Below are 144,179 nucleotides of genomic sequence, written 5' to 3'. Positions count from 1 at the left end.
CGGGGTTGGGGGTGAGGGGGGAGAAAGGTCCAGGGTTGGGGGAGAAAGGTCCAGGTTGGAGGAGGGGGGGGGGGGAAGAAAGCTCCGGAGTGGGGGGGTTGGAGAAAGGTCCGGGATGGGGGTGTGGGGAGAAAGGTCTGGGATGGGGGGCGTGGGGAGAAAAGTCCGGGATGGGGGTCGTGGGGAGAAAGGTCCGGGATGGGGGTCGTGGGGAGAAAGGTCCGGGATGGGGGTCGTGGGGAGAAAGGTCCGGGATGGGGGGCGTGGGGAGAAAGGTCCGGGGTGGGACGGGAGAAAGGTCCTGGGTGGGGGGGGGGGGGTGGGAGAAAGGTCTGGGGTGGGGGGGGGGGTGGGAGAAAGGTCTGGGGTGGGGGGGGGGGGTGGGAGAAAGGTCCTGGGTGGGGGGGGTGGGAGAAAGGTCTGGGGTGGGGGGGGGGGGGTCGGGAGAAAGGTCCGGGGTGGGGGGGGTGGGAGAAAGGTCCGGGGTTGGGGGGGGGGGGGGTGGGAGAAAGGTCCGGGGTGGGGGGGGGGCGGGAGAAAGGTCCGGGGTGGGGGGGGGGCGGGAGAAAGGTCCGGGTTGGGGGGGGGCGGGAGAAAGGTCCGGGGTTGGGGGGGGGCGGGAGAAAGGTCCGGGGTTGGGGGGGGGGCGGGAGAAAGGTCCGGGGTGGGGGGAGTTGGAGAAAGGTTCAGGGTGGGGGGAGGTGGAGAAAGGTTCGGGGTGCGGGGAGTTGGAGAAAGGTTCGGGGTGGGGGGAGGTGGAGAAAGGTTCGGGGTGGGGGGAGTTGGAGAAAGGTTCGGGGTGGGGGGAGGTGGAGAAAGGTTCGGGGTGGGGGGAGGTGGAGAAAGGTTCAGGGTGCGGGGAGGTGGAGAAAGGTTCGGGGTGGGGGGAGTTGGAGAAAGGTTCGGGGTGGGGGGAGGTGGAGAAAGGTTCGGGGTGGGGGGAGGTGGAGAAAGGTTCGGGGTGGGGGGAGGTGGAGAAAGGTTCGGGGTGGGGGGAGGTGGAGAAAGGTTCGGGGTGGGGGGAGTTGGAGAAAGGTTCGGGGTGGGGGGAGGTGGAGAAAGGTCCGGGGTGCGGGGAGTTGGAGAAAGGTTCGGGGTGGGGGGAGTTGGAGAAAGGTTCGGGGTGGGGGGAGGTGGAGAAAGGTTCGGGGTGCGGGGAGTTGGAGAAAGGTCCGGGGTGCGGGGAGTTGGAGAAAGGTTCGGGGTGCGGGGAAGGGATTGGAGAAAGGTCGGTGGTGGGGCGGGGGGTGGTGTTTAGCCATGATGGTCCTGCCATCAAGTGTGTGGGGCAGGCTTGATGGACCAGCTGGTCTTTTCCTGCCTGTTAATTCTGTATGTTCGTAATCATTATCTGAATGTCAAAACCAGGTGTATAGATCTTGTCTGTATGTTCTACAATGTGAACAAATGATACTAGTTAAAGCCAAAGTGTCCCATAATTGGCTGTGAAATAATTCTTTCTGATTTATAGGTAGGTGTTAAGACTGACCCATTTAAAAAAAAATGTTCCTGATGCTGTTCTTTAGGGATATATTTATACATTAGCAGCAGAGGTCAATTCCAAGAATATGCGTTTTGAGTATTTACAAGCTCCTCACTGCTGGGCTCCTGCCAGTTACAGTGCCCTCAGGGATGAAGTGCAGGGCTCAGCTGAGTGGAGGAATGAAAGCCATGTCCCCCCTTCCGTTCTGCTATTTATGTTTTCCCACTGATTGCCGAATCGCCATTTCTTGCAGCCCCCTTCCTTTTCCTCTGACCCAGTTTTCTCAGATTGGAAGACAAGTTCTTTATTTAAAACTGCAGCTGCTGGCTGAGATATACATGAAACAAAATGAATGTAGAAATTATGAATATCAGATTTTTTACAGTACATCATCCTGAAAAGTTTTTTTTAAGAAACTATTCACTTAAAAACTTCCAGGATCATAGATATAAGAGTATAACAACAATTATGTATACTCGTTGATCTTCTGTTGAATTGAAGCAGAATAATAAAATGTTTCTGTTGCTTCATGCAGCTAATTCTATGCTAGTATTCCACCTTTTAATTCTTTCCACTTCCTTCAGAGAGTGGTGAGAATGTGAAACTTGCTGCCACTTGGAGTGGTTGAGGTGAATAGCACAGATGACTTTAATGGAAAGCCAGATAAGTACATGAGATTAAGTAACAGAAGGCTATTTTGATAGGTGAGATGAAATAAGGTGCGTGGAGGCTCGTGTGAAGCAGAAACACTGGCATAAACCTGTTGGGTCAAATGGCCTGTTTCTGTGCTGTAAATTCCATATAATTCTATGTTTAGGTTCCACTAACTCTCTTCCTTTCTTCTTTTCTCTCTTTCTGTAAATCTGTCTTTTCTACTATCTCTCCTCTCACTCACTCACTCCTTTTCTCTCTAAGTTTCTCCTCTCTGTATGCCACTCTTATAATGTATTTCCCTTTCTCTCAGCGTGTTTGTTTCTCCTACTTTCTGTACAATGGTCACTCTCTCCTTTTCTTCTCACCTACCAATGGAGACTAGGAGGCAGACTCAATGCTTCGATCTTCTGAAAGAAGTGATGTTGTATCTCCATGGGTATAAAGCTACCCCATTTGGTTGGATTTTTTAACCCTTTTTAGTGCCCTTTTGTAAGCACTAAATTAATTAGATGAGCTATTGAGATGTTAAAAAAAGTGAGAATACTAAATCACAAGTGGAATCAGTGGGAAGGATGTGAAGTCAATTTTGGTGAAACAACAGGAGAGAATTAAAGCAGACAAATAATCAGCAAAGATGAAAACCACAGCAGTTTTGTGCCTGCCACATTGAGTCACAAACAGCAATAAGATGAATGACCAGTTAATCTCTTTTTAGAGGTGTTGGCTGAGAGACAAATCCCTGACCTTCTTTGAATATGTCGCAGGATCCTTAACAAACACCTAGACAGGGTCTTAGTGTAAAATCTCATTTGAAAGGCAGCACCTCCAACAAATGGCACTCTTTCATTACTGTACTGAGCATCAACCTAGATTATGTGCACAAATGCTGGTGTGGGACATAACCCCACAACCTTCTGACACAGAGATAACAGTGATACTAACCGAGCCAAACTGACACATATATGTTCAGATTTATATTGTTGCCCATGTTCTATCATTTTACTAATAAAGTTATGGGCTGCCTCTTCAACAAAATATTTTTTTCTGTGCTTGACAACTACTGTTGTGGTCCTAGAAATTGGGCCATGTTGCATGTGTTTTTCAGGCGCTAAGCGGTCTACTAAGTCTAAAAATAGCGAGCAGGAAGCTGGCTAGAAGTGCACCATCTGCCATATTGGGTAAGGACAAACAAGAGGTATCTTTTACTCACACCTAAACTAGGTATTAGGCTCTTTGTATATGCAAATATGGGGCCTAATGCTTGTTTGAGGTCCCCTCTTCAAGATTAGATTGCCTTGTGGTAGCAAGTGCTATTGCCGGCTGCACTCAGGTAAACCAGCCCTAGGCATCGTCTGCAACAAAGAAGGTAAGTAACTTACCTGTACACGGAGCCAGGAGGAGCTGGAATTCTCCGCTTGACCCCACTGTGCGCCGGTGGTGAAGGGAGTGAATGTTAAGGGTGGTGGATGTGGTGCCAATCAAGCGGGCTGCTTTGTCACGGATGGTGTCGAGCTTCTTGAGTGTTGTTGGAGCTGCACTCATCCAGGCAAGTGGAGAGTATTCCATCACACTCCTGACTTGTGCCTTGTAGATGGTGGAAAGGCTTTGGGGAGTCAGGAGGTGAGTCACTCACTGCAGAATACCCAGCCTCTGACCTGATCTTGTAGCCACAGTATTTATATGGCTGGTCCAGTTAAGTTTCTGGTCAATGGTGACCCCCAAGATATTGATGGTGGGGGATTCGGCGATGGTAATGCTGTTGAATGTCAAGGGGAGGTGGTTAGACTCTCTCTTGTTGGAGATGGTCAATGCCTGGCACTTGTCTGGCGCGAATGTTACTTGCCACTTATCAGCCCAAGCCTGGATGTTGTCCAGGTCTTGCTGCATGCGGGCTTGGACTGCTTCATTATTTGAGGGGTTGCGAATGGAACTGAACACTGTTCAATCATCAGCGAACATCCCCATTTCTGACCTCATGATGGAGGGAAGGTGATTGATGAAGCAGCTGAAGATGGATGGGCCCTGGACACTGCCCTGAGGAACTCCTGAAGCAATGTCCTGGGGCTGAGATGATTGGCCTCCAACAACCACTACCACCTTCTTTTGTGGTAGGTATGACTCCAGCCACTGGAGAGTTTTCCCCCTGATTCCCATTGACTTCAATTTTACGAGGGCTCCTTGGTGCCACACTCGGTCAAATGCTGCCTTGATGTCAAGGGCCGTCACTCTCACCTCACCTCTTGAATTCAGCTTTTTTGTCCATGTTTGGACCAAGGCTATAATGAGGTCTGGAGCCGAGTGGTCCTGGCAGAACCCAAACTGAGCATCGGTGAGCAGGTTATTGGTGAGTAAGTGCCGCTTGATAGCACTGTCGACGATACCTTCCATCACTTTGCTGATGATTGAGAATAGACTGATGGGGTGGTAATTGGCTGGATGGGATTTATCCTGCTTTTTGTGGATAGGACATACCTGGGCAATTTTCCACATTGTCGGGTAGATGCCAGTGTTGTAGCTGTACTGGAACAGTTTGGCTAGAGGCGCAGCTAGTACTGGAGCACAAGTCTTCAGCACTACAGCCGGGATGTTGTCGGGGCCCATAGCCTTTGCTGTATCCAGTGCACTCAGCTATTTCTTGATATCACGTGGAGTGAATCGAATTGGCTGAAGACTGGCTTCTGTGATGGTGGGGATATCGGGAGGAGGCCGAGATAAATCATCCACTCGGCACTTCTGGCTGAAGGTGATTGCAAACGCTTCAGCCTTGTCTTTTGCACTCACGTGCTGGACTCCGCCATCATTGAGGGTGGGGATGTTTACAGAGCCTCCTCCTCCTGTTAGTTGTTTAATTGTCCACCACCATTCACGACTGGATGTGGCAGGACTGCAGAGCTTTGATCTGATCCTGTCTATAGCATGTTGCTTCCGCTGTTTAGCATGCGTGAAGTCCTGAGTTGTAGCTTCATCAGGTTGGCACCTCATTTTTAGGTACGCCTGGTGCTGCTCCTGGCATGCTCTTCTACACTCCTCATTGAACCAGGGTTGATCCCCTCACTTGTTGGTAATGGTAGAGTGAGGAATATGCCGGGCCATGAGGTTACAGATTGTGCTGGAATACAATTCTGCTGCTGCTGCTGATGGCCCACAGCGCCTTATGGATGCCCACTTTTGAGCTGCTGGCTCTGTTCTGAATGTATCCCATTTAGCACGTTGTTAGTGCCACACAACACGTTGGATGGTGTCCTCAGTGCGAAGATGGGACTTCGTCTCCATGAGGACTGTGCGGTGGTCTCTCCTACTAATACTATCATGGACAGATGCATTTGCGACAGGTAGATTGGTGAGGACGAGGTCAACTAAGTTTTTCCCTCGTGTTGGTTCGCTCACCACCTGCCGCAGGCCCAGTCTGGCAGCTATGTCCTTCAGGACTCGGCCAGCTCGGTCAGTAGTGGTGCTACCGAGCTACTCTTGGTGATGGACATTGAAGTCCCCCACCCAGAGTACATTCTGTGCCCTTGCTACCCTCAGTGCTTCCTCCAAGTGGTGTTCAACATTGAGGAGGACTGATTCATCCGCTGAGGGAGGACGGTAGGTGGTAATCAGCAGGAGGTTTCCTTGCCCATGCTTGACCTGATGCCATGAGATTCCATGGGGTCCAGATTCAATGTTGAGGACATTCTGTCCTTGCTCGTTATGATAAGATCACGTGCAAGCAACACGCTAATAATATGTGACAGGAATTATCCTTTTGTATTGTGGATAATTTCATCATGTTGCATGTTTACGAATAAGAACTTTCCCAATAAATGAACATGTTTCTTTAAAATAAACCTGCTATCACAAGGCATGCTGACAAACTCTGTAAAGCAATCAGTAGCCATTTTGAAACTCTGGCCTAGAAAACAGCAAAGCAAAATATCAAGAAATCCCTTCTTTGTCGAGTTGAATTTCCTATCAAATTTGGTAAAGTATAGCACTTTCACAGATTATGGAATCAAACCACTCCATTTTACATTGCAACCTAACGATGAATAATTTCCTTTGTTTTAAATCTGCTTAATGGTGTAGTTAATCACCACTGGCTTAATCAAGTCAGCAGCAGCCAACGACACACACCAGCATTCAAATAAGTGATTACCTTCTGTAAATTAACCCTCTAGACAGCGGGGTTGGGGGTGAGGGGGGAGAAAGGTCCAGGGTTGGGGGAGAAAGGTCCAGGTTGGAGGAGGGGGGGGGGGGGAAGAAAGCTCCGGAGTGGGGGGGTTGGAGAAAGGTCCGGGATGGGGGTGTGGGGAGAAAGGTCTGGGATGGGGGGCGTGGGGAGAAAAGTCCGGGATGGGGGTCGTGGGGAGAAAGGTCCGGGATGGGGGTCGTGGGGAGAAAGGTCCGGGATGGGGGTCGTGGGGAGAAAGGTCCGGGATGGGGGGCGTGGGGAGAAAGGTCCGGGGTGGGACGGGAGAAAGGTCTGGGGTGGGGGGGGGGGGGTCGGGAGAAAGGTCCGGGGTGGGGGGGGTGGGAGAAAGGTCCGGGGTTGGGGGGGGGGGGGTGGGAGAAAGGTCCGGGGTGGGGGGGGGGCGGGAGAAAGGTCCGGGTTGGGGGGGGGCGGGAGAAAGGTCCGGGGTTGGGGGGGGGCGGGAGAAAGGTCCGGGGTTGGGGGGGGGGCGGGAGAAAGGTCCGGGGTGGGGGGAGTTGGAGAAAGGTTCAGGGTGGGGGGAGGTGGAGAAAGGTTCGGGGTGCGGGGAGTTGGAGAAAGGTTCGGGGTGGGGGGAGGTGGAGAAAGGTTCGGGGTGGGGGGAGTTGGAGAAAGGTTCGGGGTGGGGGGAGGTGGAGAAAGGTTCGGGGTGGGGGGAGGTGGAGAAAGGTTCGGGGTGGGGGGAGGTGGAGAAAGGTTCAGGGTGCGGGGAGGTGGAGAAAGGTTCGGGGTGGGGGGAGTTGGAGAAAGGTTCGGGGTGGGGGGAGGTGGAGAAAGGTTCGGGGTGGGGGGAGGTGGAGAAAGGTTCGGGGTGGGGGGAGGTGGAGAAAGGTTCGGGGTGGGGGGAGGTGGAGAAAGATTCGGGGTGGGGGGAGTTGGAGAAAGGTTCGGGGTGGGGGGAGGTGGAGAAAGGTCCGGGGTGCGGGGAGTTGGAGAAAGGTTCGGGGTGGGGGGAGTTGGAGAAAGGTTCGGGGTGCGGGGAGGTGGAGAAAGGTTCGGGGTGGGGGGAGTTGGAGAAAGGTTCGGGGTGGGGGGAGGTGGAGAAAGGTTCGGGGTGCGGGGAGTTGGAGAAAGGTCCGGGGTGCGGGGAGTTGGAGAAAGGTTCGGGGTGCGGGGAAGGGATTGGAGAAAGGTCGGTGGTGGGGCGGGGGGTGGTGTTTAGCCATGATGGTCCTGCCATCAAGTGTGTGGGGCAGGCTTGATGGACCAGCTGGTCTTTTCCTGCCTGTTAATTCTGTATGTTCGTAATCATTATCTGAATGTCAAAACCAGGTGTATAGATCTTGTCTGTATGTTCTACAATGTGAACAAATGATACTAGTTAAAGCCAAAGTGTCCCATAATTGGCTGTGAAATAATTCTTTCTGATTTATAGGTAGGTGTTAAGACTGACCCATTTAAAAAAAAATGTTCCTGATGCTGTTCTTTAGGGATATATTTATACATTAGCAGCAGAGGTCAATTCCAAGAATATGCGTTTTGAGTATTTACAAGCTCCTCACTGCTGGGCTCCTGCCAGTTACAGTGCCCTCAGGGATGAAGTGCAGGGCTCAGCTGAGTGGAGGAATGAAAGCCATGTCCCCCCTTCCGTTCTGCTATTTATGTTTTCCCACTGATTGCCGAATCGCCATTTCTTGCAGCCCCCTTCCTTTTCCTCTGACCCAGTTTTCTCAGATTGGAAGACAAGTTCTTTATTTAAAACTGCAGCTGCTGGCTGAGATATACATGAAACAAAATGAATGTAGAAATTATGAATATCAGATTTTTTACAGTACATCATCCTGAAAAGTTTTTTTTAAGAAACTATTCACTTAAAAACTTCCAGGATCATAGATATAAGAGTATAACAACAATTATGTATACTCGTTGATCTTCTGTTGAATTGAAGCAGAATAATAAAATGTTTCTGTTGCTTCATGCAGCTAATTCTATGCTAGTATTCCACCTTTTAATTCTTTCCACTTCCTTCAGAGAGTGGTGAGAATGTGAAACTTGCTGCCACTTGGAGTGGTTGAGGTGAATAGCACAGATGACTTTAATGGAAAGCCAGATAAGTACATGAGATTAAGTAACAGAAGGCTATTTTGATAGGTGAGATGAAATAAGGTGCGTGGAGGCTCGTGTGAAGCAGAAACACTGGCATAAACCTGTTGGGTCAAATGGCCTGTTTCTGTGCTGTAAATTCCATATAATTCTATGTTTAGGTTCCACTAACTCTCTTCCTTTCTTCTTTTCTCTCTTTCTGTAAATCTGTCTTTTCTACTATCTCTCCTCTCACTCACTCACTCCTTTTCTCTCTAAGTTTCTCCTCTCTGTATGCCACTCTTATAATGTATTTCCCTTTCTCTCAGCGTGTTTGTTTCTCCTACTTTCTGTACAATGGTCACTCTCTCCTTTTCTTCTCACCTACCAATGGAGACTAGGAGGCAGACTCAATGCTTCGATCTTCTGAAAGAAGTGATGTTGTATCTCCATGGGTATAAAGCTACCCCATTTGGTTGGATTTTTTAACCCTTTTTAGTGCCCTTTTGTAAGCACTAAATTAATTAGATGAGCTATTGAGATGTTAAAAAAAGTGAGAATACTAAATCACAAGTGGAATCAGTGGGAAGGATGTGAAGTCAATTTTGGTGAAACAACAGGAGAGAATTAAAGCAGACAAATAATCAGCAAAGATGAAAACCACAGCAGTTTTGTGCCTGCCACATTGAGTCACAAACAGCAATAAGATGAATGACCAGTTAATCTCTTTTTAGAGGTGTTGGCTGAGAGACAAATCCCTGACCTTCTTTGAATATGTCGCAGGATCCTTAACAAACACCTAGACAGGGTCTTAGTGTAAAATCTCATTTGAAAGGCAGCACCTCCAACAAATGGCACTCTTTCATTACTGTACTGAGCATCAACCTAGATTATGTGCACAAATGCTGGTGTGGGACATAACCCCACAACCTTCTGACACAGAGATAACAGTGATACTAACCGAGCCAAACTGACACATATATGTTCAGATTTATATTGTTGCCCATGTTCTATCATTTTACTAATAAAGTTATGGGCTGCCTCTTCAACAAAATATTTTTTTCTGTGCTTGACAACTACTGTTGTGGTCCTAGAAATTGGGCCATGTTGCATGTGTTTTTCAGGCGCTAAGCGGTCTACTAAGTCTAAAAATAGCGAGCAGGAAGCTGGCTAGAAGTGCACCATCTGCCATATTGGGTAAGGACAAACAAGAGGTATCTTTTACTCACACCTAAACTAGGTATTAGGCTCTTTGTATATGCAAATATGGGGCCTAATGCTTGTTTGAGGTCCCCTCTTCAAGATTAGATTGCCTTGTGGTAGCAAGTGCTATTGCCGGCTGCACTCAGGTAAACCAGCCCTAGGCATCGTCTGCAACAAAGAAGGTAAGTAACTTACCTGTACACGGAGCCAGGAGGAGCTGGAATTCTCCGCTTGACCCCATATTCAACCCCCCTCCTGATCGCAGCTGCCCCTGACCCCCAATCCTTTCCCCCTCTGGCTTCCTCTCCTGACCCCCGTTGGTCCCCCAGCCTCCTTTCCCAAACCCCAATCCTCCCCCTCCCCCCTGGCCTCCTCTTCCAACCCCCCATCGCCCCCCAGCCTCTCTCCCAACCCCCGATCCTTCCCCCCTCCGGCCTCCTCTCCCAAGCCCCGATCCATTCTCTCCCCCCCGGCCACCTCTCCTGACCCCTGATGGCCCCTCAGCATACTCTCCCAACCCCTGATCAGCCCACCCTCCTGGCCTCCTCTCCCAACCCCAATCCATCCACACCCCCCCCCGACCCCGACGGCCCTCCAGCTTACTCTCCTGACCCCCGATCGACCTCCTCTCCTGACCATCGATCGCTCCCCCCTCCCCTCCCCCAGGCCTCCTCTCCCGAACCCTGATCCCAGAGCCACTTACCTGAGGGCCTCTGCTAGTGATTTTTCACCAGTCTTTGCCGGTGGGCTGTTAAGCCCTGCTGGCTCCATTACGATGAGGCCCGAGCCCCAATATCTGGGGAGCCTCGGGCCTCACTATTCTGGTGCAGCAAATATACCACATGCCCCCCGTGTGCCAAAAATGGGCGCGCCCGAATTTCTGGGCTGTGATGACCAATGTGCATCAAAATGCGTTATTGGGTCACAAAAATATAATTCCAACTGAAATGGTGCATCATTGTTCTAGCTTTTCTCTGTCTCTAACAACCATGACAGTGCTCCTTTAATAATTAGCAGTCAGAATATGACAGGGAATGCTGTTTGCACATTGATTTACTTCAAGAGCCCAGAACCCTATTTTACATTGGCTGGATGATGTGTCACACTCCAGCACCAAATGCCCATCTGTCTCTGGGTAAACCTGTTTGCAGTTGTTATTATAGAAACACCTGTTATTAGTCTTGACACTAAATAATGTTACTGCACAAAAAACATTCCAAAGAGACCAATAGGCTGTAGAAAAGAAACTCTCTGACAGAGTTGCAATGTTTAAGAAATGTGTAATAAAGTCATCTTTCTGGGTTTTAAATTATTGATCAATAAATTTCACTTTCTGAATTATATGAGCTTAGGTTGTTCACCAGCTGTTATTGAACCACTGCTCAATTTAAAGACAGATACAGCCACTAAACAATAAATGGGGTCATGAGTCACAATAACATTCATCAATCAGTAATGACACTGTTATGTTTGCCTCTGGAATTGCAGTCCATAATTACATAGAATTACATAGAATGTACAGCACATAAACAGGACATTCGGCCCAACAGGTCCAAACCAGTGTTTACGCTCCACACAAGCCTCCTCCCTCCCTACTTCATCTAACCCTATCAGCATATTCATCTATTCCTTTCTCCCTCATGTGTTTATCTAGCTTCCCTTAAATGCATCTATGCTAGTCGCCTCAATTACTTCTTGTGGTAGCGAGTTCCACATTCTAACCACTTTCTGGGTAAAGACATTTCTCCTGAATTCCCTACTGGATTTATTAGTGACTAATTTATATTGATGGCCCCAAGTTCTGGTATCCCCTGCAAGTGGAAACATCTCTATGTCTACCATATCAAACCATTTCATAATCTTAAAGACCTCTATCAAGTCACCCCTCAGTCTTCTCTTCTCTTCTCTAGAGCCCCATCCTGCTCAATCTTTCCTAATAGGTATAACCTCTCAGTTCTGGTATCATCCTGATAAATCTTTATTGCACCTTCTCCAGTGCCTCTATATCCTTTTTATAATACGGAGACCAAAACTGTTCACTGTACTCCAAGTGTGGTCTAACTAAGTTCTATACAAGTTTAACATAATTTCTTTGCTTTTCAATCAAATCCCTCTAGAAATGAACCCCAGTGCTTAGTTTGCTTTTTTAAGCCAGGTCGTGGAGCATTACATTACTAGCAGAACTAGCAGCATGGCTGTATAGCATATACCATCTTAATGTTGCCCACTTTTAATTTTTTTTAAATTCATAGTCATGATGTGGGCATCACTGGCAAGAGCAGTACCCATCTTTAGTTACCCTGAGAAGGTGGTGGTGGACCTTCTTCTTGAACCATTGCAGTGTAGCAGTTTGATACAACTGACTGACTTGCTAAGTCACTTCAGAGAGCAGTTAAGAGTCAGCCACATTGGTGGGGGACTGGAGTCACATAGAGACCAGAATCGGGTAGGACAGGAGATTTCCTTCCCTAAGGGATATTGGTGAACCAGTTGGTCACTTTTACTGAGACCAGCTTTTTACTTCCAGATTTTTTTTTTAAACTGAATTCAAATTCTCAAACGGCCAAGGTGGGATCTAAACTCATGTTCAACATGATTATTAGTCCAGGCTTCTGGATTACTAGGCCAGTAACATAACCACTAGACTACCGTATTCTTGTACTCATCTTGACTGATCCTATTCCTAAACAAGTATCCACCTAGCTCTTTTTAAAATTGTTAATCAACACAGCATTGACTGTTTAAGCTAGGAGTCTAATGCAAATTTAATACTCCAGAGAATTAATTCCAATCTCAGCATATTTTAGGACACTGGATATATAAGTGGATAGCTCGAGCTAGAGATAATTAAATACAATAGTCCTTCAGCTGCTGAGACAAGAGAATTATCATACTGAGGAATGAAGCCAGTCAAGAAATTATAATGTAGGATAATGTTATATGGTTATTCTGGAGTTATGCTTTAGTGGAAGGGGTCAAGGAGAAACACTGAATTAATTCTGAAATCATGAGTATGTTCAGGCTACAAAGAAAAAATAGTTTTAGAAGAAATGTAAATTTTCTTTAATGAACACCATCTTCAGCCAAAAAACTGTTTGATTAACTCTTTGTTTATAGAAGGAGAACATCCAAGTATAATTTTTTACCATTGGCAATGCAACATGGAAGTGATGTAATGATACAATTTATGTAATTGAATCGTGCTTTTCTAAAGAAATCAAGAAAAACCAAGGAGAAGATCCAAGGGTCACAGTTCTGGACATCACCAAGGTTAAAAAGAGAAGACAGTGTAACTCAGTAAGTAGTGATTAGGTAATGCTAAAGTTGGGTTTTAAAAACCTGAAGATCGTATGAGGAAGGAAAAACTGAGGGAGATAATGATTCTCAACGCTTTTAGGTCCTAGGATAGGATAAGTAGGAAATTTGTAATGAGTCATGATTTATACATAGTGGGATGTAAGCCTAAGGAATAGTATGCAGAACATTATATCAAACAACAAGCTCATTCTTGTATCCTGTCTAGTATTGACAGAAGAACCTTCCCAGATATGGGGGTGCTATTGAAGCCTTGGATGAACGTGGCCTTTATAGAGAGTTAGGAGTTGTTGAGTGAAAAGATATGGTTTGACATGAAAGAGGAAATCAAGCTTCTTGAAGACAGCCTTAGCAATGCAGCAAATCTAGGAGCTTCAGTTGAGACCAGAGGAGATAGTGAATCCAAGTATATTGATAGATAAAAAAGGATAAAATGTAGAACCATACAAAATAAAAGGTGGTACCTGTTATTTGGCTAATGAGGAACAACAAGAATTCAAAGGAACAAAACATTTCTTGCCCCAGTGAAGGGTGTGGAGGAGATAAGGATATAGCGGTTCAGACATTTCAGTACAAAAGTCATGGCTAAACACTTTATTCTATTAATACAACCCAATACCTTGTTAGCTTTAGCTACAGTTTCTCTACAGTGCTCATGAACCTTTAGTGATCTGTGCACAATAACACCAAGATCTTTTTGTTGCTCAACCTCTTTCAGCATTGTTCCCTGCAAATGATAGGTGTATTCTGTGTTGGCCCTACCAACATGCATGATACTACATTTAGCTAAATTTAACACCATTTGCCATTGTGTGGCCCACTCCCCTAGCACATCTAAATCTTTTTGGATTTGATTGCACTCCATTACTGTCTTAACCATTGCACAGATTTTGGTGTCATCTGCAAACTTACTTACCATACTCCCAATACCACCGTCCATGTCATTAATAAAGACCGTGAAAAGTAGTGGACCTAGGACCGATCCCTGAGGGATACCACTAGTAACATGTCCCAAGCTGAACAAACATCCCTTAACCACAACTTTTTGGCTGCGGGATTGAAGCCTGTGAACAGTTGTGGTCTCCACATCATAAAAAGGATATAGAGGCACTGGAGAAGGTGCATAATAGATTTACCAGGATGATACTAGAACTGAGAGGTTATACCTATCAGGAAAGATTGAGCAGGCTGAGGTGCTTTTTTCTAGAAAAAGAGAAAACTAAGGGGTGACCTGATAGAGGTCTTTAAGATTATGAAAGGGTTTTATAGGGTAGACGTAGAGAAGATGTTTCCACTTGCGGGGGAGATCAAAACTAGGGGCCATAAATATAAGATAGTCACTAATAAATCCAATAGGGAATTCAGGAGGAACTTCTTTACCCAGAGAGTGGTAAGAATGTGGAACTCACTACTACAAGGAGTAGTTGAGGTGATAAGCATTGATGCATTTAAGAGGAAGCTAGATAAACACATAAGGGAGAAAGGAATAGAATGATATGCTGAGAGGGTTAGATGAAGTATGGAAGGAGGAAGCTCATGTGGAGCATAAACACTGGCATGGACCTGTTGGGCTGAATGGCCTGTTTCTGTGCTGTACATTCTATGTAATTGCTAATCCAGCTTTTCAAATTTCCATTGATACCATAAGATTCTATCTTGTGAAGTAACCTCATGTGAGGAATCTTATCAAAAGCTTTCCGAAAGTGCAGGTAGACAATGTCTACCGGGTTACTTTCATCCACTACCCCAGTGACTTCCTCAAAAACCTCCATCAAATTGGTTAGGCACGACTTATTTTTTCTGAAGCCATGCTGTGAATTTCTAATGGCCCCTTCCCTTTCTCGGTAACCATAAAGGCCATCTCTTATGATCCCTTCTAGCATCTTTGCAATAATTGATGTTATGCTGATAGGCTTGTAGTTCCCTGGCTCTGATTTGTCCCCTTTTTTGAAAATAGGAACTACATGAGCTAGTACTATTCCTAATAGCGAACTATTCCTGACACTATTAAACTATTAAAGATATGAGCAAATGGCTCACAGAGCACCTCTACCAACTCCCTAATCCCCCTTGGATGAATATTATCTGGACCTGGAGCCCTATCAATTTTGAGCTTTCCTATCCAAGATGACATTACTATCTATTTTAATATTAATAATGCTATTCAATACTAAGCATGCCTCAACTGGAACATAAACATCGTCTACAGAAGTATAGACTGATGCAAAATTGTCATTTACCAACTCTGCTAGAACCTGAGAATCAGTTTGAATTTGTCCTACAGTATCCTCTACTGGCCCTCGATGGTCCTTTATGGTCTTCTGACTACTGAGATAGCTAAAAAAGTTTTTGCTATTACTGCCACAATTACCCACTATCTTCTTTTTCAGAGATCACTTGGCTAATCTTATGGCTGTTTTTGTCTTCCTTAATTGCATGCAATACTTTTCATTGTTCTCCTGTGAGATAAATGCCTTAAGTGTGTAGAATTCTCCTGTTTCGATTGAATTTGCCTTCGAGTAGAATTAGCAGCAAATAAGTGGATATAGGTGAATGATGAGTGAGCAAAGTTACCAATTTGAAGAAAGAACAGAATGGGAGAAAAGACAGAGCCCTGGGGAACTCATGAGTGAGTAGAAATTGAATCAAAGGATAAGCCATCAACTACATTATAAAGGAGCAATTTTATAAGAAACTAGATAGCCATGAACATAGCTTTGATGAGAGGCCATTTGAAGATAACTACTTGGCAAAAGTAGTTTGAAGGATGAGTTCATGGAATGCATTCAAGACAGTTTTCTAGAACAATATGTCGAGGAACCAACTAGGATACAGGCTATTTTGGAACTAGTATTGTGTAATGAGACAGGTTAATTAGTAATCTTATAGTTAAAGATCCTCTGGGGCAGAGTGATCATAATATGATAGAATTTCATACTGAGTTTGAGAGTGATGTAGTTCTGGGGCAGAGTGATCATAATATGATAGAATTTCATACTGAGTTTGAGAGTGATGTAGTTAAGTCCAAAACTAGGGTCTTACATTTAAACAAAGCCAATTATGTAGATCTGAGGGGCGAGTTGGCTAAGGTAGATTGAAAAATTAGATTAAAAGATATGATGGTAGATCAGCAGTGGTGAACATTTAAAGCAATAATTCATAATTCTCAACGAATATACATTTCCTTGAGGAATAAAAACTCCACAGGAAAAATGATCCAATCTAGAGAAGCTAAGGATAGTATTAGATTAAAAGAAGAGGATTTCAATGGGCCAGAAAGAATAGCAAACCTGAGAATTGGGAAAGTTTTAGAAATCAGCAAAGGATGACCAAGAAATTGATAAAGAGGGAGGAAATTGAATATGAGAGTAAACTAGCAAGAAATATAAAAAAGATTGGAAGAGCTTCTACTCTATGGGTCCCTTAGAGCCAGAGACGGAGAAATTATAATGGGGAATAAGGAAATGGCAGAGAAGTTAAACAAATATTTTGTATCTGTCTTCAAAGTAGAAGACACAAAAAACATGTTGGAAATAATGAGGAACCAAGGGTCTAATGAGTGTGAGGAACCTAAAGCACTTAAGATTAGTAAAGAAAAAGTACTGGAGAAATTAATGGGACTAAAAGCTAACAAATCCTCTAGACCTGATGGGCTATATCCTAGGGTTTGAAAAGAGGTGGCTGCAGAGATAGTGGATGCATTGGTTTTGATCTTCCAGAATTGGCTAGATTCAAGAATGATCCCCGTGGATTGGAAGGTTGCAAATGTAACCCCCACTATTTAAGAAAGGAGGGAGAGAGAAAACAGGAAACTACAGGCCAATTAGCCTGACATCAGTAGTAGGGAAAATGTTAGAATCTATTATTAAGGACATAGTAACAGGGCACTTGGAAAATCATAATATGATCAGGCAGAGTCAACATGGTTTTATGAAAGGGAAATTGCGTTTGACAAATCTATTAGAGTTTTTTGTGAGTGTAACTAACAGGGTAGATAGAGGGGAACCAGTGAGTGTAGTATATTTGGATTTTCAAAAGACATTCAATAAGGTGCCACACAAAAGGTTGTTACACAAGATTAGGGCCCATGGGATTGGGGGTAATGTATTAGTGTGGATTGAGGATTGGTTAACGGACAGAAAACAAAGATTAGGAATAAACTGGTCATTTTTGGGTTGGTAGGTTGTAACTAGTGGGTTGCTGCAAGGATCAGTGCTTGGGCCTCAGCTATTTACGATCCACATCAATGACTTAAATCAGGGGACCGAGTGTAATGTATCCAAGTTTGCTGATGATACAAAGCTAGGTGTGAAAGTAAGCTGTGAGGAGGATGCAAAGGGATATGGACAGGTTAAGTGAGTGGGCGAGAAGGTGACAGGTAGAGTATAATGTGGTGAAATGTGAAATAATCCACTTTGGTAGGAAGAATAGAAAAGCAGAATATTTTTTAAAAGATGAAAGACTAAGAAATATTGGTAAGTCCTGGCTGGGGGGTCCAGAACGAGGGATCACAGTCTCAGGATACAGAGTTGGATTTAGGACTGAGATGAGGAGAAATTTCTTCACTCAGAGGGTGGTGAACCTGTGGAATTCTCTACCAGAGAAGGCTGTGGAGGCCAAGTCACTGAATATATTTAAGAAGGAGCTAGATAGACACAAAAGGCATCAAGGGGCATGGGGAGAGAGTGGGAATACGGTATTGAGATAGAGGATCAGCCATGATCATATTGAATGACAGAGCAGGCTCGAAGGGCCGAATGGCCTACTCCTGCTCCTATTTTCTATTTTTCTATGTTAGTCAGAGGGATTTGGGTGTCCTTGTACATGAATCACAGAAAGTTAACATGCAGGTATAGCAAGCAATTTGGAAGGCAAGTGGTATGTTAGCCTTTATTGCAAGAGGGTTGTACATGAAGGTCTTGCTGCAATTATATAGGGCTCTGGTGAGACCACACCTGGAGTACTGTGTACTGTTTTGGTCTCCTTATCTAAGGAAGGATATACTTGCCTTAGAGTGGGTGCAACAAAGGTTCACTAGATTGATTCCTGGGATGAGAGGGTTGTCTTATGAGGAGAGATTGAATAGAATGGGCCTATATTCTCTAGAGTTTAGAAGAATGAAAGGTGATCTCTTTGAAATGTATAAAATTCTTAGAGGACTTGACAGATAGATGCTGAGAGGCTGTTTCCCCTGGCTGGAGAGTCATAGAATCATAGAAGTTACAACATGGAAACAGGCCCTTCAGCCCAACATGTCCATGTTGCCCAGTTTATACCACTAAGCTAGTCCCAATTGCCTGCACTTGGCCCATATCCCTCTATACCCATCTTACCCATGTAACTGTCCAAATGCTTTTTAAAAGACAAAATTGTACCCGCCTCTACTACTGCCTCTGGCAGCTCGTTCCAGACACTCACCACCCTTTGAGTGAAAAAATTGCCCCTCTGGACCCTTTTGTATCTCTCCCCTCTCACCTTAAATCTATGTCCCCTCGTTATAGACTCCCCTACCTTTGGGAAAAGATTTTGACTATCTACCTTATCTATGCCCCTCATTATTTTATAGACTTCTATAAGATCACCCTTAAACCTCCTACTCTCCAGGGAAAAAAGTCTCAGTCTATCCAACCTCTCCCTATAAGTCAAACCATCAAGTCCCGGTAGCATCCTAGTAAATCTTTTCTGCACTCTTTCTAGTTTAATAATATCCTTTCTATAATAGGGTGACCAGAACTGTACACAGTATTCCAAGTGTGGCCTTACTAATGTCTTGTACAACTTCAACAAGACATCCCAACTCCTGTATTCAATGTTCTGACCAATGAAACCAAGCATGCCGAATGCCTTCTTCACCACCCTATCCACCTGCGACTCCACTTTCAAGGAGCTATGAACCTGTACTCCTAGATCTCTTTGTTCTATAACTCTCCCCAACGCCCTACCATTAACGGAGTAGGTCCTGGCCCGATTCGATCTACCAAAATGCATCACCTCACATTTATCTAAATTAAACTCCATCTGCCATTCATCGGCCCACTGGCCCAATTTATCAAGATCCCGTTGCAATCCTAGATAACCTTCTTCACTGTTCACTCTAGGAGTCTAGAACTAGAGGTCATAGTCTCAAGATAAGAGGTCAGCCATTTAGGACCAAGATGAGGAAAAATTTCTTCATTCAGAGGGTTGTAAATCTTTGAAATTCTCTACCCCAGAGGGCTGTGGATGCTCAGTCGTTGAGTATATTCAAGACTAAGATCGATGCATATTTGGACACTAAGGGAATCAAAGGATATGGGGATAGGACGGGAAAGTGGATTTGAGGTAGAAGATCAGCCATGATCTTATTGAATGGCGGAGCAGGCTGGAGGGGCCATATGGCCTACACCTGCTCCTTTTTCTTATGTTGTTATGCTTTGAAGAACATGTTGTCAGAACTTATTAAAGACATTGATACATGATTCAGAGGTGCGATCACTTCTTCACGAAGACAATAATCATTTATTAAGATTTCCACCTAAAACCTAAACTTTAGCTTTATACTTTAAAAACAATGGCCCGGAAATTGCTCATGAAATAATGGAAAAGCTAACAGGCCTCATCGTTATTTCAGGACAAATGGAAGAGCAAGTTCTGGAGAGCACACATGCGCAGTTAAACACGGAAATGCGGAAGTTGCTCTACCATTTGCCCTGCTCGTTTGAAAGCTTCACGTTAAAGAGATCTTGTCAGCTGAATGAATGGACCAGAACGAACTTGCTCTGCTGCCCAGCTGGAAACAAACTAATCTCCCCATAAAAAAGGTACACTGGGTTTTTTTTAGGTCTAAACTAACTTTTAATGGTGTGATAAGTCTTAATGACTGCCAAACAAACTCTTTGGCACTGAATTAACTTTGAAAAATGTAGAGTCTCATTCCTCCCAATATTAGTTGTTGTTGGGGACATTTAAAAAAAAATTAATTTAAAATTGTTACACTTCTTTCTGTCTCTTTATTTTGTTTTCTCTAACTAATTTTATAGAGAATTTACTAATCTACCTGACACTTCCTGGTTCTTATTCTGCGTGGCTTGTGAAGGATGCTTTCAATTCCTGGTTCTGACTGCATGACTTGTCAATGATGCTACCAGCTAATTGGTTGAGGGGAAAAAGAGATCCTCTCCTCGCTCTCACAGCTCACAGAAGCCTGGGAAAGAATATTGCACTTCTTGCAGGTCTCCAATGAAGCAAGTTGGTGCTCAGAAGCCCGTGAAAAGTTTGTGGGTGAGTTAATTACTTATGAGCAGTGCCATTCAACATAATTCCTGGGCCAATGTTTCCAGTGGAGCTTGCCTCAATTGGGATATTATTTTTCAATATCAAAGTGAAATAGTATTATGATGTATACTGTAACTATCTGCTTGAGCCACTCCTGTTCTCAAACCTAGCATGTATCTGACAGTGACATGAAAATATAATCACCCTCAGGTATTAGAGGAACTGATATATATTTACAATTGCAATCTCCTTTATAGTCATGATAAAGTAACTCTGAAAAATCTATAGGAAGAACCCACATGATTCAATTTACCATTCTCCTTTAGTTTAAAAGAATGCATTTCCTTAAGGGTGTAAAACTATAATTTACAGTTCAATGATCTTGGAAACTGCACTTTCAAACATACAAACACTTTTGTATACTCGATTGTCTTGATCAAAAGCTCATGGTGTCAATGTGAAAATGGCAATATTTCAACAAACTATTTTATGGTGTAATGCTAATTGCAGTTGTGGGAAATATTAATAGTTGATTTTTCCAGAAGTTCTATTTACTTCAGTTAGATTGTATGACAATATTATAAAACTCTATGTTGGTAAATGGAGAATGTTATGAAACCTTCTACATAATTTTGAGGAAGGGAGTTCTGCTATTCCATGCAAGAGTGCCATTGTTCTTGTTAATGTAAAGTTAGTACATAATTGCTCCCTGTGATTTTCATAGTGACACAAGTATGGATATATGACTGAATAATGAAGAACTTCTGCCCATGACCAAAATGTTTGGACTAACTGAATAACAAAGACAGTTACTGGCAGTTTTAAGCCTAAATTACTGTGGCTCTAAACTGACAGTTTCACAACATAATCAATCTATTCTTTAAGCCTTATAGTGCAGACCTGCCTAGGGCATTGCATGAAATCCACAAAGAATTATAACAAACATCACTCACTACCTCTGCCAGATTCATAAGTTTCCCATTATAGTATGCAAGCTTGGTAGGAGTACTCATACTGGGGGTTTTGCAAGTATCTCTAATTCCTGGAATGATCAGGAAAAAGCCAGCATCTGGGATAAATGCTTGGAGCTCTGCCTCCTCCAATGCAAACTGTTCTCTATCAATCATCATCAATGTCACTTGCTACAAATGGATGACATAAAGTATCAGTGGCAGGATGGTTTTATTGAGCACCTAATAATATTATCACAAATATTGCACTTGTAAATGGGCCACTAAGATGGTCTAGCTCTTTGAAGAAATGGTTGCACTTGGGTGGCCAATTAACACACCAATAATTTACCATTCAGACTGTTTGGGATCACAGGAATACTTGGCAATGAATCACTTAATCTTAATTGTGATGCGTCATTAGGTCTTTGCTGTATTTCTAAAGGAAGGGGAGAAAAATGAGGCTGCTTACTTTTTATTGTTAGCCATCCTCTTTGCAATCATAAACCTTACTATCAGTGGTTGTGAATCTGCCCTACCATTCCAAGCTGAAGGAGGATGCATGAAGTCAAGTGATAACACACAGGGAAAAAGTAAAACAATCAATTTTTTTTTGGAGGAGGAACTGATATAGAGGAATAAATCTGGGATTAGGTGAGTGAAACTAGGGGCAGTACGAGGATGGTCAGGGTTTTCAAATGGGTGAAATGATCAAGCAACTGAAACAGGGTGAAAACCGCTAACCATTACCCTAACTCATATCTAGTGATTAAAAAAAAGGATGTAATGAAGCAGATTTCTTCTGATTCATACTGTGTAGATTGTAAGTGAAAGTTGTAGACCTCCATACTGCAGCATCTTTATAAAAAGAATATACAAAGTTACCCTTTTAATATAGATTTATATAGATCCATTGGATTATTAGTAGGAAAAACAATAAATTAGCAATAACATTATTTAAGAGCGCAATCTACTTCTCACTTATGTGGAGATAAAACTCAAACATACAAGTAAAACTTTGCCAACTTTTGGCAAAAATAATAAAATAAACAACACATAAATAATTGAAAAGGAAAAATTTGCAGGGCTATGGGGAAAGAGCAGGGGATAAATTGGATAGCTGTTTCAAAGAGCCAACACAGACACGATGGGCCGAAAGGCCTTCCTCTGTGCTGTATGATTCTATGATCTCATCAATGTCATTTAATTTTTTTTAAAGGATATTCTGAGACATTTTACCAAGATTACACATAGAGGGGAAAGCAAGTAACAATTCATTTTATCTAGGACTTTAAATTACAACAGATACGATGTTTGCTGCATCTAATCTTCCTACGGAAGTCCATGTGGTGGCATTTGAGCAGAGATTTGAGAATGGGCTGTTCTTGAAACGAAGGCTGCCTGAGCTCACCTCTTTAATTTACAATTTTTCTTGTTCACAACTGGTGCTACATACAATTTCAAACACTTTGGCACAATTTTAAAAGAATACATTACAAATTTGGCCTCTTTTTGTGATAAATTATTAACTTCAGTGTAATTTAGATCTAACGTTTGATTGAATGGCTGCAAGCTCATTATTTATTTTTGAAGTGCTGAAATGTTAGAAGAGTGCTGAAAGTTTCTGCAGCAAATCTTCAACAGTTCACAATTTTGGGAGCAAACAAAGCCTCTGAAAACGTAACCTACATGGAATTACCATGGTAACTGTATCTCTATACAAGGAAACCTATTTACTTTTACAAGTATCAGATTATGGCATCACAGTGAATGCCATTTGGTTATTTAAAAAATAGAACTTGCAAGTTGGCATTTCCCTGGGGTCCCTTTTAAGGAATTAATGCAGAATACACAGTATGTGAATTCAAACACAACGTAGTTTTTATTCATTAGATATAAAAACACTTCACTGAGATTAGCTGTAGGGGACATATGTTTCCCTGTTCTACTGCCAGCTGCATGGGATGTCCTTGGATTTTCAGAAAAGGTTATAGGGCTTTTTTATCACTCACAAAGTACATTTACACTTTGAAGTATTTGGTGTTTTGTTAAAAGTCAGCAGTTTTCCACAGAACAGTCAGAAGGTGTTTTGAATAAGAATGATAGTGTCCATTCAAATTAACCAGTTACACAGCTGGCTACACCTGCAAATGAGCTGTGAAAACAGAGGCAACAAACATTTAATCAGACTGATCAAAACTCTTCATCCTATTAATCAAGACTGAGAAAGTGAGACTGGCAGTTGTCTATGTGAGTTAAAAGAGAAATGCATCTTCAAAATATATTTGCAAGATTTCTTGAGGATGACTGTACTTAAAAGAAAATATTACATGATCAGACTTTTGCAATTGTTTTCTTCTTGCCAATTTTGTTGTCTCCTGATCTTGTGAACTCCTTGCTGAATTGCCACCTGCCTGTATCAGGTATCAGAATATTATACCTGCCATAGAGGGCTAACCTGGTTCTGAATTTCCATCGTTAGTCACCTTGGAGCCACCTCAACCCTGCTTACTTCAAATGTAAGGAATCTTACAACACCAGGTTATAGTCCAACAGTTTTATTTGAAAATCACAAGCTTTCGGAGATTATCTCCTTCGTCAGGTGAGTGAGTGAAAGGTTCTCAAATCGCATAACTTATATTAGGCTGGGACACGATCACACCAATCAAAGGTGTCGTTGGTGTTTAGACAGGTTAGCCACGGAAAACAGTACATCCCAGTATACTGAATACACAATGGGTTAGATTACACAGACAAAGAGAGACAGAGACCCAAAAGTCAGAGAGAGAGAGAGAGAGAGAATGTCCAGTTGTATTAAAAACAGATAACTTTTTTTTCCTGCGAGTAGGGTTACGTGTAGCGTGACATGAACCCAAGATCCCGGTTGAGGCCGTCCTCATGGGTGCGGAACTTGGCTATCAATTTCTGCTCGACGATTTTGCGCTGTTGTGTGTCTCGAAGGCCGCCTTGGAGAAGGCTCAGTACTCAACACCAAAAACAGCCAATCTCCAGACGCCATCCTACAACTCATCCGCTTCATCCTGGATCACAATGTCTTCACCTTCGATAACCAGTTCTTTACCCAAACACACGGAACAGCCATGGGGACCAAATTCGCACCCCAATACGCCAACATTTTCATGCACAAGTTCGAGCAGGACTTCTTCACTGCACAGGACCTCCAACCAACGCTATACAACAGATACATAGACGACATTTTCTTCCTATGGACCCACGGCGAAGAATCACTGAAGAGACTACATGATAACATCAACAATTTCCATCCCACCATCAAGCTCACCATGGACTACTCCTCAGAATCGGTTTCTTTCTTGGACACACAAATCTCCATCAAAGACGGGCACCTCAGCACCTCACTCTACTGCAAGCCCACTGACAACCTCACGATGCTCCACTTTTCCAGCTTCCACCCTAACCACGTCATAGAGGCCATCCCCTATGGACAGGCCCTGCGAATACACAGGATCTGCTCAGACGAGGAGGAACGCGATGGACACCTACAGACGCTGAAAGACGCCCTCGTAAGAACGGGATATGACGCTCGACTTGTCGATCGACAGTTCCGACGGGCCACAGCGAAGAATCGCATAGACCTCCTCAGAAGACTAACATGGGACGCAACCAACAGAGTACCCTTCGTCGTCCAGTACTTCCCCGGAGCGGAGAAACTACGCCATGTTCTCCGCAGCCTTCAACAGGTCATCGATGACGACGAACAACTCGCTAAGGCCATCCCCACGCCTCCACTGCTCACCTTCAAACAGCCACCCAACCTCAAACAGTCCATCGTTCGCAGCAAATTACCCAGCTTTCAAGAGAACAGCGTCCACGACACCACACAACCCTGCCATGGCAACCTCTGCAAGACATGCCAGATCATCGACACAGATACCACCATCACATGAGAGGACACCACCCACCAGGTACATGGTTCATACTCCTGTGACTCGGCCAACGTTGTCTACCTCATACGTTGCAGGAAAGGATGCCCCGGAGCATGGTACATTGGCGAGACCATGCAGACTCTGCGACAACGGATGAACGGACACTGCGCAACAATCGCCAGACAGGAGGGTTTCCTCCCAGTTGGGGAACACTTTAGCAGTCAAGGACATTCAGCCACCGATCTTCGGGTAAGCGTTCTCCACGGCGGCCTTCGAGACACACGACAGCGCAAAATCATCGAGCAGAAATTGATAGCCAAGTTCCGCACTCATGAGGACGGCCTCAACCGGGATCTTGGGTTCATGTCACGCTACACGTAACCCCACCAGCAGGAAAAAAAAGTTATCTGTTTTTAATACAACTGGACATTCTCTCTCTCTCTGCCTTTCGCGTCTCTTTCTCTCTTTGTCTGTGTAATCTAACCCATTGTGTATTCAGTATACTGGGATGTACTGTTTTCCGTGGCTAACCAGTCTGAACACCAACGACACCTTTGATTGGTGTGATCGTGTCCCAGCCTAATATAAGATATGCGATTTGAGAACCTTTCACTCACTCACCTGACGAAGGAGATAATCTCCAAAACCTTGTGATTTTCAAATAAAACTGTTGGACTATAACCTGGTGTCGTAAGATTCCTTACATTTGTCCACCCCAGTCCATCACCGGCATCTCCACATCCTGCTTACTTCACCCCAAGATGAATGGTCATTAGTTGGTCACTAGACAACTGACAAGTGCAGGTTTGACCCTTTGCTAGGTGGATGGCAGGTATCAACAACTCACGAGTGCCATGGCCAGCACCACAGCTCACCGTAAAATGTGCGAGTGCATTGCTACCATCCTCCTGACCACAACATGGACATATACCATAGCCCATCCAATTACAGTTCCAGCAGTTGGAGGTTTGGAGGTTCAGCAGCAGCTGCTTGCTTTTTTACAACAAAATCATGGTAGGCATGGAGCTCAGGGGTACTGAGGTTGGCTGTAGTATCCATACCACTGCCTGGATGAGAGCAGTTAACTAAAATAGACTGGGAATCCAACCTGGAATCTTCCTAGTCTGAATAGCTGAGCTACTCACTGGATAAATCTATTGGTAGGAGTGACCACCGCACACAGTCCTCGTGGAGATGAAGTCCCATCTTTGCACTGAGGACACCATCCAACGGGTTCTGTGGCACGACCACCGTGCTAAATGGGATAGATTCAGAACAGATCGAGCAGCTCAAAACTGGGCATCCATGAGGCATTGTGGGCCATCAGCAGCAGCAGAATTGCATTCCAGCACAATCTGTAAGCTCATGGCCCAGCATATTCCTCACTCTACCATTTCCAACAAGCCAGGGGATCAACCCTGGTTCAATGAGGAGTGTAGAAGAGCATGCCAGGAGCAGCACCAGGCGTACCTAAAAATGAGGTGCCAACCTGGTGAAGCTACAACTCAGGACTACATGCGTGCTAAACAGCGGAAGCAACATGCTATAGACAAAGCTAAGCGATTCCACAACCAACAGATCAGATCAAAGCTCTGCAGTCCTGCCACATCCAGTCGTGAATGGTGGTGGACAATTAAACAACTAACGGGAGGAGGAGGCTCTGCAAAAATCCCCATCCTCAATGATGGCGGAGTCCAGCACGTGAGTACAAAAGACAAGGCTGAAGCTTTTGCAACCATCTTCAGCCAGAAGTGCCGAGTGGATGATCCATCTAGGCCTCCTCCCGATATCCCCACCATCACAGAGCCAGTCTTCAGCCAATTTGATTCACTCCACGTGATATCAAGAAATGGCTGAGTGCACTGGATACAGCAAAGGCTATGGGCCCCTACAACATACCAGCTGTAGTGCTGAAGACTTCTGCTCCAGAACTAGCTGCACCTCTAGCCAAGCTGTTCCAGTACAGCTACAACACTGGCATCTACCTGACAATGTGGAAAATTGCCCAGGTATGTCCTGTCCACAAAAAGCAGGACAAATCCAATCCGGCCAATTACTGCCCCATCAGTCTACTCTCAATCATCAGCAAAGTGATGGAAGGTGTCGTCGACAGTGCTATCAAGCGACACTTACTCACCAATAACCTGCTCACCGATGCTCAGTTTGGGTTCCGCCAGTACCACTTGGCTCCAGACCTCATTACAGCCTTGGTCCAAACATGGAAAAAAGAGCTGAATTCCAGAGGTGAGGTGAGAGTGACTGCCCTTGACATCAAGGCAGCATTTGACCGAGTGTGGCACCAAGGAGCCCCAGTAAAATTGAAGTCAATGGGAACCAGGGGGAAAACTCTCCAGTGGCTGGAGTCATACCGAGCACAAAGGAAGATGGTAGTGGTTGTTGGAGGCCAATCATCTCAGCCCCAGGACATTGCTGCAGGAGTTCCTCAAGGCAGTGTCCTAGGCCCAACCATCTTCAGCTGCTTCATCAATCACCTTCCCTCCATCATAAGGTCAGAAATGGGGATGTTCGCTGATGATTGCACAGTGTTCAGTTCCATTCGCAACCCCTCAAATAATGAAGCAGTCCAAGCCCGCATGCAGCAAGACCTGGACAACATCCAGGCTTGGGCTCATAAGTGGCAAGTAACATTCGCGCCAGATAAGTGCCAGGCAATGACCATCTCCAACAAGAGAGACTCTAACCACCTCCCCTTGACATTCAACGGCATTACCATCGCCGAATCCCCCACCATCAACATCCCGGGGGTCACCATTGACCAAAAACTTAACTGGACCAGCCATATAAATACTGTGGCTACAAGAGCAGGTCAGAGGCTGGGTATTCTGCAGCGAGTGACTCACCTCCTGACTCCCCAAAGCCTTTCCACCATCTACAAGGCACAAGTCAGGGGTGTGATGGAATACTCTCCACTTGCTTGGATGAGTGCAACTCCAACAACACTCAAGAAGCTCGACACCATCCAAGATAAAGCAGCCCGCTTGATTGGCACCCCATCCACCACCCTAAACATTCACTCCCTTCACCACCGGCGCACAGTGGCTGCAGAGTGTACCATCCACAGGATGCACAGCACCTCCCAAACCCACGACCTCTACCACCTAGAAGGACAAGAGCAGCAGGCACATGGGAACAACACCACCTGCACGTTCCCCTCCAAGTCACACACCATCCCGACTTGGAAATATATCGCCGTTCCTTCATCGTCGCTGGGTCAAAATCCTGGAACTCCCTTCCTAACAGCATTGTGGGAGAACCGTCACCACACGGACTTCAGCGGTTCAGGAAGGCGGCTCACCACCACCTTCTCAAGGGCAATTAGGGATGGGCAATAAATCCCGGCCTCGTCAGCGACGCCCACATCCCATGAACGAATAAAAAAAAACTAAGCTTAGACAAAACTATTATCCACTAGTCTTGATGCTTTTCCTATATGACTGACCTTGCTTTTAGTCCAATTTTGGATTTTCTCTTTTCTTTTCAAAGCATGTTTCTATCTTGACTTGGAATTTCTCTTTGTTTCTGATACTGGAGCATCTCCTGTCTTCTTTTCCCTTCTAACACTTTGACTTGGTCATTGCAGATACAATCTAGTGCTGAAGGCAGCCAAGCTCAAACTAGATGTAACAAGTAGTAATCATAACTGTTAATACACTCTTTTACATATCTACTGGAAAAAAATAGCACAACAAAGTCCTCTAAATTTGCAATTTATCTTTCCATTTCTGAGCTTGCAGTTTGGTTCCTGACAAGTATGAGAATTCTTTTAAGGTACTCTCAGATGTGAGAAATCTTAGGGATGAGACATTAAACCGGGGGTCCATCTGCCCTCTCACGTGGACATAAAAGATCCCATGACACTGTTTCGAAGAAGAGCAGGGGAGTTCTCCTTGGTGTCCTGGCCAATATTTATCCCTTTGTAGTTAATTTTGACTCTCATAGAATCATAGAATGGTTACAGCAAAGAAGGAGGCCATTCAGCCCATCGAGCCCATGCCGGCTCTTTGTAAGAGCAATCCAGTTAGTCCCATTCCCCCGCTCGTTTCCCGTAGCCCTGCAAATTTTTTCCCTTCAAGTATTTATCCAATTCCTTTTTGAAAGCCATGATTGAATCTGCTTCCACCATCCTTTCAGGCAGTGTATGACTCTCTGTTCAATATTTGAGACTGACACCATAATGGTTAATAACCATGTGACTTCATTAGCACAAGCAAGAATCAATACATTACAATATTTAAACAGTAATTTACAAAGCACAACTGAGAATTATATTACCCCATTGTCCTTTGGGTGGAAGCCGCATCCTCGTTCTCCGTTCCTTCACGCACGTACTCTCGTTCTCGTTTACCTGAGTGGTACTTTCTTTTTTGTCCTCCACACTTAACAAAGGCTCAGACTCCCCAATTGTACCCAAAAAAACTGGGCCTGCGCCAAAATACATCCAAAATCAGGTATTTTCCAAAATACTCCCTTTGATTTACCCAATCATATAGACAACACATATTTGTCCAGAAGAGACAGTGCCTTGTGGTCCCCATTATATCTCCTTATCATTAGTACAATGTTGCTCAGTCCCTGCAGTTGTCAAATCCACCTGTAGGCCTCAAAGGTGACAGGAGATGGCTAGCTTCAGCATTCCAGTATGTCTGAGGGAGTGGGGGGTACCGTTATGTTCCTCCTTTAGTTTGCAATAATAAGATTCTCATGGCTGTTAGTGCCCTCAGCTGCAGTAAGTTAATTTAAAAGCAGTCTATGTTATAGTACAGTACTTTAAGATAAAGCTTTGGCTAATTAACCCTTTCGAGCCTGGTTCCCCTAAATACCTTAACCTATATTTCCTTACCCCTCAACCAACATCACTGAAACAGATTATCAGGTCATTATCACATTGCTGTTTGTGGGACCTTGCTAGGTGCAAATTGACTGCCACATCTCCTACATTATAACAGTGACTACTGTTCAAAAGTACTTAATTGGCTGTAAAGCGCTTTGGCATGTCCTGAGGTCATGTGGTCATATAAATGCAATTCTTTCACATAAATTTGACAAAATAGTAATTCAATTTTTAAGTAATTCTTGCAAATATAACAAGAATTTCATTGTGCATATTTACATTAGTTAATACTCTTTCCTTCATGCTTTTGGGCCCATACTATTACTCCATCACCAGCTTCCTGTTCTACACTAAGGCCTGTTTGTCCATTACCACCATCCTTACCAATCTCTAATGGACCTCCAGCCTGCAAATCATTCAATTCAAAATCCTCATCCTCGTTTGTAAATCCTCCTGTGATGTCGCTCCACCCTACCTCTAGAACCGTTGAAGGGCCCAGTCTCTTTGGTCTTTTGATGCTGGCCTCCTGCACAGCCCCTCTCTCCTTCCATTACCCCATCAGCGCTACTCTCTGGAATTCTCTTCCTAAATTCTTCTTTCCACCTTTCAAAGCCTCCTGAAAAGTTACCTCTTTGATTAGGCCTTCAGTCACTTACCCTAGCTCCTCTACGACTCAATGTCTGTTCCCCCTCTGTAGTGGTTGTAATTGTAATTCTTTTTTTTTTCAATATTTAATCTCCCATTTAACTTTGGGGATCCTCAAAGTAAATCTGAGATCCAACTCAAATTTCCAGCATATACGCCTTTCTGGACTGCTAAGAAAGATGGGCATATTCTTCTTGCTATTCTCTCTGCACTAATATCGCCAAGTGAAAAAGCTCATGGTCACACCTATGCTGTGTGAGTGCTGATTTTCCTTTATCTCAAATGATGAGCTTGCCATTGAGAACAACATGTTTACTATGCCACAGTTAAGGTATTATACTATCAGGGAACATGGATGCCCACTGGGTCACCAGGAACTGAAACTCTACATACTGCCAGTATTCTGAAAGACCAGGTAAGAGTCTCTAAAATACTTTAATTCAAATAAAAACCTACATTTACTGCTTTATTTCCAGCCATGAATGGTAGTTGTTAGAACAAAGGAGAAACTTACGGCATGACAAATGGATGATGTGATACACAGCTCCTTGTCCCTCCATGAGTATCTATGAGATAAATCACACTATAATTGAGATGAAACACATTGACAGTGAATATCAACTGATCAACCTAAAATTGTCCCATTCTACTTCATCTTAGATCCCATTCCAACTCACACCTAAAGCAAAATACATTTTGTTGATGCATTATATTTCTAAATTGCAAGTATACAGTATGTATATCACTCAATTTTTCTTGTTATACAAAATACCAATGGACAAATTGGGGGGAATTCTAACCCCCCCCCCCTCCCCCCCATGACAGGCAGTTTAGTGGCAGGTGGGTAGGTTAAAATTTCATAAATCTGAAACCCGGCCCTACCCACCCCCCTCCAACACATCTACTTCCAGTTTTAATGGAGGTGACTTTTGAGAGGGGCGTCAGTCATTATAATATGGTAATGAGGGTACTTTCATGAGATTTTGGCAGCGATTTGAAATTAACACCTCCAGCACAGGGTTTAACTCATCAGTAAAATGGAGGTGAGATTGAGCAGTACTTCATGGGGATAGTTAAAGGGCAGGTATCCCGATATGAATAAAGGCTCAGTGCTCATAGCTGCTTTCTCAGTCCCCTCTCGCAAACAGTTTGCTGAGAGCTCTTGTGTTGACAGACGTGTTGGTTAAGTTTGGAGATGTTCGCACTGAGAACTTCAGGGTATGTGGTGCCATGGCTGCTTTAGATTGGACCTCGGACAAGGAAGGCAATCACCATCCACAGCAGCAAAGTCGTGCTGTGGTGGTGTAGGATTATTATTAATTTGTTCCTATGTTTAGGAAAATAACCCTATTACTAGTTCTAACCTTGAGCAGAGACTTTATTTGATTGCCGAACTTCACTAAGCAACAGCTCTAAGTAATACTCACAACTGGAAACACGGTTCAGAACAAGGATTGACCAGATTGCTGTTCTAGGGAGGGCCAAGATTGCCTACCGAAAGGATTCTTCCTTGTCCTCTTCAAGTTGCCTCTCTACCTGAGAGCACAGTTCGTTTTCTTTTTATACAGTTTTGAGGTTTTTGTCTTCTGGTTTCTGACTCCCATGAAAGGGTCCCCTCTGACCTTTTTTGTTGCAGTGTATAAGTTGTGACCTTTTTCTATTCTGTATATGTTTTCTGTTTTTTTCTGACCGCAAAGGTCTGTGTTTCTTTGCTGTTCCAGTGTACCTTTTTCTGTTTTCTGTCTTTCTTGGTAGCAGACAAAAATCTGTAGTTTGTGGTTAACTTACCGGCCAGGTTTCCCACTAGCCAAAGAGTTAAAAGTTCATGACATTTAAATGATCCCAAACATTTCCTGAACCCTACAGTCCCTCCTCTAGCGGGTACAAATCTTGATATTATTCCCGCTAATGATGCTTTCTTTGTGGTAGACATTGGTTAGTTCGCCCAGAACAAGATGCCTGATCTCGGCTCAAATGCTTGTGAACCTGTTTATATACTTAAAAAGTACAAAAATTACTGAACTTGATTAATACTTTTATTATGTCACACAAAAAAATCTTTGGGTGTATTTTCATAACTCCTGAAATGAGGTGATTAGGTTTTTACTTTGAAATCACAACCAAACAGGGATTCTCACTAGTGAACTGAATACAGATCACACTAGAATAGTGAACCATATAAATGTGGCCTTCTGCAGTTTGGGTTCAAAAGTGCACAGTGGAACTGGGGACATCCTTAAAACTTTGTGATGACAAATTCTCCAAACGGGATTTCTAGATCCAAACAGTGAGACCAGGTTTGGATCACAAATTGGCTTTGCAAACCCATAGTGTAATCAAAAGTGATTTTCTCTTAGTTTGCTTGGGGGAAATTTAAATGCACCCTTAGCGACAATGTGGCAGTGGTGTAATGGACTATATTGAATAACTTTCCACTGAAATGAACATGTGAACTAAAACTTACATTCTTAAAAGAATTTGCTTTCATGCAAAATTACTTTTATACAGTTACAGTTATAGTATTATCTGGTACTTTCATGGTGAGTTTGTGCACTTGACTGACTAACAGGTCATTGCAATATGTTTGCATGTATAAATATTTAATTCTATTAGTCTTGGGGCATCTTCTTTGTAATAGCTTTGGACAAAATCTTACCCCCTCTAATTCAACTCTAGTGTACTACTGTATCACATCACATGATACTTCCATTTAACATAACTTACGCTTTCCTGGCAGTTAAAAATATATTCATTACTTTTACTCAATACCCACATTGAGGCATTATCTCACCTGGATTCACAAACAAAGCAAATTGTTTTCAGGAATTATTTCTTAAGTTCCCAACACCAAGCTTTCTTTTATTCCTGGCTCTATAGCTGTATCCTATGTATTTCAATGGCAGGCAAGCATTGGCAGTATTATCCATAGCCTGAGTCACACCTACCAATCAACTCTAGTAACTGTGGGAAGTTACATATAAGGTTTGTATTGCCCCTCTACATCTCTACTTGTGTCAAACAATCACTGAATCAAAACCCTGTTTCCCTTCATCAGTTTCAATATGCCTCAAATACTGGGCAGCCTACTTCATCCACCCAGGTGCAAATGACCCTTCTTCAGACGTATGAATTCTTCACCGGGGACAGAGGTATGGATTCTTCACCGGGGACAGACGTATGGATTCTTCACCGGGGACAGAGGTATGGATTCTTCACCGGGGACAGACGTATGGATTCTTCACCGGGGACAGAGGTATGGATTCTTCACCGGGGACAGACGTATGGATTCTTCACCGGGGTCAGAGGTATAGATTCTTCACCGGGGACAGAGGTATGGATTCTTCACCTGGAACAGATGTATGGATTCTTCACCGGGGACAGAGGTATGGATTCTTCACCGGGGACAGAGGTATGGATTCTTCAACGGGGACAGAGGTATGGATTCTTCACCTGGGACAGAGGTATGGATTCTTCACCAGGGACAGAGGTATGGATTCTTCACCGGGGACAGAGGTATGGATTCTTCACCGGGGACAGAGGTATGGATTCTTCACCGGGACAAACGTATGGATTCTTCACCAGGAACAGAGGTATGGATTCTTCACCGGGCCAAACGTATGGATTCTTCACCAGGAACAGAGGTATGGATTCTTCACCGGGGACAGACGTATGGATTCTTCACTGGGACAGAGGTATGGATTCTTCACCGGGGACAGAGGTATGGATTCTTCACCGGGGACAGACGTATGGATTCTTCACTGGGACAGAGGTATGGATTCTTCACCGGGGACAGAGGTATGGATTCTTCACCGGGGACAGAGGTATGGATTCTTCACCGGGGACAGAGGTATGGATTCTTCACCGGGGACACAGGTATGGATTCTTCACCGGGCACACAGGTATGGATTCTTCACCCGGGACAGAGGTATGGATTCTTCACCGGGGACAGAGGTATGGATTCTTCACCGGGGACAGAGGTATGGATTCTTCACCGGGGACAGAGGTATGGATTCTTCACTGGGACAGAGGTATGGATTCTTCACCGGGGACACAGGTATGGATTCTTCACCCAGGACAGAGGTATGGATTCTACACCGGGGACAGAGGTATGGATTCTTCACCGGAACAGAGGTATGGATTCTTCACTGGGACAGAGGTATGGATTCTTCACCGGGGACAGAGGTATGGATTCTTCACTGGGACAGAGGTATGGATTCTTCACCCGGGACAGAGGTATGGATTCTTCACTGGGACAGAGGTATGGATTCTTCACCGGGGACAGAGTTATGGATTCTTCACTGGGACAGAGGTATGGATTCTTCACCGGGGACAGAGGTATGGATTCTTCACTGGGACAGAGGTATGGATTCTTCACTGGGACAGAGGTATGGATTCTTCACCGGGGACAGAGGTATGGATTCTTCACTGGGACAGAGGTATGGATTCTTCACCGGGGACAGAGGTATGGATTCTTCACCGGGGACAGAGGTATGGATTCTTCACCAGGCTTGTCGCAAAATACTTGCAGGTCACATGGGGTTTGACATACCATCATTCCTCAATGCAATAGGTCACATGAAGGTAGGTCTCCAAAGTATCATGCATTAGAAGTGACAACCACTCGTTATGAAGTGTTTCAATGTATATCTCTCAAAGTGTAAACCCTTTTCAATATTTTTAAATGAGTTTCAATTCCTATCATTTTTGCTGATCACATCCCTTTCAACCATGCCCCAATTTTGACAGCTATGACTTCAATTTATGAGTTATGAATGGGTCAAATGACCAACTTCTAGACTTGAACCACCATTTTTCCCAGGTTCAGACAGCCATTGGAAGTTCTGCTTCATTTTTCATGGCAATGGTGTCTCAGACCGGTAGCTATAGTGTTGGTTCCACCCAGTCAGTATCCTGTTTACACTGCCTGGTGGGAACTCCAATTTTTTTGCCCAGAAAACAGCAGAGCTCCTGTCCCAACAATTAAATTCTAAAGGGCTGATTATAACCCCGACCACCCCCATGCTTGTGACCCCATGTGACCTATAGCATTGAGGAATGATGCTTCCCGTTGCATTTGAGCCTGCTGTCATTTTAACTGCTGGGTACCTGGCAGTGTCGGGGCCATCCACTGCAGGTAGGCGGGGGCCTGATTAATATTTAAATGTCGGTGTCCAATGATATCATTTAGATCCCGACACGATTATAACTGGTGATAGCGGCAGTGAGGACCAGTGCTGGAGCCACCGAAAGCTGGTGGCAAGCAGGATCATGGCCAGAAGAGGCCCAGGGAAGTTTAAATTTTTAATTATTTGAAGATTTCCTTATGGGCCAGGAGGAGCAAGAGACCTTGGGCCTGCCCTGCCTCGACCATCCCTCCCCCAACCACGATCGCCTCAGAAATCCCCCCCTCACCACTTCAGTTAGTGGCAGGGCCCCTGCCCTCAAGTCCTTGGCACATAAAATCCCACTCTCGCCCACTGACCACCTCGCCATTCCTGCCCGGTTTAACCAATAGTTTGTCCTGGAAGATGCTAATGAGGCCTAGGAGTTAAAATGGCCCAGGCCTCATGCCGGTGTTGTCATGAGCATTTTCTGCCCGCCGAGGCTCCCACCCACCACACCGGAGGTTAAAATCCAGGCTTAAATGGTTACACAATGTGAGCAGCATTTGTGTTGTCCAACCAATTAAAATAATTGCAAGTAGGGGCCACCCACCCCACCGGATATTTTACGCATAATGTAGCTCTAGTGCAATGTCAAACTATGTACAACTTGTAGTACAAGTGCACCCTTAACCACAGCCAATGTATTTCAAGGAGAATTGAATTTCAACAGCTTTAGAAATTACAAATGATTTGGTTGTTCAAACAGTTCTGATGTAATCTAGTGTCAAATGGCAACATTTTATGTTGATCAGCATAATTGCATTTTGCATCCAAGGATGGTCTTGGTGCAATTTAGAAAATACCATGATGAGATTGCCAAAATCCTCCAAACAGAAACACTTAATACACATCATCACACAGCAGTTAAGAGTTCCATGACTGCCTGGAGGGAGTGCTTGGCCATTTAATGAGAGAGCAATTTAAGGACTGTATATTTAAACAAAAGTTGCACACACACTATTAAGGCTAGTTACACACAGCACCCTCCTTTTGTATCATTTTGCTTCTGGAATTAAGGTCAGCCTGTCAATAAATTGTTATGACAATGTTAATTTCCTGTTCCCTAACCTTCCCTATATTACAACAGTGACTACACCTCAAATGTACTTCATTGGATGTAAAGTGCTTTGGGACATCAAGGTTGTAAAAGGCACTTTCTCTAAAGGTGGTAGGAGAGAAATCATCAGTTAGGAGTTTCCACACTAGTCTTCCAAAATAGTCGGCAAACTCTCAAAAGCCAAAACAATAGTCCACTTTAAAAAAAAAAGGAAAAAAAGTGAAATTTCCATGAAACATTTTATCTGTTTGTCAGTCCAACTTGCTGCTCCTACAGCAAAGGCATGCAGCATTCTGATCCAGTATCATCATATAAAGACCCTTTCCTAGTCATAATGTTAAGAAAAAAGTAGTGGCTTCAAACTGAATTACCATGAATTGCAGCAGGCACAGGGATTCATTGAGAAGGAGACAGTGATGCACTAGGTTTATAAGCACTCTCCTTACACCGTTGGTACCTGGGTTTGAATCTGGATTGAATCAAAACATTCTCAACATAATGTTACTGTGTGAGATGAGTTTGGATATTGTAATCATGTTCCCTTTGGGATATGAACTCTCAGTACAAAACTGTGCACAATTCAGCATCAATTATCAATTTCATTCAAAGATCGATGGTGTAGAAAGACTGATTTCCTGGTCTAAGGCCATGTGTTATTTCCCAGTAAAACCACCTAGTGCAACGCAATACCAACTCCGCCTCAAAAATGTGTTTTCATTCCAAGTTTTAATTCCTAGTACACCAATGTGATATTTCCATTACCCACACAAGCCATTCTATGGTCTCTCAGAAAGAGGCCACCAACACTCTGTTTTGGGTCTACATCTATTGGGAAATGAGTCGAGACTATTCAAACTTACTTCAAGTGGACCTCATAGAAAACATGAAGGACACAGTCATCCTATCAGAAGATGGATTACAACCGAAGGATATCTGACCTGCAGTCCTAGGGCTCTTGTGGCCCCCATGGAATCTGGCTCTTGAAGCCTAGCCAACTCAGTCCTATTTGTGCTTATATTTCTTATTTACTGGTTTATCCAGTCCAAAGTTGTTGCCCGGTGGTTTAGAAAGTGCAGTTTTTGCCACTGTTGTTTCACTGATTAATAAATCCAAAGTCATAACAGCAGCAGTTATCAGTAATTTGAGATATATAACGGGGAAGACAGATGTAAGATTTATGTGTCGTCTTCAAGGCTCCATTGTACACATATGACAAGGTGAAAGGTTATACAATACTGAATTTTTTTGGCTGGGGGGTAAAATTCAATTTTGGTAGAGGCGCAAAATAGACAATAGCAGATTGGCCGCCCATTATACACCCCGCCTGATTTTCTTTTCCTTTGATAAAAGGCAACTATCCGTGCTGTATAACTCTATGACTATCTAATGATCTTTAAAAGTAGTTTCAACAGGGAATACTGCACTAAAGACAGTTCGGGTCACCACATTACAGGAAGGATGTAATTGCACTAGAGAGGGTGCAGGGGAGATTTGAGGATGTTTCCAGGACTGGAGAATTTTAGCTATGGTGACAGATTGGATAGGCTGGGGTTGTTTTCCTTGGAACAGAGGAGGCTGAGGGGTGATTTGATTGAGGTGTACTTTGAGTTGTACAAAATTATGAGGGGCCTAGATAGAGTGGATAGGAGGGACCTATTTCCCTTAGCGGAGGGTTCAATAACCAGGGGGCATAGATTTAAAGTGATTGGTAGAAGGATTAGAGCGGAAATGAGGAAAACAAATTTTCATCCAGAGAGTGGTGGGGGTTCTGGAACTCACTGCCTGAGAGGATGGTAGAGGCAGAAACCCTCAACTCATTTTAAAAAATACCTGAATGTGCACCTGAAGACCCGTGGCCTGCAGGACTATGGACCAAATGCGGGAAAGTGGGATTAGGCTGGAAGGCTCGTTTCTCAGCCAGCATGGACATGATGGGCTGAATGGCCTCCTTCTGTGCTATAAATTTTCTATGATTCTATGATTAAATCAGGTCTCATCAGTAAAGACAATATAATCTATATTATCCAAAGTTCACTTTTATTAAATAAACATTGAATTTTACATAAATCCACATTGTTTCCATAGCTAGCAAAATAATGTAAACAGATAATTGCCTGACTTTTCCTATTCCACCTTTAATTGCCAATTGCTCAAGCCTTATTTATGTGATGGTGCTGTGGGTGTAGTTTTGCCACATTCATTTACAATAGCCGTAAGATGCTTCTTGTATCCTGAAAGCTTTTAGAATTTTAATGTTGGATCCAACACCTGTATTCAAGGAGCTAGGGTGTTGAATGATTATAGGTAGGCTGCATATGAAACAATATTTGGACTATTTAATGAATGGAAAAGTCTAATGCAAAACACCAAATGTACCCCAAGAACATTGCCTAATGCAGAGAACCTACTGTATCTCCTCAGTAGCTTTACCACTATGTAGAATGAGGTTGTTAATATCAGTTGTTTAAACAGAAATCCTCTACTCCAGATCTTATAAAGATAAACTGTGGTAATTTCTGATTGTCTTAAAAGTTACTGACTGTAATTCTAGCTTTAATGTGGAAGGATTCAACAGACAGACTCCACCCCCCACAACAGGTAGCTCAAGTGACTTCTTTTTATGAATTTTGAGAACAAAAAATGAGGAACATTGGCAGTGTGAAATGGAACATTTTCCCCATTTTGGTCAGTGTCAGTATCAACCACTTTCAGATCAGATATAGCACTTGTTAGATGCAGAGTAAGGCTCACTCTACATTGCCCCAAAAATAAGTCTCGGCTCCAACTTTTGAAGAGCATCCCGTACCACATCTGTATGACATTTTCCTGTTTACTACACCAGTTGTTTAATGGCCTCAATCAGATTGCTCATTAATACTAAATCACATGCAGTCTTGTGGTGCAAACCCACTGCCATTAAGAACTGGGTTAAAACAGCCCAAATTTATTTCACATGGGATACCTTATTGCCCCCTCACTGTGGAGACTTTCATCCAATTAAACGGTGCTGGATTTGAACCCAGGTGAGTATGCTTAACCCTGTCTGTTTTTCTTGTAACCATGGCATTACATAGGTGAGATTTTGAGATCATCCCATACCATTTTTGCAAGTCCTCAGTGTTACAGCAATTGTATTTTCTGGCCTGCAGGACTCATTTAAACAGCAGCATATATGGTTAGAGAACAAGCTAGTGGCATTTGTGCAAAACAAGTTTAGGCCTGCTGAACCACATGAGAGATGAAACAGCTAATAGACTCTGAAGAATTATAGAAAAGACCCATTATTGGATTTAGTTAACAAACAGGCAGATCAAACTTAGACTCGGTGAAATCAGTTTTGGGCGGTAGCGCATCGGCATTGACTTCAATGAAAGAGTGTAAACAAGGCGGCTGGTTCACAATTGCCCATTTCAATTGACAAATTCCACCCCCATTGTGTCTAAATATTTAACCGAACATTTCCATTCATGCAAAAAGAACAGTATCCACTTTTTTGCCCTTTTTGCTGACACACCCTGCAGGGATGTACATGAACCATTTATTGTTCTTTCAGAAACATCACTCAGTATCATATGCAAATGAAGACACCTTACTTTTAACTTTTATTAAGTGACTGGAATTGTTCTCTGGCCGAGCTGTCAATTCTGCCTGTTATGCAAGCAGCCCTGAAGTTAATAAATTACAAACATTCCCAGTTTCTGTTGCTGGTTATTAGAACCACTGAATTTTAAGAATATAGAGTAGAGTAGATTTACATTAAGATTGGACTAGAAAATAACTTTTTTTTAGTACTATACAAAAACAAATTGTTTTGTTCCTTCAATGCTTACAAAATAAATTGCACAATTTAAGCAAAGTACATTCATCACACAAATAAAATCAGGAACTTTGCTTCCCTGAGAATTTTATTTCTTCATTTACCTCTGGACCATGCCTTTACTCAGTTGTATAGGTGATTGTGAATGCATGATTTGATTTTTGAATTCATTTGAAGTCTGATTTGCACACATTATTTTCCAATTGCAGGAGTAATGTGCAAGAATCTGATGCAAAATTACATCTCCACCAGTTTACATGTCTGTCTTTTTAGAAAAGGTTGGATAAAGTGACAGTAAAAGAAAAAAGTACCGTGAAGGATAGCACATCTAGAACAGTTACGATGTTGGTTATTGCCGATCCCGAGCCACAGACAATAACAGTGACCGCCCCAGCAGTGTTACTGAACTTGGAAGGGAACTCATAACATTAACTGCTGTCAACTTTATCAGTCGATCAGAACATGGAGCAATGGGGTTGAAGGGGAAGATAAGATAAATACTCTTATGCAGAAATCAGTCAAGGAAAAGGAGTCTCAAATATCTAAAGTTAGCCTTGTTTGGAGAGTTAGTCATAAAAGTTTTGTAAACATTAAACTCTCAATAAAGAAATATATTTAAAGTCTTATTGGCTGACAATGTTTTTGGTGATTGGATATTATAAACTTTATGCCCAAACTCTTAATAAATTAATAAAAATATTCTCAATTGTGTTGTGCAGTGGGTCAAATAAAAACATCTCTCTCTGCTTGGAAATTCAATACAAATGTACATACTTAACAACAAATGGACTGTCATGAAGAGAAACAATACCACAAAAATTGGTACTTCAGCAGTACAGCTCAAATTGTCTCCTTTACTGGAGGAGATGGTGAAAGCCTTAGGCTCAAGAGCTTGAACAATTCATCAAATAGTGAATATTCATCTTTCATCAGTTGGTCGTCAATGTGGGTTACACAACATCAGCAATGATGAATGTCCTGGAGCTTTGAGATGTCCATCAGAATTCACAAAATAAACTGCCTGTTCAATCTGCTATTACCGTGATAGTTGGTAAATGGCTAGGTCCTTCAAAACTCTGCACATGCACTGCAGTTTTCTGTTTAGTTGACACAAAAGTCTGTTTTAAGCTGTCTATCGGTATTTAATATTGACAGGAAGGAGGCAGAATTTCTCTATTTTCTGAAGCTGATCATGAATGGGTAGCTTCAGTAGAGTCCTCACTGGTTCCATTTTGTGTCCTTTTTTCCTGTGAAAGTGACTCCTGACTTTCACGCACTACTGATGGAACTCTGTATATTTGCTATCCCCACTGGGAAGGGAGTAGTAAATTGAGGATTAATTTCCATCGTATAAGGATGGTTGACATTTTCCATTCTTGAATGCTCTGTAGAGTCTGTTAAAGATGAAGGATCATTTGCTGAGATGTCTAGACCTTTCCAAACTTTGATGGCTTGAATGCGTTGCTCTTTGTCAACTTTGTCCAGTTGTCGAGCTTTGAGAACACGAGATGAAAACAATGTGCCTTGCAGACTACGAAATAAATACCTGATAATATAAATAAAGGCATGAAACTATTTGATACTTGCAACAGGTTAAAATAAAACCTACTAAAAAGTGGGTCAAGTTTAATCCAAATGCTGTAAATTCATGATCTTTACATCAATAACGAACCATATTTTTCCCGTTGTCAATCCTGTTTGCTAATCTAAATAAGGTATAATTCCCTGGCACATAAGGCCCAGCAGAACTGAAGATACTTAGGATGGTTCATAATTTCTCATTATATTTTGGACTTTCAATTCAAAAGGGAGTGAAATTCAACTTCAATGGAAAGGAAAATCAGGCGAGGTATATAACGGGTGGCCGATTCACTTCTGCTCCTTTTGCACCACCACCAAAAAGTTGAATTTTACCCCGTCAGTCTAAAATTACAAATATTTAATTACCTTGGAAACAGGGCTACAATTGGTGTGATGAGACAGATGAGGTAGAAGAGTGGATCAGTCATCTGCTGTTGCATTATCCAGTAAGGATTTGACGGATGGTTGCAGGTCACACAGGTGGCACTGTAAACGAGTGTAACCAAAAAGTAGAATACAATGCTCCCAATTATTGAACCCCAGTGCAGCCAGGTCTGTCAGAGAAAAGATTAAAAACTAAGGCATAAACTAGTTTAGACGATTTAACATGGTGACTGATTGTCCTGATCTTTGCTTCTGGGGAATGCCCATTTCCTCAGGCACATTAGGTCAGGCAAATGACTAATTTCACTGTCTCTCTGTCCTGTTATGTTACTCTGGAATTTCTGGAGGTGATGGTGGAGGGCAGAGATGGTGATGCACCCCAGCACCCAGTGAAATACAGAGAGATGGTGTTCCCCCGGATACTTGCCAACCAATGGGTCTGTGGGTGTCCCGTGGCAGGCTAAAGGCACCTGGGCAAGTGTTTTCTTTTCATTCCCGTAAGACATCTGGATGCAATTGAATCTTCTGGGTATTGATCTCAAACAGCAGCCAGGAAGGCTCCCATCACCATTTGCTGCTGCTTTTCTAGGTTCAAAGCCCAGCCACTGGTGCTGGAGGTGCCACCTGGCCATATTATTGGACCAGGACAGGAAATGCCGACTTTCCTGGCCTTAGGCAGGAGTAGAGCAGCAGTGCACTTTGGATGCTCTGTTTCTGTCCACACCAGACCGGGGTGGGGGGCCAGGAAGGAAAAAAAAATTGGCCCCACTGTGCTTATTTAGTTCTGACGAAGGGTCATTAACCTGAAACGTTAACTCTTTCTCTCTCCACAGATGCTGCCTGACCTGCTGAGTATTTCCAGCATTTTCTGTGTTTATTTAGTGCCTGACAGAGTGGTGGTTCAGCAATTATAAAATGAACTTAGTTTACCTTTTTTAATTTTCTAGAATTAATGTTTACTCTGTTCACTTTGCAAATATGAAAATGTTAAAGTTCTTTGGGATGACAATACATACTGGACAAAACATTTAAAAAAAGATTTTTTTCTTCACATGATTTCCATACATAGACTGTGTAAATTGTAACCTATCTATTCCCCCTCCCTTTGAAATCTTCGAGTCAGGAAGGCAGCATTCATACAGATTACATCAATGGGGGCTGGCAGAAAACATTGATGTGGAGATGCCGGTGATGGACTGGGGTTGACAATTGTAAACAATTTTACAACACCAAGTTATAGTCCAGCAATTTTATTTTAAATTCACAAGCTTTCGGAGACTTCCTCCTTCCTCAGGTAAACACATTTACCTGAGGAAGGAGGAAGTCTCCGAAAGCTTGTGAATTTAAAATAAAATTGCTGGACTATAACTTGGTGTTGTAAAATTGTTTACAACAGAAAACATTGAAGTCAATGGAAAATAAAAATCAGGAAGAGTGTAAAATGAATGCTTGATCCAATCCTGTCAGTTTCCTGCCGGGTGGGGGTTAGATTAAAATGACCCCCCCAATGACACCTGTGCATTGACTTACCAAAAGTCTCACTAGACCAGTGAAAAATAGGGATGTTTTCTCTTTCTCCTACAATAAACAGATTCTTCTAATCTAAGCTTAGCATTCCCTAATCACTAGTCCTTGATTTGTTGTCATTCACTTTTCAACCTAGATGATGATCTGCAATATAGGTCTTCAGCTGTGATCCTCAAATAAAAATCCTAGCACCAATCCTAGTGGGAAGGGATTGTCTTCACTCCCCACTTCACTCTTAGTTCATATTTTCTCCCTTAGATGATTCAGCACATGCAGGTAAATTCACTCCATAGGAAATCCTGAGGTCTAGTAACTTTGTGTGGCAGCACACTACCATTATAATTACCACATGAATTCTACTGCATTGTGCATTTTATTTTTAAAAAATCATCTTCATTAGTTTTATTTATTCCTCAAAAATATAGCCTAGAGCTACAGCAAAAGTAGTTTAGCATTCATTTTACATCTATTCTGTGCTAATAGAGAAGCAAAACAACATTGTTCTAATATCAACAATGGAGGATTATGGCTGTAAACTCAAATTCTACCACTCCATAGCACAAGGTAGTCAGTATTCTAACTCCCTGCACCACCTCCATTCAGCTTTCCTACTTAAGTCCATACCTTGCCATATTACTACCAACAGCTGACAATACATGTCACAGAAGGGGTGTTTTACTGGAAAATACTACATTGCATTTTGTCACTGTCCTGTAGACTTTATAGAATGTATTTGAGGTCTGTACTTACCCAGGTTTTGGCTTCGATTGCTAGGTGTGCTAGGATTGTGAAGAGGGATAGAGTGTTCATGGGTGTTCCAAATGTGAAGAGATCAATATTTGAACCTTGATAAGTCTCAAAAAAAAAAAAAAAACTTTTAAAAAGAAGTTTTCTAGTGAAGGGAAAGTATAAAGCTGATCAGGATTAGCACTGAATAGGATGGAAGCAGTACTTACAAAGTACGGAATGAAGAAGCAAACAAGACTTTGATAAAAGGCATCCAGCATGGTGATCCAAAAAGTGCAGCGATTGTAGGCCTGAAGAGAAGGTACAAAAACAAAATTGTGGTTGGTTGCCAGAAAGTTTGTACAAGCCTATAAGCATCTCATGCTATCTGGTGATAAACAAGGACCAAAAAGTTACTTTAAAAAAAAATGACTGACACTCAGCACCTCCCCCCCCCAACCCCTGCTTTTCTTGGATGTCCTTTCAACACAACATCTTAGCCAAGAAAGTAGGTAATCAGTTCACTTGCGCCCAATGCGCCTCTGAAAAAAATGCTGAAGGAAGTTGGCACATATAAAAGAATGGCCTGAGGTAAGGGTAACTCTCCCTCGGATATTCTATATATATATATATTTGGGAAGGGCCTGATGTGCAACTCTAGATTAAATCTCATCCAGGCTCCAAAAATCTCCATCACCTAACTGTCTAATTAAGTACAAATTTCTAATGAAAGCAAAATGACATTTTATTTGAATAATTATTGACAGTTCTGGTGAAGGGGGTTATAACAGACTCTCAGGTAAAGAAAATTTACCTGCAGAAAAACATTTAACAATAGGATGAATGAATCTAACTACCTATCATTTCACAATCGATATGTTCACACAATGCACAAGCCTGGCTCAGTATTTTTAAAGGCTAATTCAGTTCTCTCGGTTAGAAAAAGTCACTCGAATGGTCAGCTCAGGAACAAAGGAAACTGGCAGGAAGTCGGCGGGCGAGATTTAAATGAGGCCTGGGAGTTAAAATACCCTGGGCCTAATTTCTGGAGCTGTGGGTAAGTTTCTACTGACACCACTCCTCATCCATCCAAAATCAGCCCAGAGTTAAAACTGAGCCAGAATTTTTCAGTAACTATTTTAACAATGTGAAACCTCTGTTTCCTTCTCTTCTAAAATACATGCAGGTATGTACATGCTAAGCTTTGTTTTGATCTTGTATCCAGAATGCTTCTTGTATATTTTTTTTTAAATGAATGGTGCAATGCTTCAGGCAGTAGAGATAGTTCATAGCAAACAATATTCAGGACTCATGCCCAATTAAATAGATCAAAGCACGAGCCTCAAGAGCAGACTGAAACACAAAGACTGACCTGGTAAATATTCACTTTATATTGTAGGTGATAATACTGGAAGTGTTAACTTTACCCCAGACTGCTGACCACTTATGTACAGTTCAGGGAGCTCCAAAAGCATTTCTGCAGAAACGTCTTTGTCCAGCACTCCACATATTAATGGAGGAAGGGAGGTGAAGAGAAGGTTGAAGAAAATCATCAGCCAATAGTCAATCATAGATGTCCCAGAAAAGCCACAGAAAAACTGGTACCAGAACAGCAGATTCACATAGGCCTGTGGATAAGGAAATGGAATCGTGATCAGAATACAAACATTCCTGAGATATTAAACCTGGCTCAAAACTACTGGAGTTACAAAACATTTTATGGGAAAGATGGGAAGTGAAACCTGGCTTGACACTAGTACTCAGTGAGGGATAGTATTACTCAAAATGGAGTATTACGCAGTTTTAGTGCATTGAATCCTAGTATCAAGATACGTCATGAGATAGATGCAAGGTGAAGTCCTCAGTATTCTGTCCCAACAATTTCCCTTCAATCCAACTTCAACATCCTTTTTGTAACACTCGCATTTCCATCGTTAACACCATCTCCAAGTTTATAGAATTGTACAAGCAGTTCCTGAACTGTGTCACATTCTAAATTGGTTCGAGTTGTCTTGGATTGTAGCTTTACCACAATAGATCCATTGCGTGTTCCAAGTGCAATGTTCTTTTTCAGACTGACGAGGTCTTGATGGAAAATGTTTTAGGCAGCCACAGAACATTCACATCTTGCGATTTATTTTTTTGTTACGTTGGGATATGGAATGATGGCTTTGAAGAGCTCCTGAAGTTGGCATGTCTGTTGCAAAACTGGTTGTGAGGCCACAATTGGTATGAAGATGGTAGTTCAAATATACTGAAACCATTATGCAAACAAACTGCTAGTGCCCAGTGATCACATTGCCTTCATAGAGCTATTTGCCTCATTTAAGTACTTCTATTGTCTGAAGGGGATTTTGGCATCCGACCAGCTTTTGGGTTTATTTAAAACTGATAAGAGGGTTTGGTTCACAGATGCACGTATAAATTTTACAGTTTGAGATTGAGACTACCAGGACAGCCGTGATGGGAGCTGAAGACAAGAAAGCAGGAGTTCTGCTTAATGATGTAAAGAACCTAATGATTGCGTTAGCACAGAATGCAAGAGGTCTCTGAGTGGACCACAGCATGGTAAGTCTGGCACCTGTCTAGCTAAAAGTTAATTTTGTCCACTTACCACATTCTTGTAAAAGTAGTAAATGATCATGTTGGCCAATCGAGTGTAGCACCAGTGACCATGTACCAGTAGCAGCTTTTTTAGGTGTTTGAAGTGAGAGATCGCAAAATCACTGGCCATCACAGCCTATAAACACAAAACATTATACAAGTGAAAACTTTAAAGTTTACCACAAATAAATAATGTTAGATATTAAAGCAGGACAGCTCAGAATGAATGCACATATTAGTTTCAACGGGATTTGATCCTGTGTTTATGGAAGTGGAAGGACAGTGTGCTAACTCACTGCACTACCCAATCTTCTAGCAGTACCCATTCTTTATTGATTAGCACAGGAAATTAGGTTTCAGAAAGTACTTTACCTGCATTCCTTCTTGACCAGAGATTCCAATGCCCACATTAGCAGCCTGGATCATACTGACATCATTGGCCCCATCACCTGGAAGATAAAGTTCATTTGCATGTTTTAACACCCTTCATCAGTTATGCACAGATTGAACAGACAGGTTTTGCTGTTGCCATGTGTCTCTTTTAAATATAAGCCAAGTACATGTATGACAAATAGTGGAAATATGAAAGGACAGAGATAAAGAACAGAAAAAGACCAGCTACCCCAGAGTCCATCCCATAGAGTCATGATGCATTTGGACATCATGATTCCCAACACCCCCCACCCACCAACAGCCATGTAATCTCTTGAAAAATAAATAAACCCTAGGCCAATTCAGGTGGGAAAAAATTTGGTAAATTCCTCTCCAACCCCTCCCCCCCACAAATGCGATCAAAACAAATTCCAGGATGCCACAGTGACCATAAAATATTGCCCAACACCCCACCTACTTTTGTATGCTGTGATATCAGATATTTGTGACAACCAGAAACTTATCCAGCTCCCTCTTGAATGTTTGCTGTGAATCCATGCACATTGCACAAGCAGCCAACTTGTTCTAAAGGTCATAAGAACATAAGAATTTGAGCAGGAGTAGGCCATACAGCCCCTCAAGCCTGCTCCGCTATTCAAGATTGTGGCATATCTTCCACCTCAACTCCACTTTCCCACCCTATCCCCATATCCCTTGATTCCCTTAGTGTCCAAATATCCATCAAACTCAGCCTTGAATCTACTCAACGACTGAGCATCCACAGCCCTCTGGGGTAGAGAATTCCAAAGATTCACAACCCTCTCAGTGAAGACATTTTTCCTCATCTCGGTCCTAAATAACTGACCCCTTATCTTGAGATTGTGACCCTAGTTCTAGATTCTCCAGCCAGGGGAAACAGCCTCTCAGCATCTATTCTGTTAAGCCCTTTGAAAATTTTATATGTTTCAATGAGATCACCTCTTATTCTTCTAAACTCCGGAGAATATAGGCGAAAAGAAAAATCTCCTGCCATCTAACCCAGTTCTATGTTTACATAACAATCTATCTAATTCAAATAATCCATCCACATGGACACTGTCTGGTCCCTTCATTATTTTAAAGGCCTCAATCAAACCTTCCCAAAGTCTACACATTTCTAGAGTGAAAAGACCCAGCCGCTTATGCCTAGCATGGTAACTAAAGTATATACAAGCTATAATATTCCTGTACAATTTAATTAAGTCAAATCACAATATCAATCCTTGTCAAATCATGTGATTCAATCATGTTAGCCTTAAGTATGTATCCCTCATAGAACAACAATGTGTTCCAAGGCAGTAACACATCTTAGGATCAGTAATGGTAAACAACTTTAATGTTGGGACATCATTTCTGCTCCTTGATCGAGTATTGTCTTGTAGTATTACTAACTATGCACAAGAGGGACAATACTGTTAACTACCCTACACTCTCAGTACTTCCCATAACAGCCAAGAACTACAGACTACTAAAATGCAAAACTCCTGTAAGAGGGATTGTTTTCTACATACAGTTTTTGCTGGGTAACATGATTCAGCATTATATTAGAAGTACCCGTCATGATAGTGTGCTTTGCATTCCAACATTCCATGAAAAAACATAGGTTAGGACTGACTTCCCACACAACTAATTTCTGATCTTGATTGCAATAATGGGAATGAGGGGGTCCACTTGGGATATGGACTCTTTTCATGTTGCTTAGCAGAAGCCCAGGAACAGGTCGCCTACTCATCCTCTCACTGAGGAATAGTGGGGATATATAAAAATGGAGAAGCAAAGTTGAATTTTTTTTTTAGTGAATATTGCATCTTCATATTATCTTTAACATTCGTAAACACTGGGTGACAGAGGATTAGACTCTAGCTTGTAATCCGGACTGATGGAATTAAAGTCTCCGCTGTGTTAGTTGGAAGAAATTAGTTTGAGCAGCATCAACCTAGCTTCCACTGGGCATTGGTCCAGAACGCAAAACTATCCCCAATTCACCACTAAATGACAGTCTCACTCGGAGGCCAGGAAGATTGCTGATGTGTGAAGTGGAAAAATTCGTACCAGTGCAAAAAGGAAACTCTCCTGACAGGGCTCAAACATGTATTGGGACTGAATAGGAAGGGCTTTACTTAGCAGCTGGTTGTGCTATAACTGACAGGAGAACTTGATGCTGATATTGGGTGAGAAAAATGAAAATAAAAAAAGTTCCAATCCATAGCTCTGACATCCTTCACCCTGATGAGCACAAAAAACTTCAAAATTATATATTTTTTAAAAAATTGACAAAGCTTAGTTGTCAGATGGTTTATTCAAGTAAAAAAAAGCTCCAATATTTTAGTGTCCCTTTGTCTCTTGAATTTTAACCAGCATGTTTACTGTGTTGTGTATTATCCATTGTAAATACTCTGGCAACATGATATTTTATTTATTTCATTTGACAGTGTCCAAATTTAATTTTTTTTTAAAAATAGGGCTTACATTTGCAGTAAAATATTCAGAAATCTGAGAAATGTAGGAAGTACAGCCATAGAGTGTTGGGATTCCCACAATTAGAGCTCAAGTCTTAATGTGAAACTCACAATGGTTAGTTGCATAGCAAGATAAATCATGCCTTGTTCTAGTTGGAAATCTAAATATTCTATGACTGCATTACCCACAGGATGATTGTTTGCAAGTTTTGGCCAGGTTGATCTCATGAGAAACTTCCTATGCATGCATTCTTAAAGCATAGCTGGGATGACTTTACTAAAAAGGTGAACAAGGATTTGGGGGGAAAATAGAAAATTGGGGTCGAATTGTATTAAGAAAAACATAAATCTCATAACTAGTCAAGAGTGAGAAATTCTTTTCCACATATTTAAAGTATAATAGGAAAAGGATATATATACACACATACATACACACACACACACCTATTGCTAGTGTCATGACCTTCAGGTGATCTCGGACTAGTTTGACTACCATGCTTTTTTGCAGAGGAGTGGAACGGCAACACAGCACAGCTTGGCAACGCTTTGCCAGATCCAGGAACTTCTTCTGCAGGCTCCCATGGAAGATCACACTCAAAGTCTTTCCATCAATCACCAGACCAAAGCTGGGCTTAGTGTTGTGTCTAAATGCAGAGGAAACTGGTGCAAAGTTCACAGTCAATTTGGAAGTAGTGCAATTTACGCCATGAAACTTTTTCACTTCTTCCAAGATGCAATCCAACAAAGATTCACATGTCTCCTGTTAAATTAAGAAAAAGGATTAATAAAATCTACAGTTTAGAAAACAGAATATCTATTTTAATGAGCTATTGCCATGGATCTCATCAACTGCCTTTTCAAGTCTAATATTGCACAGGACACGGCTATAATATATTGTTAACTATGCAATATAAAAACTTTTAGATCTTCACAAATAAAGATGAGTCAACCAAACTTCAGGTTTCAATTTCAGTTTCAAAAATTTTATGGAACTCTCAAGTAAACGTCACGTGTGATCATAATTGTAATTTAATTGTGAAAAGGAAGACAGGCAACGATTTCTATATATAACTGGAGTATTTAAAAAAGAAAATCTGACAGCAGTATGTCGGCCAAAAGCTGATAGTTATTCACCCCAGCTTTGGCTCTGCCCCTGCCCCTCTCAATGGTTGGTTACAGCGCCTCAATGAGAGAGCTGTCAGCATATCAGCTGTATGTCCTCCCAGCCTCAGAACAATGCACACAGACCTAATAGAGAGAGAATTATGAAAAAAAATCAGAACAAAATTAATGCATGTATATGCGCACTCACACGGGCTCTGAATCTCCATGCAGAGTGTTGCGCTGCTGCGAGACGGGTTGTGCCCGATGGTCTGTAGAGTTTCATGGTCAACTCATTTGCATATCCAATGGAGGAATCATTGGTGTTAATGGTGTATGAAATGGGAGCAATATTCTGGAGTGCTTGGAAATTAAAGAGCAGTTTTTTTAAAAACACAGTTCTGGTTGAAGATTGCAGCAGTACACTGGGGGAGTAGCAAATAAGTAGCAAAATCCTTGGCTCAGTAACTGTCAGGTAACTTGACTGCAGGTCTTATGACTGCCCTTCCGCCATTTTCTAAGAATGTCCATCATAGGTGCAGCTGGCAGAGACTGCCATAGAAGGGAGAAGGACATGGCATAGAGGCAGAGAAGAAGATGGCACAATTTCAGATCTGCAAACCCTCCTGGATGGAACTGAGCTCAGGAGAGAGTGCTGGATGTCCTTGGCAGGAAACCTGTAAGTGACACTTTTGGTACCATGTTGAGGAAGATGGCATTAGCACTGATTGCCTATTCTCTCACTTCCAGGATGGCAGACCATGACCACAAGAAGTTCAAGTTCAATAACCTGACTAGGACAGGCAAGGTAACACACCAGCCACTCTCCCTTTTCTTCTTTGGGATCCTTTGGCATCAGTACACACTTCATCTAAAATTAACAGCTGCACAAATAACCCTTCAAAGTGTACTCTAGAATAGGGGAGGCACTTACTCAGTTGTTTACATTATATGTACTCATCTCCCATAATGGCAATTATTTGCATACCCAAAATCCCTCCCTCCATTTCAACAGGATGGTACTATGACATCTGACTTTAGTTGTCCCATGCCACCTACTGCACAATCCTCAGTTTCTGGCCTCCATCTAATTCACTCAATCTTGTTGCAGGAAGGGGAATCCCCAACCTGAAAGATTTCACCTGCACAGGGAACAAGTTATGCCAAGAGACACTCTGCTCTTGCTATGGGAGATGGTGAGGTTAGGGGTTTAGTGACAATGCCAGCTAAGTGCCAGTCTCCGCTACATCCCTATAAAGTGCAACACAGCCACAAGGTTCCACTTGCTTCTCAAGATCCTTAATACCACTGAACATTAGTGTGGGCTGTTCAGCTACAGGGGGCATCATATCCAAAACGTGACCGCCTACCCTGCCCTCCTTCATTGTCCACACACTTACTCCCAGCAGAGACAACTGGATACATATTAAGAACAGTAACCCAGGATGATTTTCTCTTCTAATCAGGACAATTTTGTCTGGCTGAGACTATTTTATTCAGCAAAGATTAGCAATCAAGGTCTGGGACCTTGCTGGTCTGCAAGGCTCAATACTACACAAGGTACATTTCCCCATATAGGAACATAAGAAATAGGAGCAGGAGTAGGCCAATCGGCCCCTCGAGCCTGCTCCGCCATTCAATAAGATCATGGCTGATCTGATCCTAACCTCAAATCTAAATTCATGTCCAATTTCCTGCCCGCTCCCCGTAACCCCTAATTCCCTTTACTTCTAGGAAACTGTCTATTTCTGTTTTAAATTTATTTAATGATGTAGCTTCCACAGCTTCCTGGGGCAGCAAATTCCACAGACCTACTACCCTCTGAGTGAAGAAGTTTCTCCTCATCTCAGTTTTGAAAGAGCAGCCCCTTATTCTAAGATTATGCCCCCTAGTTCTAGTTTCACCCATCCTTGGGAACATCCTTACCGCATCCACCCCATCAAGCCCCTTCACAATCTTACATGTTTCAATAAGATCGCCTCTCATTCTTCTGAACTCCAATGAGTAGAGTCCCAATCTACTCAACCTCTCCTCATACATCCGCCCCCTCATCCCCGGGATTAACCGAGTGAACCTTCTTTGTACTGCCTGGAGAGCAAGTATGTCTTTTCTTAAGTATGGACCCCCAGATCCCTTTGTACTGCAGTACTTTCCAGTTTCACGCCATTAAGATAATAACTTGCTCTCTGATTTTTCCTGCCAAAGTGCATAACCTCACATTTTCCAATATTGTATTGCATCTGCCAAATCTCCGCCCACTCACCCAGCCTGTCTATATCCCCCTGTAGGTTTTTTATGTCCTCCTCACTCTCCACTTTCCCTCCCATCTTTGTATCATCTGCAAACTTTGATATGTTACACTCGGTCCCCTCCTCCAAATCGTTAATATAGATTGTAAAGAGTTGGGGACCCAGCACCGACCCCTGCGGAACATCACTGGCCACTGGAAGTCTAAATACACTACGTCCACTGGTTCCCCTTTATCCACCCTGTACGTTATGTCCTCAAAGAACTCAAGCAAATTTGTCAGACATGACTTCCCCTTCGTAAAGCCATGCTGACTTTGTCCTATTAAATTATGTTTATCCAAATGTTCTGCTACTGTCTCCTTAATAATAGATTCCAAAATTTTACCCACCACAGATGTTAGGCTAACTGGTCTATAATTTCCAGCCTTCTGCCTACTACCCTTTTTAAATAAGGGTGTTACATTAGCAGTTTTCCAATCTGCCGGGACCTTTGCCAAGTGCAGAGAATTTTGGAAAATTATTACCAAAGCATCCACAATCCCTACTGCCACTTCCCTCAAGACCCTCGGATGTAAGCCATCAGGTCCAGGGGATTTATCCGCCTTGAGTCCCATTAATTTCCTGAGTACCAATTCCTTAGTGATTTTAATCGTATTTAGCTCCTCCCCCCACCCCCCCCCCCCCCCCAGAGCCCCCTGTTTGTCCAATGTTGGGATATTCTTAGTGTCCTCTACCGTAAAGACTGAAACAAAATATTTGTTCAGCATTTTTGCCATCTCCATGTTTTCCACCATTATTTTCCCGGTCTCATCCTCTAAGGGACCGATGTTTGCCTTCGCCACCCTTTTTCTTTTTATATAACTGTAGAAACTCGTGCTGTTTTTATATTTTTTGCTAGTTTATTTTCATAATCTATCTTCCCTTTCTTAATCAATCCTTTAGTTACTTTTTGCTGTCTTTTGAAGACTTCCCAATCTTCTATCCTCCCACTAAGTCTGGCTACCTTATACGTCCTTGTTTTTAGTCGGATACTATCCTTAATTTCTTTACTTAGCCACGGATGGCTGTCATTTCTTTTACACCCTTTTTTCCTCAATGGAATATTTTTTTTTGAAAGTTGTAAAATAACTCCTTGAATGAACACCAGTGCTCATGTACCGTCTTACCCTTTAAACTATTTTCCCAGTCCACTTTAATCAATTCCGCTCTCATACCATCATAGTCTCTTTTATTCAAGCTCAGTACGCTTGTTTGAGAACCAACCTTCTCACCCTCTAATTGGATATGGAATGTAACCATGTTATGGTCACTCATTCCAAGGGGATCCTTAACTAGGACATTAATTAATTAATCCTGGCTCATTACACAGGACCAGGTCCAAGGTTGCTTGCCCCCTTGTAGGATCAGTTACATACTGCTCAAGAAATCCATCCCTAATACACTCAATAAACTCTTCCTCAAGGCTGCCCTGCCCAATTTGATTTGTCCAGTTAATATGATAGTTAAAATCCCCCATAATTATAGCTGTTCCCTTATTACATGCCCCGACTATTTCCTGATTAATACTTCTTCCAGCAGAGTTGCAACTATTAGGAGGCCTATATACTACGCCCACTCGTGTTTTCTTCCCCTTATTATTCCTTATCTCTACCCAAACTGTTTCATTATCCTGATCCTTTGTCCCAATATCATTTCTCTGTATTACAGTGATTCCTTCCTTTATTAACATCGCCACCCCACCTCCCCTTCCTTCCTGCCTGTCCTTCCTGATTGGGAATTAAATATGCCAGGGTATTTAACAGTCGTTGTCACTCTGCAGCCATGTTTCTGTAATGGCCACAAGATCATACCCATACATAGTTATTTGTGCCGTTAACCCGTCCATTTTGTTACAAATGCTACGTGCATTCAGATAAAGAACTTTCAAATATGTTTTGTGACACTTAGTTCCTGCTTTTTCCTTTTTTAACACTTTACCTTTTACTCCATACCTTCTGTCCCTTCCTGACACGCTTTCCTCTGTCACCCTGCTCAGGTTCCCAACCCCCTGCCACAGCTTTGATGCTGGGTTAATCGCCTTACACCCTCTAGTTTTTATTTTATCTGTCGTGCCTAAAGTACACTTTCTTTCCGCTGCTCTACGCTTTTCCCTCTCACTTGTTCTTGAACAACTGTTTGTACTATTTGTATTGTAAATTTCCCCTGGGTCTTCCCAGGGGAAATATTGAATGCAAGAAAGTCCTGCTGCTGATTCCATAAAAGGCTAATCATGGTAAAGAACTGCCTATATCCTTATACTTGCCCTGCTCCTGTTAAACTCTACATCATCTAGCCACAAAATCTATTTTAAGAGTCAATTTAACTCAGAAAAATTAATTACAAATACATAATCTGCTGCTACCATTTAAAGTTCGAGCTGCAAAGTTTCTAAGTACATTTCCCCCACTGGTTTGACATTTACACGAAACCAGGAGCCACAAATTAATCTGTAATACAGAGCGGAATGGAAAGGTTAGAGAAATGCCAAACACTTATTTGCAAATGTCAACAATTTTTAAGGTTATAAATGACTGTTTTAAAAACTGTTTGCCAGCTGCATGTGTGTGGTAATTTGGGGCATACATATTTTAAATGATAAAGATTTGAAGAAGCCAAAGATTTGGATATTTCTTCATTTGATATAAATTCCTACCAATGACAGAATGTGTTTCCTCAGACCGGGGTGGGGGTGGGGGGGTTGAAATGTATGGCTCAGAGAGGGGATGGATGGTAATGAATAGAAAATTTTGACCAGGTGTCAGGCTCGAGCGTCCCCAGGTGAGATTAGGTACAGGGCACAGATCCCTTCTACACTCCTTCAGTGTCGTATTGATGTCCTTGCTGCAAAACAGCACATTAGATCCACCAGGCTAAGATTCTGAAGTGATCTTACATAATCAAGAGATGAAAGATGCACAATTGTTCCAAGTGACATTGATATCATGGTGGCATGCGTGCCTCAAGCACAGCCCAGTCCATTTTTATTTAAAAAACGGAATGATTCCAGTAATTTCTCTGGATTAGAGGCTGTATAAACTAAAATTGAATAGATGGATTAAAATGATTAAACAATTGGATACAAGAAAATGTTTTGAGTTCCAGATTTGGGCCCAGGCCTATCATTTGTACTATCCACCCTCCTAAATCTGTGTGGCACTTTGTTTCCCACACAGATTGCCCAGTTTCTTTTTGAATGACAGGCTGTTTTCCGCTATGAATTCTCTCTCTCCCATTTCCCTTAGGGTACCAGCCAAACTCATTTCATGTAATCTTTTTCACGTTCCACATTCCAGAGATGAAAGGACAACTATGCCACCTGGTACAGAATAAAAAAATGAAACTTTAAATTGAGAAAAAAGACTTGCATCTATACAGCGTCTTTCACGACCTCAGGACTTTACTGCTAATGAAGTGCTTTTTGAAGTGTAGTTACTGTTTTAGGAAAAGTGGCAGTCAATTTGTGCGCAGCAAGGTCCCACAAATAGCAATGAGATAATGACCAGATAATCTGTTTTAATGATGTTAGTTGAGGGATAAATATTGCCAGGACACCAGGGAGAACTCCCCTGCTCTTCTTTGAAATAATGCCATGGGATCTTTTATGTCGACCTGAGGGTCTAGACGGGGCCTCGGTTTAGGGTCTCATTAAAAGATGGCACCTCTGACAGTGCAGCACTCCCTCAGTACTGCACTGGGCGTGTTGGCCTAGATTTTGTGCTCAAGTCTCAGGAGTGGAACTTGAACCCACAACCTTCTGACTCGGAGCTGAGAGTGCTACCAGCTGAGCCACAACTGACAGCTGAGAAGAAAGTTGATCTCTGCTGATCACAGGTGGGATTTAATCATCTTCACTCAGTACAGTTCAGACAAAATACTGAGCTTCTATTAAAAAGGAGCACTGTACGTTACAAATTATTTACAAACATTTTAATTACAAAAAGTTAGTTCTTTATGGTTGAGTGAGAATCTCAAAAATGTTTTGCAAATAAAACAAATTCAAAAACCTGAAATTAGGGTAACAGGTCTTCAGATATTCAGTTTCTATTTTTTTCTTCTGCTAAATTCATCAAGGTTTTGGTTCAGTGAAAGAGTTTAGCAACAACCATTTCTTTAATATAAGGAATAGCACACAAAACAGGGCAAATCTTATACATGCTAAGAGGCATGTTGGTTCAGTTTTGCAGACCAGAGAAGGTTTATCTATTGGGTTGCTTGGTTGAATTATCACTTTACAAAATCTAACATGCTAGGAAAATAACGTCTCGGCACTCTACACCAGTATCCCCCACGATGACGGCATCGCTGTGACAGCATCAATACTCACACCAACAACAGCCAATCTCCGGACGCCATCCTACAACTCATCCGCTTCATCCTGGATCACAATGTCTTCACCTTCGATAACCAGTTCTTTACCCAAACACACGGAACAGCCATGGGGACCAAATTCGCACCCCAATACGCCAACATTTTCATGCACAAGTTCGAGCAGGACTTCTTCACTGCACAAGACCTCCAACCAACACTATACACCAGATACATCGACGACATTTTCTTTCTATGGACCCACGGCAAGGAATCACTAAAGAGACTACACGATAACATCAACAAGTTCCATCCCACCATCAAGCTCACCATGGACTACTTCTCAGAATCAGTTTCTTTCTTGGACACACGAATCTCCATCAAAGACGGGCACCTCAGCACCTCACTCCACCGCAAGCCCACGGACAACCTCACGATGCTCCACTTTTCCAGCTTCCACCCCAACCACGTCAAAGAGGCCATCCCCTATGGACAGGCCTTGCGAATACACAGGGTCTGCTCAGACGAGGAGGAACGCGATGGACACCTACAGACGCTGAAAGACGCCCTAGTAAGAACGGGATATGACGCTCGACTCATCGATCGACAGTTCCGACGGGCCACAGCAAAAAATCGCATAGACCTCCTCAGGAGACTAACACGGGACGCAACCAACAGAGTACCCTTTGTCGTCCAGTACTTCCCCGGAGCGGAGAAACTACGCCATGTTCTCCGCAGCCTTCAACATGTCATCAATGAGGACAAACACCTCGCTATGGCCATCCCCACACCTCCACTACTCGCCTTTAAACAGCCACCCAACCTCAAACAGACCATCGTTCGCAGCAAATTACCTAGCTTTCAAGAGAACAGCATCCACAACACCACACAACCCTGCCACGGTAACCTCTGCAAGACATGCCAGATCATCGACACGGATACCACCATCACACGAGAGGACACCACCCACCAGGTGCATGGTTCATACTCCTGTGACTCGGCCAACGTTGTCTACCTCATACGTTGCAGGAAAGGATGCCCCAGAGCATGGTACATTGGCGAGACCATGCAGACGCTGCGACAACGGATGAACGGACACCGCGCAACAATCGCCAAACAGGAGGGTTCCCTCCCAGTCGGGGAACACTTCAGCAGTCATGGACATTCATCCACCGACCTTCGGGTAAGCGTACTCCAAGGCGGCCTTCGAGACACACGACAACGCAAAATCGTCGAGCAGAAATTGATAGCCAAGTTCCGCACCCATGAGGACGGCCTCAACCGGGATCTTGGGTTCATGTCACGCTTCACGTTACCCCACCAGCGAACAAATGTTATCTGTTTTTAATATAACGGGTCAGTTGCTGTCTTTTCTATGTTTCTACCTCTCTATCTCTGTTTTTTTTTGTTTGTTGTTTTTTTTGGTGATTTGTATATTCTGAGACCTGGCAGGTAACACCTGTCTGTCTGCACACTGATTGCCTTGGCAATGGGCAGTTGAAAAAACTGTCTATAGTCACCAAGCATTGTTCTGTGAATTATAAATGAGATTTCATTTCGAGGATTTCATTTTCACATCGTTCACCTGAGGAAGGAGGTAGCCTCCGAAAGCTTGTGAATTTAAAATAAAATTGCTGGACTATAACTTGGTGTTGTAAAATTGTTTACAATTGTCAACCCCAGTCCATCACCGGCATCTCCACATCAGGAAAATAATGGTTACGTCTAGCATGTATCCTAAAATACTTTTAACTATCAACATTTATACAGCTTGAATATTTCACATACAAGGCAATCTGATGCCACCTTCAAGGTTGAACGAACATTGTCAAAATTTCCACGACAGAAACTGTAGTAAAATGAGGTTGGGTGGTGGGGCTGTCATTGGGTTCATCTGATGAACGGTATGGGCCCAGAGTTCTGACACAGCAAGTGATCCATCTGGTCTGAACCTGTGATCTACTACAGCAGATCCCTACCCCATCACTTGTACCAAACGAGACACTATTTCGGTTTTAGAATTCATGGTACCATAGCCGAAGTTCATGTAACAGGTGTTTTGAAGAGAAAAATGAAGTACAAAAATATTCTTGTGTGATGTATGAATTTTGTAAACATTTTCCAGCACTGATCTAATGTAACATTTTGATGTGAAATTTCTGCCTACTGTACACAGCTTACATAAAAGCTTTATTGCTGTATTTTTTATAAACTATTAAGTGTATTTAAAAATACATTTAATAGTTTTTTTTAAAAAAAATCAAAATATCCAACCAGCTAGAAGACTAGATTTTAAAAATTAAACTATCACAACACAGGTCAGTGTGGTGACAGAGCTGGGTGCACTAATATGCTGTTTCCATTAATTGGTAGGACACTTGACATAATCAGGGGCTAGCACTGGGGAAAGGTGCCACACCCAGAGACAACTGGATAAGTGATTCAACTTTAAACTATTCTGTACATGTGTAAAGCAGCTCTTGGACGGTACTGAATTTTTCTGGCTTGGGTGATACTAAAGAAAAAAAACACCTGCATTTCTACGTATAACATGTCTAACCAGGTTTATTGCAATGCCTTACCACGTTTCATACAATTCATAGGGGCAGAAATTGCTTGCAACAGTGAGCGCTCACCATTGTTGGTGGCAAAATGGAAGAGCAAGTTCCAGCGTTCACACATGCGCAGTGAAACACAAAAAATCCAGAACTTGATCCTACTGGTTCGCCGGTGATATGACAGCTTCGAATTAAGGGTATATCGCCCGCTGCAATCAGGAAAATCATTGAACCAGGGCCAACTCGCTCATCTGAAAAGTAACCAATATCGCCACACAACAGGTATGCTTAAAAAAAAGGTCAAAACTAAGTTTTAACAGTCTTAATGACTGCCAAATGCCTAAAAAATTAACTTAAAACTGTGGAGCCTCATTACTCCTTATTTTAATTGTTTTTGGTCACTAAAACACATTTATTCTTAAAAATGAAAAGACTAATTTTTTTTTTAAACTCTTCCCTTCTGTCTCATTTAATTCAATTATTTCTTACCCTCTCTTTATAAAACAGTTATACAGTGAAAAATGATTTTAATGTTGTATCTTTCACTTCCTGGTTTTCACATTCCAAGCCTGCAGAGACAGTGAACGCAGCTTGTCAAAAGTGCTGCGAGCTGATTGGTCGAGGGGAGAGATCGATCCCCTCACTTCTCCCAGGGTCCTAGCTTCACTTGAACTGACGCTGGGCTCTTCTCCACTTCCTATTCCAGGAAGTGCCCAAAGTAAGTTGGTGGGTTAGCATAAATGTATGGAGTGGCAAGCATTATTGGTTCGCCGTTCTGAGCAATTTCTGCCCAATTACGTTTGAAGTGCACCAACTATTAGAATATGGATCTGCACATCTCAAACTTCAGCAGGAATACGAAAGTTCCTTATTACGCTGCCGGCTACCATCTCTCCTGGCAGCCAACAGGCTGAGTGTTCAAATCTTGCCCAAAAATTGGAGAAATTTCACCATCAGTAAATAAAGCTGTGAATTATGACTTTAAAACAGACAGAGTATGTTCAATCATTTCTCTGTTGCTCCAGTGCTCTGAAATTCAACCCACAATATACATGGACTGGATTTCACAGTCTTGGCAGCCTCATGCATTCATGATAAAACTGCTTTGATTGATCCCCAATAATACAGGACAGACATTTTAGAATCGAGATTTCACTTAGATTTACACATACCGACCTACAAAACTCACAAAAACTGGTAAATGGAAGATCATAAAAAAACTAGCAAAACACAATATGCACAGTTTTAAATAAAGGTTTGTGCACAGTTTTGAATAAAGGTTTATGATCAAGTAAAATCTGTCACTCTGAATTTTCAGTAAAATCTGGTAGTCTGAACTTTCTTACTGTTGCTTTGAATTTCTAAATTTGGAGAAACTGGGAGACAATTTGGTCAGTTGGATTTTATTAGATATTTTGAGTCTATTAAATACAGCCAGTTAATATCGTTGCCATTGTCTTCTGGACAGAAGGGGAGAAAACTGTGGGGAGGCTGGGGGGGAACAAATCATCTTGTTTGTTAACAATGAGCCAAGACTCAATTATACTGGATATTTTAAGCAATTTGAACTTGTAAATATTGTGAACAGTGATCTAGTGAAACAGCTGTGGTGTAAATAAAAAGGGACACAGGTGTTTGGGATAATGAAGTGAACAAAAAAAAACAGGAAGCTAGAAAAGAACTGAAATGGAGACCAAAATGAAATTATAATAAGTGTTGATTAAAACACTTCTGCTCAATATTTTGTGGGAAATGACTAAATTATATTTAATAACATTCTGAAATAATTTTGATCCTGATTATCTGAGGCATGTTGAGGCATCGCTGAGCAACGGACCTGCACTACTCCAGTTTTGTCTCATTGTTACTGGTGATGTGTCTCTTGTTTTACCATCCTCATGGAGTACATAAAGCTGCAAAAGCAATACGCAGGAGTTTCTGGAAGTTGAGCCAGACCTCTGTCACTGTCACTGCCCCCCACCCCCAAGAAGTATAAGGGATGCTGATGCTGGTGCATCACAACATTCTGTATCAATTCAAAAAAATGTACAAATACCAGCAAAAGACCATTACTTTTCCTGCCCATGGAATTTTCTCGCAGGCCATATTGTTGCTGCGATCTTTGTCCCTTCTATTTGAACAAAAATTAGGCTCCGCTGATGGCGAGGCAAGTGAATATCTGAGCCGTACAGACCTGAAAGATCTTTGGTTCAGGCCATTTTAGCTGGTGTCAGGTGGGCAGGAGTAGGGGATGCCATCATCGGCATCAGTGCCTGAGTTAGGATTGGAAAAATTAGCCAAGGTTCATGCTCCTGATGTATAGATGTCAAGTGAGGACAGCATCAGTCTCGACTGTAATGCTTTTCACAATTGAAAAGCTTGCTGAAACTAACTATCTAGGAGCAATTGTGCAGAATGCCACTTAGATGAGGTATCGGAAGGTATGTAGTGCCCATGGAACTACATTCCAGTAAAGGAGTAAATACCTTTCAGAGGAGGCGGAGGTGGAATAGTGGAAAGAGAATTGGTGGAATAAGGAGCAGTTTTAAAAATAGAGTTAGCCATTGATTACTGAAGCATGCCACAACTTACCTGACAATATCCCAGCACAACTTTCACTGAATCTTTTTGTGCTCATAGGGACAAGTTCATGAAAAATCTGTCCTTGCTCTGACCACATCCTGCTATACCATTAAGCATCCACTCCCCAAAATGAAAAACCATGCCTAGTGACAAGCGGCAGATTAAATCGTAAACCTGAAGTGATCCTATTTGGGTCACTCTGGATTCTGTCAATTTGGTTCAATTCAGATTTTGGAAGCAGCTCTCTATTTTGAAAGTAGACCTTTCTAATTGCATGCAAAGTCCTCCATTTTCAATATCCCATCAAGCTTCTCTCTTGTGGTTATGAGATCACTAGGATGCCCCATGTTGTTGCCTTCTTACATGTTGATTATTAACTTTAATTCTTTCTGTACATCTAGGTACAAAAAAAGCCCAAAAAGGACTAAGGAAGCAAGCCTGAAAGAGAACCATTGCTGAATAAAGCTGTCTACATCATTTCAATCTATGAGGAATATTGATACTTCAGTTTAGTGGCAATAATGTAATTATTCCCTGCACTCACCTGGTTTTCACTATTTAGAGTGAAGATCAAGTCCTTTGAATTCAGAAGCTTACATGCATAGGCAATATTAACAGCAGTTTCCTGTTTATCTCCTGTTAGGACCCAAGTCAATATGCCAGCTTCACGAAGGGCTTCAATGGTGTCTGGCACACCATCCTGTAGACGATCCTCGATACCTGTTGCACCTTTTATTACAAAAAAAGCTATATTTTACAAATGTTTTATTTGACTAGGAATGGTAAGTAAAACAGTTAGTACAGGGTTTTTAGTATTAATAACATTTTGGTTCTCATCTAGCAACCAAATAATTTCACTGCATACTATAGGAATACTACAAAATGTAATGTGTAATCTCATTGATCGATCACAAGCATTCACATTAACAACTTACATTTATATAGTGCCTTTAATGTAGTAAAATGTCCCAAGGTGCTTACTGGGCAAAGAGGAGGAAAAGAAAATTGCCTATGCCATAATGGACATTAGAAGTTTTAAAGTCCTTCCTAAAAATGGATTTACTACAGTCTGTTGGTGGTAGATCATATTTTCAGTATGTCATTGAAAATATGATCGACTGAGTGGACTTTCCCACCGGCAGTAACCAGCAGCAGTGTACCACTGTTTCCAAAAATTGGTGAAACTTGTAAGAAGATAGACTTGCATTTATATAACACCTTTCATGACCTCAGGACGTCCCAAAGCACTTTACAAATGAAGTATTTTTGAAATGTAGTCACTGTTGTAATGTAGGAAACATGGCAACCAATTTGCACGCAGCAAGGTCCCACAAACAGAAATGAAATAAATGACCATATAACCTGTTTTCGTTGATTAAGGGTTAAATGTTGGCCAGAATACTGGGAGAACGCCCCTGCTCTTCTTTGAATAGTGCCATGGGATCTTTTGTGTCCACCTGAGGAAGCAGGCAGGCCACAGTTTAATGTCTCATCTGAAAGATGGCACCTCCAACAGTGCAGCACTCCCTCAGTACTGCACTGAAGTGTTAGCCTGTATTCTGTGCTCAAGTCTCTGGAGTGGGACTTGAACCCACAACCTTCTGACACAATAAGAGCACAGATAATGATAGATTTTCTCTTTCTTTCCCCTGAGACACTGGAAGTAGGGAACTATTACAAATTATTTTTTGGGGTGGTGCAGTTGACTGAACTTGCCATTTACATCTCAATTTTTCTCTTCCTGTAACTCAAGGCAGTGGTAAGCAGCTCACGTAACTGTTTGGATGGTTTAAGCCCTCTACACTTCATTCTTATCAGTAAGAGCCAAAATAAATGCTTGGCTTGATTGCTAAAATCTGATGGATGGACATTTACACACTTAAATTTGGGAGATATTGCTGATCATTTGTCAAGAACAGAGTTATCTGCCACCATCCCCTGTTTGAAATCCATCTCATTATCTCTCCAAAAGTTCATGCTTTCAAGTACTGTAAATCAATTCTCACCACAATTTAAATAGACATATTTCTGGGCTGATTAGGTCACAAACCAGCTGTGTTTAATTTATAGGAATACCCTAAACCTTGTGTATTCATGAAAAAAACATCAGAATGGAGGCGGCTGGCAACTGGCAACTAATACCACAGACTAAATGTCACATTCCAGTACTCAATCTTGGAAACTGCACAAAGATGACTGCATCGATCAGAAACACATCTACAAAGTAAGAGCCAATTCTGTTTAAATTAAATGTGGCAACATTTTTTGAATGAATATCCCAAAATATTCTATTGCCATTTTATTATTTGAATTATATTACCTAGGATTCAGATACTTGACTGTTATTTAACAGTTATTGGAGTACTTAAGAGGCTGAGGATTGGTTGGTTCTGTTTTTCCATCTCTGGAAAGTGGTTCAGACTGGTGAGATGAAATTCCATCACAGATGGGTGTAAACTTCCCCACTGAAATAAGTTTGGGTATTACCAACCTAGCTCCCAGTCACCATGTTTCGTCAGCACAATATAATGCCCATAATTCAACACCAATGGACACAAATTAAGAAATCTCATTCATTCAATCAGTCCACAAGGATGACTGGTATTGGGAATGTAGGTGCAAAAAGAAAAAGAAATTTCCATTTCTCAGCACAACAATCCCTCCTCAAACACCTCAGTTCACCTAATTTTTGTTAAACTATGAAATTAAAATAGTATTTCAGCACAGGTTAATTTAAGATTTCATATGGCAGCTCTGCAAGTTTGGCTATTTTACTAATGAGTAACCTTGATGTTGTGTGAAACTTAAAGAACAAAACAACTGGCTTTACAATATCTAATAAAGTGATGAGAAAAACATCTGGTACAGTCAATCCTATTGGGAACATATTAAGAATATGTTCTGTGCTAAGGACCACTGAAAACATGCAGCAGAACTTAATAAATTCTGTGACATGCTGCAATGAACCAAAATAGTACACAATACAATCATACTAAGTTTTGTTAAATGAATACCTTTCCATTTTAATGAATAAGTTTATTCCACTGAAGTTTATTCATCTTTTCATTCATTTACAGTAGGAATTGTACCATATGCTGCCTGGCATTGGCAAAATTCCTCTATAAAAAGGTATATGGAGTGGTTTTACTCATGCTAGGTAAAAAAAACTCCTCGAGGCATCTAATTCTACATTAGTGTTATAATTCCAAGGGGTTTTCTGAGGCAGTAGAATTGAAAGGTCACTGGCTGCAGGTAGGTTACACAAGGTAAAACATAGTATTCCACTGAGGTCACTCATGAGTTTATCTGGCATCGTGAGATTGGCTAAAACAAATACAACTGTTGAACCAAACCATTAGCAGTTATTAATCCAAGTGTTAACGAAAATCATAGAAATTACCCAACAACTTTAGATTTGTTTCTAGTCGTAGCGCTGTCTCCAGAATCAATTGTTCTCTGCGGTCAATACTTGTCTCTGCTTCATATCTCAAACTAGCCCATTTTTCGTATTCACTATCACTCAAGACCTGAAAAAAAAATTTAAAATCACAAAATAAAATTAGAATCAGAATACTGAAAATATATCTAACAGAGTAGAAATAAAAACCAGAACTTAAAGTCACATTAATATGTTAAATAATTCTTGCTATTTAAGAGAGTTTCCTGCAAGTTAGTGGAGACTGTGTGCTGTACATATAGGTTCTGGCAGAGTTACATCAGATATTACCATGCACCATCCTTCTACTTTTTTTAAAATGACGTATCTATCACACTGCATGGAAGCACCTCGAAACTTTTAAAAGAAATGTAAGAGCTAAGTTGAACAGAAACGTATTTTGGCAAAACTAGAAGCTAACTCATCTTATTTAGGCCAGACCGCAGTTTTTGACCAACATATTTCCTGGTAGTCTGGATCCTCACAGTACCGAAACTGGCAAGGCCACTGCTATCTTTCCTAGGGCCGTTTTGCCCAGTACGACCCCTATTATTCTGAAGATAATTGCCCTTTTCCTCCTACAGACAATCAAATCACCATCAGATATGTCTCAAACTCCTACAGACCCCCTGACCAGTTCTGGAGGCACATGGCACACCATATTTATATTGATGTGGAGATGCCGGTGATGGACTGGGGTTGACAATTGTAAACAATTTTACAACACCAAGTTATAGTCCAGCAATTTTATTTTAAATTCGCAAGCTTTCGGAGGCTACCTCCTTCCTCAGGTGAACGATGTGGAATATTTATATAAATATGTACATATTTATATTGTGTGTTTCCAACCAAACATTTCACAATCATTTTCAACTTGAAGCTCAGCCATGAAAGGCTTACTGGTGAACTAAAGGGAAATAATTACAAGTTTTTTTTTAAAAAAAAGCTACAATGATCATCTTTAGTACCTGAAGTTAAAAATCATTTTGATTTGTAGAATTGAAGAAATGCAACTATTTAAATGACACGATATCATCTTTCTTTCATTTGAAAATCTCACTAGCCCTTCTCTGTTAAATACTGCTCAGTTACGATTTCACAAAACTGGCAGTTTGTGCTATTTCAACCAATTAACTGTGCTTTGTGTGAGATCTTATTGAGCGTCAGCAAGGTATACAACCACAGGGAGCATCAATACCTGACCCAATGCTGCTGTCACCCGTCATTGACCCACCTTCATCTCCCAGCACACTGCAGTGCTCAGGAGTGGAAACCTTGGCTGAACTTTTTCTCATGCCTAGCTTGACTGAACCATTTGTACAACTTCCAATGCCAGTCAAGCTGAGATTGCTTAAATCAGCAATGACCAAAAACTGAATCTGGGATCGTCATGGAATGTATGGCTGAGTGACATCATATAATGCATTTACCCGCTAAGGCATCGGAGGGATGGGTTTAAATGACATGATTATTAATGCAATCCTTGCTTAACAATTGGAGATACAATGATAGTGGCACTGATTCTTCACTCCTAACCTTCATCCCCAGCAAAACCTTTACTCTCCCCCGTCATCGTCATTTCCCGTGTTACGGCCCCCGACTTCACTCCCTCATATCCAAAGGGTGCAGACTTGAGCAAATCTGTCACAACTGAATAAGCCACCCATTGCTAGATCTGACAGGAAAACGTCAAACATTATCAGGCCTCACTCTCCTCTGCCAAAACCACCCACTACTCCAGGATCATTCTGGTGAGCAAAGATAACCCCTAGGTTCTTTTCTGCACTGTCAACTATCTCCTTAAACCCTTCGCCTCCAATACATGCAAGGAGCTTGTGGACTTTTGTCTCTAAGACCGAGACATTCCGTTTAAGCTCCCTCTACTGCTTCCTCAGCTTTCCCCCGCCCACTATGCCAAACAACCACCAAAGCACCCCCCCCCCCACCCCACCCTGCCCTAGCCCTGAATCAGTCTCTAGTTTCTCTCCCATTTCCCTTCATGCCCTCTGAATTTATCCATGAGACCCACTTCCTGTTCCCTTGACTCCATTTCCATTAAACTGCTGATGACCTAACTTCCCTTCCTGGTCTCCATGCTAGTTGACACTGTAAATGGTTACACCTCAAGGTACTGTTTCCCCCAACCCTTTCAAATCCACCATCTTTGCAGCCCTCTCAAAAAGCCTACCTTCATAAGAGGAGCAGGAGCAGGCGTAGGCCATATAGCCACTCGAGCTTGGTCCACCATTCAGTAAGATCATGGCTGATCTTAGACCTCAAATCCATTTTCCCACCTGATCCCCAAATCCCTTGTTTCCCTTACAGTCCATAAGAACCTTCGACCCTTCTGCCCTTGTAAACTACCACCCCATTACCAATCTCCCTTTCCTCTCCAAAGTCCTGGAACTTGTCACCTTCAAAATCCATGCCCATCTTTCTTGCAACTCTGTTTAAATCTTTCCAATTAGGTTTCCGCCCCTGCCACTGCACTGAAATGGCCCTAACCAAACTCAAAAAATGACCTCCTCTGTGACTGTGAGGAACATGGTGCATTATTGTTCCTCGATCTCTCTGCAGCCTTTGACATAGACGACCACACCATCCTCCTCCATGGGACTGCCCTTGCTTGGTCCCACTCTTACCAACTCTATCAGTCAGAACATCTGCAGGAATGGTTTCTCTCATCACCTCCAGAATCCCCCAAGGATCCATGCTTGTACCCCTCCTCTTCCTCATCTACACGCTACCTCTTGACGACATCATTCTCAGATACGAGGTCAGCTTCCACATGCCGACACCAAACTCCCTCTTGACTCCTTCCCTGCCTGTGTGTTGTCAGGCTGCTTGTCCGACATCTAGTATTGATGACCCTCAATTTCCCCCAGCTAAACTTTGGGAAGATTGAAGCATTCGTCTTTGGCCCCCAGCACAAACTCCATACGCATGCCACTGATTCCATCTTTCTGTCCAGCCACTAGCTCAGGCTGAATAAAACTTTGTGACTGAGCTTCCAACTCCAAGACTGCCTGACATCCACTTCATTAACACTACTCACCTCCTCAACTTCTACCTCTGCCCATCTGCTGCTGAAACTCTCATCCATGCCTTTATCACCTCCACACTAGAACATTCCAATGCTGTCCTGGATGGCCTCTTAATTATACCCTCCATAAACTTCAGTTCATCCAAACCTTTGCTGCCTGTACCCTATTACGTTCCAAGTTCTGCTCACCCATCACCCTGTCCTCTATGACCTACTTCATTCAAGATGTGGAGATGCCGGTGATGGACTGGGGTGGACAAATGTAAGGACTTGCACAACAACAGGTTATAGTCCAACAGTTTTATTTTAAATCACAAGCTTTCGGTAAGCTCCGAAAGCTTGTGATTTAAAATAAACTGTTGGACTATAACCTGGTGTTGTGCAAGTCAATACTTCATTCAAAGCTTACCTTATTGGCCTCCCTTCCTTCACTTGAGTCCATAGACTCAAACTTGTACAAAACTCTGCCCCACACTAAGTCTCATTTTCTTATCAGCCCATCCTCAATGACCTACATTGCCTCAAATGCAAAATTCTCATTCTAGTGTTTAAATCCCTTTATTGCCTTGTCCCTCCCTATCTCTAGCCTTACTACTAATATTCTCCCCTCCCCCCAAGCTTTCTGTTCCTAAGAATCTGGCCCCTTGAGCATCCCCCTGCCCCCAATCCTTCGCACCCAGATTGATGGCCATGCCTTCAGCTGCTTAGAAATTCTGGAGTTACCTCCCTCTGCACCTTTTTCTCTTCCTTTAAGGTGCCCTCTTTGATTAAGCTTTTGGTCATTTCTCTTAATATCTTTCTTTGCCTCTGTGAAGCACCTTGGGAATTTTTTCTATGTTAAAAGGTGCCATGAAATGCAAATTGTTGTGGAGATTGTGCCAGATAAAAAGAGTCACAAAAAGCTAGGGGAGAGAGAGAGAACAAATAGATGAAGTTTAAAATTTGCATTTTTAAAAGTGGCACTGATAGTGAAGCTTGGACTTTAAGAGTTTATATTTTACCTTCTTTGTGATGCATAATGTTCGCAGACCTTCGCTTGCATACCAGTCCAGATACTTTTGTGTTTTCACAGTTATTTTTCTTTGCTGCCTTTCCTCTTCAAGGTTATCTAATAAATAATAAATGAGAGGCAAAAAGAAAGAAAATATGTCAGACAACCGTGTTCAGCATTGGTGAATTTCATAACAGAAGCCACAGCCTCAAAAAAAAATTCTTTGTACCTCAACCCGAGATCTCAACCCTTTCCAAAAACTAACATTTATAAAGTCAATTAGACTGGGAACAGAGACCATGCCTGACCAAAGTTACAAAATAGCTGATTGTCACAGAGCAACATAAGAATTTTTAGGATAAGAGAAAGCCCCTCAGACTCAAAAAGCTAATTTATTTTTCTGAAAACTCCACCCAGCCTCCTTCTCATTAAATTCTTCCAATACTTTCTCTGTTCACAAACACATCAAGTTGTTTCTTGAACATTTAGACTGTCCGTTTCATTATCCTTCCTGCTAATTTACTCCCCAGCTCCATTACCATTGGATGAAAAACTGAGCTCCACTTCCCTTCTTACTCTTAACTTACAACTTCCGTCCCCTAATATTTGAACTTTTTGCCAATGAGCAATTTGTCTGGATTTTTCCAGTTCCCTTCAAAGTCTTGAAAATTTCAGTTAGATCACATTAACATCTGTTTTTCTAGTGAAAACAAGCCCGACTTTCCTAACAACTTAAATTTTTGTTACCTACTTATCTCAAGGACAATAATCTCCTTTTTATGATTAGGTGACTACAACTGCACACAGGACTCCAGATGAGTGACTAATACCTTATATGGCAACAGTACAATGTCCTATTTCTACTCCATTCCTCTATGGTGGAGTTCCAATGTGCTGTGCTAGGGACAGGTGGGACATGGGTTTATACCTGTGATTCCCAACATGGTGATTTCTCAGTTTCATATATGCTGTTATAGGAAAGTACTCAGCAGAACCCAGTGCTTCCCCACAGACAAAAAGGGGGTCACCTCAGGCTAGTTTGATTACAGCTCCAGGCAATGACAAAGAGCTGTACTATCACAATCCTGGGACTAGATTTTCTTTCTACCCTTTCAACTGAGGAAAGTACATTGTATGGGAAGAAACCTAAAAAAATATTGAATTAAAGAAAAAACCATCTTTTAGGTCAGATCATAACGTTTTCCAACATATTCTATTGCTATCAGTCCAATCCGTATATCACATTTCCGTATCTCCAGTACAGCTCCCTCTCATCCCTATATTCTCATTTATCCTTGCCACTTTCCTCCATGTTCCGTCCTTAAGGATAAGTGAAGGATCAGTGAAGGATCAGTGAAAAGAATCTTGACTCCTTCATAAAATTCCATTATACCTGTGGGAAACTGTCTTCAGAGCTTTTGGTTCAGCAGAGAGCCAATGGCATCTGCTGGTACAATGCAACGTAAGACTCTTACCAAAAACCTGTCTCCAGTTCCTTTCAAGCATGCTGCAATGGTTACCTATGGCCTGGTACTATAGAGTGACAAACCTGGAAGAGCCACATTTCACTTCGACAGCTGGGCTGCACGTTCACTCGCTTAAAGACTCATGCCTTTACTTGATGCTTCCTTTCCCTTCATTTTTGCCCATCACTTCCTAAGCCTCTCCTCCTTCAGTCTTGGCAAATGCTGCTTAAGGGCTGAAATGCCTTCTGAGCCTTTCCAAATGTTATCAGGATTTTGAACCTCCTATTCTAACATCATGCTTTCATTGTCTGCATCTTTTTAAAATTTCACTGACAAGCAATTTTCCACTCCAAATCTGCACCTGAAGCTATGCGTAATTATGATAACAAGTTGACCACAGTGCACACAGCACACTTCATTTCAGGTCAGTCTAGCACCAGTTTCACATCATTCAGATTCAACTACATCCATTTAGGAATATCTGTGCTTCTATTTCTGAGCCACCATTCTGCTTGCAATTATTGGTGCAGATCCCACAAAACTCTAACAGTCTTTTTCTCACAAATTAGGCATAGCACTGCAGGATCCAGGTCATCAATCCTCCCAAAATCAGCATGGATTGGGAAATTGAATGAGATCAAGAAAAGTTAAAACCAAAAGTAATTTATTAAAAAGGATTATTTCCAGCATTCGTGAGGGTTAAGGGTCGAGCATCCCCCCTCGCCCCCAACTCTACTGAGTGCAACTGCAGAAAACATTAGACAATGAGTCATTGCTGAGTTACTGATGTGCATCTTAGCAATAACTTGAAAGGCACTTGAAGCCTGAGCGAAGATCAGGTGCCCTCCTTGGCTCAATGAGGTCAAAAGGAGAGTGAGTAGAGGATTGTAGGAGAAGGGAAAATTCCATTACCTTTTGCTGGTTCTTCTAATAAATCCATAACAACAGAATCTGCTCCCTTTGTATACACGATGATCTCTTTAGTGAGGGGATGCTTGACTATTACAGACATCCTCTTCCGTGTTGAATCAAATGCTAAGGTGTGCAACAGTTCAAAAGTTAGAAGGTCTCCTTGAGGTAGCTTTACAGTCACTTGGTCAGGGGTCCGAGACAATAATGTGAAATTGTAAGCTCGAGCAGCGTGCACAAGGGCAGCCTCATCTGGACTTTCAGCTTCATAGCAGAACTCTGAATTGCTTTGTTTTTCAGCACCGTCTTCAATAATATTATGATCTTCGTTACCAATGTTATTAACAACTTCATTTTCATGTACATTATTGATACTGTCAGCCCCAGAACCAGCATCATCTGTTACACCCACAACACCATATGAAGAAGTTGGACTAACTTCAGAGGACAACATTGCTTTATTATACAAACTCTCTGGTACATCTGAGCCAGATTGACTTGGTGTGGAAATGGGACTTGTGCGTGCCAGCTTAAGCTTCTGAAATAGCTGTTGCAGCTTCTCCAGGGAATTTGTTGACGTTTTTGACAATGGTGAAGGCAACACCTAGAATTATTAAAACAACTGATCAGAACTCGCCCTCTGACAGCATGATCTACTTTGATCAGATAACACTGCCTGGCTCTATCCCGGGGATAACTGTATAATCTACAATAATTGGTGTTTAATATTTTCTCCTCAGGCAAAGATCTTATATCACAGCAGAATGTGCAGAGAGGTGACCTACTTCCTAGTCTCTGCCACTGGAAAAACCACTGTTTGGGGAGCTGTAAATGTGCCTCAATGTCTCCAGCAGTATGTTCCCCATTTGATACAATTATATAGCTCCCCTTTCTTGGGTCCTTTTGAATCATTCAGTATCTTGGTCCATAAGCAGATGACCTGCTTCCCGACCTCTGACAATGCCATTCTGAAAATGGCTGCCAAGAGGTGCACAGCAATGATACGGGGTGACAACATTGTATTTGAGATCAGGAACTCATAGTATGGAAAAAAAATTACAGGCAAAAAAAAACATGCATCATTGAAATCTGTGGCATGGCAGTTTGTAGTGCCCCCATTCTGGTTCCCAAAGTAGATTTTAAACCAAAGAGCTGACGAGAAGCTATGGCATTGCTGCAGTGTGCAGATAAATATGCTGGAAAATAAAAATAATCGCAAAGATTTAATGCACAAATGTAGTAGAAACACCCTCTCACTATACTGTAATTACTATTGCTAACCGTTTATAAAAGGATTGGAAGAGCATAAAGAGTCTTCAATAAAAGATTGTTGTAAAGTTATTTTCTGCAAAGAATTAACCATACAAACTTGAATGTCCCCCAGCCCTCAACATTCATAAATGATTCATATGTCTTTTGACTAACTTAAGCTTTTAGCAAGTGATAGAGGAGATAGAGATGAAAACAAGAAATGTTCCAGAGGTGGAAGATGGCAGACTTGTTGATCGATCAGAATTGGGGTTTAAAAGTGAGCTCAGGGTTGAATAGACTACCAAGGTGGTGCACTATTGAATTCACCAAGTGGGAAACCAGGGAAGTTGACAAAGTAAGAAGCAGAGGTATGTAGGTACTGGCAAGAGCTGAATAGGGTCATTTGAGTTTGTCGATGTCAGGCTGTAGGAAAATCGTGGTCGTGCAGGACTTGATATTGGACAAGCATTAAGATAATATAGCAACAATACCAGAGTCAGTGGTGGAGTTGGCTGTCACCAGCATATGTGTAATGCTTACAGATAATAACAATGAAGGGTAGTAGGTAGACAATGAATAGATGGAGACAACTGGCTGTGACCATCTAGGCACGAGAGGATAGACTGCTGGAGGAGGTGTAGTAATCATGTTGGGGCAGACAAGTGTGCAACCATGAGGGGTGAATGACATTTTCTATGTGAGGAGGTCGCTGACACTAGAAAAAGTTTACAATTTTGAGAAAGTTTGCCACGGTAAATGTATCCTAAATGCAGCTCCTTCAAGTGTAATGCTGTGGCAGATTTTCACCTCAACTAGCTGCATCTTGATTTTGGATGCATGATGACAACTTGAGAAGCTTTTAGCTTTTCTCACACTATCACAAGGTTGCCCATATTCACACACGTGCACCTTCCAGCTTCCAAGGAAACCTTCCAACGATGTTACTCACTTAAATCTATTGATATTTCCACCAGTAAACACTTGCATGGTACATACTTATTGGATTCATGCTTTGGGAGGCAGGATGATTGTTTGCATAGCATTGTCAGGACTGTTCAAACTTGTAGCTCATCAGTCTGTTTATGCTTGCATGAATAATGGAGAGTTGAGCAACTGCCCCGGGGTGGGGGCTTCCAAATCTGAAGGTCATAACCAGGCTTAAGGAAATTGTTGGAATCAGTGGAGTCAATTAGATAGGGCCATGTAGGAAGGAATCCCCATTTCCAGAATAGTACCTATTATTGCTGTTTTCTTCCTCCACACATTCGGACACAATTACAAATTCAGCATGCAGCACATCTAGCTTGTCTTGGCAATTCACATTTGTTATATGGATTATGTTGCCGGTATTATTGCAAGGCTTGTTACTTCTCATTCCCTAGGTGTCGCTCAAAAACCTCAAGCTGCAGATCTGGAGGATGCTGAGCACTAGCATACAGCTGCACTCATTCCACCTGTAGCAAACACCAACACAGGGATATCCACTCTGTGTGCATTCCAATTTAGATTTAGAGCAGGAGAAACAGCAGTGAGTGAAGTGGATCAAGTGCAGATGGCAGCAGAGGAACAGAAAGCAGTTGGCCTGAGGTCCACTTTAAGGTACCTTCAACTGCCGAGTTCAAAGACTGGTATCATCCACGGGTCTGCAAACAAAAGAATGCTGCTTTCTGAGCACCGTCAATTCATGGAGTCATTTCAGTGTGATCAAAGCACCTTGGAAGATTCAATTAGCTGTACTTAGGCAGTGGTGTTTGACAGCTTCAAAGGACTGCAGTCCACACTAAAGCATGTGGCATTTTCAGGGCCATCTACAGCAGTCTCCCCAACAGAGGTCCTAATGCATTAACTGATCCTATATGCTATAGAGACATTGGGGGAGATTTTGACTGTGATAATGTAAAATGGGAGATAACGAATCGAGAGCCTGTTTTATATCTCTCCCAATTTTTATTTCCGTTGACTTTAATGGAATTTTTATTATTGCACAGTCAAAATCGACCCCATTTAATTCAAACGTCCGTCAATATCTGGATTCAAGATGCAGGAGGAATCAGATGGACTCTATCCTGACATGAGTAGGTTAATTGTAACCTCGAAGAACAGGTGGGTTGGGGGCAGGTGGTCAGTAAAAATAGTTGATTTTTGGAGCGGGACAGCATCCCGGGCACGGGCACAGGCACACGCCTGGATGTCCCACTTCCACATAAAGCCGGCGGGCCGGTTCTTAAATGGGGATTGTACCTCATTGCGATAGTTGAGGCACTTAATTTTTTGTGTATTAGAAATGTAAAACAAATTTAACCTTACCTGTTTGGGTTTCCCATCGCTTCTGATTCATGTCAGGGGAAAGCAGGTGGGAAGGGCCGGATTCATGCGGTGAGTGCCTTTATTGCATTGCTTGTGGGCCTAGAGGAGTAGAGTGCTTTATCCATGCCCAACAAGCTCATCTGACATGTTTGGACACCTACGATCGACCGACCACTCTCCTCTCCTCTTCACCACCCCCCCTCTCCCAATATTGCTGGACTTCCCCCGATCTTCTCCAAAACCCACCTGAAGTCGTCCATGTCCCCCCCACCCCTCCGATTTCTTCCAAGGCCCATGGCCGTTTCTCTCCACCCCCCATCCTTCCCGATTCACGGCTTCTTTCACTTCTGACAGGCAGCCAGCCTGTCAATCTGGCTGCCTGGTGTATGGGAAACCCGGAAGCACAAATATTTACCTTCAGTTGAGTTGCGATCGCAGATTGTGATACACTAAATTAGCTTCCGTGTTCCCCACGTGAATATCTACAGACGCACTGGGTTCCTGGCTAAAATCATGCCTGAGGAGTCAATGATCTGATTGTAGCCCTATGGTTTGCTGCCATACAGATCACAGGACATGCTCAAGGAGTGACGAGCAAGGCATGGATAAGGGGGCTGTTTCTTATGACGACTCTCTATCCACGCTGCTCAGCTGGCCCTTTCAAGTGATCCATTCAGAGACAGAAAGAAAGCAGGTCTATGCAGCCATCACAGTATCAGATGTGGCACCAGCAGTTGCAGAGCCATTTTATGATCCAGTAGATAGTAAAGAGCCACTTCCATCGAAGGAAAAGTTCAATCACATCCATCAGCCAGCCTCTCCAATTTCTTCAACTAGGTAGTAACTAGGATTAGGTAGTAGGATATGTTCACTGCATTGTCACAAAGGGGAAGCACTGGGGTACAGACATTAATTTACAACACAAAAGCACTGTTAAAGCAATAAATACTTGGAATTGGATCTTCACTTTGTGCAAAGTGTTCATTTGTATAGTGGCAGATTTCTGCAGCAAAAGAATAGATCCATGATAGCTGAAAACAAATGGAGCATAAAGATGTGCATGGGTTTTGCTGCACCAACGTGTATTCAGCAATTCTTGTGCTGGGATGACTGTTTTTTTTTTAAACTGACTGTCTATTAGACACTGACAGATTTGTTTTTTTTGTGTTGCAGCCCTTCTGTAGCTGGTAACACTTCAGCCTTGGATTCACTACTAGCAGACTCTTCTGGGGTTTCCTTACCTTCCTCTTCCAATTGCAGTATTGTGAGCTCTTAAAAGTGTACCATCATTTTGGATACCTTTTCAGGGTTCTGAATTGAACACCCCCAGATCTATCCAAGCAGTGGAATCTTTGATTCAGTATGCCTATAGTATGTTCTATTTATATCCTTATCTAATCCTAATCCAGTGCTGCTTTTAGGTGCTACCCTATTGGCAGAACAATAGGAGGTAGTTAGCTGATGAATGTCACAGTGTTGCCTGGGATGGAGGTGGCCCTTCTGCTGGGTTATAAGATAGCATTGTAACTTTTGCATCGGTGCTGTCAGATTGCTTGTCTGACATTCAGTCTTGGATGAGCCATAACTTCCTCCAGGCACAAAGTCTGTACCTTCCCACCCACTGTCTCAGACTGAATCAGATGACAATCTCAGCATTTTGTTTGACACTAAGCTGAGATTCTGACCTCCTATCCATTCCATCTCAAAGATCGCCTACTTTCATCTCCGCAACATTGCTCTAACCATCTATTGCTGAAACCCTCAATACGCCTTTGCCACCTTCAGGGTTGATTACTGCAATGCTCTCCTATCTGGTCTGCTATCCTCCACACCCCAAAAATTTCAGCCATCCAAAACTCTACTGATTACTCGGTTCAGAACCAAGTTCCACTCGGCCATCACAGCTGTCCTCGCTAACCTACACCAACTTCCCATCCCTCAATGTCTCAAATTTAAACTACTCATCCTTCTGTTTAAATCCCTCCATGGCATCATCCTCCATCCCTACAGTCTCCCACCACCACGCCACCCCTCAATCTCTATTCCTTGGTCTTTGAATTCTTGTGCATCCCCCCTTCCTTTGGCGGCCATGCTTTCAGCCACCTAGGTCCCATTCCCCAGAATTCCCTCCCGAAACTCCTCTGCCCCTCCTCCTTTACAACCGTCCTTGAAACCCACCTGTTTGACCAAGGTTTTTATCACCTCTTCTAATCTTTCATTCTTTGATTCAGCATCAGTTTTTTTTTAATGCCCTGTGAAGTGTCTGGGAATTTTTTTTTAATATTAGAGAAAATACATAAATATAAGTTGTTGTGGAGGCATGTGCCTCATTATATTTTCTTTCAGCTGTGGCTCAGATTTAGTCTGTTATCATGAGTCACTGCTCAAAAGGGTTTCCCTGGTCTCTCAGGATCCATCTGTCTAGTCTTGATATTCCATTAAATAACTGTGGCATTGTTACCTGCAGTAGGATAAATGCACCATGGCAGCTTCTGGGGTACCTGGAATTTAGCTACTGGTGGTCACATACTACCTATATGTTAATTGAATGGAACCCCTTCTTATTCACAAATGGTATAGCATTATTGATCAGAGCATGCACTTAGGATCACAGCTACCCGAAAAAGTGCAGAGACTTCTCCTGCCATTGCTTGCTTTGTTTCGGAAAAGTGATAAGCTCAATAGCCCTGGCAAATAAGGCCTCAAAAGACCAGATGTATGCAGCACTGCAAACTTTTGGACCTGCGACATGTCACCCAAGGCAACTTGAAAGGTGCCAGATACATAGAAATGCATGCAGTAGTGAGTTTCATTACTGACCCGGTCCTGGATAAAGCTTGCAGGCCATACTACAGGAGATAGCAAAATTCCGAACTGCGTCCCTCGTTAAGAGACAGCAGATCTCCTTCAACACGGCATGGTGACTCTGACTGGGTCTATAGAACTGCCTCCATGGGTAACAAAAGGCGGAGTCAGACTCCTGATGCAAGCACACATTACTCCATGCATTCATGTGGAAATCATCAATTAGCTTACTGAGGCCAAAAGAAATTCCCAAAGGAATGGTCATCAGTGTAGGATGATTAAAGGGAGAGTCTAACTTCCTTCAGTGGTAGGAGGTGAAAAAGTAAAATAAAGTGAAATTTTTAAAATTCTAGATGGGCAAAAATACACCAAACTTAAAACAAAAGCAACCTGTAAAGCTAAAAACAATAGGTCATACTCAATCAGAAATCAACACTTTATATCTTTAAGAAGCTCACACTTAAAGGCCAAATGTAAGGAATCTTACAACACCAGATTATAGTCCAACTGATTCATAACCTGGTGTTGTAAGATTCCTTACATTTGTCAACCCCAGTCCATCACCGGCATCTCCACTTAAAGGCCAGGAAGTGAGTTTGAAAATCTGCCCAATTTTACACAGATCTTCAAGGGTATGGCTACATTTTTGGGGCAAATTGCAGGAGGGGGAAGTCTTGACCTCAATTTACATGATTTCCAAACCTTAACGAAGCTCAAAAAAGTCACATGCAACACCAGTGCAGCTGGCTAGAAAAAAATGACCATTGGGATCCAGACACAGCATGGAAAAAGCCTTTGCCCAAAAATTTCTGACAACTGCAAATCAGCAGAATATTTACCCTATAGCTCAGAGTGATCAAATATTTAGAAACTATTTTATAGGCACTACAAAATTCATAGTATATCACAAACTGGTGACACATTGAGAATTCAGATGCAAGAGGAAAGCTTGAGCTATTTATGACACGATCTGAACCAAGATCTCATGTCCTTGACACATACTTCAGTCTGTGTTTCTACATTTAAAGAAGAGTTGAGCTTAAAGTTTGAAAAAAAGGGGTAATTTTACTCTTTTTGCCAGCAGTGGGTTTCACAATGGACAGTAATGAATGCAGGCTCCCAAAACAATCAAGTGACTCAAAATGAAGTGCTCTTTTACCATGTGATTTGGACTGCAATGACATTAAGTTTTACTTCATTGCCCATTCTAGAGGTACATCGTACTCAGTACCTTTTATACTGGAATGTGTACCATTAAGATTGATACAATCTTCAATCTTTAACAGAATATTCAGGTTATTTCACCAGAGAGCCCACAGAAATTAGTAACCCTCACATCTTTTTCCTCCTGCTTTACATGTCGATAGAAAAAAGTAACAAATTAACCAAAATAGCATCGACTTACTCGTTGCCTTGGCTGTGTTGCTGTGGAAACCATAACTGTGTTACACAATGCTAAAGCCAGAAAGAAATCTATGATGCATGCACTTTCCAACCCAATGCCGGCTTTTAGTTGAGTCAATGTGTCCACATGGACAACAGCATCTCGAATTCTCTTCAACAAGACTTCATCAGGACTGATATCTTTCTCCTGAGACACAAACACAAAATAAAAAGCGAGAACAGCATTTCCTTTTAATTATGAATTGAATCATTGATCAATTTACATTATTTCTAACATGATCCTGTGTTCATTTACTCAGAATAACTTAATTACTTACTTCACTCAATTATTTGGTTTAATTCTAATATAACTGCATTTTGCAGACTTTTAATTAGCCACATTTGCAATAGCTTGATCATTGAAAATGAATATGTGATACGTATTCAGTGAGGCTCATTTCTATAAATCTCACATACACACTGCTCGCTTCCATTATGTAATTTTATTCTACTGCAGTTCTATACTCATGCTTTCTTACACGTGTCACTTCTATCTTGGCACTGTGCCACTTCCCCAGCAGGTGCTGACAAGCTTAACATCTAACAATCACTGTGACTATTGTGACATACACAACACCAGCAACTGCTGCTGCATCCACTTATGCTACAGCATGATGTTATATAAAACTATTTTAAAATTCCACAGCTCGGTCATTAAGTTTGTCTTGGGGTTTGGATAGAGTTTACCTGAGGGGAGGTGGAATAGACATTTCTGATTGTGATTTAATTGAAGATATTCACATTATAGTAGTCGAAGACTGATGAGCAGAAGTATACCTTTCATAATTTCTAACAAGCAGTTTGTTTTGCCCCCCTTTTGATAATCTTGTTTTCATACCATTGCTTGCAGTCCCAGTTTCAGCCATCTGGTTCCCAATTTTCACAAAGAGAGAGAGAGAGAAATAAAAATATATAAAAACTTAGCACAAAAGTCTCAAAACACTTCATCACACCTCACTTCCCCACCCCCCCCCGCAATTCACAATGTGGGCCATTATACCAATGAAATAAACGTCCAGATAATCTGTTTCGGATGGTATTGGTTGAGGAAACAATGGTGGCCAGGATGTCTTTGAAATACTTTTCTCTAAATTGTGCTGTGGGCTTTTCACATCTACTTGAGCCATAACAAGCAGACAGGACCTCGTTTTTCCATAGGAACTTAGGAGAGTGAAGGATCAGAAAGTCTGTGTGACCAGTCCCCAAATCCAATACCCCCTAATTGCCCACTCCCTCAAATGTTTATCTAATTTTCCTTTGATTAGTTTTTTATACCATCAGCCTCCACTGTCTTCCTGGGTAGTCTATTCTACACATTCACCACCCACAAGTAAATTAGATAAATCAAAACTGTCTGGGCACTTCTCTTCTAAGCTTGAGCATTTGTCCCCTGGTTCTAAATTTTGTGGCAATCTCAAATATACTTCCAGGGTTCAGTTTATCAATTCATTTAAGCACCTTGTATAATAATTTCCTCTGAATCTCTCTTCTCCAGAGTAAACAGTCCTAAGTCCCTTCAGTCCATGAACATATAAAAAGGGTAGGAAAACACCATTAGGCAGCTCTCCTCAATACCTTAAGCTAGGTATCAGTTGCTTTTTTCCTATACTACCTTCAGTGCCTGCTTCATCCTTCAGTACAGTGAACAGAATTGTACACAACATTCCATTGCTTTATACAAACTCATCATCTGGGACTTTTGCTCTTTTCTTCTGGCTATATGTCCCATGATTTGTCTATCTACCCTTACTGATGTAACACACTGCACTGTTGCTTTCAGTGAACTATCTACCATTTCTTTTCCTGTATTGTATGCTGTAACCTACAGCATTTCATTTATAGCCATATTGTTCATTTCCCTACCTTGGTCTCATTACCTTATATTTTGTTCATATTAAATACCATTCATCACCACACTTTGCTAAACTATCAAGATCCTGTTACTTGATTCACCCATCTCCTGTTTGAACACATCCCAAAATGAATAATTGCCGTCATCTGTGTCTGTCCCCAGCTTAAATCATTTACATACATTCTAAACAGTAATGACCCAAGCATTGATTTCGTGTGGTATCCTGCAAGTGATTCTTCCTGCCATATCTACACAGCTCCACTCAGCCACCCTTTGCTTTTTCTGGTTTAGCCAAGTTTCAATCAGAAGCTTGCCTCTTGTTCCAAGTCTTCCAACCTCATGTACAAAATGCTCATTTGGCATATTATCAAAAGCCTTACTAAAATCTAAATATATCACATCCACAGAATTTCCATGGCCAACCAGGTCTGTCATTTTGTTGAAGAACTCAGTAAGTTAGTTAGGTAGGACCTCCTTCCCTTAAATATTTGCCGACACTTTTACTATACCATAGCTATCCAGATGTTCATTATCCCATCTTTTAGGATACCTTCTAATACTTTACCCACAACAGACGTTAGGCTCACTGGCCTGTAGTGCCCTGGATCATCTCTACTTTATTTTTTAAGATTGATGCTGTCAAATACTTTCCAAATCTCAGGTACTACTCATGTTGCTAATGATTCTCTAAAGATAGCAAGGGTGTAATTGATCTAACTAGCCATTAAGTCCAGCCAAGTCTGATACCTTTTCTTCCTTTAACATTCTCAAGCTGATCAGTGACTGCCTTATCTGAAATTTCTATTTCTTTTATTACCTCCTGTACCTGCTCCTGGAAATTCAACATCCATCCTAGGAAGACTGCTCATGGTCTCGGAACACAAAAAAAACATTCACTTGGTATATTTGCTACCCTTGGTCATTTGATTTCATGTCACCTTTTAGATCTTTCAATGGCACCAACATTTCCTTTTCCCACGGCACCTTTCCGTGTGAGCACAGGAGATGTAATACCTGCTCTTTCACCTCTTCCCTTCCCACCGTCCAGGGCCCTAAAAGCTCCTTCCACGTGAAACAGCGATTTACTTGTACTTTTCAATTTAGTATACCGTATTTGCTGCTCAGGATGCGGTCTCCTCTACATTTGGGGAGACTGAACAGATTGGTGATCGCTTTGCTGGACACCTTCATTCAGTCCGCAAGCATGACCCTGAGCTTCCGGTCGCTTGCCGTTTTATTTCTCCGTCCCACTCTGACCTCTGCCTCCTACACTGTTCTAATGAGCTCAATGGAAGTTCGAGGAACAGCACCTCATCTTTTGATAAGGCACCTTACAATATTCCGGACACATTGATTTCAATAACTTCAGATCATAACCACTACTCCCATTTTATCCCACACTATTTCTTGGCTTATTCTTAATTCTAAGTCCTGGTAGGGTGGGTTGCTTGAACAATTGTTTCTTGTAATACAATATTGTCTTTTATATTTCTACAAGGTAATCTGTACCCTTGTATGTTTACAAAACAAGTCATTATTGAACCAAATCTCTCATGGTCAGGATACCATGGCTTTCCTCTCAGCAAGGATCTCAAACATTTTATTCCTAAGACTCCTAGCATAAGATACATAAGTTTGATGTGTAGGTTTTGATAAAGAAATTAATACAGGGACATCTGTAACACTTTTCAATCAGGATTTTGCCCCACCCATCATTTTAAGACTGCACTGAGTAAAGTCAGCAATGATATATGATTGAAGAGGGGCAGTGAGTCAATCTCCTTTGCCTTTGACATTGTTTACTCCATCCCCCATAAAGTTCTCTCCTCCATAGTCCATCTCTACAGCACTGCTCTCTCCTGGTTCCACTCCTACCTGTCACACCAAATATATATCAGTTTCAAAGGTTTCTCCCCTCTTGACCACACAATCACCTATGATGAACATCATGGTTCCATTTTAACCCCCTTCTTTGCATCTTTTATGTGCTACTGGGCAGTGAAATTATCTGGAAGCATGCGGCAAGCTTTCATAAGTATGGGAACAACACTCAGCACCATGAAATCAGTGCCTCTTGCATCAACCTCAGTGCTGCCACTACCTATCCAACATTAAGACTTGAATGAAGTGAAACTTTCTCCATCTTAAAGTCAGCAAAGTCAAAACCAACCATTTTGGGTTCTCATGAAGACCTGTGTCTCCAGCCTCAATCTCCATCTACTTCCCCAGGTGAGAAATGCAGTACCTTGGTGTACTGCTTCACCAAGCTCGAATTCCTCCTTCACATCCAATGCGTAACCAAGATCTCTTGCTTTCACCTTAATATTGCCCACCATTGAAATCCTAATTTATGGTTCCATGACCTTGAGGGCTGACTTCTCCAGCACCCTCCTTGCAGTCCTCCCTGCTTCCATCATTCTTAAACTGCAACTCATCCAAAATGCTGCAGCTTGCATTCACATCCACAATAAGGCCCACTTCCTATTACCTCTTCATCTACTATGCTTCCATTTCCCAGAAAAATTGACAAGATTCTTGTCCTTTCCTTCAATCCCTTCATGGCCTCACCTTTCCCTACTTCCATAAACTCCTCCAGCCTTATGTCCATGTATACATTGTCCACTCCTCTAATACTGGTCTATGTCTCATTCACTGCTCCCTTTGACTTGAGAAAGGCTCAAAAAAAACTACTAATGGATATCTGGATTTCAAAAAAAGGCATGTCTAACCGCTAATTGACCTGAGCAGCTGTGAACAATTAGCCTCCAATTAACCTGAGCAAAGCACAGCAATTAAACCTTGTGGCTGTAAAGGGATACGCCAAACTGCTATTCATTTAGCTGCAGGATGAATAAATTGTGCATCATTTTGTATAATGCACTGGTCCTAAATTAGCATATCCTATAACCGAGAGCTAGTCGTGCCATTATATATGCCTTGTGGCTAACATGCATCTATTACACAGCAGACATCACAGCTGGCCACAAACACCAATCTTCAAAAAAGCCAATCTCATGAAGCCTGAAACTTAGACAGTTGCAATTGCCCTCGCATTGACCCGAGCAGTTTATAAGTACTTATAATTAGGCCCTCCATTTCCACAGTTACCTCCTTAGTTTGGAGAACAGGACAATCTGAGCCTTAGAAATCTCTAAAAATATCACAAGCATCCTTTGTCATCCATGGGGAGGCACACTTGAGTAATGAGAGTCGTGCATTGAAAAGCAATTATGTCACTTTAAAAGCCCATAATATTAAAAATTAGGAATTAACATTTAAAACTGAGAAATGAGAGAAATGAAGCAGAATTTTTTCACTCAAATGGTAATATAATTGAGAAATACATTATCAGAGACAGCAATTCAAGCAGACAACAAATAGGTTTAAAAAGTAATTAGATGTGTATTTGGAAAGAAGGGATTGGAGTGGTATGGTGAGGCGAGTAGGCGAGATCAAAAAAGGACGGGCTTCTTGGACCTGGCCTCATTCTGCTCCTAAAGGCTTTCATGATACAAAAACAACAAAGAAATGCAAGTCAAGCAACAATCAGTTCTTCAAGGGGTGTATTGTAATGGCTGTTTGGTGAGGGCAGTAATTCACACACCATAGATTGTGTTCCATTTATCTTTGTTAATAAGAAATGAATCTATTCATCTTAGCAACATTAAACACTTTTCTGACACAGATGAACATTGTTCCACAACAGTACGTGCTTTTATTTTTCACTCCATTAATCTGTCAGGTGCAAGTGCTTTAACTTTGTATTAGTTGCCTTATTATGCCTCCTGTTACTCCATCTGTTGTAAAGATCTTAAATAGTATTTAGTGCTAGATCAGGCTACTTCTCACCATGGAGGTGACAACTGCAATAAAGAAAATGCATTAAAGAATGAGTGACCTACTGCCGTAAAGTTAATTTCTTTAATTAATACTTTCAGAAGCAGATATCTTGTTAGATAAACCATTTGAACCCTTCAATTAGATTACACCCTTAGACAGCCTCCATTATATTACAATTCTTAATCATTTCCAGGTATCCATTTATTTCAGTAATGTTTATGAGGTGTCTATATAAAAGACAATGTTTTAACAAGTCCTATGGCACGTTCCCATTTTAATTGGTGAATAAAAGGATTAGAGAGAGCAGTCATACATCCCTCTCATGTAACAGAACTTTTAATGAAAGCTATTCTGCGATATAATGTGGCTCGCTTGCTGCCGAATCTGTCCTATTTATATTGCAGGATCTGGGTAGATTCAGAAACAACAGAACAAGAGCACATGTGGAAGATTTGCACTTGTACAACTGATGGGAAGTCCCAAATTAACTATAAAACTGAGCATGTGATTATTATACATCTACAGTTAGTACAAAGTTGCAAACATGATTTTTTTTAAGCCAAGGACTATCCCAATGTTAGGGGAATGTCCATTCAAGCCAGTGATGAAAGTTCATTTTAAGCAACTTGAAATGTTTTTTGATTGTTGGCCTGTATAGGTGGGCTCAGAGATCAAACCCAAGATGGTAGAACTAGAAGGTGTTGGCAGTAGCAACCACTTACCTTGTCTGCTAGTGGCAGTGTCCATGGAGCAATTTGAAAATGAGGATGAGAATATTTAAGTCAATGCTCTAGGGGATGAAGAGCAAGTGGAAGCCAATAAGCACAGGAGTAATAGGTATGCAGGACTTAGTAGAGGATAGGATTAAAAACGGACCTCTGGAGGAGTTGAAGATCATGTAGGGTAAAGCCTGTAAGGATTGCATTGGAGAACTCAACTGTTAAGGTGACAAAACATGGACAAAGGTTTTAAGTAGCAGTGGGAGGTGAGGCAGGATGTAGGCAGGCAATGTCATGCAGATAGAAGTAGGCAGTTTTGATTGACAACCGGATGTGGGTTTGACGCTCAGCTCAGGATGAAGCAGTAAATGGAGTATGTATTCATTGTTTGTTTGAATTCAAACAAACAATCAGCTGGAAAGGAGGAAGCGATTGGTATCTAAGGCACAAAAGGTTCTGGCAGAAGCAGAACAGTATGACTACAAACAGAGGGGTTGAAATACAAAATTCCCTGCCAGAGTGAGAGCAGGTAGATAAAAGCATATGAAAGGGCAACAGCCTTTTGGATTTTATAAATAGCAGCATAGAGTACAAGAATAAAGAAGTAATGATGAATTTATGCAAGGCCTTGTTTAGGATACAGATGGAGCTCTGTGTTCAGTTTTGTGCAGCCCCATTATAGAAAGGATATTAGGGCTATAGAGAGCATACAACAGGATTCACCCGAATCATACCAGGGATGGCAAATTATCATGAGGGACAATTTCTGCTGGAAAAAAGCCAAGACAATTAAGTGGTTTTGAAAACAAAGGGTTTTGACAAAGACTATTTCCACTGGTTGGGGAGTCAGTGACAAGGGGTCAATTTAAAATTGCCACAGAGCGAGGAGACAGTTTAAAAGAAATTTCTTTACTCAAAAGGAATATGGGATGCATTGCCATAGGGAGCGGTTGATGTCCAAGTCCACTGCATCCTTTAAGTGAATCATAGAAATTTACGGCACAGAAAGCAGCCATTCGGCCCATCGTATCTGTGCCGGCCAAAAAAGAGCTATCCAGCCTAATCCTACTTTCCAGCTCTTGCTCCATAGCCTTGTAAGTTATAGCACTTCAAGTGCATATCCAAGTACTTTTTAAATATGATTAGGATTTCTGCCTCTACCACCCTTTCGGGCAGTGAGTTCCAGACTCTCACCATCCTCGTTGAAAATAAATTCTCCTCAGCTCCCCTCTAATCTTTCTACCAATTACTTTAAATCTATGCCCCCCTGGTTGTTGACCTCTCTAAGGGAGATAGATCCTTCCTGTCCACTCTATCTAGGCCCCTCATAATTTTATACACCTCAATTAAATCTCCTCTCAGCCTCCTCTGTTCCAAAGAAAACAACCCCAGTCTATCCAATCTTCCCTCGTAGCTAAAATTCTCCAGTCCTGGCAACACCCTCATAAATCTCCTCTTTAGCGCAATCACATTTTTCTGTAATGGTGACCAGAACTGTACACAGTACTATAGCTGTGGCCTAGCCAGTGTTTTATACAGTTCTAGCATAACCTCCCTGCTCTTACTTTCCTTTATTAGCCGAGGCATAGAATTTATGCCGTATTCCTTCTTAACCATCTTATCCACCTGTCCTGCTAGATTCAGGCATCTGTGGACATGCACTCCAAGGTCCTTCTGTTCCTCTACACCTCAGTATCCTATCATTTATTGTGTATTGCCTTGCCTTGTTTGCTCTTCATAAATGCATTACCTCACACTTCTCCAGATTGAATTCCATTTGCCACTTTTCTGCCTACCTGACCAGACCACTGATATCCTCCTGCAGTCTACAGCTTTCTTCCTGACTATCAACCACATGGCCAACTTTTGTATCATCTGCAAACTTCTTAAATGTAAGGGGAATTATTAAGTCTAAATCATTGATATATACCACAAAAAGCAGGGGGCCTAGTACTGAGCTCTGCAGAGCCCCAATGGAACCAGTCTTCCAGTCACAAAAACACCCATCGACCATTACCCTTTGCTTCCTGCCACTGAGTCAATTTTGGATCCAACTTGCCACTTTCCCTTGGATCCCATGGGCTTTTACTTTTCTGACCAGTCTGCCATGTGGGAACTTATCAAAAGCCTTGCTAAAATCCATGTGGACTACATCAAACATGCTACCTTCATTGACCCTCCTTGTTACCTCCTCAAAAAAATTCAATCAAGTTAGTCAGACACGACCTTCCCTTAACAAATCCATGCTGACTGTCCTTGATTAATCCATGCCTTTCTAAATGACGATTAATACTGTCCTTCAGAATTCTTTCCAATAACTTGCCCATCACCGAGGTTAGGCTGACTGGCCTGTAATTACTCGGTCTATCCCTTTCTCCCTTTTTAAACAACGGTACAACGTTAGCAGTCCTCTGGCACCCCACCTATAGCCAGAGAGGATTGGAAAATGATGGTCAGAGCCTCCGCTATTTCCTCCCTTGCTTCTTTTAACAGCCTGGGATACATTTCATCTAGGTCTGGCAAAATATCTACTTTCAAAGATGCTAAAACCCCTAATACTTCCTCCGTCACTATGTTTATCCCATCCAATATTTCACGCTCCTCCTCCCCCCTAACTACAATGTCTGTATCATCCCCCTCTTTTGTGAAGGCAGACGCAAAGTATTCATTAAGAACCATACCCACATCTTCCACCTCCACATACAGGTTACCTTTTTGGTCTCTAATAGGCCCTACTCTTTCCTTAGTTATCTTTTTGCTCTTTATGTATTTATAAAACATCTTTGGGTTTTCTTTGATTATGCTTGCCAATATTTTTTCATGCCCTCTTTCTGCTTTCCTAATTTCCTTTTTAATTTCATCCCTGCACTTTCTACACTGCTCTAGGCTTTCTGCAGTATTCAGCTCTCTGTATCTGACATAAGCTTCCCTTTTTTGCCTTATCCTACCCTGTATGCTCCTCAACGTCCAGGGGGCTTTAGATTTGGGGGTCCCACCCTGTTTCTTTGTGGCAACATATTTGCTCTGAACCCTCACTATCTCCTCCTTGAATGCCTCCCACTGCTCGGACACTGATTTCCCTTCAAGTAGCTGTTTCCAATCCTAAACCTCATCTCAACTTAGTAAAATTAGCCTTTCCCCAATTGAGAACTTTTATTCCTGGTCTATATCTTTGTCCTTTTCCACAACTACGCTAACTCACTGAATTATGATCATTACCACCAAAATGCTCTCCCACTGATACCCCTTCCACCTGCCCAGCTTCATTCCCTAAAACTAAGTCCAGAACTGCCCCCTCTTTTGTTGGGCTTGTTACATACTGGGTAAAAAAGTTCTCCTGAATGCATTTTAAGAATTCTGCACCTTCTATACCTTTTACACTGATTCTATCCCAGTTAATACTAGGATAGTTGAAATCCCCTACTATTACTGCCTTTTTTTTGCACTTCAGAAATTTGCCTACATATTTGCTCTTCTATCTCCCTCTGATTATTTGGGAGTCTATAGAACACTCCCAGCAGTGTGATTGCCCCTTTTTTTGCTCTTCAGTTCAACCCATATGGCCTCATTTGATGATCTTTCTAATATATCATCCCTCCTCAAAGCTGCAATTGTTTCTTTAACCAACATTGCAACCCCACCTCCTCCTTTTCTTTATCCCCCTCTCTATCTCATCTGAAAACACTGTAACCAGGAATGTTGAGTTGTCATTCCTGCCCTTCTTTAAGCCAGAAGAGTAGAAAAATATTTGAAGCAAAGAAAGATAGAGGGCTTTGGAGAGAGAGCTGCTCTAACAGAGGCAGATGGATAAATTGGGCAGAATGTTCTCCACCTATGGTATAAGCTTCTGTTCTGTGGAAAGTTCTGGTTCATTTGCAATTTGATGTCCAACAGACAGCTCAACAGAGTTAGTGTTGTGAAATGGAGGGTGGCAGCGGGAAGGTGAAGTTAGGTTTCATTGGCGTACCATTAAAAAGGTTAATTCTATGCTTAATGAGCTTGTTCAGCATATATATCAGCATCAGAGGAGCACCTCCTACTGCATTTTCTTTTTCCCCCTTGTAACATCTCAAAATGGACCTACTAGCATAACATTTATAGACAATATGCATTGTAAACTTAAAAGGAATTGGGTTCTGATAGCACTAACTTCTTGCACAGACAGCAGAGAGGATACCTACATCTCATCTGTCTTTGCTTAGATTATAGCATTACCTTTTAGGAGGTACATAACAGTATGTTACTAGTTTAAACAAGACAAAAACAACATTATTAGAACTTAATATTTTGTTCTGGCCTTTGAAAAAAGGTTTTGTGCATTTTTCCTTGTGAACATTGAGTACCAAATGACCTACTGTAGAATAAAGGGGCCAGCTCATATGACATTTCACTATACAGTGGATGTGATATTTGCAAACTCCAGCCTAAGATGTAACCATATGTTCTAGATGGTAGGAACAAGTATTCAGATATTTCTCATTTTCAGCTTATACTTTGTATCTTGTATTTTTATGAAATCCAGAAATTGCAGTTATCTATCTCATACTAGAAAGGATTGTTTAATTCAGTTTTGGTGTTCTATAAAAAGATTCCCCAAAAATTAAAACGTTAATCCCTTTGTCAGTGCATAGCTACATACTGATTAAAACACAAAATCAGGAGAATACTTTAAATTAAAAAAAGGTATTTTCTCTCATGTCTCTGCCATACACCGTCCAAGGATGATCACACTCAGGCTTTTGCCGATACCACTTGGACTCTACAAGTGTGCAAGGACAGCCTGGGTTATGATCCACCCTCTGTAGGGGGAAGTACTTCCACTCAGCATCTCCCACACCTGCCCAGCTGAGATTAGTCATTCAGCGTGCGGACAACAACTACAGATGCAAACCTGTATTGCAGCACTCTATGCATTTGCTTCAATAGCATTGGTAATTCCAACATGTCACACAATGGGTTGGATTTTGCTCTGAAAATAATGGTGAGGCTAACACCACATCGTTATTTCAGTACAAACGGTAGAGCAACTTCCGCCAACCACACTTGTGCAGTTAAACACAGAAATCCGGAAGTTGCTCTACCAAATGCCTTGCTTCTCCGTAAACTTCATGGGAAGGAAATCTCACTGACCCATTCATGTGAAGTGAGTCAAATGGCATGAGGTTCCTGCACTGCCCTGATGGATATGAAATCATCTCGCCAAGAAAAAGATCCGTCAAGTTATTTAAGTCTAAGCACACTTTTAATGGCATGGTAAGTCTTAATGACTGCCAAACAACCTCCCTGGCACTGAAAATTAACTTTAACAAGTGTGAAATCTCAGTCCTTCAGATTTTAATTGTTGTTGGGCATTTAAAAAGAAAAAGAAAAACATTTTAACTTTTTCTTTGTCTCTTAATTCAATATTTCTTAACCTCTCCTTCACTTTCTGTTACTGATTTGACATTAAATTTACTAGTCTAACTCACACTTCCTGGTTCTGACTCTGCGTGGGTTAGTAACATGCTTCAATCTGATTGGTTAAGGGGATAGACAGTTGCTTGCCCCGTTCACACAGGTCCCAGCTGCCCTGTAGAGGCCGCAGTTTTGGATTCAGCACCCCATGAGGGCAACTTGCCATGAAAATAAAGTTTATGGGTAAATGCAAGTCTCATTCGCCGCTCAGAGGAAATTCCAGGCCAATATGATGCATCAGCTCTGCCTAGTAATAGGTGACATTGGGGTCAAAGGAAAATTACACTTTGTTGCTTATCTGTTGGCAGATTACAGACAATGAAGATGAAGTCTAAAGAAGAATTAATTTAAAGTAGAGTAACCATGAGAATTATCACAATCTTAATTACAAAAGGGATATACTTGTACACTTACTGTGCCTCCTGGTGTTCCCTTGTTTCTATACTTTAAACCGTTGATCAGACACAATCTGGAAACAGATATTTTGTGTACAGATTCCTCTTCTGTGGCATGTCCTGCTCTCTGGGTGTTGATCATAAGGTAGGTATAGTGGGGCTTGTGGGCAGTAATCCCAATCAATGTCACTGAATAGGAATTTTGTGATGTTACTGAACAAGGGATTCTAAGAAATATTTCTGCTCCCAGACAGCCTTAAAGCATAAAACACAGACAAGGCTAACCAAGAGGCGCCAGCAAATGAATAATTTCTTTCTTAGCAATGTTTAGGAGAATGTAGCAATTCAGCAGAACACACTTCCTTTTCAATTCATTGTATTCCTTGGAAAAACTGAATCCAAACAAAACAGTATTTTTTATTAAGTGATATTGCAGTTCTCCAAGAGTTAATGGGACTGAATGGGAATCAAATTTCCACGGGGAAGTGAATATAAACACAAAGGTATCACTAAGACCCAACATTCTGACTGCCAAGATTTTACATTTTCCTTTTGCAGGATAGCAGGCAGCACTGGAAAAGCAATTCTCCAAGCCATTGCCAAGCTAATTATATTAATTAGAGATACCTGCTGCTGCACACTTGGTAGTCATTGCGACCCTGGGATTTGAAGCACAGTGGTGGGTTTATCAGGCAGTTTCAGCCAGAAGTGTTTAGAACTGTAAATTGATTTTACCCTCCACTGTAATTGAAATCTATGGGTACGTGATCTGAATTATATGTTTCCATTAAAAAAAATTGTTACAATTAATTTTATGTATCACTATAAAATATGACAGAAAATTGGAGTCAGACTTTCACCAAAATGTGCAGTGGAGGGGGACTAAGAACATGAAAGAGAAAGTAGATTCAATCAATTTCCTCAATTAGGCAACTGATAAAATTCTATGCAAATCACCAGGCTTCAATTCTTTATGGGATTTCATCCTTACTGCCTGAGGCACAATGTCACACAGCTGGAATGGACACGTTAGATACATGCAAACACAGCTGTCAACCGCAGAATATCCATCAAATTAATGTTATAGATTAGTGGGCTATTAGGTTAACTGGCATACAATGAGCTGGGTTATTGAACACATACATCAGAACTAATGAATTGCTCCTAGCATTTTGTATTCAAAAATATGATGTTATTTAATATTACAAACCACAAGCAGTGTATGGTTTAACAGGGCAGTATGTACTGATTGCTATTCAGGTGATAACCAAGAAATAGCAGAGTATTTTTTCAGGAACGACACAACAATCATTAAGTCTCCAGTGTGGTGTCATCACATATCAACAACATAGAATGCATTGGCATTTGGCATCTGCCGTTGATAAGAAGTCTTTCACATTCTTCTTTCCCCTCCTGGTAGTTCCAAGATAATCTCACTCTCACATCTACTTTCTAAATCATCTATCAGGCGAGTAACCCTAATGCAGTGGGCCAATGTAATCTGCAGACATCTCCATCAATGGCATCAGCACTATTTCCAAACCAGATTGTGACAGAAAAAAGCAAAGCAAATCACCTCAGGGTCTCTCCCAACAGCTGAGAACAAGGGGGCTTTTGGGCAGCAATCCCCATTAATGTCACTGCATTGCAATTTTATGATGTTACTGAACAAAGGATTCTAAATAACAAAAGGGGAAACTGAAAAGGTAAAGAACAGAGTGCCTTTAATGGTTTGGTGAATTTATGATGTGGAGATGCCGGTGATGGACTGGGGTTGACAATTGTAAACAATTTTACAACACCAAGTTATAGTCCAGCAATTTTATTTTAAATTCACAAGCTTTCGGAGGCTTCCTCCTTCGTCAGGTGAACGATGTGAAAATGAAATCCTCGAAATGAAATCGCATTTATAATTCACAGAACAATGCTTGGTGATTACAGACAGTTTTTTCAACTGCCCGTTGCCAAGGCAATCAGTGTGCAGACAGACAGGTGTTACCTGCCAGGTCTCAGAATATACAAATCACCAAAAAAAACAACAAACAAAAAAAGAGATAGAGAGGTAGAAACATAGAAAAGACAGCAACTGACCCGTTATATTAAAAACAGATAACATTTGTTCGCTGGTGGGGTAACGTGAAGCGTGACATGAACCCAAGATCCCGGTTGAGGCCGTCCTCATGGGTGCGGAACTTGGCTATCAATTTCTGCTCGACGATTTTGCGTTGTCGTGTGTCTCGAAGGCCGCCTTGGAGTACGCTTACCCGAAGGTCGGTGGATGAATGTCCATGACTGCTGAAGTGTTCCCCGACTGGGAGGAAACCCTCCTGTTTGGCGATTGTTGCGCGGTGTCCGTTCATCCGTTGTCGCAGCGTCTGCATGGTCTCGCCAATGTACCATGCTCTGGGGCATCCTTTCCTGCAACGTATGAGGTAGACAACGTTGGCCGAGTCACAGGAGTATGAACCATGCACCTGGTGGGTGGTGTCCTCTCGTGTGATGGTGGTATCCGTGTCGATGATCTGGCATGTCTTGCAGAGGTTACTGTGGCAGGGTTGTGTGGTGTCGTGGACGCTGTTCTCTTGAAAGCTAGGTAATTTGCTGCGAACGATGGTCTGTTTGAGGTTGGGTGGCTGTTTAAAGGCGAGTAGTGGAGGTGTGGGGATGGCCATAGCGAGGTGTTTGTCCTCATTGATGACATGTTGAAGGCTGCGGAGAACATGGCGTAGTTTCTCCGCTCCGGGGAAGTACTGGACGACAAAGGGTACTCTGTTGGTTGCGTCCCGTGTTAGTCTCCTGAGGAGGTCTATGCGATTTTTTGCTGTGGCCCGTCGGAACTGTCGATCGATGAGTCGAGCGTCATATCCCGTTCTTACTAGGGCGTCTTTCAGCGTCTGTAGGTGTCCATCGCATTCCTCCTCGTCTGAGCAGACCCTGTGTATTCGCAGGGCCTGTCCATAGGGGATGGCCTCTTTGACGTGGTTAGGGTGGAAGCTGGAAAAGTGGAGCATCGTGAGGTTGTCCGTGGGCTTGCGGTAGAGTGAGGTGCTGAGGTGCCCGTCTTTGATGGAGATTCGTGTGTCCAAGAAAGAAACTGATTCTGAGGAGTAGTCCATGGTGAGCTTGATGGTGGGATGGAACTTGTTGATGTTATCGTGCAGTCTCTTTAGTGATTCCTTGCCGTGGGTCCATAGAAAGAAAATGTCGTCGATGTATCTGGTGTATAGTGTTGGTTGGAGGTCTTGTGCAGTGAAGAAGTCCTGCTCGAACTTGTGCATGAAAATGTTGGCGTATTCGGGTGCGAATTTGGTCCCCATGGCTGTTCCGTGTGTTTGGGTAAAGAACTGGTTATTGAAGGTGAAGACATTGTGATCCAGGATGAAGCGGATGAGTTGTAGGATGGCGTCCGGAGATTGGCTGTTGTTGGTGTTGAGTATTGATGCTGTCGCAGCGATGCAGTCATCGTGGGGGATACTGGTGTATAATGCCGAGACGTCCAACGTGGTGAGAAGTGTTCCTGGTTCAACTGGTCCGTGGGTACTGAGTTTTTGTAGGAAGTCTGTAGTGTCGCGACAGAAGCTGGGGGTTCCCTGTACGATGGGTTTCAGGATGCCCTCGATGTATCCAGAGAGGTTCTCACACAGGGTTCCGTTGCCTGATACGATAGGACGTCCGGGTGTGTTGGCTTTGTGTATCTTTGGGAGGCAGTAGAAGTTTCCCACGCGGGGAGTACATGGGATGAGAGTGCGTAGGATGCTTTGAAGGTCTGGATCGAAGGTCTTGATCAGTTTGTTGAGCTGGTGGGTGTGTTCTTTGGTCGGATCTGCGGGTAACCGTCTGTAGTGTTCCTGGTTGTCCAGTTGTCGGTATGCTTCTTTGCAATAGTCCGTTCTGTTCTGTATGACTATGGCTCCTCCTTTGTCCGCTGGTTTGATGACGATGTTGCGGTTGGTCTTGAGAGGGCTGATGGCGTTGCGTTGTGCCTACATGAAAACCAAGAGCAGGAAGCTTGAGAAACTCGGCATCACCACCAGCATCGACCAAGCTTCCCCTGGTACCACGGTTGCAACCACAGGGAAGTCTATCGTCAATTTGTCCGACCACACCCTTCAACCAGACGAAATCGAAGTTCTCAGCCGAGGGCTCAATTTCTGCCCCACTACCAAAATGGACCCCACTAGTCTCGCGGCGGACACAGAGGAATTCATCAGGAGAATGAGGCTCCGGGAATTCTACCACAAACCCCAAGATTTCAGCAGCGAACCCAATGAGACAATCGACGATCCGGAACAGCAGACAGAGGGATCCGCGGTACAGCAACCGAAGAGGAAAGAGTCAAACTGGACTCCTCCGGAGGGTCGCTGCCCTCAGCTGGACATGTATGCTCAAGCTGTCAGGAAATGCGTCAATGCCAGATTCATCAGCCGCACTCAGAAGACAGTCCAGAATGTCACCCGAGCACAACGCAACGCCATCAACGCTCTCAAGACCAACCGCAACATCGTCATCAAACCAGCGGACAAAGGAGGAGCCATAGTCATACAGAACAGAACGGACTATTGCAAAGAAGCATACCGACAACTGGACAACCAGGAACACTACAGACGGTTACCCGCAGATCCGACCAAAGAACACACCCACCAGCTCAACAAACTGATCAAGACCTTCGATCCAGATCTTCAAAGCATCCTACGCACTCTCATCCCACGTACTCCCCGCGTGGGAAACTTCTACTGCCTCCCAAAGATACACAAAGCCAACACACCCGGACGTCCTATCGTATCGTATCAGGCAACGGAACCCTGTGTGTGAACCTCTCTGGACAACGCAAAATCGTCGAGCAGAAATTGATAGCCAAGTTCCGCACCCATGAGGACGGCCTCAACCGGGATCTTGGGTTCATGTCACGCTTCACGTTACCCCACCAGCGAACAAATGTTATCTGTTTTTAATATAACGGGTCAGTTGCTGTCTTTTCTATGTTTCTACCTCTCTATCTCTGTTTTTTTGTTTGTTGTTTTTTTTGGTGATTTGTATATTCTGAGACCTGGCAGGTAACACCTGTCTGTCTGCACACTGATTGCCTTGGCAACGGGCAGTTGAAAAAACTGTCTGTAATCACCAAGCATTGTTCTGTGAATTATAAATGCGATTTCATTTCGAGGATTTCATTTTCACATCGTTCACCTGACGAAGGAGGAAGCCTCCGAAAGCTTGTGAATTTAAAATAAAATTGCTGGACTATAACTTGGTGTTGTAAAATTGTTTACAATTGGTGAATTTAAGCATTGTTTGGTATGGTGTTGAACTATGTAAACCAGAATGGTCTTCGGCTTGATCCCAGGTCTCACTGAAGTTAGCTGATCTCAGCCAGTGGACCAGTGGTGCACTATAGTTAGCAGTTTCCCTGGATTAGAAGGGGGAAAAAAATCATCCAGGATTCCTGCTATCCTGTGTCCCCTGTCATCTTTGGAACTGGACCTCAGCATGAGACAGCTTTCAGGAGAGGGAAGAAAATTTTAGGAAAAGAAAAAAGGTAAAGAAAATAAAAAGTATTAAATGTTCCAAAAGCTTGCATGCAACAGATCTCTCGATCTCTCTCTCGATCTCTCTCGATAAAAACCCACACATTCCTTTAAATGTAGAGTGCTGCAACTTGGAGGCATAAAGCAAAAGCATGAATAAAGCCTATTCTTTTGTTATACGGAATTGGAATCCAATTATTGTGGAGTCATAAAGCAAAAGGAGACACTAATTAGGTGAACGAGTGACTTAAAATTTTGTGTTTCTTAATCAAACTGACCAGTCTATCTTGTTCATTTTTCTCTGAAACACAAACAATATTTTTACTACATACTCTATCCTTCCTTCTCAGCTCCATGATATTCAGGTTAATGTCACAAATGCACATTTACTTTCTTGTCTCTATCCACCCCCCCTCCACCCCCTCCTCTTTTCCAAGTAAGGCACAGAGTGAGCAGAGAAGTTGGCCCATGTTAGCTAACCCTTGCTGATCATGGCAAACCTCACCTCTACATGATATGCTATCAACCTTTTCATGCTTCTGGATGTGTAGAACACAATGTAGGAATGTAATAAGGGTCAGTAAAGGGAGACAAAATGGTGTTTACCTTAAACTTACCTTTTTTTTAGGAAAGCAGGAATGGCTAAAAAAATAGGGCAAATTAGAAAGCATGTTGACCATTGGAAGAGAATGAAAGAAACTTTTCTGTCTTATAATGCAATTTTCTGGTCATCTGCCTTTTGATTTGGTGCTGGACTTTAAACATATTAATTATGTAAACTTAAAGGTTGTGGCTAATTTAATTATTCCACTTGTCATGCTTCATTCCCATTAGCTGCATTGAACTGAATATGCAGCAGCTTTTGTCTCTTGGGTGAATGAATGAATGAATCTTCATAAAAAGGCCCAGAGATAGAAGAAGAATAAAAGAAAACCTTATCCTCAAGCATTATCTGAAATAAACCCCAGTACATGTCTCAAACAGATAAATAGAAGCTTTCTTTAGGATGGCTGACTTTCCAATCAGGATTGCTATCTTTACTGTATTTCTGAGGCTCAACCTTCAGCAGATAGCACCCCGCCACATTGCCCAAGCATTACATTCAACATACAGCAATGGATGCTGAAAGCCAGATGTAAAGAGCCAGAATCCCACATCTTTATGCCAGAATTTTGGAAATGCAGTGAAGATGGCAGTTCCAATTGTGAGGCCAGTTTGTAGATTGTTAAAACTACCCCCCCCCAAACCTGGTTACCTGTAGGAGCACGTTTTACAGATGAATACTCAAATAGAAGACCATATAGGGTTGGTATGGCAAATCCATCAGTATGAAAACATCTGATCACTTGACAGCTTGAATTAAGCATCAAGAACCTAAAATGAATTCAACCCCAAAAGATTCTAAGAAGGCACTTGGGAATCTATCAATGTTATTGTTTTACCAACTAGACCTTTTGAAGATATCAAGTTGGTGGGGGGAGGGGAGGAGGGATTTTGAACAACTTTGCTAAAATAACTAAAGGAAGAGGTGTACTTTACACTGCAGTAATCGTCTCAACGATGTGCACTGGAAGCATTGTAATGCTTGCAGTAATAGCTGTTTTAAAGTTTTATTGCTCCAATCTCAATACTTACTTGGAGTTTGAATCTCTCCCTATCCTTTCTTTGGGGCATTTGTGCTGTAACTATATGATACTAAAGCTGCAGTATTACTCCAGGTCCTGAACTGGCTCTGGACAGAAACAGTGCAAGACTCTATTGGATACACTGCATGTCTTTGACACCAAAGTTTAATTCTTGTTCTGTTAAACTTGATTTAAAAAGTACTTAGGGACCCAGACCCAGAGCTAATTTAAATGTCTCAGGGGCCCAAAGTCAATTAAAATATTTAGACTGTGTAGATAGTCCCATTGAATCTCTCACCAGGAAGAGAGTACAAACAGAAGTTGGGCAGTATGAAAAAAGCATTGCTTCGCTGGCACCAAAATGCCCTCGATCTTCCTGGTCCATACACCATCTGCTGCCAAGAATGCAGTATAGCTGGTCTCAGGTTTTCAACTGTACCACTGGCTGTTGCAGAAGTGTAGCCCAGAGATGACTTCTGCTGCAATTTTCTTTCCTTCCTTCTCTCCCTGTATGAATTGGCCGCTGTGTACTTAAGTATTTTCCTAATCACATAATTGAGCCAGGAAAACCAAATGTTTGAAAAATCTAAACTGTGATTCCCCATCTCAGAACTCTTGTGGTACAAGCTGCTGAAATGGAATGGCAATTTGTACATTTGTAACTTTAAAAAAAAATTTACTTCTTGCCCTTCTGGAAGGCGTTTGATTGCTTGCTGCCTTCTGGCACTGGCAACCTTCTGGTACCTCAAATACAAGTCTTAAAATTGAGTACCAGGTGGCCAATCGACCATTGGGGCATCACAGGAAAATACAAATCTGTCCTTATACCGATACACTTGCCGTTTCAGCAGGAATTATTGGATAACGATCAAGCGCAGGAACCCCGACAACTTTCTCCTCTAATCCAGGAGCATTGAGGCTACTTATAGCACCCCTACTGCTCCTCGGCTGAGATTAGCTCACTTAACACAGATACTAACTGAACAAATTTGTTTATAACTTTAATCTAAAATATTGTTTCTCACAGGTTGGACTGTAAAACATGCCCAGGATAGAACAACAATGTGAGGAATTTGTTCCAGCCAGAATGTATGCAAATTCTACTTACTACTGAGCTGTTGAATGCCACTCCCTGGGAAGAGAAGCTACCACAATGCATCCCGGACTTCTTACAGCTTTCGAAACCGTTGAACCGCTGCTGGGAACAGATGCTTTGTGATTGTTGCATAGACCTTATGCTCTTCCGCCTCAGCTCAGACGAACTACTCTGAAGGTTGGTTACAGAGCCCGTGCTCTGAAACAGTGGCCCTCCATCATACGAGTCCAGCTCTGTGTGTGCAGATAATCGCTTTGCTAAATAAAAGATATTCAGGAAAATAATCAGATAATGCTCATGATAGTTAAACTGTAGACCATTTACTTTGGTTAAACACCATAGACAATGGAATGAGTGGAGGAGTGGATTAACACACTGTCTTTTCACCATTGAGAAATGTGTCTGTCCAGGTAGATGGGATGAAAGTTTTCAAGTAGCTGCATTATCTTAAGTGAATTGAATTTGGGTCAGTCTTAATCCCATTCGCAATGGCTTGGGTTAACAGCACAGACCTTGCCACAATGTGGTCTACGTTGGCACTGAATTGGTAATGTCACTTAGACATACCACAAGGATGACTGATGTGTGAACAGGAAATGCCACACTAATGCAGTATTAGGTATTCAAGAGTGGGATTAAAGTGCATTTTTGGGAGAAATGTAAAGGCAGCTTTGAAATTTGACCTTTACTATACCACAATCCAGGATAGCTTCATGCTGACACTGGGTTCCCAAAGTGGAAGAGTTTTTAATTCCCACTCATCTTTGATGAGTGCCAGCATCCTCCTCTGTTGACAAAGCACTCATGCTGCGGGCTACGTAAAGGAGACAGTGAGGAAGCACGGCCAAGATGAATAGAGTTCCAATTTGGCTGAAACTATCTCGAGGACTGAAAGCAAACTTCCAAATGGTGAAATTGCAGCTCGATACTCCTGTTAATATGATTGTCATTTCTTTGCTAATGGTTTCAAGTTCCAGCACATCAATATGAAGTCATCGCTTCAGTGAGCGCTAGTTTATTTATTAGCTTCCAAGATTTAGAAATACCAGTCATTTCATATTGACAAATTCACTGTCATCAAAATATTGAGTAAATCGCCCTGTGACATCAAATAGATGAACATCAAAATTAGGCTCAAGCTTTTTAATGCTAAATTGGTCACTATGCAATTTCAGCAATATAGGGAGCAGGTTCTAAAACTTTATTTTGTGACTACAGCAGTACCAAATACTTGCCCAGGCAACTACATCACCCTACAATAACCATTCCCGCCAAATAAATCAGTTTAAAGTTACTTGTTTTGCACATTTTCCTTCCTTTGGCCTGATGACATTTGAGATTGGTAATATGGTAAACTGGTATTAGATTTGTTAAACAGACCACCTTGACCTAAATAGTTTCATACCCAAGAGAGATTTGGAATTCTTCCCATCTTTACCCTTTCTTGAGGCTCCCTGGCTGCACACATCTGAGAGATCAGGAAGCCTGCATAGAGGCAGTATTTCTGGCATCTGGCCAAAAGGTGCAAGCAGTTTTCTAGACCGTCATATGCTGATGACATCACAAACTAGAGACAGCTTTAGTTACTTTATATAGGTTGCAATGTGAAATTGTAAACAGTGCAACATAAAAACTTGGTAGTAGGTTTTGTACCATTATAGGAAGTCGTCCTGTATGGACAGCTGCATAAATTGAGGATATACAGCAACCTACAGTAGCTGTTCAGGTAGAAAGGGCATGGATGAAAACAGATGCAACTCATCAGAAATTTGAGGGGAAAAAGACTAGAACATTTGTCTCTAAATGACTCAAACAAAATCACACTATTAAGAACCTATATACCTTATAGCACGGCCATTAATAATTGTCTTAACCTATCAAATTGTATCTGCAGATAGTCCACTGTCTGGGTTCATTTGCAACCCATTTAATCTCCTGAGGAAGAGATTAAATCTCTGTTCTAGTTCATTGATTACGTTAACGATCATACGGCTCGAATCCTCACTATTTTCATCATGTCGGAACTCTGTGCCCATGATGGTGCAGCGACGGAAGACCATTTTGTTTTCAGTGAGGGTTCCTGTCTTATCAGAGAAGAGGTACTGTATCTGACCAAGGTCCTCGGTGATATTCAAAGCTCGGCACTGCAGGCGCATGTTGGTGCTTTCATCGTACAGATCAACATCGTTGTGTATGAAGAATATCTGACCCAACTTTACAAATTCAATGGAAACGTATAAAGAAATAGGGATTAAGACCTGCCGAAATAGAAGCAAGAAAAACTCAAGAAACCAAAATTTTCACATGGATTTGATAAAGGTAACAATACTGAATATTTTCATATAAACAACCCTGTTTGTGAAGTTAATGTATACTCTTTTTGTTACTTTCTACCATTTGTACCCCATTGGACCTCCTGCATTCACAGTTGAGGCAGCAGCCTGGTAACCTGTTCCCAAACCACCTTTAATATTATCCTCTGAAACCACCTAGTAGCTCACAAGCTTCTGGTTCCAAATGGAGATGCAAGGCAACAGCCCTGGAATGACTATTTCACCTTCCTTGTGGGGAAATGTCTGATCTCTGCACTCCTGCTGATATATGCCTAACCCTTGATCCATGTTTCCCATAGAGACACGTGCCTAACAGTTTATCGTACTGGTTTTAATTACACACTACACGACAAACTTCAAATTGTGTTATATTCATAATAAATAAATTTGTATTGCAACAGTAGCTAGCAGGTCTTATAGGCAACACAGGCTGCACGCTGGTTATCAGAATTTTAATTCAGACTCTCATTTTAAACAGTGTCGTTTAATGGAGCAAAGTGCAAGTTGACCAAAAGATCTGATTGTTATTATACCAACTGGTATTGGTATTATTCTACCAACTGGTAACTTTCACCATTGTCAGTCTGCCAGGGTGGGGCTGAGTATCAGCACTTTAAACAACTTCCTAATTAAAACTGAAGTGTCAGTGAGCAGAAAAAGTGATGCTTTCAGTGAACAGTATACTTTGTGCGACCAGGGGCCCAGACCTGCAACATTTGTGTGTTTAAGCCATGAAATATATGTTGTGCAATATATATATATATATATATATATATATATATAGTATCCATAAACTACTGTCTTTATTGATGTTTCCCCTCTCAATTTAACACATTTTATATTAACTACTAACTTAGATCATAGCTTGAATTAAGATTAAGATTGTACCTTCACCTTGCAATTGTTTAACTTAGTCTTTTAAAAACATATCCAGATACGTGGATCTTTTTGAATCTTACGAAAGTGACTGCATTGCTTGGTTGAGCGCACTCAGGATTCCAATACTCTTGAACAATACAAGGGCAAAATACCAGCCAGTGATTGATTGGATTTACCTGCAGTAGTATCACCATCGTTAGGAACATGTAGAATCCAGACACAGCTACTGAAATGAAGTTGCCATTCCGGTCTGGGAGTTCAAATGGAGGCCATGAAGGGAAGGTTCCTACCCAAATACTGTGGCCTGGGGTAAAGTATAAGAAAACAAATCTCTAAATAAAGTCATACGTTGACAAGTTACAGCATTGATTTTTCAGTAAAAAGGAAAAAATGCACAAAAACAGTGTCGAATAGTAGAAGGTGGAACACACACTTGTGTGAATATTAGAATACAAGATAATAACTTTTGTTATATTGGAAAATGAAAATAAACAAGTCACAACAGATGCTGTCAACGCTACCCATTTCGCATTGACTGTTCTCTGTTGCTGTGTCATAATGTGCCCTAGCACTGACAATGTGATGTTATTTCATCTGCTGCCATGGTTTCCTTTCTACTTCCAATCAAATTCCTTCAGTGTCAGGATAAGTATAGTGAATGATGTGCACTCACCCTCACATCAGTCCCTAGTGTCAGAGTAAGTACAATGAATCTTCCCGACACTGTCAGGTTTCATTTCTTTTAAAATGAGATTCATTTCTATTTTCTGAAAATTTGAACCAAACTTTGCCCATATCACCATTCAACAAGTTTTTTGCATCTCTGTGGATAAACAAGCAAACTTTATTCATTTCAGTAGGTTTTGCATTCTGTCTCAGTAAATAAACACAGATCTATTAATTTGAATAGGTCTGGAATCTGCCTCACTGTAAACAACCAGACCTGTTAATTTCTTTAGGTTTTGCAATCTATCTCACTGGCTTTTCTCATTAAAACTTGTCATTGTCAATGGTGTAGATCGCGGCAATTATGCAGACAAATGAGAATGCCTTGCCACATCGACACAAGAATAATGATACAGCAACTAAATCGCTCCACCATTGGCGGCCGTGCCTTCAGCTGCCTAGGCCCTAAGCTCTGGAATTCCCTCCCTAAACCTCTCCACCCCTCTCTCATCCTTTAAGACACTCCTTAAAACTTACCTCTGACCAAGCTTTTGGTCACCTGTCCAAATATCTCATGTGGCTCGGTGACAAATTTTGTTTGAAAACGCTCCTGTGAAGCACCTTGGGATGTTTTACTACATTAAAGGCACTATATAAATGCAAGTTGTTGTAAGTTGTTTCATATTTTAATTTTAATTACAATTGTATTGAGGGACCATCTATGTAGGAACTTTATGTAGAAATCATGCACGGTCACACAAGAAAGTTTTTGCTGTAACACACACATTCCTACTATAAATATCATTTCCACTGCAGTAATTAGGTTTAATTTATTCCTTCAGTTGCTAACCATTTCAATCTCAATAGACCATCCTCATTTGCATCATTCAAGCTACAGCAACTAAGACGAAGTTTGCTACCCTTGCATATCTTACCTAGTGCTCCTGTAAGACACATAACCACCAGCAGGCCTACACAGCACAGGACATCAATGTTCATTCTCCTCTCCAATTTACTCCGCTTGTAGCGAGGTCCATTATTATTAAGCATTGCTTTCGTTTCATGACCTGAAACATGCACATTAAAGAATTGTCATACATTTCAGCATATCTCCTGGGCAGTAATTCAGCTGCAGTATGTGCATTGGATATTATTTTAAGGTTTAAACCTACTAGTCTCAGTTAATGCTAGTTACAGATTCAGTCAATGAGCACATGCATAGAAACACATGCCATTGACATTTTCAGTCCAGATACTGTTTTAGCACTGTCAATCACTAACAGTATCTGCTCAAGTACTATTGTGTCACTTTCATGGTCTTCGCGAGTTGTATTGCATTATCCCGTCTTTGCATCACCCACAGCTGACTTCAGCTAAAAACATGTCCACTACTATAGCAGATAATATGCTAATGTAAAACTTCACCCTCTATCTGGGTTCTTGTCAATAAGGAAGAATGTGCCAAAGGGCACAATCAACCCATACCACTCTTGAAAAAACAGGTTGAGTTTGGATGTGTACCTTTCATCAGAGCACCTGAAGGGTTTATGCCCAAAACTTCAACTTGTACTTTCTCTTGATTGACCTGTATATTTCCAACATTTTCTGATTTTTTGACACTGCATACGATTGTATTGATGACCCATTATAAAACAGTTAATCATCATGGACAGACAGTAAAATGCAGCTTCAGTTTTTGTAATAAAATTGAAAGACCTGATGTGAGTAATCAGTCAGCTTTATAGAATTAACTGGTTTCATAATATTAAAGATGTGACATTGTAGTGGTGAAGTGACATCAGAAATCAACTTCCAATGGCTCATTTTTAAAAATTCATTCTCTGGGTACGGGTGACACTTGCAAGGCTGGCATTTATTGCCCATCCCTAGTTGCCCTGGTGTATCGTAGTTTTATACAATTGAATGGTTTGCTAGGCCACTTAAGAGGACAGTTAATAGTTAGTTTGGGACTGGAGTCGCACACAGGCTGGGTAAAGACAGGTTTCCTTCCCTGAAGGATATTAATGAACCAGTTGGGATTCTATGACAACCCGACAGCATCATGGTCACTTTTACTGATACTTTTTTTTAAAAAAAATTCCGATCCTGACAAGGTTAAAGTTTTTTTTTATTTTTTTAAATTAAACTTCACAAACTGCCATGGTGGGATTTGAACTCCCATTCTCTGGATTAGTCCAGGCCTTTGAATTACCAGGCCAGTAACATAACCACTATATTACTGTACCACTGGAGTACAAAAATCAGATTCACTCCATAAATTCATATTCTTGTAAAGTGGCATTAGTGGCTTGAGATTTTTAATACTGGGCATTTTTTAGCCAATCTCAGCATTGCCACCAAGGCTAATTGTAGCTATTGGCATGTGAGCCAACCCAGAAAGAAACTGTCCATATTTTCAGGCATGCAGGATTTGAGAACAAAAATTCACTTCATAGCTAGTGTGCTTTTCAGTACTACTGTTGGAGTGAGGCAATAACTAAAATGCATCTCAGAGTCTAGCTCCACTGGCTAAATTTGCATTATTTTGTACATCTTGAGGTCGTAAAAGGCGCTATATAAATGCCAGTTCTTCACTCTCTCTTGATTTAGCAATTTTGCAATAAGAATCCACAGACACTTGTTCAAATTCTCATTGCTGGAAGAGGCCCTTTGCTGCTGAATAAACTAGGCCATAGTAGTCTCCCTACAACTGCTTTTTGATTAATGGTGATCCCACCTCATCCTTACAAACCCAAGAGACCAACTTCATACGAATAATTAATAACTTGCACTACATACCTGCATATACAACTATCCCCACAGTAACTTTGGTGTTCCGGATGGTGCAGCCTCGAAGTAAGAGGCTGTCTTTATTAAAGCCAATCTTTTTTTCAGGTTTTTCCCTGCAAAGCAAACCACCCACAATTGATATTGCACAAACCACTTTTTAATTTTACGAATGAAGTAAAATTTTAAACTTTCATTGAAGCAAAAAGTCAACTGAAAAACTATTCCAGAAAATCTGATTCAGTGTTTAAAAGCATGTTCTACTGGGATCCATCTTGCACTTGAAGTGCCGTAACCTACCAGGCTACATACTAAGTGCTGGAAAGTGGGATTAAGCTGGATAGCTCTTTTTCATCCAGCACGGACACAATGGCCAAATGGCCTCTTTCTGTGCAGTAACTATGATTCTATGATTCATCTCCTGGATTTGGACCATTATATTCATCCTTTTTCCCTCATCTTGTTTTATATGCGGCCAGCAGTGATGAGGGTAGTTAAGCAGTTTGTGCCACAGTGACCTGGCTATTAAAATATGGATGAGAGTCACTCAAGGATGGCTCTCCCTCTATATAAATTTTCTTGACCTTTTTTAGTCCATAATTCTCAATGTGATGGGCATGGCATGAGCTTTCTGAAGCCTCTGTCAATGACACACTGTCATCATGCCATGAGAATTCAATCATCCTTCCTCCATTTGAGGAAATACCTGTCCTCATAGTAGCACAGTAGAAATCAGGAACTTGCTGCCTGCATAATCCCAGAGTCAAACCTGCATCTTATTAATAATGTATTAACCGCAAATCACCATGAAGTGACCAGATAAAGCCAACATTCAGAAATATAGCCTCACCAAACCCAGAAATTAGCATGCTCTCAGACCCACAACTGGCATGAGCAAGCCTGGTCAGATTTGTAAGTTCTGTATTATGTGAATACTGAAATACCTAAAACATTGCTAGTTTGTATTAGCACAAATTCAAAATCGAGAAACCAGAGGAAAGAAGTTCCATACTTACACAAAGCCCTTAAATTTGTTGAGCTCATTGTTGGGACTTTCACAGGTTATAGTGCTGCTGAAATTCTCTGGTTCAAACTCAGAACCCTAGAAAAGAGTTAACATTATAATCATATGTCATGTGCTGAATGACAGTAAAGTGTGCTTATGATTTTTAATCTAACAGTAACATTTTACAATTGTCAAGTAACAGATCAATTTGTAAATTGCTCAAATTGGGAAGTGAGCATCAATTTTTATTTTTGCCACACTGTTTTAATGTGAAGATGTTTCAGCACCACAGGTGATGTCACCACACTGTGGATGATGTAATCACACATTTGTAAAAACAAACCTTAGATGCTTTCCGAACAACTTCACACAAAATGCTCCCACAGATGTTCCCTTTAAGCAAACAATCGAAGAAATAACGGAAAGCAGCATCTTACGGGATTTGAAAATCCTTTCACCGCCAGTCTCTGTTTGAGGTTCGTTTCTCCATCGAGGTTAGAGGTCTCAATGTGACAGATTCCATTTTCTTCCGAAGAATGCAATAGCAGCATATCAGCTGGAATAATTTCATTGCATATCAACCGTACAAAGTCACCTACTCTAACATCTTTCCAGCATTTCTCAACATACTGCTTCTGTTTCCTGTGGAAAACAAAATATTTAGACAGTCTTAAGAATTGCATCAGCACAAAAAAACATCTTTCTCCCCCCACCCCCTAGCCAAAAACTACCATGTCACTGGCTGAATGTAAAACCACTGAGCTGGATTCTATTCCTTTTAGCCAGTGGGACAACAAAACACGGAGATACTAGTGGGTAATTTTAAACTTAACCCGCCCAGTAGGATACACACGGGATCAAATGGGCTGCTTGTTATATACCCCACTTGACTTTACTTTCCGACCAATCTGGTCAGTTTCCCATTAGGTGGGTGAGGTTAAAATTACCCTCTTGTCATCACATCACCATATTGCTCTAAAAAGTTAGAAATTTGGGAGTGAAACTCTATAAACTAGACTAAGAAAAACTACTGTGGTCTTGAATAAAAGCAGCTATCAAAAAAATGGGAAAATGATCTTATTAGGAAAGAAAGCAGTTTTAAGTAAGTGTCAGATTAGCTCAGCTGGTAGCAGTTGCACCTTGGAATCAATAAATTGTGCATTCAATCCCCACTACATCTTTCAGCACGTAATCTAGACAGACTTCTGTGCAATACTGAAGGAGTATTTCATTGTTGAAGATGCTGTAAAAGATCCCATGGCACTATTCAAAAAAAGGCAGGGAGTTCACTTGACATTCTGGTCAATATTCTTCCTTCAACTAACACCAAAAAAAACAGATTAACTAGTCATTTATTTGTGGGACCTTGCAGTGTGCAAATTTGTTGCAACAATTGCTTACATAATAGCAGCTGTACTTCAAAAAAAACCAAATGCATTGACTGTAAGGTGCTTTGGAACTTGATAAAGAACCATATAAATACCAGTGGAAGTAAAAACATTGGAAAAAGTCCTAAGAACTTTAGAAAGTATAAATTGAGAAAACGACATTTAACCTACTCAATGTATAAAATGGCCATTCCTGCACCAAATCCAATCCACTACATTCCCGAGGGAGGCAGCAGCTAACCACAGGCAAATGTTTGAGATAGGGCTCTAAGTCTCTTCTCCAAATGCTGGAGGTAATCAGGAAAATCTCCCCAACGTGAATTCCACACCTACACACTTTTCAACCCCGACTAGCTGCAATCCACAAATCATCCATAGTCCTAGCATCACATGAGCCACTATATTCTGGAGAAATCGGCAGTTTGTTTTACACAGTGACAGATTTTCTTCTCCATTGAATTACGGAAAAGAAAAAAAAAAATCAGGAACAGTGTACAACAGGATGCTGATTCACTCACTCCAGAAACTTGAACACATAGACTGAGAATTATTCCCTAGGGGCTCCTGCTCTGCATGTAACTTTGCCGGAAGTCATAGAATCATAGAAATTTACAGCATAGAAGGAGGCCATTCAGCCCACTGTGCCTGTGCCGGCCAAAAGAGAGCTACCCAGCCTAATCCCACCTTCCAGCACTTGGTCCGTAGCCTTGTAGGTTATGGCACTTCAAGTGCACATCCAAGTACTTTTTAAAATGCAAAGAGGGTTTCTGCCTCTCTCACCCTTTCGGGCAGTGAGTTCCAGGCCCCGACCACACTCGGTGAAAAAATTTCTCCTCAGCTCCACTCTAATTCTTCTATCAATTACCTTAAATCTATGCCCCCTGATTATTGACCTCTTATCATTCTGCCCATCGAGTCCACGCCAGCTCTGTGCAAGAGCAACCCAGCTAGTCCCACTCCCCCGCCCTATCCCCATAGCCCTGCAAATTTTTTCCTTTCAAGTACTTACCCAGTTCCCTTTTGAAGGCCATGATTGAATCTGCCTCCACCAACCCTTCAGGCTGTGCATTCCAGATCCTAACCACTTGCTGTGCAAAAAAGTTTTTCTTCACAGTAGTAAAATCTGTTAATGTCACAAAAAACTTTGCTTCATAGAAGACAAGCTAAAATATTGTGTTTGCCTTGCTGCTCCCCCTCGTCCTCCGGCCCTATGAGACTACCCATTTCTGCCGCCAGACTATCTAAGAGGCAAAGATCAAGAGCAGTAAAACCTCTCTGCAGACAAAGTGAACTTTCTAGAGTGATACAACACACCAAAAAACATCTAGAAGTCAAGCAGCAGCCAGAAATGATAAACCAGTAACTAACCTGCAAGTATGACCACTTTTTATTACATTGGGCCTCAGCATCATGTGCTGACAACATGCTTATCTAATTTTTCAGCAATGTATGCAGCATGCCATCTCCACATCAAAAAAAAAATCAAAATACTAGAAACAAAATATATTTTTCAATACTCTTGCTGTGTTATTAAATCAATGTTCACAGTTTTCCACAAAGCAAGTCCTTCACAATCAGAGCGAAGTTAATTTGGTTCCATGTTATATCTCAACTAGCTGGTTTTAGACAGATAAATATTTCTCCAAATAAAGTTCTTAATCATTAATTCAATCTGTACAATGTGTAGACAATTGCAATATCATTTGTGCCAAAATGTGTCCCAAGAAGTGGTAAGTACCATTTCATCAGTGTTCAACTTGCTACAACATTTACTTTTTCCAAAAGTCAAAAATGGTCAGCCTCAATGGAATAAATTTGGTGGTCTACATTTCCCCACAGAATATTCTGTTTAACGTGAAAAAATGAAATTTCATAAATTATGCAAATGAAGAAATGCGCAATACATATTTATCACAAACAGTAATGCCAGGTGTCGTGTAAATTGAGTATTTCAGTTCTCCTGTGGGGAACCTGCAACTATTACTGTATAAATATGCCACAAACACTGCAGTGAATTGAAAAAAGTACCCTGTCGAATGTAATGTTACTGGAAAAAAATAATTCTTGGGCTTATGTTAATGTTGAGCTTACTGGTGCCTGCACAAAGTCCAGCATTTACCACTCAATGACATGGGAGAGAGGTTTCTATGTTACTCATATTTCAAAAGATACTGCAGATACCTTCAACATCACCCTCATCCATCTCCAAGTACAATTAATAGCACCAAAGGCAGGAACTAATTTTAAACAAGATCACCGTGGACACATCAAAAAGGAGCATTATCTTACATATTACATTGATACAGCAATACAGGATGATACACGGCATATTATACTTTGAAACTGGGGTCAAAAAGTTAAATGCACTGCAACATTGCCAGCTGGAAGAACGAACGAACTTGCATTTATATCATAGCTTTCATGACTTTGGAAAGTCCCAAAGTGCCTCACAGCCAATTAAGTATTTTGAAATGTAATTGCTGTTGTAATGTAGGGGGAAACACCGGCCATTTTTCACATCGCAAGGTCCCACAAACAGATTAATGATTACATAATCTGTTTTAATGATATTGGTTGAGGGATAAACGATGGCCAGGTAGTTGGTGCACCAATGCCCTGTGCTACAGAATGGTTCGCAAAGTCCAATCTCAGTTAAACTTTTACTCTTGCAAAACTCCTTATGACTGATGAACCTTCCTATCCACTCTATCTAGGCCCCTCATAATTTTAAACACCTCAATTAAATCTCCCCTCATCCTCCTTTGTTCCAAAGAAAACAACCCCAGCCTATCCAATCTTTCGTCATAGCTGAAATTCTTCAGGCCTGACAACATCCTCGTAAATCTCCTCTGTACCCTCTCTAGTGCCTCTCATCTTTCCTGTAATGTGGTGACCAGAATTGTACACAGTACTCTAGCTGTGGCCTAACTCGTGTTTTATACATGATGTGGAGATGCCGGTGATGGACTGGGGTTGACAATTGTAAACAATTTTACAACACCAAGTTATAGTCCAGCAATTTTATTTTAAATTCACAAGCTTTCGGAGACTTGCTCCTTCCTCAGGTAAATGTTTCAGGAGCTCCTTGAAGCCTACGCATTTATACATATAGAACAATACATGGTGTTTACAGACTGCCCCTGCAACTGCCCGTTGCCAAGGCAATCACCGTGTTCAGACAGAGAGGTGTCACCTGCAGAACCCCCGAATACACATTCAACAAAAAAACAAACAGGGAAAAAAAAGAGAAAAAAAACAGAGAGAGGCAGAAACATCCGGAAGGCAGAGAGAGCCAGCAAATGACCCATTATATTAAAAACAGATAACATTTGTTCGCTGGTGGGGTAACGTGTAGCGTGACATGAACCCAAGATCCCGGTTGAGGCCGTCCTCATGGGTGCGGAACTTGGCTATCAATTTCTGCTCGACGATTTTGCGTTGTCGTGTGTCTCGAAGGCCGCCTTGGAGTACGCTTACCCGAAGGTCGGTGGATGAATGTCCATGACTGCTGAAGTGTTCCCCGACTGGGAGGGAACCCTCCTGTTTGGCGATTGTTGCGCGGTGTCCGTTCATCCGTTGTCGCAGCGTCTGCATGGTCTCGCCAATGTACCATGCTCTGGGGCATCCTTTCACAGTTATGCTAGAACTGTGTTTTATACAGTTCTAGCATAACCTCCCTGCTCTTATATTCTATGCCTCGGCTAATAAAGGAAAGTATCCCATATGCCTTCTTAACCACCTTATCTACCTTCAGGGATCTGTGGACATGCACTCCAAGGTCTCTCTCTTCCTCTACACCTCTCAGTATCCTCCCATTTATTATGCACCCGCTTGCCTGGTTTTCCGTCCCCAAATGCATTACCTCACTTCTCTGGATTGAATTCCATTTGCCACTTTTCTGCCCACCTGACCAGTCCATTGATATCTTCCTGCAGTCCACAGCTTTCCTCTTCACTATTAACCACACAGCTAATTTTTGTATCATTTGCGAACTTCTTAAATGGAGATGGCATGATTAAGTCTAAATCATTACTATATACCACAAAAAGCAAGGGACCTAGTACTGAGCCCCACGGAACCCCACTGGAAACAGCCTTCCAGTCACAAAAACACCAGTCGACCATTTTCCTTTTCTTCCTGCCACTGAGCCAATTTTGGATCCAACTTGCCTCTTTCCCTTGGATGCCATGGGCTTTTACTTTTCTGACCAGTCTGCCATGTGAGACCTTATCAAAAGCTTTGCTAAAATCTACGTAGACTACATCAAACACACTACCCTCATCGACCATCCTTGCTAACTCCTCAAAAAAATTCAATCAAGTTAGTCAGACACAACCTTCCCTTAACAAATGTGGGGAAACCCGGTTTACGCATGTGAACAGGGTTTTTGCCACACTACTGGCAAAGATACAGCAGCAGAGAAGGTGCACCTAGGTGGAAATGCCTGGCCATAATCTAGGCTGACATTTCAGTGCAGTACTGAGGGAGTGCTGCGTTGTTAGAGCACCAGCTTTCAGGTGAGGCGTTAAACCAAAGCCCCGTCTGCTCTCAGCTGGATGTAAAATATCCTATGGCATTATTTAAAGAACAGCGGAGGAATTCTCCAGGTGTCCTGGCCAATATTTAGCCCTCAACCAATATCACAAAGACATTATATGGTCATTTATCTCATTGTTTATGGGACTTTGCTGCATGCAATTTGGCTGCCATGTTTCCCTACATTATACAATGACTACACTTCAAAAGTGTTTCATTGGCAGTGAAGCACTTTGGGACACCCGAGGTTATGAGAGAGATGCTATATAAATGCAAATTCCATCTTTCTTTTTAAAGATTGGGTCTCCTTTATTGGAAGAATAAATGTGTGCTTAGATTTCTTATGTCATTCATTTACCTATAACATTTTATGGGTTTAATGATATATAACTGAATCGATTTCACAGGGGCCTCAAGTTTCATTACAGGTCACCTTAGAAACAGAAAGCAAGGTAATAAGATTATTTTTCATTGGAGACTCTGATAGGAATGTCTTGTCAAAGAGGTTTAGGACACTTACGTTGTCAACATACAGCCTCAAGAATATTTTTTGACAGAAGGTCCCATTATTTTTTTTAATATATCTTTTACAGATCTGACATTGTTTTATTCAGCAGTTGCACTAATTACAAAAAGACAAATTCTACTGTCACAAAGAAATTGGTTAGTATCGAGTCAGGACTGCTCTTGCATAAATCTTATTAGCATTAGGCTGTCAATATGGCTGTGAGTGCCAGCCAATATTGCTTTGTTATACAGTCTCATTTCCTTGCCTGATGCTACTAAAGCTCAGAGTTTTATAACCAGTTATATAAATTAAAGGCACACTTGCTGCTCTGAAAATGCAATTTGTTAGTTTGGTAAATACAGGAGAGCATCATAATGCAACAATGTCAGTCAGGAATTGTGTCTGCTCCTTATAAACAGAATATAAAAAGGATGACGCACTACAAAAGGGCACTAGGATCACTCCAGCATACTAAGCTGACAGGACAGTGGCTCACATATGCAAGCCCCTGATCTTAATATTGTTATTGTGGGGAAGGAAATTGAGGAAGAGTTCTGCTCCCCCCCCCCCAGGAGGGAATTCACTTGAAAATGGCCTAGCGGAAAAAAAAACTTGGACAGAGGTTTCCAAAGCAGTGAGCACTTTGTCTTCCCATACCTCTAAGTTGATGGCACCTATATACAGCAAATGGGGAAACAACAAAACAACTGACATAGAAGGGGAAAATGGCAAAACACTTGACCTGTGAACATATTACTTTTCCCAACCACCGCAGTAACACTTTTAGTGGAGTTTTTAAAGAACAGAAAAAGAAAGCAAGTTAAGGCGGGGGGGAGGGAGGAGTTGAATGCAATCCCCATTCATGAGTCTGCAATTAAAATGACATTTTAAAAGTACAATGGTTAAAATGATTGGTACATCAATGGATTGGTTTTTATCCAGAGCTGTGAATCACAGATTTTGGGTTATAAGCTGTGGCAGGATTTAAATGCATTTAATGAGATGTATTTTTAAGTTTACCATCTGAATCCTGAAGGTATATTATATCTACTCTGCATAACTCTACAATATGTAAACAGAGAAAGATCTTTTCTTTTTGACAAGCCAATATGGAAGTAAAAAAAGAAAACAGACAATACAAAGGAAGTAGTTCCATTTCAAGCTGATAAGAGACTCTTGCAATGATAACACATGCTGTACTATTCCAACAGGGTTCTATTTCAGAGAACATTACAGGAAAACATGCCACATATAGTAGAGTCCCTTCAGAAGGGAAGGAGAATGCTGGATAAATAATGCAAGTCATCAAGCAAACTTGTTTAGTTTACTAATTTAAGGAACCTCCACGTCATCTACTTGAATATAATTTGCATTGATTAGCTTGTTCACTTCAGGTTTTATATTAAAAGCATTTTATGAGCTTTAAAGTTTTCAGGTCCTGGTAGTACAGTTGGCTGGAGTCCCAACATGTTGTGCCATGGAGGAGGAAGATTTAGGCTTTCATCTATAATATGCCCACAGGCTAAGTTCCCAATCTCAGCTGAACTGCTGTAATTAACCAACCCAAGAGGCCACATGCTTTCCTTTAGGATGGGGAAATTAGGAATAGTGAGGGAACGTCATCCTGGACTCATTCCTGCCAATTCCCAGCACCGGTTTAGAGAATCAGTGGAGAGACACCTGTGATCAGATCGCCTTCCCATTCAGGCAGAAAGTAGAAAGAGGCAGGGCATAATAGGAGGAGGAGACGTTTCCTCCCCAAACACGAAAGATGTTGTGCCCGATGGACTTCACAAAATTAATTTCTCTCGTCTCTCCCTCTGCCAAAAGTCAGAATAAAAGAATCTCTTCTATTGGATAGTCACAGTGGACACTGCTCAGAACTTTAGTAGTGTTATTTCTGGTGCACAGGATCTGTGCACTGATCGCACTGACTTCTGTTCTTACTACCTGCTTCTATTATTTAGCAGGACCTTGGGAACAAATGGCAAAGGTTACAAACGTATGTACACATGCACCAAGTATTCCCACAGTTGACCTCAGCTGGGAACAAATGGTGCTCAGGGAACAGCTTATTTAAACACAGTTTGAAGTTACTTTTCTAACTTCTACTAGATCAGATAAACAAAGCAACAGCTAAATGCCTTGCAATTTTAATTGGCTGCTAAGAAGATCAGCATTGAATGGAGTTGCCTGCATTATGAACACAGTTTAGTTAAGGGCTAACCCACTTTTGTGCTGAGGGTGAAATTTTGTTTAGAAAAAAATATTTTTTCCACCTTTATTCTCTCTTGGGTCTCCTCCACGTACTATCCCCAGCTGATGTGAAAGCACTATCAAGCCATTTTGAAATAGGCCACAAGGGTTGTCCAAATGGCTCTTCCCTCCACCCCTCCTCTCTATAGAAGGATATTGCTGGGCCCCTTCAAGCTCCTCTAATTTTCATAATGATCACAAATACAATTAGTCTTCCACCATGTTTCACACATGGTGGAAGACTAATTGCACTTGCACTATTCGAATGATCGACACGGGGGTTGCCAGTTTGACCTAGGCGTCCAATGGTCAACGGGAAGAGGGACAAAAAAAAACTATGCAGTGAGGGCCTTTACAAACACCCCAAAGCTATAGCAGTCCCCAAGGCCTACCATATCAAAATTCCATGCTCATTTTGGTGGAACTCTGTGGCGGAGGTCAGAAAGCCACCTCCAATTTGATAACAACAATGAGGTCAAAAATTGGCTGCGGTCAGGGAGACAGCCCCAAGGCAGGTAGAAGTTCTTTCCTCCTGGAGATGCTCTCCAGTCAAGGAGGGGTGCAGACAGAAATCCTCAAGACACAAGTTTAGTGTCAATGCAAAACCAAAACTACTCAGTACCAATATTGAACTTGTCGCATAAACAAAGTGTAAACAAACAATTTTTAACTGTAACAGTATATTTCCAACAAAATCAAGTCAATTATGTGAAACTAAAATTGCAAACAGCCCATAACGCAACTGCCTTGAACAGTGTGATAGTAAACTGGCAATCTCATTTAGAAAGGTCACAAAGATAGTTGGTGTGTAAAAAAATGTACTGTTGCTGTGCAGGCAAAAAGGGAATCATTGTGGAAGAGGAATATGTTCAATGTAAAGTACTCACCGTAAATTTCAATGATAAAGTTCATATTTATTCTTCTATATAATAGAATGAACTATTTTAAAGAAGCACAGTTCATGAAGGTGTTTGATAAGCTTCTTTTTCCGATTTGATAACAAATCCACAACACAATGGCATAAATCACAATGATACAGCATCACTGTGATAAGAACACATCTCTCCAGTCTCTTTCCTCCAAAACAAAAAAAATTAAATATTTTTAATAAAAAACTTGGGCGGTGGGTCAGTGATTGTAGACGGGTATCCTAAATGTTAATTCTACAAATCCAAAGTGGTTTGAAAAACTCAATAGGGATAGGGTAAGTGGTCATCATGCCAGGAGTGGGAAAGGTATGGCATTCTCCAGGATAGAGACACCCCATTTTCATCAGAAGCATACATGCTTTGTTTAGAAATAAATCAGAGTTACCTTCTATAGACCAAACATTTCATGTGATCCAACTTTTTAATCTGACTCATATCTGAAGTCCCCCCAGGCATCTTTAATCACAGTGATGGACAGGATAATGGAGATAGGAACTGGGGAGAATGTTAGTTAGAAGGCATTAACGATGGGCACAAAATTGAGAACAGTAATAAGCACAAAGTAACCATTAGCAAATCGGTGGAACGGTTGGAAGAGGTTCTTGGCGATGAAGGACAAGACGCTGTACTTGGTGGTCTCAATGGCATTGGTCACATAACACCTGTTGGGATGGTCTTTCCTCCAAATCTTCAAAAAGTAAACTGGAAATCACAGCATTTAGCCCCTTTGTTTCATTTTATCAATCTCTTGATGACATTGTTACTTTCAGGGTTTACCAAAACCATTATTCCAATTCATATATACTTCCCCCCCCTTTAGAGCTTGATCCCCTTGACCTCTTTACACCCTAAGCACCTCTGTGCTCCTGTTTTGTTTTTCTTCTTTCTCTGTTTCTTCCACGTGATCCGTTTACCCATCGTTTCTGCAGGTAGAAGTGCGAGTGCACAGCTGCAGAAAGTGGGTCCAATATATTTTCTTTATTTCCCTTTGTTAGTTCCAGCTTTGATACCTGCCCTGTCCTGCCAATCCAGATAATCTGTTCAAGTGTTAGTGTTGTAAAGGAAGAGTCCCCGAGGTCCTATCACCTGTCACTATAGGTATGATACACACCTATGTTTCCAGAGAATGTTATCAAATGAGCTGCAAAACACTATGGATGATCTTCCAAGTAAAACACATATTTCCAACACTACTTCCCATTTACCATAAATGTAGATCCAAAATTACCCAAAATCCAGAGCTTTGAAAGAAAACAGAACCATAGAACCTACAGCACAGGAAGCTATTTGGTCATTGTGTCATTGTGCCTGTGAGGCTGCTAGATCTTCAATTGGAGCTGTCAACTCAAAGCTAATTTCCTTGCCCTTATTCATAGAATCATAAATTTACAGGACAAGGAGACAGCAATTCAGCCGATGGCGTCTGTGCCAGCACTCTGCTATATTATTCCAAAACTAATTCTACTGCTCTCAGCTCCCTGTAGCCCTATATCTTTCTCTGCTTCAAATATTTATGCAATTTTCTCTTCGATGTAATAGTGTCTCTCTTAATTACTCCCTGTGACAACGCATCCCATGGTCCAATAACTTTTGGTATAAACAATCTTCTCTTGACCATTCTTCTCACTCTCAGTGGAGAGTTAATCACTAGGGGATCACCAATTTATACTTCAGAGAAATTGGCCTCTCCCTGTTCAATCAAAACCCGTCAATTTTTTAAATGCATAAAACTGTATTAAATCTCTTCCTAGCCTTCTCAGCTCCAATGGAAATGGTTTCGGTATTTCAAGTCTCAATCACTACAGTTTCTCATCCCTGGCATCATTTTGGTGAATCTATGTTGTATGCTCTCTATGGCTCGAATATCCTTCTTATAATTGGGGGAAGGATTGCTCAGAACTCCATGCAATACTAATTATGGCCTAGCCAATTCTTGTACATATTCAGCGTAATTTTAGTTTTATATATACTTTGAAAATAAAGCAAACTACCTGCATTCCCATCTTTAAAGATCAATGCATCTGCAATCCCAGATCTCTGTTCCTCCACTGTACTGTTCGAGGTATACTTCCCAAAATATAATGGCCTGGAAATTCCACACCATGAGATGCACTGCTATTAAGCCAACAGAAAATGAACTGTGCCTGCTCATGGTGTGCAGAAGTATTGACACCATAATTTCCTGGCTCAGCTCATTTGCATATCATTCAAATAATGATTGGTGTGAAATTGGAATAATCTGATGTGATGCATGGAAATTAGAGTACTGTCTTTATAACGACAGACTCTGCTGAAGATTGCAGCAGCAGGCTGTGGGAGTAGTAAGGAAGGAACAGTGCTTGACTGCATGTCTCATGACTATCTTTGTGCCAAGAGCAACTGACAAAGGCAGCCAAACAAGGGGAAAAGGCACGGCACAGAGGCCGAAAAGAAGATGCCACAATTTCATGGAAGCAACCTGCAAACTCTCCTGGATGAAACTGAGTTCAGGAGAGACAGACTCCTGAGCGTCCATGGCAGAAATGTCACATACCCTATGGAGGGAGAAGACACTGGCACTGAGTGCCGACTCTCTCACTCCCAGGACTGCAGAACAGTGCTGCAAAAAGTTTAGTGACCTAATGCTCTCCATGTACTTCTACCTCCAAAGCACCTAGCGCCATCTCCCAATGTCTTAGTCCAGATCTTTTTGGATTGCGAAGTTGTGCTGAGAAAAGCAGACTAATTATGCATGACACATAATCTGCAGCATACTGCAGAGCCCCTCCTGACTTGTATATCCAGCAAAAGCATCCACTGAAAGTCCCAATGGTCCTCTCAATGACCAGATTTGTAGTGGCATGTGCTTTGATGTAGCGCTCATCTGCTGGGTTCATTATCTATTGGGACAGGGAGTAGGTTTTGTCACCCACAATCCACCCATTGATCTGATTTTCTTCCCTGAAGATATAAGGGAGGGCCGAATTTTGAAGGATGACTGCATCGTGAGAACTTTCAACATATCTCGCATTGACATTGTTGAGGTGGTTTTCTGTAGGAGGACGCAAAGGAACATGGGTGCAATCGATTGCATCCTGTGCCTTGGGAAAGCCAGCTACCCTGTAAAACTGGATGACTATGTTGCTGCTGCTTTGCTGTGATGCCAAAGGTGATGAATTCCCCACCTCGCCTGTAAAGTGTGCTTGTCACTTGACTAATGAAGTCCCACATTGCGGCCGGGCTATTAGTAGAGATCCGTGACTGCCAGAAATGAGCCTGTGCCATAAAAGTTGAGCGTGGGCATCATCTTTGTAGGCGCAGAGACCAGATGAAGGCAGATGACCGTGGACGCAAGCGCTCATGGGGCAGAGCTGCCCTATTGTCTCTTTGGTAAAGTGCACGCACTCATCTCCTCATTAAGATCCTCATATGATCTGCATTGTACATATATATCCTTTTGGGGAGGGCAGGGAAAATATCTGATGGGGTCCACCCTCTTTAGATGTTGCCCGACTCTCCTCTGCTCCATCCCCTCCATCATGATAATGGTATGGAAGGTTATGCTCATAGGGAATGCCATACCTGTACCTGAGCATCACTCACTGAGTGGGGAGGATGAAAATCTCCCCGTGGTTTCATTTATCAGAAGTGACGAGAAGCAAGCTCAAGCCTGTGTAGGCAGAATGTCAAAACAAAAGTCACAAATATTGCTCACGAACACTTCAGGATTGGAATCTCCTCACTTCCACCTTTCTCAGCCGATTCTGGCAAAAGCTGCACCTTCTAATTCTCATTCTAACTTACTGAGAAAGTTCTAACTCAAAGCTTCAGCACCAATGGCCTTCATTATAATATATTTAAATGAGCCCACTTGGAACTCAGAGGGCGGATTGCAGGAAGGGCCAAAAAAATACAAGGAATATAGGGGTTGGTGGGGGGGGGGGGGGGGGGGGGAGGGAGGGGGTGGAGGGAAGCATCACTTTTGGGTTGGAAAACCAGCAAAAATGGCTTCCATTCCATTTTACTGCCACAAAATGTTATTTAACCCAACTATATGCTCAAATTATGCTAAAAAGTGTGGAAATTCTTGGTCAATATTTCACATTTCTCTGCCCACTCTGCTAATCTGTCAATGACCTCCTGAAATCACTTGCATTCTTTCTCTCAGTTTGCCATGCCAGCATTCCTCTTGTGCCTATGTCCAAATAATTTATATAAATGGAAAAAAGGTCCCAGCAAAGATCCCTGGGGACCACTAACCAGGGTCAATCTTGCCAATCCAAAAAAAAGCATTCACTTACCCCAGTTTGCTTTCCGTCATCTTGACAATCCTCTATCTAGGCAACTACATTCTCTCTAACGCCATCTGCCTTAACTTTCAAACAAGTCTCTTATGTGGTGCCTATTCAAACCTTGTCAAATCAACATACAACATCCATTGTATTCCTTTTATCAATACTCTGATATTCTCAAAAAATTCTAATAAATTAGTTCAGCACAATTTGCTTTTTACAAATCATGCCAATGGTTCCTAATTAGCCCATGTATTTTTCTAAGTGTTCACTTAGCCACAGCCAAAGAATGTTAATTGGTTTATGTTTTCCTGGCTTACCCTCTCCCCTTTCTTGAACATAGATGGAATAATTCCAATCTCCAAAGATTTGGGGGAATTGATAGTTCATATCTGATTGAATTTAAAAGGAACATAGTATAAAAATTTTTAAAACTGCATTTCAAAGTCTTGTACCAAGCTTATCTAGATATAGTTTTTCAAGTTTTGTTGATTAGACTTGAGACACGATAATTTAAAACTGACCAATTAGTTCATTTTGTATATGACTGACATTCCTTTTTAAATTTGAGTAGTTAAATATTTAAAATTCAGAAAATGAGTGATCAATTATTCAAAAATCCAAGAATTCCTGGTAATTCTTTTTTTCAAAGTATATAAAAAAAGCTGTTCTCTTTGGACATAGGAATCAGTTTGAAAATCTCAGTAGGATCTGGTCAGTTTGAAACTTCCAAGAGCTAATTTAGATTAGAACAGACTCTCGCAGTGGGAAGAAATTTTAAAAAAGTAATAAATGTAATTTACAAAGGGTTAATGTAGTACTTAAGAGTTGAAACCCTTTAATTGCTTTTCCACTGGAGCCATTAGGTTGAAGGATTTCTAATGCAAATAAGGAACTATTATATAACTTACTTATTTGCTCATTTGTATTTTGTTAAATAAACTTAATGGTTCTTTTAAAACTCGCTCCATTTGCTCATCTCTGTCTTGCCACAATAAATAAATTTAAAGGACTTAGAAACTCTCTAAGTAGGTTTAACTCAATTAAAATTCAGTGCCAAATTTCAGTCGAGGCCAAATTCCCTCTATTCATTCAACCGCTTAATCATTTTGCTGGTCTCTCTCAACCTTTTCTCAAAGATGGATTTGACATTGTTTTGGAACCGTGGTTAAGCAGAACCAAGTACCATTTTAATTGCTGCATATGAAATTATTCTGATGCTCAAATGACATTTTTATAATTTAAAATAGCCTCAAGGTGTGGCGAGGGATCTGGTTGCAATAACAAAAGCCTAAAGTTGAAAGAAACATGAGATGAGTTTAAAGGTCAGTCAGACCAGGATAAGGAATAAAGATAACAAATGGTCACGGAACAAATACAGTTATAAAACAGAAGCATAAGAGGACTACTAAAAATAGTTAAAAGAAATGACTATTAAAGATGAATTAAACTGCCTCTACATCAATGTACACAGCATCCAAAATAAAATGGGGGAACTGGAGGCAATAATCCGTATTGAGGAACCAGATGTAGCAGGAATAACTGATACATGGTTACATAAAGAATGGGACTGGCAACTCAATATTACAGGTTACAACATAATCAGAAAGGATAAGGATGGAAGGGGGGGGGGTGGAGTAGCTCTACTAATTAGAGATAACAATGGCAGTAGAAAAAAGGGATATAACTAACAGAAGGGTAGAAGTAGAATCCACATGGATTGACACAAAAAGATAAGGAATTGATCACACTAATAAGGGTATACTACAGACCAACTAATAGCAGAAAGGAGGTAGAGTAGCAAATATGTGAAATAAGTAAAAGACAAAGAAGAATAATAATCATGGGAGATTTTAACTACCCCCAAATAAACTGGCAAGAAGAGGTAGATAAATGGGTACAGGGACTGGAGCTTTTACAATGTGTGCAGGACTCCTTTCTTACCCAGTATGTAAAAAGCCCAAGAGAGGAAGCACTGCTGGATCCAGTAATGGGAAATGAGCCAGAACAGATAAGAAGTGTAGGGGAACATCTAGGCAATAGTGATCGCAACATAATAAGGTTCAAGATAAAGATTGGGAAGGACATAAGTAAGACAAAGACCAAAGTAATAAATTGGAAAAAAAGCTGATTTAAGGGGATGAGAATGGAACTGGGGAAAATAAACTGGAAAATTTATTGACAGAAATAGAACAGTAGTGGGAAACATTTAAAATGGTGATCAAGAGAATCCAGGAGAAATATATCCCACTAAAAACAAGAACAAACTAGCCAGTAATGACACATCATGGATGAATAAAGAAATAAGGGCAAAATTGAAACTAAAGAGACATACACTAAATACACAGTCAATAAAGGAGAAGATGATAAAAGGAGAAGATGATAAAAGGAAATACGAAAAGGTTAGGAAAGAATTCAAAGAACAATTAGGAAGGCAAAGAGAAACTACAAAATTAAGTTATCAAGAATATAAAAAGAAATAGTAAAGTATTCCACAGACACAAACAAAAGAAAAATCAGGATAGGGCCATTAAGAGATACACACAATAAACTCACAGGCAATGACTGCGGCAGAAATATTAAATTATTACTTTGCCTCAGTACTTACCAGGGAGACTAACATGGTGGGCATGACATTAGAAAAAAAGATATTTAAGACAGAAAGGGGGGGGGGGAAGATAGTTGATGAACTAATCAAACAAACAGAGAGGATAAAACCCCTGGACCAAATGGAATAATTCCACGCATACTAAAAGTAGTTAAGGAAGAAATAGCAGAGGCATTATTAAATATATATAAAAATTCATTTGGAAAAAAAGGGAATAGTGCCAGATGATTGGCAGACAGCTAATGTTATTTCTATATTTAAAAAGGGAGATAGAACAAGTCCAGAGAACTATAGACCAATTAGCTCAAAGTCAGTGGTAGGAAAGATAATGGAATCTTTACTCAAAGATGTAATAGAAAAACATCGAGAAACCAAAAATATAAATAGTCAGCACGGATTTCAAAAGGGAAGGTCATGCTTGACCAACCATATTGAACTCTTAGAAGATATTGATAGATTAGGTGAATGGGCAAAACTGTGGCAAATGGAATTCAATGCAGGCAAATGTGAGGTCATCCACTTTGGATCAAAAAAGGATAGAACAGGCTTCTGTCTAAATGGTAAAAAGTTAAAAACAGTGGATGTCCAAAGGGACTTAGGGGTTCAGGTACATAGGTCATTGAAGTGTCATGAACAGGTGCAGAAAATAATCAATAAGGTTAATGGAATGCTGGCCTTTATATCTAGAGGACTAGAGTACAAGGGGGCAGAAGTTATGCTGCAGCTATACAAAACCCTGGTTAGACCGCACCTGGGGTACTGTGAGCAGTTCTGGGCACCACACCTTCGAAGGACATATTGGCCTTGGAGGGAGTGCAGCGTAGGTTTACTAGAATGATACCCGGACTTCAAGGGTTAAGTTACGAGGAGAGATTACACAAATTGGGGTTGTATTCTCTGGAGTTTAGAAGGTTAAGGGGTGATCTGATCGAAGTTTAAGATATTAAGGGGAACAGATAGGGTGGATAGAGAGAAACTATTTCCGCTGGTTGGGGATTCTAGGAGTAGGGGGCAGAGTCTAAAAATTAGAGCCAGACCTTTCAGGGGCGAGATTAGAAAACATTTCTACACAAAGGGTGGTAGAAGTTTGGAACTCTCTTCCGCAAACGGCAATTGATATTAGCTCAATTGCTAAATTTAAATCTGAGATAGATAGCTTTTTGGCAATCAAAGGTATTAAGGGATATGGGCCAAAGGCGGGTATATGGAGTTAGATCACAGGTCAGCCATGATCTTATCAAATGGCGGAGCAGACACGAGGGGCTGAATGGCCTTCTCCTGTTCCTATGTTCCTAACAGAAAGGGTAGACAAGGGTAATGCAGTAGATGTAATATATTTGGATTTCCAAAAGACCTTTGAAAAGGTATCACATAGTAGACTCATGACTAAGGTCAGAGCACGTGGAGTCAGGGGACAAGTAGCAGAATGGACAGCAAGCTGGCTACAAAACAGAAAAAGAATGTATGGGTTAAAGGTAGTTATTCAGACTGACAAAAAAGTGGGAAGTGGAATTTCATAAGGATCGCTGCTGGGACCACTGTTCATTTACATAAAATGATTCTGACTCAAGAATTGGAAGTACAATTTCAAAATTTGCAGCCGACACCAAATTGGGGGGTATAGTTAATACTGAGGAGGACTGCGACAAAATACAGGAAGAATTAATAAACTTTCAGAATGGCGTGTGATTGGCAAATGAATTTCAATATAAATGTGAGGTGGTACATTTTGGTAGGAACAATAAGGGGGCCACATAATGCTTGGGTAATGAGACTAAATGGGGTAGAGGAACAGGTACAGGTAAACAAATCACGCAATGCAGATTAATAAGGCCATAACAAAAGCAAACAAAGCACTGAGTTTATTTCTAGAGGGATAGAATTGAAAAGCAGAGAAGTTATGTTAAACTTGTACAGAACCATGGTTAGACCACACTTGCAGTACTGTGAATAATTCTGGTCACCATATTATAAAAAGAATAGAGGCACTGGACAAGGTTCAAAAAAGAATTATCAGGATGATACCAGAACTGAGGGGTTTTACCTATCAGGAAAGGTTGAACAGGCTGGGGCTCTTTTCTCTAGGGAAAAAAAAATGAGGGGTGACCCGTTAGAGGTCTTTAAGATTATGAAAGGGTTTGATAGGGTAAATGTGGAGATGATATTTCTACTTGCAGGGGAGACCAGAACTAGAGCCCATCAATATAAGATAGTCACTAATAAATCCAATAGGGAATTCAGGAGAAATTTCTTTACCCAGAGAGTGGTTAGGATATGGAACTCACTATCACAAGTAGTTGTTGAAGCAACTAGCATAGGTGCATTTAAGGGGAAGCTAGATAAACTCTTGCAGGAAAAAGAAATAGAAGGATATTGTGATGACATTAGATGATGGATGAAAGGAGGCTTGTGTGGAGCATAAGCACTGGCATGGACCTGTTGAGCCAAATGGCCTATTTCTGAGCTGTACATGCTATGTAATTGCATGTTTGTTTGTAACACAGCCAGACTAAGTGCAAAGGGGTGAAGGATGCACCTATCTACTCATTGTTAGATTAAGTAGAAAGAAAAAAAGGATTTGCATTTATATAATGCCTTTCATGTGCTCAAGACATAGTGAAGCAATTTACAAATGATGGATACATACTTTGAGGCATAATTATCTAAATAGGAGAGGGGTCATACAGTTACCAGAAACTTTGCTATAATATCACCATATTGGTCATCAGTGAAAATCCACACCTCAGTACATGCTTCATCTGCTGCACTTTGAACATTTTCAATGCCATTTTTACAAGTTTTTTTTTAAAAAAAGAAATATTTCATCTGTTACAGCTCTGAATAAAGGCCAATATTTTTTGTGAAAGCACATCATTACTGTTGACAGATCATTTTATCAGTGTAGATTCAAAAACTGCCAACCCAAATCTACTTGTATTTTAAATCCTGCAGAGTGGTCCTGTTTATGCAGTTATGCTGAGTGCAGGCTCTCTAGCATTAGATGCTAAGTCTGCAACAATCAGGCGTATGCAAAGCATTCAGTACAAAGTGAGAAGATTTCCTCCTTCGGTATGACAAAATCATAAACCTGCTTATAAAGAACATGTACACAAATTTGTCACACCGAATGTACGGAGGGAATCTCTCCCCAACATACATAACAATAACCTTCATTTGTACAGTGAGATAAAACGAACAAGGTGCACAAGAAAAGATCATGCAGTCCATCAGGTTTGCACCATACAGAAACCATGAGCCAATTGTTTATCGCCCAGTGATGAAAGTTAAAATTACTTCCCATGTTCAATTATTGGTAATCATACGTGGTCTCTGAATGGCACTACGACGGACCAAATAACCTTTTCCAACTCTGGACTTTGATGGCAGAATCATAGAATGGTTACAGCACGCAAAGAGACCATTCGGCCCATCGAGTCCATGCCGGCTCTCCAGGAGCAATCCACTCATCCCACTTCCCCGCCCTATTCCCATTGCCCTGCAAATTTTTTCCATTCAAGTACTTATCCAATTCCCTTTTGAAAGCCACAATTGAATCTGCCTCCACCACCCCCTCAGGCAGTGCATTCCAGATCCTAACCACTCTGTAAAAAAAGTTTTTCCTCATGTCACCTTTGGTTCTTTTGCCAATCACCTTAAATCTATGTCTTTTGGTTCACAACCCTTCCACCAATGGGAACAGATTCTCTCTATCTAACGTGTCCAGACCCTTCATGATTTTGAATACCCTATCAAAATCTCCTCTCAGCCTTCTCTGCTCTAACGAGAGCAACGCCAGCTTCTCCAGTCTATCCACATAACTAAAGTCCCTCATCCCTGGAATAATTCTGGTAAATCTCTTCTGCACTCTCTCCAAGGTCTTCACATCTTTCCTAAAGTGTGGTGCCCAGAACTGGACACAATATTCCAAGTGTGGTCGAACCAGTGTTTTATAAAGGTTCATCATAACCTCCTTGCTTTTGTACCCTATGCCTCTACTTATAAAGCCCAGGATTCCGTATGCTTTCTTTACCTCTTTATCTGTTAAATTTCATCTGCCATGTGCCCGCCGATTCCACCAGCCTGTCTTTGCCCTCTTGAAGTCTATCACTATCCTCCTCATTGCTCACCATCCTCCCAAGTTGTGTCCCCTGCAAATTTTGAAATTGTGCCGTGTACACCCAAGTCCAAGTCATTAATATATATCAAGAAAAGCAATGGTCCTAGTAGCGACTCTTGGGGAACACCACCGTATACCTCCCTCCAGTCCGAAAAACAACCATTCACCACTTAGCCAATTTCTATCCGTGCTGCCACTGCTCCTTTTATTCCATGGGCTTCAACTTTGATGACAAGGCGGCACTTTATCAAATGCCTTTTGGAAGTCCATATACACCACATCAACAGCATTGCCTCATCAAAAAAACTCAACCAAGTTAAACACAACTTGCCTATAACAAATCCGTGCTGGCTTTCCTTTATTTACCCACAACTTGTCCGGGTGACTTAATTTTGTGCTGGATTATCATTTCTAAGAGTTTCCCCACTACCGAGGTTAAACTGACTGGCCTGTAGTAGCTGGGTTTATCCTCACACTCTTGTTCAAAAAAGGGTGTAACATTTGCAATTCTCCAGTCCTCTGGCTTCACCCCTGTATCTAAGGATGATTGGAAGATTATGGCCAGTACCTCTGCAATTTCCACACTTGCTTCCTTCAGCAACATAAGATGCATCCCATCTGGACTGGGTGACTTATTTACTTTAAGTACAGCTAGCCTTTCTAGTACCTCCTCTTTCAATTTTTAGCCCATCCAATATCTCAACTACCTCCTTTTACTGTGACTTTGGCAGCATCTTCTTCTTCGGTAAAGACAGATGCAAAGTATTCATTTAGTACCTCAGCCATGCCCTCTGCCTCCAAGCAGAGATCTCCTTTTTGGTCCCTGATCGGTCCCACCCCCTCCTCTTACTACGCGTTTACATGACTATGAAGACTTTTGGACTCCCTTTTATGTTGCATCTAGTCTAGTCTCACTCTCTCGTTTCCTTTTTCACATCCCCTTTGAACTTTCTATAGTCAGCCTGGTTCTCACTTGTATTATCCTTTCCCTAGCACTGGCTTTAGTTGGTTCTCTTATTTATGTTATTGGACAAGTGTGCAACTCTCTTTCTGGGAGCACATAGGTTCTTTTTCAACAGAGAAAAGGGAGTATTTAGGACACTTTCATTAATAAAATCTTGAAATAATACATGTTGAAGAAAATGGAGATATTCACATCAATCCTTGTGTCTGTCATAAATCTGCTGCAGACAGTGAAACCTGGTTAAACTGGAATATAGTCCATTGAAATACTGACTTCCGGGTTGTCATTGAAACATTGATACTGTTTGTGTGATCAAGTTAAGCAGCATCCACTCTTCAATAACTAACAAGCACAAGATATAGGATATCATGAGTTAATTAAGCAAACAGTTAAATACTCCTGTAGGCTCCGTAGTTTCAGAAGCATGAGGGCAAATTTTAACACCCTCTACCCAGTGTAAATGACTGAGTCACCTACCTCCCTTTTTACACCGACTCTCTGGCTGCCGCCATCTTGGAATAGGCAGACAGAACGCCCCCACCATTAGTATTTATGGTTGCTCAATTATCCCATTCACTAAAAAACCAATATATCAGCACACAAACATACGAAAGAGACAGAAAAAGACCTGCTGGTCCATTGTGTCTGTCCTATTCAGCTATGTTGCAACTAAGCAATATGACCTCCAATAATCTCCACTCACCAACAGCCATGGGAGACGGGAAGAAAAAAAGTTTGAAAAGATCTCTCGGCTAATTCAGGGAAAAAAAATTCTGGAAAATTCCACTCCCACTCCTGAAGGCAATCACAATGCATGCGTAACCCCTGGTAGACACATGCACAAAGGCTCTCAGACTACCAGAGAGCAATGCCATAGTAAATCTGTCAGTGCCTTATTAACTGCAATAATTTTGCTAACTAATCACAATGCAGTTTTAAAAATTATGGCTTCATTTATGCCAAAGGCAATTAAGTAGTATGCCACAGCAATACTTCAGTTCCAGACATTCTTTGCATGCTGTCTGAAGCCAATCTGCCCCTGCTGTGTTTCAAATATTATTGAAGAGAAATGTAATTATTTCCACAGACCCACAGAAGCCTATATGTCAATATCTTTGTGGCAGTCTCATTTGCCTCGACAATGCTGTAAATATGTCATTAGCAACTTTATTCTATTTAAACTTTTTAAATTAACTTTTCTTTCCTGTTTTCATGTTCTTCAGAATGAGGGACATCAATGCTCAGAATAGAATTTTTTTCACTTTTTGCAACCAACGCCAAACACTCTCAGGTCAGGAACATTACAACGCCATACATGACTAAAGGTCTTTTACTTGCCCCAACAATGCACTTTAACCTCAGACACAAAACTCTACCTGACCAGTAAGACATTTTCATTTCCCACATCAGCCATCCCTATATGCTGTCTGAGTGAAACTGCCAACAAATATGATTTGTGCTGAATTACGGACAGTTTTGCTTTAGATCTGCTGGAGTTGTGCTTAACCTAGCCTGTCCTTTTAAAGCTACTCCCGATGGGAAAGTGGTCCAAATAGGCATATCCTGAGATCAATTGTTCAGGGAAGATTCTGTTGATTGGCAGCTGCTTCCTTGGTTCTTGGGAAGAAACGAGGGCTGATCCTGCTGCCGGCAGAAACCCCATTTATGTTATCAAAAACACAAAAAGGCATGAAATAACAATTTTTTTTTAAAAAAGGGTTTTTTTTTTTGAGGTGTGGTGGATGCACACTAGAAAGCTATATGTAATAGATCTCCAATGGCATGGCTCACAGTAAATCAGAGAATATTCTGTTCCACAAGGACAGGAGTGATGTACATATGTTATCCTTCTGATAAGGTGATATGATGCAGTTTTAAGGCCGCATAGTCTAATTGCTAAGTAAACAGAGCTTCAGGCCATAGTTAAATCGGTAAGGAGAAGTGTGCAGGTTCCAGTCAGTGTTTAATTGCTGTTCAGGCTGAAATGTTTGGTGATTGCAGAGGCTTTTTTTCCCCCCTTTAAATCACAGGATACAGACATTCTGACTTCTGTGTTTAAAAAAAAGCATTTGATGTTGGTGAATAAGTTTTGCTCTGTATTCCAAATGGCTGTCTTTTTTTTGGAAAGAAAGAAATATATTAGCTGATTATTGGTAGGAAATTTGCTTAGAATACATTTGCACAGGAAGTGTGACATGAGGAAATCTGCACATACATCTGACTCACTGAGCAATGCCACAGGTAGCTGCTATTTTTTTTGTTAAATTGGTTAGTCGAGGATGTGTTGTATAGCTATCCTCATACCCACATGAATGGTTACCTCTTGGTGGATCTCATTTCGGCACTCCACCTAATGTGGAAGCCAAATTATTGAAACTAAATATTAGAGAAGTAAAAACAAGGCACTCAATTTGCCAAATCATTTTTGTACAGTATAATAACTTTAAACATAAAGTTCACCATAGCATATTTCATTGTGCCACCTGCACAGACATAAAAGGCAGATTAAAAACAAATTAAGTGCTTTTGTTTTGAAGATTTTTAAAAATGGACTTTTAGTTTGTAACAGCATTTAAACAGATAATGCTACTACATGTTTATATAATGAGTTCTTGTAAAGAATTCATGTGGTTTAATATTCAGTGATGGCTTAGGGTGGGGGGAGATCAGGAGCCAGAGATAGTGACAATTTTTTCCAAGGAACTGAAGCACAAAGCACATTGCGAACAGTGTGGATCATGAACCGAATGGGAACTTGAGAATTGAGAGTGTGGGACTCTGCTAAAGTAGTGGGTGAATTGAAATTAAAATTTAGTTTAAAATTTAATTTAGAACTTTAAAAGAAACTGCAAATTAGTTAACAGAAGCTGCAAGTCAGTAGCAGTTAATAGTTAAGCAGCTCTAAGTTTTGTTACACTTAGCGGAGAGCTAATTGTTTCCATTAACTATCTTCTACGCCATGTGTTGCCCAGGAAATGGGAGCACAAGTCTACCTCTTACAATCACCACAATGAAAACGGCAGGGTGAAAGAATTATTCCTTTCAATGAAGACTTAATTTAAAAAGTTCTTTTTCTGAAAAGTATCTTAATTTAGCAGATTGTTAGCATTCAGAATTGTTAATAATGTTATTGAACCAACCACCATTCAAACTTGAGTATGTTCATTTAATCACAAGAGTGGTAATGCACTTACAAAAAAGTATAATTCTTTTATATACAGAAATTACTCCCCTACAGGCCAGAAATTCTAAATACCTTGATAAACCAAATTTGAACATATAGTATTCTGCTCAGGCTGCAGCAATTACTTTTTCAGCAACATTAATTTGGTGTCCTTCTAGGTCTGAAGATGCACACTAAGCTTACTCTTGAAGTTGCCTCTTGGTTCTTCTGCATCAGGAAGGGGAATATCACAAATCCTCATTTATAAACACCTTTTCTTCCAAACTGCCTTTTTTCTCATGTTTAGGTAGAGTTCAATTGGTGCTGGTAGCCCTTTGGTACTTCACCCAATTGGTCATTCTCCATGTGTCAGCCTAAACAATGAATAGCAGCAGTCTCTTCTTCCTAGGAGGGCATTTCACTTGAACCTAACCTTGTTCTCACCAGGCAAATATTCATGTATATTTATTCTCCAGCAGGGGTCATTACACACAATCAGAAGTAGGGACCTAGCTGAATTCCTTCCCGCCATACCCAGGCACCACCCCCCGCCCTCCCACCCACCCACCCCCCATTTAGTCTTGAGACACTAAAGCCACTCTATAGAATCATAGAAAATTTACAGCACAGAAGGAGCCGATTGGCCAATCGTGTCTGTGCCGGTAAAAAAAGCCACCCAGCCTAATCCCACTTTCCAGCACTTGGTCCGTAGCCTTATAGTTTATGGCACTTCAGGTGCGTATCCAAGTACTTTTTATATGTGATGAGGGTTTCTGCCTCTACCACCCTTTCAGGCAGTGAGTTCCAGACCCCCACCACTCTGGATGAAATTTTTTTTCCGCAGCTCCTCTCTAATCCTTCCACCAATCTTCAAATCTATGCCCCCTATTTATTGATCTGCCCGCTGATTACTGACCTCTCTACTAAGAGAAATTGGTCTTTCCTATCCACTCTATCCAGGCCCCTCATAATTTTATACACCTCAATTAAATCTCCCCTCAGTCTCCTCTGTTCCCAAGAAAACAACCCCAGCCTATCCAATCTTTCCTCATAGCTAAAATTCTCTAGTCTTGGCAACATCCTCGTAAATCTCCTCTGTACCCCCTCCAGTGCAATTACATCCTTCCTGTAATGTGGTGACCAGAACTGTATGCAGTACTCAAGCTGTGGCCTAACTAGTGTTTTATACAGTTCTAGAATAACCTTCTTGCTCTTGTATGCTATTGTCTTGGCTAAGAAAAAGTATCCCGTACGTCTTCTTAACCACCTTATCTACCTGTCCTGCTACCTTCAGGGATCTGTGGACATGCACGCCAAGGTCCCTTACTTCCTCTACACTTCAGTATCCTACCATTTATTGTGTATGCCCTTGCCTCGTTTGCCCTGCCCAAATGCATTACCTCACACTTCACCAGATTGAATTCCATTTGCCACTTTTCTGCCCATCTGACCAGTCCACTTATACACTTATAGCATCTCCACCATTTTCCAACAAAATCACCATTTTAATCCAATTAAGTGCTCCTCCCTTTAAGTCTCAAGTCCTAATTAAGGGAACGGTCAATTCTAAAAATGCTGTTCTTGGGCTGTCTGTTAATAGCTACTTTAGAATGGCATAGGCATGACTCAATCCCTCAGATCCTCCTCCCTCACTTGAGGTAAAAAGCTGCCGTGTTTTATGCTTCTCCTTTTCCCGATGGCACAGCCAACTATTACCCCACATTCTGCCACTCTTCAATGTGTAGTGCTAAGTACCAACAGGTTGCATTTATGCAAACATCTACTAAACCAAAGACTTTTCTTGCATTTGTTCACAAATGACTTACCAATCAAATACCTGTGTCCTGGCTTGGTTTATCTTTTTATCAAATCTGTATCGCTTATAGTCTTCAACTCCATCTTTAACTGCAGTGATGGACATCACAATGACCAAGGGCAACATGGTTATCTCTTTATGGAAAACTTCGATGGATGGGAACCAGTTCAGAAGGGCAAGGAACAGGAAATAAATATTGGCGAACCTGGGATGTGAGAAAGGGGAGAAGATAAAGACGACACTTCATATTTCTTCCTTCCTGGGAACATTGTCAAAATATATCTGAGAAAGCAGGTCAACCTGTTCCCAGGTCTCTGCCAATGAGAGATGACAAGGAGATAAGCAAATGAATGATCTCTCCTGGGATGAGTCATCCTCAAAATTTACAAAATGAAATATGTTCAACTTTATAGTGTTGGCACCAGGCGTTGGCAGCAACACCACAATGTAACAACACCTGAAGGCTTTGACAGGGTCAGAATTTGCATGAACTGTAGGTTAAAGCAGCCAATTAGGCAATCTTAGTGTCACACCCCAATTAATTATTTCATTCAGTAGCCTAATCTGAACCAGAACCATTATGATGTTGAATGTTTCGGTCATTTCCATAATACGCTGTCTCTGGGTAAAAGCGAGTCAGCAGAATGAATAAAAAATAATCCTGATTTTTGTAGTTAAGTTTGAATTTGGAATCCTACTCATGATTTCGATGACTCTACGTTTGGAGATAGTCATAATTTGTAACATATGTGTAGCCATCAGAAATTCATTTTCAAATTGTAAGCAGATGGGAAAAGAGTTTGATCTGCTGGAATTCTGAACAGTGGAAACGGATGGGAAGGGATTTGCACTACTGGGGTTCAATGTTGAAATTAGATATATATCCTGGAGTCAAATACATTTTTAAAAATACAATTCATTTCAATTCTATCTAGCCTTTTCCCATTTGAATGGTGGGTAGCAGACATCCTTGTTTATTTGAAATATTCCCCAACTGCACCCAGTACTGAGAACTAAACTCTTGATACTGAATCAAAATCAAGTGTTCACAAGAAGCAGACGGAGTGAGGGGCAACCAAGGAAAGCAGGTGCCAAGCTTGACAAGGCAGAACTGAATGGTGCCAAACTGGACAAAGTAGCAAAATAAGCAATTTATGATAAATTTGAATATTCAAAAAAGTATAACCATCACTTTCATCTGGGAAGAGTGGGACAGTAACCAAGACCTATAATAAATGCTACAATTCTACAGTCAGAGTAAGAAACAACTCCTTACGGAAACATGTGTTTCCACTAAAAAAGAACAATCGAGGTAATTAAAATGTGGTGCTTACCTGTAACACTGCTCAAAAAAGTTCTTTGGGAGAAAGTTGATGAAAGTATATTTTGTAGTTCTTATTTTGTTGCTCAAATAGTCTCTCATTAGCATTTCTGAGTCTTTGGCAAACTTTCTATTATTTGGAATGATAATTCTTTGGCTGCTTAAAACAGGTGACCATTGTTCATTGCCTGGAGAGTTCAGTGATGAAGATGATAACAACGGTGTTGTTTCAGAGACACTGCCGGTTCTCTGCCTCTGGAAGCGGAATCGAATCCATTCTATAGAGTGCGCCATGGTTCATTCATTGGATCATGTTTCCCTCTTCAGTTGTATAGTCTAATAGTGAACTGTAAACACATACTACTTCCTGTTAAAATAGAAACTGGATCAAGTAATCAACAGGAGCCAAGTAATAATTGATGTGTGGGAGTAAAGTAGGATGTAATTGAGAACAGCAACAGATTGAAAGACGGTCAGATTATTTTAATTATAGATTTAAAAATAAATACAATAAATGCTTTATAAATTAAAATCTTTATACAGCTGGGGTCTAGTGGGGTTGAAGGCAGGCCAAACTAGCCTAATATTTCAGCAACTCAGTTGTGTTCAAAACAATCTTGTATTATTTTTTAAGTTAAGTTGGTAGGCCCCTTAGCCTTTTCTTCCTTCATCAAGGTGCTGAGAATGGAATATTTTCTCTTGGCTTTTCTTACTTCATGTTTGTATTGAAGCATTCTAAAATCAGTGTTGGGTGCAGTATCAAATTCTCTCGATCTTATCCTAACTTCAAAGCAGCACTGCATTTTTCCACCAGTGAGACATTTTATATTCTTTGCGGTGTCCTGGTGAGAAACTGAAAATTAGACTGACAAAGGTAGTTTATTGCTGTGGAATTGTGCCAGTTTAGAACTAAGTTCATATTGCTCCAGAATCAATTTACTTGGGATTATGGGCAGGCAAGTGCATTTTTTTTTTTTAAAACTCCTTGCCACCATTATGAAGATTGTCAATTTTGCAACAGAGAGAAAAAGCTGAGTCACAGTCATGCTCGTGCCTGTGCATGTCTATTTGTCGTGACAGCATTGCTTTTCTCAGTGAAAATGTTCTAGAAAGCAATGCATTTTTGGCTCATTTCCTGGATAGTTGATAGCTGTATTTTTTTGAAGGATAATATTTATAAAATGACTTATTTGTGTCTTTTGTCATACCAAAGAGCTACGGTCTCACTCAGGGATACTCTTAGCTGGTATTTTAATACCAGAACGACAACAATTCCTCTTCCAAAAGATTTTTCCTCTCCTTTCTTCATTTCACATGGCAGCAACCATCTTGGGCTGAGAGTGCACAATGAATCTGCTTGTGGGCTATTTCTCATCTACATCCTGCCCCTCGGCAACATCATCCAAAAACATCAGATTCCACATGTATGCTGACAACACCCAGCTCTACCTCAAAACCACCTCCCTCGACCTCTCCACTGTATCATTTGTCACATTGCTTGTCCGACATCCAGTACTGGAGCAGCAAGTTACCTTCAACTAAATATTGGGAAGATCGAAGCCATTGTCTTTGGTCCCAACTGCAAACTCTGTTCCCTGGCCACCGACTCCATCCCTCTCCCTGGCCACTGTGAGGCTGAACCAGACCGTTCACAACTTTGGTGTCCTATTTGATAGATGAGCTTCCGACCACAAATCCACTCCATCACAAAAGACCGCCTAATTCTACCTCCGTAACATCGCCCATCTCCGCCCCTGCCTCGGCTCATCTGCTGCTGAAACCCTCATCCATATCTTTGTTACCTCCAGTCTGGACTACTCCAATGCTCTCCTGGCTGGCCTCCCATCTTCCATCCTCCATAAACTTGAGCTCATCCAAAACTCTGCTGCCAGTATCCTAACTCGCACCAAGTCCCGTTCTCCCATCACCCCTACGCTCGCTGATCTACATTGGCTCCTGATTTAGGAACGCCTCAATTTTAAAATTCTTATCCTTGTTTTCAAATCCTTCCGTAGCCTCACCCCTCCCTATCTCTAACCTCCTCCAGCCCTACAACCCTCCTAGATCTCTGCGCTCCTCCAATTCTTGCCTCTTGCACATCCCTGATTTTAATCACTCCACCATTGGCGGCTGTGCCTTCAGCTGCCTAGGCCCTTAGCTCGAATTCCCTCCCTAAACCTCTCTCTCCTCCTTTAAGACGCACCTTAAAACCTACCTCTTTGACCAAGCTTTTGGTCACCTGTCCTAATATCTCCTATGTGGCTCAGTCAAATTTTGTTTGGTAATGCTCCTGTGAAGCGCTTTGGGATGTTTTACAACGTGAAAGGCGCTATATAAATGCAAGTTGTTGATGTACTTGAGAAAGTCTCCAAAGCAGCCCAGGGTAAATTTTTCTCCCTATGGGATGCCTCCACTCAATGCCTCATATGGCTGTGCAGGTGAGGTCATGAACTCGAACAGTACTGGGACAAATTACAAGTGCAAACTGGTGTTTCATCACTGAGGCAAAGTCCACAGAACTCCAAAACACTATACTATATCGTTTCATGTTAAATTTTCGGTGTTTTTTTCCCCCCTCATCTGTAAACATCAATTCCTTGCTTGGCTACACTTCCACAGATTGTCCATAAAACCTCAAAGTAACCATTATTCACATTTGAGCCACAAAAGGCTGTTGGACCATTGGCGATCACAAAAGACCAACTTGTCCTCACTCATAGCCAAGCAAACAGACAATTGCAGAAGAGATTGCTGGATCAGGAACAGGGACTAGAAGCCTGATTTTCCTTTCTCCAACCCAGGGATGCTGAGGCCAGATGTAGCAGCCATACAGTTACCTCAGCACAGACTGTTAAAAAAAAAGGATCTATTTGCGCATCCCATTCAGTATTTATTCCTTAATCACTGGTGTTAATTTGGGTATTTACAAAAACTAACCTAAAGAGTTGATCCTGACCCTGAAGCCAGCACACAATGCCTCAGTAAATAGACAACTCAGCCCCATCATGTACTGCTGGACAACATGGACATGTTTGAACCGTAGTTATCATGCCCTTCAGTTCATAAACAGGATGACATGTACCACAAAACACTAATTTGTCTGCAGTGTCCCTTTAAATAACTAACTTAAAAAGTAACTGTAGACCACTCTACAAGTTTTGAATTAATGTAAATATATCAAACGAATGGCTGCAGAGTGAAAGGCTCACATTAAAATGAGGAAAATTCAATTTTCAATTTGCATTGAATCATAGAATGGTTACAGCACAAAAGGTGGTCATTTGGCCTATCGAGCCCATGCCAATTCTTTGTAAGAGCATTTCAGTTAGTCCCATTCCCCCACTCTTTCCCCATGGCCCGGCAAACTTTTTCCCTTCAAGGATTTATCAAATTCCTTTTTGAAAGCCACAAGTGAATCTGCTTCCACCACCCTTACAGGCAGCGCATTCCAGATCATAACTAATTGCTGCGTGAAAAAGATTTTCCCCATGTCGCCTTTGGTTCCTTTGCCAATCATCTTGAACCTGTGTCCTCTGGTTCTCTCCCCTTCTGCCAATAGGAACATTTACTTTATTAAAACATTTACTTTATTAAAACCCTTCATGATTTTGAACATTTCTATCAAATCTCCTCCAAGGAGAACAACCCCAGCTTCTCCAGTCTATCCATGTAACTGAAGTACCTCATCCCTGGAACCATTCTAGTAAATTTTTTTCTGCAACATCTCCAAGGCCTTCACATCCTTCCTAAAATGCAGTGCCCAGAATACTCCAGTTGTGGCCGAACCAGTTTTATAAAGGTCCAATATAACTTCTTTGCTTTTGTACTCTATGCTTCATTTATAAAGCCCAGAATCCTGTATGCTTTTTTAAACCAGTTTCTCAACCTGTCCTGCCACCTTCAAAGATTTATGCACATATACCCCCGGTCTGTGCTCCTGTACCCACTTTAGTTTATATTGCCTCTGCTTGTTCTTCCTGCCAAAATGTATCACTTCGCACTTCTGTGTTAAACTTTATCTGCCATGTGTCCACCCATTCCACCAGCCTATGTCCTCAAAGTCTATTACTATCCTCCGCACTGTTTACTACACTTCCAAGTTTTGTATCATCTGCAAATTTTGAAATTGTGCCCTGTACATCCAAGTCTAAGTCATTCCTTTATATCAAAAAAAGCAGTGGCCCTAGTACCAAGCCCTGGGGGAACACCACTGCATACTTTACTCCAGTCTGAAAAACAACCGTTCACCACTATTCTATTTCCTGTCACTTAGCCAATTTCAGATCCATGCTGCCACTGCCCCTGCCCCTTTTATTCTATGGGCTTCAATTTTGCTGACAAGCCTATGATGTGACACTTTATCAAACTCTTTTTGAAAGTCCATATACACATCAACTCCACTGCCCTCATCAACCCTCTGTTACCTCATCAAAAAACTCAATCAAGTTAGTTAAACATGATTTGCCTTTAACAAATCCATGCTGGCTTTCCTTTATTTATCTACATTTGTCCAAGGGACTGAATTTTGTCCCGGATTATCGTTTCTAAAAGCTTCCCCACCACGGAGGTTAAACTGACTGACCTGCAGTTGCCGGGTTTATCCTTACACCTTTTTTTTGTACAAGGGTGTAACATTTGCAATTCTCCAGTCCTCTGGCACCACCCCCATACCTAAGGAGGATTGGAAGATCATGGCCAGCACCTCTGCAATTTCCATTTTTACTTCCCTCAGCAGCTAGGATGCATCCCATCCAGACCGGGTGACTTATCTAATTTAAGTACAGCTAGCCTTTCTAGTACCCCCTCTATCAACTTTTAGCCCATCCAGTATCTCAACTACCTCTTCTTTTACTGTGACTTTGGCAGCATCTTCTTCCTTGGTAAAGGCAGATGCAAAGTACTCATTTAGTACCTCAGCCATGCCCTCAGCCTCCATGCATAGATTTCCTTTTTGGTGCCTAATCGGCCCCACTCCTCCTCTTACTAACCGTTTACTATTTATATGCCTATCAAAGACTTTTGGATTCCCTTTTGTGTTAGCCGCCAGTTTATTCTCATACTCTTTGCCCCTTTTATTTCCTTTTTCACTTCTCCTCTGTACTTTCTATATTCAGCCTGGTTCTCACTTGTGTCAATCAACCTGACATCTGTCAAACCCCCATCCCCCCCAGCCCACCCCACTTTTTCTGTTTCATCTTTGTCTCTCTTTCGTCGTCCAGGGAGCTCTGGCTTTGGATACCCTACCTTTCCCTCTGGTGGGAATGTACCTAGACTGTACCCAAGCCATCTCCTCCTTGAAAGGCCGCCCATTGTTCGATTACAGTTTTGCCTGCCAATCTTTGATTCCAATTTAACTGGGCCAGATCTATTCTCAACCCACTGAAATTAGCCCTCCTCCAATTAAGTATTTTTACTCTAGATTACTCCTTGTCCTTTTCCATAACTAACACAAACCTTATGATACTGTTCTCCCACTGACACTTGCTCCTCTTGACCCACCTCATTCCTCAGAATCCAGTAACTGTTTTCTGACTAATTATGTGATAATTCCCATTTACAGGCATGAATAACTTGGTCTTTTTAATAAGATTGTAGTAATTGGCTGTTCCAAGAAGCTAGTGGAGTCTAGTCATCTCAAAATTAGAAACTACAGAATTGTAACTTTCTGAAAATTATCTATAATCCATTCAATGTGTCTTGTGTACAAAGTTATATTGGAGAGGGAATTCAATAGTCAGATATGTGGCATTGTACAATGTGATGTTTTCAGATTGTGTACAAATAATCTATAAATCACTATTGGAAAGAAATTCTTAAAATTGATTTTTTTGTGCATATCAAGACAAGGTCCAATGTTGAGGAATTAGTCAGTTTCCACTTTTTGCATTCAATGTCAACAGCAGCATGACCAGGTACAGTGTAAAGATCACAGTCTGCCTTAGCACCAGTAGGGCAGTTCTAATACTGAGTCTAACACCAGAACTCCAAAAAAGACTGCCAGTTTAGTGTTGAATTATGGGCAAATGTATGTTGAGGACACGCAGAACTGGAGTTAAGACTCTCCAAACTCATTTGATTCAGGCCACTTGCAGTATAGAAGAGATTTTCATTCCAACAGCCTGGGCCAGATTCAACCTAGCCACTGTTCAGAATTTTTTTGCTGAATGTATTCATAATTTGATGAGTAGGACTGTTTTCTTCAATCTAAATAGTATCACATTTATAACTCAAATGAAAAAAAATACTTGGATCAGAGGCCATTAATGAATTCAAAAAGGAATTAAAGGGTAAATCTATCAATTCCTGCTCCCAGTAGAGAGCTGCATTCGAAGGGTTGGAGATAGGACTACAAAACTGCATTGCCGATTCTCCTACCCACTTTGCCCATGAGCACAGCTCCCTTCTGGGAACACAGGCCCGTGAATTTACTCGTCAAATCTATGACTATTAAGAATTAATTAATGGGAGGGGAAAGGTGGAGGTCATAAAGGAAAAGGTGTGGAGCACTAAAATAGAGCACTAAAATAGATCAGAGATTTAGGGATGAACACAATGGCAATTTGTACACAAGGTCTTAAGAACCTAGTTGTGATTTTGCTTATGAATAGACAAAGGAATTCTTACCGCTCCCCCCCCCCCCTCCTACAGGCAATATAAAATTGTGATTAGTAGATGTTATAATTACAACATATTTTCAAATATTAATAGTCTGGATAGCACATGACAACAGATTTAAAATATATTACATTTTCATTGAAGTTAATTATTGTTCTACAAATTACAATCTAAGGGTGGCTTGATGGATACTGTAATGTAATCTGTATGGGAAGTCAGCAGGGGGAGCTGTGTAACCTAGATCTAAGGAGCGAACAGAAATAGAGACTTCAAAAGGGTGGAAGTTGCAGTGAGTCTGCAAGAGCTATTTGCTGGAAAAAAAAGAGGGATACCAACAAATGAAAATTCCCACAATAATCGCCTCTCTTTCTAGAAGGCATTTTCTCAGTCATATGGCGTAGTAGGGGAGAAGACTGAATCATAAGCCACTCTGGAGGGTGCTCTCACTGAATGTATCATGCACAATGTTACTGGTCTGGGCAAACTACAGATTCAAACTATCTGAGCTCCCCCATGGTTCAATTAGGAAATTAGTCATGTGAGGTAGTACACACCAGGAGGTGTGCTTTGTTCATGTTGATTTTACCTTTATTACCCATTAACCTGCCTCTACCAAACAATCATTTCACACAACTTATGAAGCAAAAATATTATTAGGCAATAATAATTGACAATGCCTATGCACATTAGGGAGTTGTACCATCCCAGTGATAATTTTAGCATGAAGAAAACAAACTGGATTTAAACACATGAATATCAAAGCTGGATATCTGGAATGTTTTTTTAAATTAAGTTAGTGAGAACCAGAATTATCGTCC

At 41.5% G+C, this 144,179-nt stretch overlaps 1 protein-coding gene across 1 annotated transcript; it reads right to left on the bottom strand.

Annotated features, from left to right (window-relative positions):
- Nucleotides 1-41,228: 41,228 nt before the first annotated feature.
- On the bottom strand, nt 41,229-137,040 carry atp10b (ATPase phospholipid transporting 10B). Its single transcript, XM_067996138.1, has 22 exons — nt 136,760-137,040; nt 135,436-135,630; nt 109,307-109,511; nt 108,880-108,965; nt 107,876-107,979; nt 106,012-106,143; nt 104,587-104,714; nt 103,204-103,456; nt 101,211-101,455; nt 80,655-80,840; nt 72,890-73,490; nt 70,522-70,616; nt 66,442-66,568; nt 63,586-63,770; nt 50,651-50,966; nt 47,709-47,785; nt 47,347-47,472; nt 46,160-46,360; nt 44,963-45,043; nt 44,757-44,861; nt 42,462-42,649; nt 41,229-42,060 (listed from the first exon to the last, which is right to left on the bottom strand). The coding sequence occupies exons 1-22, from the start codon at nt 137,038-137,040 to the stop codon at nt 41,784-41,786; spliced, it is 4,194 nt and encodes a 1,397-aa protein (XP_067852239.1). The 3' UTR covers nt 41,229-41,783.
- Between the last annotated feature and the right edge of the window lie 7,139 nt (nt 137,041-144,179).

Source organism: Heptranchias perlo, chromosome 14 (assembly GCF_035084215.1).
Source record: "Heptranchias perlo isolate sHepPer1 chromosome 14, sHepPer1.hap1, whole genome shotgun sequence".
Taxonomy (NCBI): Eukaryota; Metazoa; Chordata; class Chondrichthyes; order Hexanchiformes; family Hexanchidae; genus Heptranchias; species Heptranchias perlo.
Note: the sequence above shows the minus strand (reverse complement) of the source record. Positions and strands in the feature narration are given on the sequence as shown.

What these genes read in the sequence shown, in the direction of transcription:
- atp10b (XM_067996138.1), bottom strand. Translation starts at nt 137,040, where the DNA reads ATGGCGCACTCTATAGAATGGATTCGATTCCGCTTCCAGAGGCAGAGA. An exon ending in GTGTCTTACAGGAGCACTAG is followed by an intron (nt 104,715 to 106,011) that starts GTAAGATATGCA and finishes ACTTTACCCCAG; the next exon opens with GCCACAGTATTTGGGTAGGA. An exon ending in ACTACTTTTACAAGAATGTG is followed by an intron (nt 46,361 to 47,346) that starts GTAAGTGGACAA and finishes CCTTATCCACAG; the next exon opens with GCCTATGTGAATCTGCTGTT.